The sequence below is a fragment of the Furipterus horrens genome, unplaced genomic scaffold, assembly GCF_987537825.1.
Source record: "Furipterus horrens unplaced genomic scaffold, mFurHor1.1.pri manual_scaffold_7, whole genome shotgun sequence".
Taxonomy (NCBI): domain Eukaryota; kingdom Metazoa; phylum Chordata; class Mammalia; order Chiroptera; family Furipteridae; genus Furipterus; species Furipterus horrens.
Window position 1 is genome coordinate 134,374,247 of NW_028327177.1, and position 114,331 is coordinate 134,488,577.

Here is a 114,331-nt window from a genome sequence, read left to right on the forward strand (position 1 = left end):
CCTTCCCTTTTTACACTCCTTCCACACCGTGGTGCTGCCTGAGCGGTCTCCTCACTTCAGACAACCGCCAGAACCACCTCCGCATCACAGTCCTACGCATCTACCAAGCTCATCGAGGGTGTCCCCTCTCTCTGCTGAAGGCTTCCTGTGAGCCTGCCTCCATTCGCACACTCAGAGCAGAGGTATGGCCTTGGTATTATCATCCCATGAGCACTTGTCTAATTCTCCCAGGAGCATATGTGCCCTTGAGGCGAAGGGCCAGTTTACACAGGGCGGTACCACATTGGCCCTCAGGGCATGTCTGTGGATTGAACTGAGCAGGGGCTGATTTGCCTGGAGAAGGGAAGACTCAGAGGAGAAGGGGACTGGCTGCGCGTGTCTGTAGAGCTGTTTGCCGTGGACACTGAGCATGGCCCCAGCAGGACAGAGCTCAGACCAACCTCTCTGCCTCTTGGGGTATCCTGAGTCCTCGCACAATGAGAGCTCTCTCTGGGGAGGACGATGAGCTTTCTAGCACCATCCAGGGTTGGGGGAATTCACCACTTCATGCCTTGGCTCTCCGTATCCCTCTGGCTCTTTGAAGCCCAGGTTCACACACAAATGCTGTGCAGCGCTCAAAAAAAAAAAAAAAAAAAAACATGCCGGGCATTTGCTGCCATCTAGTGAAGGAAGCATGGCTAAGTCTCTTGCAAAAGCCAAGCAGACCCCAGAAGCTGGCTCCAGGAGTGCAGGTGAAAGGGGACCATCTGGGGATGAACAAGTAAGTGTCTGTGGGAAGGGCCAAAGCTTCTGCACTGTTACAACAGGTCAGATCTAAGCCCCTAAATTGTAATCGGGAGCGGGCAAGACCGTATCTTCTCAGGTCCTCCCCTACCTCCTACTGGAACGATCGCCACGATCACCAGCCTGCTTCTGGGACACCCACTCCCGGTCCCTTGCGTGACACAAAGGCTCAGGCTCCAGCAGGTGAATGACTGTGTGCTCAGTGGGTAATCGAGAGATACAAATGAGATTATTCATGACAAATGCTCAGTCAGTGCCTGATGCACAGCAACCACTAAGTAAAAATTATGTTGACGATGATTAGATAATGATATTACTTCTGCTAATGCTCCAGAGCACAAGGCTGCCTACAAAACTCAGGAAACTCGGGCCCTGGACATGAACACATTGAGTCTTGGTTAGATCTTGTACACTCTGAAAATAATCACCCCTCAGTGCACCACAGCATCTGGCACTGGGCTTCGTTCCGCGGGACAGTCAGGAGCCATCAGAGGCGCGGACCTCAGACTCCAGGCTGCTGATAGAAACATCAACTCCTCTAGTCTGTTTGATGCACAGGATTCCAGGGCTATTTCTGTAGGGTTTTCCCTCTGCACTTAGATGATCAGTGTTGGTTCTTTTTCCCCAGTCCTGTCTCTTTGGGGGATGCCAGTGTAATGTCTTGTTTGGCCTCTGGGCATGTCCAGTTTTTAGGGAGATCCAGAGCTACCCCTCTTGATAGGCCTGGGCTGTTCTCCAAGCTGCATTTCATGCAGACATCATCCAGAACTAAGTGTAGGGCTCATCAAGTGGCTAAGATCACCCACTAACTACTATGTCCTATGGTGTCCCCACCCTGGGGTTCAGGTGCTCCTAGGAGGGTGCTCTCTCTGTCGAAGGCAACCACTACAGGTTTTTAATGAGAGTCAAATGAGACTTTCTATTTTATTTTAAAGATTTTATTTATTTAATTTTAGAGAGAGGGGAAAGGAGGGAGAAAGAGAGGGAGAGAAGCATGATGTGCGAGAGAAGCAGCAGTTGGTTGCCTCTCGCACGTACCCAACTGGGGACCTGGCCCACAGCCCAGGCATGTGCCCTGACTGGGAATCAAACCAGCAACGTTTTGGTCCACAGGCTGGCACTCAATCCACTGACCCACACCAGCCAGGGCCAAATGAGACTTTCTTATTGGTTCTAGCCAGTGGTGTGCTGGAGCTAGCTTAGGCCAGCTCACGAGACCTGATGGTGAACATTTCTTCCCAACTCCATGTTCAGAAACATCATGTTGGTAGCTTGAAATCAGCCATGATGGAAGTATTCACCCCAGAGATCAGTAAATGCTACAAATCCTAGGGCTTTCTTTTTTTTTTTTTTTTTCCTGAAGAGCCAATTGTTATACACTCATCAGTGCGCCGTTTGCTTCCACCCTTAATTCCAAACAAAGCACCACACTTAAACCACTACTCACACAGCCACGGAACAAGAGGCTTTTTGGTGCACTATCTGAATAAAATGCAAAATGAAAGTCTCGTTTATTTATTCATCTAAATATATATAACAGCTATTGTAGCTGGTGAAAGATAGGGTGGCCATTGACAAGTCAAGATCATGCTCTGAGGTTTCAAATGAATCCAAAATATTTAATGTTGGCAAAAATATCTGCAATGAGCTATTTATTTATTGGCAGATCTTGAATTTTTACTTAGCGTGCAAAAGAGCTGTATGAGACAAGCCACATACTTGCATTCAGGGAAACGTTAAACAAATGTTTAATGTACCTCAAAACATGGAAAAACACAATTTAAAACTTTAATGTGTTTTTTTTGTTGTTGTCTCTTATTCTTTTTTGACATGATTTGAACTGTGTTTCCATCCTAACGTTAGTGGGTTCTCTACAGCCCTTTCTAGCATCTGCTTTCTTGTTAAAACAGTACCTGTGGTTATAGTCAGGCGGCCTTATCTCATAGCACGGTAAAAACCACTTGAAGTGAGCCTTGAAATATCACTTCTTTTAGTCAAAAAATAAAAAATAAAAAATGGAATAGCTAATTCAGGAATCCACTGTTCGTTTAGACACTGAGCTGTGGATCCCTGAGCTCAGAGGCTGGAGGCGAGGCTGTGAGGCTGTGAGGTAGGGGTGACAGAGAGGGGCTCAGTCATAGTGGACCTTGCCCTCAGCCACCCCGGGGATGGACAAGTCTCTTGTGCAGAGTATCTGGACTGGTGAATGAGGCCTGTCTTCCAAGGCACATTTGGTCACCTTCACCATGTACTTTCGAAAGGCCTTTTGAATAACAGCAGCACATTTCTCTTCTTCCTTCCTCTTGGTGGTGGTGACTATGGGCTCATATAACTTCTTGGAAGGGTTGGCTTCCATGAACTTCTCCTCCATCATCGTCTTCATGCTGTCCAGGACGTTGGAGTCACCGAGTACCCTAGTGGTGAAAGCAAAGAGAATATCCAGACAGTGAAGGCGGTCTCCACTTACCATGGGTAAGTCCATTACTAGAAACTGAAACTTATTAGGCTTTGCCACACGCAGAGGCTCAGGAAGGGCATCGGCAAATTCTGAAAGGACAGAATACTTGATAAACTGTGTGGCTCCTGGGTCAAACTTTTCCCAGACTTCATAGAACATTTCAAAGTCATCTTCACCCAAAGGGTCTTCACTTTCTTCAGTGGCTATATTGAAGTTTTCTAAAATCACAGCAATATACATGTTGACAACGATGAGAAAGGAGACGATGATGTAACTGACAAAGTAGGCTATGGCTATGGTAGAGAAGTGACATTTCTCTTGGTCGGATTTGCACGAGTCTTCTGACTCTAGCATGGGGTCGAGGAGGGAATCCCAGCCCGCTGAGGTGGTGATCTGGAAGAGACAGAGCAAACTGCCTGCAAAAGTCTCGAAGTTGAATATGTCATCAATTCCAGAGCCTGGCTTTACTTTGGAAAACAAGTTCATACCAAAAATGGCATAAATAAACATAACCAGAAAGAGGAGAAGACCGATGTTGAACAGGGAGGGCAGGGACATCATCAACGCGAAAAGAAGAGTCCTGATACCGCGGGCGGCCCGCACCAGCCTCAAGATTCTGCCGATCCGAGCCAAGCGGACAATTCGGAAGAGCGTCGGAGGGAAAGGAATGTTCTTCTGGTGTTCTACGGTGGAAATCATTGTACCTTAGGAGAAGGAGAAGAGACCATCAATTTCCAGCCTGCACACCGGGCTCAGACCCAGACTGGCTCTTTTGCCTAGGAATCTTAGGGGGACCAACTTTTAGCAATGACTTTCACTTTATGCACAAAATTAAGAATTCCCTTTACCCATACAAGGAAAAATACCTATCTGTGCATTAACTTGGAATAATTTTCAAGGGTCGTACAGTTTTAGATGGGATAGGCTATCCAAAATAGTAAAGACCCAAGGAAAGAAAAGAAAATTCAGCTTGCGAAAGGCTTTTTTGTGAGTTATCTCATTCACTTGAAGTATATTATCTATGTTGGGCATGTAAGCCACTCATGGGGTAACAGTATAACAGTGTCCCACATTTATTGAATGTGTAGAATGTAAAACAGATGAACTACAGATGGAGTCTTTTAGGTTAGAGTGAAAAGAGAATTTCTCCTGATGAAAGTTGGCTTGAGCCTGAGCTGTCAGGGGAAATTGTGGAACCCCTAGCCTCAAAGTTCCTTTTAAAGGGACAGGTTCTTGTGTGGATAGAGAAATTTGAACACAGCCTGTCACAGGTGAGGTCAGGGCTGGAGGGAGATGGTGGTGTTAGGATGCTCATCTCTGAACTAAAGCTTCCATGAATCTCTCATATCTGCTAACATGTTAATTCCAAGGACTCCTGAAGTCCAAACGCAAAAAGTTTAAGGGATTAAATTGGAGATACTTTCTCTGCTGCTGTAGACACTCCAGAAATGGCATCTCATGCAGAGGTTTCTGCAAACTGCCTAATATTTGGCCTAAATGGTAACCCTGTTCTCTCATTGCCTACTCTGTAATAAGTAAAACAAAGATTTAAAACAACTCATATTTTGGCCCAAATATTAATATTATGGAATGGTTGAAACATGCTTAGCTTGTCTAGACATGGGTTTGCTCTGGCGGTCCTCTGAGGCAGGGGTTCCCAACTTCCCTCCTCCCCATCTGTGGATGTGGCTTGCATTACTGCCTGAGTTCTGCTTCCTGTCTCTGTCCCCCCCACCCGCCCGCCCACAGTCCATGGAAAAGTTGTCTTCCATGAAACCAGTCCCTGGTGCCAAAAAGGTTGGGGAACCAGTGCTCTAAGGTCCTTAAGAGTGACAGGCAGCCAAAACGATCTGCCATCACCTAATGACAAAAGAGAACTAATTGATGACCCTTCAATGACTGCCCAATTGTGCCAAAGAAGTTTAATCCATACGTTAACTGGGAAGCCAACCCTGGTGAGATGTGGAATTTATTAAGTCCCGATTCAGCAACAACTGAAGGAGGCCCAGCCTTTAAGGCCCACCGCCTCCATGAATAGTTCTTTGAGTAATCAAGTCCACAGTAATCTCTCCCATCTCTGAGCTCAAGTCATCTGTGTGCCATGTAATTTGGTGTTCAACAGATAGCTCTATTTTTTTCTGACTCTTTAAGGTGAGTAGGCTTAGCCCTGGCCAGGTAGCAGATTTGGTTAGAGTGTCGTCTCAATACACCAAGGTTGTGGGTTCAATCTCTGGTCAAGGCACACACAAGAAAGCAACCAATGAATGCACAAATGAGTGAAATAAAAAATCAATGTCTCTCCCTTTCTCTAAAATCAATAGATAAAATTAAAAAGTAATTTCTTAAGGTGAGTATGTCTTAATACCTCAACTGCATTGTTAACTCCTAGAGAGAGATTTACTTTGACTCTCTCTCTCTCTCTCATTTTGTATTTTTCTAAAAGCTTAGGGAAGAGCTTGAGAAAGTGTAGAGACTAAGTGTTGAATGGCAGACCTACTGGCAAAGGCATATAAAGTGCTGCCCCCATGGGGGAGCGGGATTTGGCTGAATGTGCATATTTCCTCAACCATTGGAGAAAAATGCTATCCAGTGCTATGCGGTGTAACTGCAACTGCCTAATATTTGTTCAAAGGACAGAGGTCAGAGATATTTCCACCAACCGTACAATGCCTGGCACTACCTGGACGGAGTTCAATAAATAGTGGAATGAATGATCTGCACTCTGCATATGGGAGGAAGGGCTCTATAAGCTCGTAGAGGGCTGCCCCAGACTCATTCTACCACCATTTGCTAACTCAGTTGCTTCTCTCAATTTCACCAGGATTTGAATTGACTAATAAAAAGTAAAGGTCTATTTAACTGTAAGCACATGGAAGGATCTACTGGTAAACTTTATCTACATAAACTTCATGGCCTAGAAACCAGAACAGCCTCTCTGAAAAATGTCATTGCTGTTGTAGTGATAGGAACTAAAATATTTTGATCCGACACCTGTTTAAGGCATCCTTTCTGAAACAGTGCAAAAGCTTCCACCTGTGCAATCAGTTGTTATTGTCTTCAATGTTTTTTGAACTATTAGAAGGGCCTCTGGGCAGTTTACACAATTATAAAAAGTCAAATCATTGGTTTAGTTAAAAGAAGACTGCAAAGAAACCAGAGTAAACACTATGGTTTATCCGTGAATAATAAAGGGACATGGCAATAACCCTCTCCCCCCACCCCCATTTTTCTTTCATAAACCTTATAGTTAGTGCTACTTATGGTTAGGGAAATTCTACACCGATTACAGGGTGAGGCCGGTTGGCGAATGGTGTCCAAGCAGCAAAGCCAAGCATAGTTCACACCTTGGCTTGAGTTAACAGTGGATACACGGTAAAGAGAAAGTACGGCTTGGCCTTATGACACGCTTGTGGAACCCTGATTTAGGACGGGTCACAGAGGCCTTGTATAGGCAGTGAGGGAAGGCCTGGCAATGTCAAAAGGGCATAATTGTGATCTGACATCTGCATGGATTTTGAACTAAAGAAAAACATGGAAGCTAAGTGCCAGATCCTTAAAATTATAAAATGTTCATTAGGGCTTACAGTTGCACAGGAAAGGTAGAACTTTGACTCCATTGCCTAGATAAACCAGGCATCCCCACAGAAACTTTTAAGTCACCCTAATTTTGTCTGTCTCCATTGAGTAAATGACCCACATGATTATTTAACTCTCCATTTCAAATGTGTAGACAGTCACGGCGGTGGAAATTACTCTGTATCTCTTAGCAACTTCCCAGTAAAGAATGGCATTAGCACACCTATATCAGAAATCACACTAAGCCTAATTTATTGCTTTGTAGATAATAAGATTCACAAGTTTACTTCTGGCTCTCAGATTAAAACCACTCTGGCTGATGATTTTACTTACTAACAATAGAAAGAAGCACGATCACACAATCGAATAAATTCCAGCCATTGGAGAAGTAGTATTGCCTCAAAGCAAAGATTTTGATGAGACACTCAATTGTAAAGATGACCACAAAGGCCAGGTTAAGATTCTCAAGGATGATCTTCTTGTTTTCAGGCTGATTATATGACTCAGCCATCATGCTAACCATGTTGAGGAGGATGAAGACGATGATGATGCCATCGAAGACCTGGTTGGTGACCAGGTCAAAAACGAGACCCTGGCATTTATTCTGAAGGAAAAAAAAAAAAAAAAAAGAATCACAGGTCACTTTAAGATGTAAAGATGTAATCACATAAATTAAAAAGGCACCTAAAACAGAATTTATTCTCTCTTACAATTAAAAGTTTTTTGAAAAATGCACAGACTCTTTTGAAAGGGCAAAAATATTCTTGTATACCTATTTTCATTTAAATTTAATTAAGTAACTGGTTTTTAAGCTGTAGGCCTATAGCTTTAATTTTATTTTAAAACAAAAAGGATAAATAAGAAAATTCTTTGACGTGATGGATGATGTTTTCCTAAAATAAAACAACTCATGTTAGATTTAATAATAAAAAGATAAACTTTGGTCTCTGTGTTTCATCTCTTTCTATATTTTGACTTCAGTAATATTAATGCAGAGAATACCTGCTCACATAATTATGTTAGACAAAATTGAATTATCACCTCCAAGGCTCCGTTTGTCAGTTCAGAATAATCATACCTTATACTTAACTAAAATTCTATATTCAAGCAATTCTTAAGTATCCATTTTCTAATTCTGGCTCACTTGAAGGTAAGGCTAGATAACTGGGATCCTGATCCAATGATTACGAAAAAAGGAAACAGAAAAGCTGATTATTTCATATTATTACTGATGGTGAACTTGCATATTGGTTTGTACATAGATAGCCATATTGCTCACAAAATGAGTATATGCTAATTGCTCTGTATAAACTCAAGTTTGCATGCCTAATTTACCATGTGCAGTGAAATGACTAATTATTCAACTGTTTTCTTTAATCAAACTACTATGAAGCACTACTTTGTTTTTTACTTAGTGGAAAACTGCTTGTAAACACAGACTCAGACACTGATATTGTATGCCATTCTTGGCTATACATTGGTTGTTTTACAACAGATTGTATATATTATATGATATTATAATCATTTAATCAAAGTAGACAGACATCATTCTATTTAGAGATCTCACAGATACCTAAGAATTCATCTTTAAAACCTCAGGCATCTGTTATGGTAATCCAGGCAAAAGATGAAGCTGGTTTGTGGTGGTAACAGTGGAGAAAGATGTAAGTATTTTAGTTTAGGACCTAATGGAATCAGAGAAGGTTTGAAGGATAGCTGAAGCTATCCTTTCTTGTTGGTGGAGCCATTCAACCAGCCAGAGAACAGAGGATAAGGGATTCTGGAAGGAGATGATATGTCTGAGCATGCTGAGTTTGAGGTGCTAGTGGGCATACAAGGGCCACAAGCTAGTAGAGGTTAGAGGTATCGGTTTGGAGCTCAGGTACAGTGGGGGGGATACAGATGTGAAGTTTATTGCTATCAATATTGATATGAATTGAAACCAAGGAGTGAATGACATCGGCAGGAAGAGCAAAGGCAATGAGGGGACAGAGGGTAGGGACAGCATTGGAGGGATGCTACATTTAAGCTGGTGTCTTTCAAACTATGCACCAGGGACCCTAAACCTTTTATCAAGGAGTCTGGAGAAGAAACTTGAAAGTCAAGCCCATTTCCTATTTGAGAATGCATCTGGGAAGTCAGGAAGGACCTGGAGAAAAAATACTTTTAAGGGTGCTCTCCAGGGAAGCAGAATGAGGGGTGAGAATAAACATGAGTGAGGGAAGGCATTGGCCTTACGGTTGAACTCAAATATTTGGACAAATGGAGGTGATTAAGAGTATAAGTTACTTAAAGTGGTAGATGGTCAAAATCATCCTATGTATAAATTTTAAACCCCATAATAAAGGCACCATGTGGGGATTCTTTAGAAGAACCAGAAATAATTCTGGACCTACTGCTAGAAATGAAATCCATCACTACCCAGGTGCAAGCAGCTGTATTTACCTGCCCCCCCCACCCCCCATGCAATTGCTATTCATTTGTTCCAAACCTCTAAAGATAATATTTAGATTTTAGAGAGTAAAAAAATTCTGTGGCAAGGTAAAGTTGTGAGTAAAGGGCTAACAGCTGATGTTAAGTCTCAAATCCAACTCAGGGACATCTGGGGATATGATATTGGATTTCTCTCATACAACCCTGCTCTCTGGAATACAGAAATTAAGACAGACATGCATTGTTAATTGGTGAGACTGTGCTTAGTTGTTGGAATCCCTCATTGTGAAGCCTTGACTGGCGACCTATAGCTACACAGGACGGTGGCCTGGCACCTACTCCCAGATGAGCCACGTGACAAACATACTATAAAAGATAGTTAAGGAATGGAGGGTGGCAGCTTCCCTCCTAGAAAGTAGTCCACGTCCACTTCAAGGTCATCTTTTGCAGCCTCACATGTCCAGTGCAGTAGAGAGGCCTAGAAGCTGCATCTGTGTCATTGAAACTTCTGCTTGGCTGTGTGATGCATTGCTAGGTTCATATCCATCATGAAATAAACTGGTAACTATGGGGAGACATACTGGGTCTTATGAGTCTTAATTAATTCCAAATCTGGGATCAACTGGTGTTGTGTTAGTGGCTGCAGAGCATGCACAGGCAAATAGAAATTCTCTTTGTCTTTTGTGCTGACTCAAGTTCAGATAAAAATTTCAACATGAAATTAGTGCTAGAAAGTGAGATTGGTTCTTAAAAGCTAGATTTGACTCTGGTAAACTGAAGTTCCACCTACTACTGACAGATTAAACCTCCCCAAATATAATTTTATCATTAACTGCCTCGTCAAGAATTCTTCGTTGTATAAACTCTAGACACTTGGCCCTGACATCCACAGACAATTTTAGTGCCACACAAATACCTGATCCTAGTGGGATGGACTCTGTATGCTCTAAACATTCCTTCATGCAACAAATACATACAGAGGACACACTTTGTGCCAGGCGCGCTTCTGGATGCTGGGAATAACAATACATTTAACACATTTTTTAATAACTTTGGGTTTTGTGTTCAAATGAACACCTGAAAACCCTCTACACGCTTCAGCTTTCAAGCCCCCCTTCCCAGGCTTTTCAGCCATCACTGATCCCCTGCCCCCACACCTAGAAAGTCTTCAAACTCACTTGTCAGCCTTCCCAGCAGCGCTTGTTTTATTACCTTACAGCCTCATACTCTCAAACCCCAGCCCTTCCATGAGGCTGTAAGCACAGCTGCCCTCTCACACCTGGGAAAACAGGGTCAGCGAACTATGGCCCGTAGGCCAAATCTGGCTCTCCACCCATTTTTGTAGAGCCCAGGCGTTCAGAACGGGTTTTACATTTTTAAACGTTTGAGGAAAAACTCAAAAGAAGAATAAAGTTTGGACATAGGGAAACTATATGAAATCTAAACTTCAGTGCCTTTAAATCAAGTTGTATTGGCATACTCAACCGTGTACGTTTGTTCTATAGCGTCTGCAGCTGCTTGTGGGCCACGGCGGCAGAGCTGAGGAGTAGCAGCAGCAGAGACCACATGGCCTGCAAAGCCTGGACTATTTACTGCCTGACCAGTTACAGAAGAGGTTTTCCAGTGCCTGATGTAGAAAGTTTATCATAAACACCCGTGAAGTGGACGTGAGTATGCGTGACCGCGACTTCACAGTGGGGAAAACGCTGGCAAACGATATTATAAATACATTTGAAACCGGTCAAGATAAAAACAGTCCGCTCAGTTCTCATCATTGCAATGAGTATATGCCAAGCACCTACTGTGCGCTCACCAAAAAGCAAATCAAAGTTGTTGCCCAGACTCTTACTATTCAATACGAGAGTCTAATTTCCCTAAGAACTTGAGCCGTACATCAGTGTGTCTGGGTTTTTCCTGAGTTCTTGGATAATATCTGTAGATTTTAAAAATTAAAAACAAAATACCAGTGTAGACATCTGAGTTCCTCATCACCACTTAATGGATCTATGTACTTAGAATCAATCAGTTGCTCTCACCAGAGGCCTTGGAATAGGCTTTTGAGGTTTTTTGGATCCTAGTTTTTTCATTGCATTATAGTATTTCTTCTGTTCATCTGTCAAAAAAATGTCTTGGCCACCTAAGTATATGAAGAAGATGAAAGCTAATTATCAATGGACTTTTAAAAACAAGTTCTGACTCATCAGAAATAGTTTTAAAGTTATATTATATTTCTATCAATAATTCCTAAAATTCCAATGGAAAGCAAAAGAGGCTGGACTCTAGGGGCAGGCTAAAAGAGAAGGTTTAAGAAATAAGGGAGAAATGTTACTGTTATCAGTTACAAACAAAGATGACAAATTCTTTGCAAACATCTACAGAATCTTTACAAAACTGGATATATTTTAGGTTGTATAAATCAAAGCGCAATGCAACAACAAAAAAAAAATACTAAAAATTTTAAACAAAATATCCCACAAAGTGGCAATTAAAATCCTTTTAAATAAAAGAATGCAAGATCGCTACTAATAAAATTTCACAGAATCTGTCCAGAGCCATTCTCAAAAATAAAAATTAGACATCTTTAAATGTTTTCACTACTGAGCAAGAAAGAATAGAAAAATGAATTAGAGTTTTCATTTCTGGAATTTGAGGGGGAAGTAGAATATCTAGAAATCCTGGATAAAACAAACCAGAATTCTTTTAAAGTGTTTAGCTGACCTTGTACAAAAGTAAGGAAAATCTCTGGGGGTCTCAAAATCAAGAGCTCAAAAAGACAGCAGCAAATTAATTCTAAAGCCACAGTTGGCCTAGGAGCATTTGCAAAGCCCTACAAAAACTAGAATCTTGGGCTTTAATACCTACAAGCGGTCATGGGAGAAAAGGCAGGGGGCTTATGCCAAGGTCCCTGCATGAATCTGGGACTCTCTAAGTGCTGCCGATGAAAAGGTGAAGAAAACAGAACTTGGTGGCAATGAAAGACAAGTAGGAAGCTCTCTCAGTCTGTACCAGGGGTAAAAACACGGTGTTCCCTGATGATTCGTGAATCCAGGCCTGCCTGGATGAGGGTATGGGGTTTGAACTTACAGTACACTGCTAGTACAGACCCAAAATACACAGCCCTAGGAGAGTCTTCTCAAAGACTGGGAAAACTAGTGTTGGGAAAACTGGATATCCCCGTGCAAAAGAATAAAGGTGAATCCTTACCTAACTCCAAATGTAAAAATAAACTCAAAATGGGTCAAAGACATAAATATAAAATCTAAAGCAACAAAATTCTAAGAAAAAACATAAGATAAAAGCTTCATGACATTGGATTTGGCAACAATTTCTTGAGTATGACACCAAACACAGAAGAAAAAAGACAAACTGGGCTTCATAAAAAGTTAGCACACCATCGAAGGACATTTAGGATGTTTCCATGTCTTGGCCACTGTGAATAAAGCTGCAGTGAACATAAGGATACATATCTTTATGAATAAATGTTTTCAAATTATTTTAGTACTCAGAAGAAGGATTGCTGGGTCATACGGTAGCTCTATTCTTAAAATTTTTTAGGAAATTCCATACTGTTTTCCATAGTGGCTGTACCAATTTACATTCCTTCAATGGAGGATTGAATAAAGATATTATACATATATACAATGGAATATACTCAGCCATACAAAAGATGAACGACTGCCATTTGCGACAACATGGATGCATCTTGAGAATATCATGGTAAGTGAAATAAGTCATATGGAAAAAGTCAAGAACCACATGATTTCACTCATATGTGAATATAAAACAGAAAGCAACAAATGGACAAATAAGACAAACAAGCAAAATGAACTTGAGGATGTTATGCTAAATGAAATAAGCCAGTCACAAAGAGACAAATACTGTACGATTTTGTAGATGAGATACTTAAGAGTAGTCAAATTCATAGACACAGAAAGTAGAAGGGTGGTTGCCAGGGGCTGGGGGGAAAAAGAATGGGAGTTATTGTTCAATGCATATAGAGTTTTGGTTTTGTAATGTGCAGCTATGAAGATGGATGATGGTGATGGCTGCACATTATGAATGTATTGAATACCACTGAATTGTACCCTAAAAATGGTTAAGATGGTAAATTTTGTGTTATGTGTATTGTACCACAGTGAAAAAAAAATTTGAAAAAAAAATAGAGCCCTAGAAGTTAACAGTTAAAAAACATTTGGGGGAAAAAAAAATAGAGCCCTCGGATGTCTGGCAGACACAGGTGTCTTCTGTAATCATATGCATTATGACGGTATTAAAACTAGTTTTCTGAGATGGTCTTATTTGTGTGTTGTGGGAGAAAGAAAGTGAGTAATTATGGAAAACTTTGATGCTATCTCTCCTGTGTCCGTGAGAACTAGGTTTCTCAGTGTAGAAAAAGGGAGACACAGATGTATTGATTAAATGAAAACCTCAGAATCTGGAATTTGAATGATCAGCGTTCATATTTCCACATATATCTTTCCCAGAAGTCCTAAATTTGAAGGAGCTCTGTCTACGGAAAAAAGACAATGAGCATTCCAGATTGTGGTCTTGGAACACCGTCTCCTGCAACAAAACCAGCACTCCCTGGAGGAATGGCTGGGGCAGGAAGGGTCTGACCTATGCCTGGAACATCTCATTAGTTCTCAGAGCAAGGAAGCTGTCAAGTGGGAGGACTTTATTGAATCCTGATTTGAAAAGAAACAAACTTTAATATCAATTAATTCGTCGTCGGCAGCCGTCCGTCTCGAGAGACGATGGTGTAGCTTCTTAAGAGTCTATCTGCACCGCCAAGAATGGCTGTGCAGTCCGACTCGGGAGTGACACGGTATCTGTCTCCTCCCGTGTTGAATCGACATCTTGCGATGACGCTGGAGTGTCCTCTCCAGTGAAGCTGAAGCTACAGAGCCTGGGCAGGGTGATATGGAGGGTCTGCTGTTGCCCATGCAGCAGACCCCCCCTCTCTTCGCAGCTGAAGGGTCTAAGGGAAAGACGGAGTCAATACAGCTTGGCTTCAGGTGCGCCGCAGGAGTTGCCGGTGTTGACTACAACGTCAAACCGCCTTAGGGACTCCGGCTCCGGATTTTCTGTCGGGGTTTACTCCCTTAGCCTTTCCCCTGAAGAGGTATGCCGCAAGGCAGCGGAGGTTTTTTGGAGTCAGAGTTTTCCTTCTCTGATGTGCCCTGACTGGAAGATCGAACCAGCGACACTTAGCTCGCAGGCCGACGCTCAATCCACTGAGCCAAACCAGCCAGGGAATCAATTAATTAATTAATTGAAATAAATAAATAAATAAATATTTTAAGAAAATGAAAGACTGGAGGAAATTTGAACGTGGACTGGGTATTTGACAAATTTGAAGAATTTGCATTAATCTTTTTAGGTGTGCTAACAGAATTGTGGTTATGCTTAAAAAGAGATACTTTCTGCCCTGGCCAGTGTGGCTCAGTTGGTTGGGTGTCAAACTGCAGACAGAAAGGTTGCAGGTTTGATTCCTGGTCAGGGCACACACCTGGGTTGCAGGTTTGGTCCCCAGCTGGGCTGTGCGCAAGAAGCAATTGGCCAATGTTTGTCTCTCACATCAATGTTTCTCTCCCAATTTTTCTCCCTCCCTCAAATATCTGTGGATGAAATGATATGATGTCTGTGATTTGTTCTATAAAAAAAATCCGGTGGCAGGATTGGGTGAGGTCATAGATAGCATAAGGATTTCTTAAATCAGTAAATGTTGTGATGAGTGGTGGATATTTTGGGTTCATTGTAGTATATACTCTTGTGCATGTTTAAAATTTTCTGTAATAAAAGGTAAAACCAAAAAAATTGCTATGGACTGATCAAAACAATGATTTCAACTGTAGGCTGAAATCTAAAGTCACGAGGCTTGACATCCAAATTGCAGGTATTGATTGCAATCAAGCTGAATGTGACAGAGGTGACTCCACATAGCACACTCCTGAGTACACTGGTACCTCAGTACTCGTTGTTAATTCATTCCAGAACTGGTGATGAGCGCCAACCAAAGAGTACCAAATAAAGCATTTTCTCCTGCAGGGAGGTGGCGTGACTCATACAGGTTCTAGCAAGTGCCACAAGTCCTGAGCAAGTGCCAAGCGCTGAAACATTTTTTTTTCTCATCAAAACGCGACAAGTACAGGGTTTGACAAGTTCTGAAACTAACGAGTACTGAGGTATGACTTGTAACAGCAGTGTTAGAGCTGCGTAGAAACGCTGAGTGGTTCTCCCTGTGGACACCAGGAGGGCGTATCAGTATCAAGAGTTCATCAGAAAACTTTTTAAAAGTTATTTTAAAAAAATTGGAAACCCAAAGGTGAATATTTAGTTACCTGGTTTTAGAGTTCATAAATGCAAGAGAAGAAGTCAAAAAGGTCAACACTGGGAGTTTGAAACCATGAATATGCTAACAGTCTATAAGTTTAAAAACATCACTAAAAAAAAAATACAAGAAGCAAGCCACAAATTGGACTTGCTATATAAAAACATAAGAAAAGATGACAATCTCAATTTTTAAAAAAGACAAAGACTAAAACATAATTCTTAAGAGAGAAATGCCTATGGCCACCATCCTGTGAAACCATGTATAACCTCATAAATGATCAAATAAATGAACATAAATTAATGAGATAACACTGATTACCCATCAGCTGGAAAAAAAATTATAAAAATCAGAATGATGAGAAAAGAACAAAGGGACATTTTCATAACTTGCAAAAAGAGGTTACCCCGCACTATTTCTGAAAGGTTATTTGATAATATCTTCAATGCTTTAAGGAAATAATCAGCAATAGACAGAGAGAAGTTCATCAAGAATATTCGTGGTAGTTTTAGAAGAGCAAGAAATTCAGAAAAGACCTAAATGTCCAAAAAAGGGGGTTGGTAATTAGGATAAATTATGATCTATCCATAATATAGGATGTACTGTAGCCCTGAAAATTCTTACAACAAAGATGATTTCAGGACATAGGCTCATAATTAATGGGAAGGAGGAAAAGCTACAAAGGGTAAATAGGGGAAGGGTTTAGTCAAGGAACTAGTATAAATAACCCATGGACATATACAATGAGGTGGGGACTGACTGTGGGCAGGAGGGGTGGGCTGGGTGGATAGGGGTAAAAGGGGAAAAAATGGGACAACTGTAATAGAATAAACAATAAAAAAAAGGAAAAAAAGGAATCTTCTCCAGGTGGCTTCCATGATGATGATAAAAGCTATTTTTCACAACAGTCTAGACCAGAATTATGTTTCATTCAAGTGCTTTGGAGATGAGAGGTAAAACACCAAATCAGAACAACCCCAATACTTATCTTTTTCTGTTGTTGGTTGAAGTTATCAATTATAATACCAATAAAGAGATTCAGAGTGAAGAATGAGCCAAAGATGATAAAGACTACAAAGTACAGGTACATATTTTTGTTCATCTCAAACTCTGGTTGGTCTTCCTTCTAAGAATTTTTTAAATGAGAGAAGAAAACAATTACTGGACAGAAGTATAAGCCATATTACCTGCCTTATCTAGAAGACCGAGTCTTTCTCAGCAGCAGCATTAACCCCTTGGAAGCCAGAGGAGGGGCACGGTCACCTTAGGCAGAGGTGACTGACTTCCAACTCTCTTTGAACAATTATATCCTTCATACAGAGCCCACATTATATTTAGTCTACACGTGTATTCTGCCACTCTTAAATTCCTGGTGCCTAGCAGACGTTGCAACATGTAGCATATCCCATGAATGAATGAATGAATGAATGATATGAATTGCCATGGTGGGCTTCATAGCAAGGAATGGAGTAGATTGCTGGGCCAGAAGACCATGTGTAGAATATGGCAGCGAGTCAGTGTCTGAGTCCAGGAGGAGCCGAGGGGGAGAAACACCCATGGTTTAACCTCTTGTAACTTCAATACGTATTTAAGACCAGCAGTATGCACCATGACTACACAGACAAGGGCCGTCATGCTAGAAGCTAGTACATACCAGCTCAAATGTCCCAGGATCAGCATCAGGACAGGTACTCCTCCACACACTTCCACCCACATATGTAAGCCTCAAGCCTTTTCTATCACAAATCGGCGTAGATTTCCTCCCCATCCCCAGCTCCACCTCAAGGCAGATGGATGCTCAGGGTAAAACTGAGTGAAGGTCATATACTCAGATTTTTAAAATGAGCACATTAATATTTTAAAATATTTCCCTGGTTACAAAGTGCCTCTGCTACTCCTATAAACTACTCACAGCACCTCTCCTGCTACTACCCGCTCACATATATCAAACACCTACTTTGTGCAGGACATCAACCCTGAAGACTCTCAAACAGAACAACACATACATGTGTGATGATAGGAAAAAATAAACAATGCTGAGTCCACTCCTGATTCAACCATTAACCTCACAGTATGACTTTGGGTAACACTCTTCCTTTCTATTACTCAATCTTCTGATTGGGAAATGGAAATAAACTAGATTGCTGAGTATTCTAACTTTGGGACTCCATAATCCCTTTTTAATTAACTAGAACTCAATGGTTGACAATTGCCAGAAACCCCTTTAGTTTTTGAGGAGCCTGAAGACAATTTTAAGGTTTTCCCATGGTCAAGGGCAAATACCCTTTGAAAAATGACTTCTGCCTATCCACCCATTTGGATAAAAAGTGAGAGACAAAACTCAAGATATACTGTGATTCTGTTGTTGCTTCTGGCTTCGTATCCTCTGTGAGTGGTTTCTCCTTGGCCGCTCTGGAGAAAGGCGACTGGACTTGGGAGCAAGCTAGGATGTAGTCATAATATCATTGATTTGACCCTAGCACTTCAGAGCAGGCTGGGACACAAGCTCACCTCTCGGGCATCAACAGCTGCATACATAATATCCATCCAGCCCTTAAATGTTGCCTGCAACAAAAAGTAGGTAAACATGAACACAATTATAGACTTGCCATCAGCAGGCAGGTGCATGCAAAAGAAAGCCGGGCCAGTGAGCCAAATGTATGTAAGATGATGTCCCACCCCTCCAGGACAGAACGTCCAAATGAAAGAACAGTAGAAGGGCATTCAAGGATGAGTGTCTTGAGTTTTTTTCTTCTTAATTTGCACAAAATAAAAAGTTTAAAAACAAAAGAAATTTCTGCCTTAAAAATTGCCAGCGGAGCTGTGAACCAACAGCTGGAAAGAGCCTGTTCATGCTGTCTGCACTCTCTGTACCAGGCCTGGCAACTGTGGTCTGACTGGGGCTCCCAACAGGGAACCGTTACTAATGGTGTGGTTTGGCCTGTGAGGCTCCTCCCCTCTCTGATGGGAGCTCTGAAGAACTAGGCACCATACATGGCAGGGTGAGACGGGCAGACACTTACAGGGGCATCGCTTGAAGGCTGAGGCTCAGTGGTCAGTAACGTTAGAGATGCTTAGTGAAGGGCGATTCCAGAGGGCATTCTCTCCCACATGAGGAACTGGGCTTTGATTCTATTATCACAAGGGAGCCACTGTACTTTCATTAGTTAAGAAATAATTTATGATTCTCCTAAGAGTGAGGAACATGCTGACAGCACTTACCACTTGCAGCAGGGCAAGGTAAGCCATTCCCACATTGTCGAAGTTGACTTTCAGGTTGATCCAGGTGAAATTTCTACTTATGCATTGAGTTCGGTTTGCAACATCGGTGTAATTTATAAATGAGGACACGTTATCTGCTGTATTAATGCATTTTCCAAATTTTCCAGAAAGCAAGTTTACTCCCAGGATACAAAATATAAGCCAGAAGATGAGGCAGACAAGCAAAACATTCAGAATGGCAGGTATGGCCCCTATGAGAGCATTAACTACCACCTTAAGGAAACAAAACAGAAGGAAAACGTAACAGATGTGTGAGACTCATCAAGCTCTTGATCGCCCCAGGATAGGCCTGATGTGTGGGGCTGAATCTCTTAGAGCTCCGTCTTTCCTCTCCGCCCCGACCCTATGACAAGCCCTGCTCTCAGCTCCACAGATAACAGGTCCCTTCTGTTCCCACTGAGGATCACTTGAGAAGGGTCTGCTGATGATGATGTTGGATTGAAGGGGAGCCGTAGCCCAGGTCGGCTGTCACAGAAGCTCTTTTAGGACAGAGACTTCATCTTAGACTTCTCTCCTTTTCTCAAATTCTAAGCAGTGGGCTGGCTGGGAAGGAGTCCAGGAAAAGCTTGACAGTTGAAGGGAAGCCCACCCAGCCCAGGGAGGAAAGCCCTGCCTACCCGGGCTAGCTGAAAAATGTCGTCCCCGTCCACCTGAAGACTGTACCTTCATTCCTTCAAACTGGGACAGAGCACGCAGGGGCCTCAGCGCTCGCAGAATCCGGAAGGATTTCAGGATCTTTAAGTCAATGAGACTGGTCACGGACACCTGGTGGAAAGAGAAGTCACAGGTAGTGCACCTGCCTGGGTGCCCAGACAAACAGATGTGGGGCTGAGAGCCCTTATTCTGAGAGGCAAGGTGGGTCATCCAGACCCAGACTGCTGGAAGAGGCTCCTTCTCTCCTTGTCTGGTCAAGATACAGTCCATGCAGGTGAGAATGATGCATTTACATTATTTGCTTAATGAAAGACAGAAAAGCTGAGAAATTGCTGTGAATTATAGGAAACCAAAGAGACTTGTCAATGATATGTCATGTAGGGTCCTGAACTGGATACTGGATTGGGGTCGGGGGGGTGTTGAGGGTGGTGGTGATGGGTGAATAGAGAGAATGAACTATGAAGGACTTTGTTGTAAGAACTGACAAAATTTGAAAATGGATGTGGATTTTAGTGTTGGATCATGTTAAATGTCCTAACTTCCATAATTGCTCTGTGCCTATGTAAGACAATATCCTTGTTCTTAGAAATAAACACTAAAATGTTGAGGGCTAAAATGGCATGGTGCCTGCAACGTAATCTCAAGCAGTTTAGAAAAAAAAAAATAAAAGAGAAAATGACAAAGCAGATGGGGTGAAATGTTAACCATTGGTGAATCTGGGGAAAAGATTATAAGGGATCCTTTACACTATTTCTTGCAACTTTTCTGTAAGTTTGAAATAATATCAAAATAAAGTTACAAAGAAACAAGACATTGTTTGGTAATATTTCCCCTTGCTCCAATAGCTCCTTTTTGGGGCATTAAATCCCATTTTCTCTCCCAGCCGTTCAGGATGAAGGACAGGAACGCTCTGTGAATACCCTAAATTAAAACTTAATAAATACGCTGAGTTTAAGTTGAAGACACCTCTTGACAGATCTTCAGCCACTCTTGTGTTATGCAGAGACTTCAGAGGCTCGACTAGGAGGAGGAGTTGCTCAGGGGTCAGGGCGTGAGTTATGACACTCCTGGAGAGCTGATGTCAAAGTTCACTATTATCTAAAAACATACCCCGCTAATGCTGCCAATCTCACTGTAGCAGTAAAATATTGGCAAAATGAGAGAAACCGAGTGAATATGACAGAGTAACCAGATTTTTACATCTGTAATCAATTTTTTAAAAGATCACCGTTGATTTTATGTTTTTCCTTTTTTAAGGGACTTGTTGTTTGTTCTTTTGTTTGTAATAGCACTACCTGTTCCGCGAGTGACTTAAGCAGCCTTTTCACAGATACTTCTACCTTGTTCCTAGGCAGAAAGGATGGCAAAACTCAGTGGCTCTTTGGCTTTGTCAAAGGACTGTTATTATCGTCAGGAAAGAAGTGTTCCTAGAGGGACATTACATAACTTTTCACCTGGAACCTCTGTCCTTCCTAATTGGGAGGCATCGATGAGACGCACACATAACACCATGTTCTTTCCCATCCTCCAGCATTCTTCGGGGTGGGAAGTCTTCTGCTAGTCTTAGCTGATTTTTTTCCTAACTAACTTGCATTGATCACTCTGCACTATGTTTTTGAAGTTAATCATGTTGATATATATTCTTATAAGTTTGCTCCTTTTAACTTTTGTGGAAGATTTTATGAATCTGCTCCTCCTTGGTGAATGTCTAGGTTATGTCCATGTCTTTGTTATTATGAACAACAGCAAACTGGACAGATGATGTGCATTTTCTCTGGGTACATACACAAGAGTTCTCCTTAGATGTATAACTAGAAGTAGTATTTCTGAACTGCAAACTGGGCTCATCTGTAATTTTACTTAATTAAAAATAAGTAAAACATTTCCCCCAAAATGACTGCAATCAATTAAATTGTTAGCAGTGATTAGAGATTTGTTTTTCTATAACCTTCTCAGTATTAGATATCATCCAACTTCAAAATTTCTGTCAATCTGACAAATAAAAATACGCACTTATGTGCTAACTGGTGATATAACTAGTGTGTATTTTTTCATACATTTATTAGCAACTCAAGTTCCAAAAGTTCCAATTCTATAAATTGCCTGTCTGCATCCTTCTCCAATTCTTACATTGTTTGTCTTTTGCTGCTGTTGCTGCTGAACAGTAGGGAGTTTCTATAAACTGTGGGTAATAATTATCTGTTATGTATATGGTAAGTACTGTCTCCAGGCTCTGGCTTGTCTTTAACTATAATTATGGTATTGTTAAATAGAAAAACAAACATTTTTCATTTTGATATATATATATATCAAATGTGTTCACATTTTTCTACTCCAAAAAGTATAAAGATCACTTTATATTATCCTGATTTACAAGCACCCTAAAAGGATTATTCATTCACCTTCTCTCGTTTAATTTGCACAATAGAGTTCTGAAGTAAGCAGCATTATATGTCACCTACCAAAGGACAGACAAAGAAACCTGAAGCTCAGAGGATCAGCAACTTGTTTCAGATGGAATCGGGAATCGCACCTTGGTCCGCAGGATGCTAAGGCTGATAGCCACGGTGGACCACACTTACTGAGTGCTTTCTCTGGGATTTATAAAGATCTATAATTATAATATTATTTCTTTTCTTATTCTACTCATTTTTATTTCATTCATTTGTTATCAAGTTTATACTTGCCTCATTAAATAAGTCTGCAAGTCTCCCCTCTTTTTCTGTGTTTTGTAACAATTTGAATAAGGTTACGGTTAACTGCTTATCTTGTTTAGACTGCGCTAACAGAATGCCTTACACTGGGTGGCTTGTAAGTAACAGATATTATTTCTCACAGTCTGGAGGCCGGGAAATCCATGGCCAGGACACTGGCAGAGTCAGTGTCTGCTTGAGGGCCAGCTGCCTGGCTCATGGGCAGTTGTCTTCTTGCTGTGTCTTCACCTGGTAGAAGGGCAAGGAAGTTCTGTAGAGTCTCTTTTATAAGCTCACTAACCCCGTTCATCTCCAAATACCAACACACTGGTGATTAGATTTCCCAGTATGAATGGCGGTGGCGGGGGGGTACAAACATTCGGTCTACAACGCTGCTCATTGGAAGCTTGTAAGGCCTCTGAGGTCTGTAAAACCATCTGGGCCTGGTGCCTTTTTTTTTTTTTTTTTTTTTTTTTTTTTTTGACAGTGTGGTATTGGATTCGGCCGGCAGCCGTCCGTCTCGAGAGACGATGGTGTAGCTTCTTAAGAGTCTATCTGCACCGCCGAGAATGGCTGTGCAGTCCGACTCGGGAGTGACACGGTATCTGTCTCCTCCCGTGTTGAATCGACATCTTGCGATGACGCTGGAGTGTCCTCTCCAGTGAAGCTGAAGCTACAGAGCCTGGGCAGGGTGATATGGAGGGTCTGCTGTTGCCCATGCAGCAGACCCCCCCTCTCTTCGCAGCTGAAGGATCCAAGGGAAAGACAGAGTCAATACAGCTTGGCTTCAGGTGCGCCGCAGGAGTTGCCGGTGTTGACTACAACGTCAAACCGCCTTAGGGACTCCGGCTCCGGATTTTCTGTCCGGGTATTGGATTACTGTTTTGATATTTTAAATAGTTATTTAGATTTGTTTTCCATTTTGCATCGGGTCAGATTTGGGTGAAAGTCCATACTCATTTTTATCCACATGAGAACTTACGTCAAAACCTTAAGTACTTTGCTTCAGGTTATACAGAAAGAGAGCAGGCACCTGTCTTCTAAGTTTAGGCAGTAAACCCAGATCCCTGCAACGGAGATACAAATAATCTGCCTTTTGTCTTATGGATTCTTCACTACAATCTAATGAGATAGTGGGTGCAGAGGGATTTGTACCCTGGACACTGACAGAGAGCTACATGACCGACATGTGCACGTTGCTCTTGGAGGTCCTATGACACCGATGGTTGAACTATGTGACCTACTTGTGTCCACCAACAAAATTATGGTTCTCCAGTGCGCTGACTGCATGGCTTATGCTTATGCGTTTGTCACATAAACTTCTTTAATAATTTTTAAAATCCTCACCCAAGGATATGTTTATTGATTTTAGAGAGAGAGGAAGGGGGAGAAAGAAGGAGAGAGAGAAATAGCCATGTGAGAGAGAAACTTTGATTGGTTGCCTCTTGTACCCCATCCAGGGATTGAACCCGCATCCTAGGCACGAGCCCTGACTGGGAATCAAATCCATGACCTTTTGCTTTATGGGTCGATGCCCAACCAACTGAGTCACACCATCAAGGCCAGGGATCTACTTCTTTAAACAGCATGGACAAAAGTCTAACTAATTAGATCATGGTCAAAGTGATACAGATATTCAAATCATCAAGGGCTTTGGAACGAGACTCCCTAGGTGTGAGTCTCACCTTCACTGCTTCTAGCTAGGCAATGTTGAACAATTTTCTTAGCCTCTCTATAAATCAGTTTCTTTCTACATATATGGGAAAAATAATAGTACCCCTACCACATGGAGTGTCTGTGATAAATAAAGGAGATATTGCATATGAAGCGTACGGCAGAGTACCTGGCACAGAGAAAGCACTCAGAAAATGTGATCTACTCTTACTATTATTGGCTTTAGCATCATGTAGTCCAAGGTGTGGATGCTTGTTTCACCTGAAACAAGTTGCTGATCATGTGAGCTTGAGGTTTCCTTGTCTGTAATGTGATAAGTGATGTATTATTATTCTGCTTAACTCAGAACATTGTTGCGCAGATTAAATGAAGGAACATATGTGAATAATCCTCTTATGTTGCTTGGTATTCGAGGTAGAGGCCAGCCTCGTCTGTGGGATGCTGACCTGCTTTGAGAAGTCCTGAAAAGAAATGGAAAGTTGAAAGGAAAGGGAAAAACCAAGGCCACTCAAAGGTAGTCTGGATCCACATCAGACATAAGCAGTGATGACGGAGAGAAGTGGATGAGTGCCATCCTGGGAAGGGTGGGGCGGCATGCATAGGAAGTGCAGTGTATGAGGAGCGGGACCCAGGAAAGGCGGGACTGCCGATAGATGAGTGACAATGATTTACCATCAGTACTGTGAAGAAAACTGTTTTGGAGAGGCACACAGACAAAGCAGCGCCCATCAGGTCCCCTCCCGCAGCCCCCCACCCCCGCCCCTGCCTGCACAGGCACCGGTGGGAAACTTACAACCACGATGATGAAATCCAGCCAGCACCAGGCACTGGTGAAGTACTTCCCAAATCCAAAGGCCACCCATTTCAGGCCCATCTCCAGGATAAAAATGTATGTGAAAATATTGTCGGTACAGTTAAGTAATGCTTCGATTTTGGGCTGTTTATGAAGGTGAATGTCTTCAAATATCTGAAATGATAAGACACAGCCGTAGGCCAGGTTGGATAACTGCAACGATCTCCTGGGTGGCTTTACTTTTTATTTTCTTTCCTTATTTGAGTGAACGAGTACCTCTTTTGGTGATGAAGTTTTGCTCAAAGGGTATTAAGGCTGAATTTTTCCAGGGGACTCACTTCCTTAAGTAAAACTGGAAGGAGAAAAACCCTGTTTCTAGACTTCTGTTGCCCCTGCTTCCCCGGACTCTCATCGCTGGCCCCTGGAACATAAGAACGCCTTCCTAACGATTCACCACGCGATTTCCTGGTGCTCCTAATCCTTTCAGCTCTTGCTGACAATATCCTGCCAACTTTTCTAGAACCACCCAGGGGTATACACACCACCTTTGACCCTCCTAGTTACCTTAGTGACTCTATTCAGTGGCTCTCTGTTGCTCATAACATCAAACCTAAACACCTTAGCTCACATTCCTAGATGCGGCCCACCCTGAGGCCCATCATCTCCTACCACAGCCTTCTCTCTTTGCCAGTGTTCCCTACACATGTAATCATTTTGCACATGCACCATGACATGCAGAAGTTCAAGAAGCTGTGAGTGAGAGCTCCCAGTGTAAATTACTTTGAGTAGTAAACATTCATTAAGTGTGATTATGAAAATGAGACAGCCTAGCCTTCCGAGAGGCCTTTTCTCACACGACATACAAACATCACCTTCACCTGAAGTGTAGCATGACTCTTCAGGGTCTATACAGCTAGGGTCTACACTGGCCTTCTGGCCTTTACAGAGGTACTGAGCGTGAAGGAAAGGAGAGAAGGAGCCCTGACACTAAGCCTGTCAAGACACCGAAGGCAAAAAGGAAATCAGCCCTGCTGCTGGGCACTGAGGCGATCGCACAGCTCCACGGCCCTGGGGCAGAAGACTGCATAGGAGTCTGTCCCACTTCCAGGTCCCAGGTGAGCTTCACTAGAGAAGGCCCTCCTCTCTGCTTCTGCCTCTGCCCCGCTGGCTCCTTGTAAGCCCTTACATCTCAGATGAGCTGATCTTTTCTACAGGAAAGTCTCCTCCCACCGAGACCGGGTTAGCCGCCACCTTACCTTACATGGACCCGTGTCGCCCACTGCTTCTCTGAGTGCGTCACTATGGCCCTGGTCTATAGCTGCCCGGACTCCATCTGTCTTTCCTACTAGACTCCAACTTCCTGGAAGTAAGGGACTTGTCCATGTGTTTGTCTCTTGAAGAGAGACCTGAATGGCATTGGAAGCTCATTTTCTGTCTCGTTTTGGAAACTTAGCAACAAGCTGGCTCAGTAGGTCTGAGTTAGCTCAATGCAAAAGCAAGCTGGTATCCACAACTGTTCTTTGGAGGCTCTCCCATTATAACGAGGCCATTTACTAACCCAGGAAGCTCCCATGATTACATAGTTTCTCAGACCAGAGCCTCTCAAACTTTAATGAGCCCCACATCATCTGGGTTCTGATTTAGCAGTGGGGGGCTCAAGACTGCATTTTTAACATGCTTTCATGTGATATCTAAGGCTGATAATACCATAGACAATTGCAGTCAGTGAGACATTTGTTTACTCTATTTCTCTACAGATATGCATAGTGACACAGAGCCTGGGTCCCTCTCCCAGAACCCTCTGCCCTGTGTGTTCAGTCTTCCACTGCCCAGCCTATATTTGCCTCCGGGGAAGGCAGATGACAAATAGCAGGATTGTGTCCCCTCGGCTACTTCTCTCAGTTTTCTCAGATGGAGCCACGGGGCATGTGTCTGTGTCCTTCGGACAACACCGCTGCTTTCCTACTGACTAACACAGGGCTTGGTAGACACCAAGTACCATTTGTGGAAGTAAATGGAAACTCCTGCCACTTGAATATAGACAGCCAGTGAAACTGTAATCACCAGAAGATGACAGGGAACCGAAGGCCAAGGGTTAGCAATAAAAATTAATCATGGAAGTTCTCTTGGATAGTTTTAAAGAGATTTGCCTTTTTGTGTGAGGAATAATGGACATTGTGGTAAGTATATAAATGAGGATGTCAGTTGGTCATAGGCCCTGAAGGCCCAGTATGTGCTCATCTCCTTTCACCTAGAGATCACACGGGTGTGAAGCACTAACCAGAAAGTCAGGGGTAAAGAACGAGATATTTCCTCATCCGCGTCTATTTGCTAGCAACTTACTGCAAAAGGTTCTGACTGTAAATCAAAAAGGAGGAGCCCAGGGCTCCATTCACTTGACATAACAAACAGTAAGGAAATTTAGTTCCACATTATGGCCATTTTAAGGGGAGACACAAGATAAAAGGGGAGAGAGAGAGAGAGAGAGAGAGAGAGAGAGAGAGAGAGAGAAATGTAGGTAATAAGAGGAAAAGGGCAGGTGAAGACGGGCAGGAAGGACCGAAAGGTGAGGAGAGAGGGCAGGAAGGAGTTTCTGACTATATGGCTGTGGAAGCTGGTGGGGTCAGTTATTTCCAAGCCTGACTGGGGTACACCACACCCTGATTTGGAAGGATCTGTCACACACATAAAGCAGCATCTCTTTGTCTCTCCTCTCAAGGGATGAAGTGATAGAAAACACCAAGACAATTTATTGTATCCTAATTGGGTCCCTGTAGCTGTCTCCTAACATTTTACTTTTTAGAAAGCAGCAGTATGGTCTTCAGGAAAAGAGAGTGTAGGAGCACTGCTGTCTAGAGGAGCAAACAGGCAGGATACAGTGAAAACATCTAGAAATCCCCCAAGACTGATAGACCGATCTTGGGCCAAAGGCCAGACTTCAGGAGCCATTTTAGAGTGCGGGTTTGAGTCACGCTTCCCTATAGGTAAAGCGCTTTTGGCTTGGGCTTTCCCACTGGATGCCTGACTTCAGAAGTAAAGATCCAGAGACCCAGCAGTAGGGATCCCACTTCTGTCTATTCTCCCCATGTTCACAGCCCCATGAGGAGCGAAGTCAGAATGCAGCTCCCCCCGCTGCCTTGCTTCCCAATGTCCCCACAAGACATGATAATTTACCAATGCTCCACTGCTCAGCAGAATCACAAAAATAATAAAGCTCTCAAACCAGCTGTGTTTCACTATTTGGTAGCAGGTTTTCCTCAGGTTCCACCAAATGATCCAGGGGGACTTTCTCTTGTTCACAGCACAGCAGGGGAAGCAGCAACCCAGGCCTGCAAGGAATGAGCAATAGCACTGTCACGGGGTCTGCAGTGAATTACATTAACAGGCCAACTCTTTACCCACCCTTGTATACATGCCCCTTGCCACATGGTTTTGTGATTCCTCCCACTAAAGAGGTGGAGTCTTTTCCCAGCTTGATTTGGCCAATAGAACAGAGTGAGCCAGTTCAGAGCCCAGACACTAAGAGGCCTTGCATGTTTCCACCTGCTCTCCTGCACCATCTCCCCAGGAACGGTGTACCACTGGTACCAGGAGGGGGACAGACGTGTTACACAGAGCCAGGCTGCACAGTTAAACCCAGGCTAGATCAGCTGGCTCTCAGTCAGTACCACTCACACAAATAAAGCCAGCCAAGATCAGCCCAATGAGTTGAATCATATTTATTATTGTATGCTACTGAGATTTTGTTGCTTGTTATGCAGCAATGTGTTTGGCAATAGTAAGCAGTATCCTAAGGACTGCAGGGAATGAAGTAAGGATGGACACAGGCTTTGTCAACCACCCATGGAAGAATTTGATCAATTGTCAAGATACTTACAAATAGCTGAGCTTTTCATCCCAACACAGACAAGCCTTCAGCATGAATCACGTCACCCTTTTCACCAACTCTCCTTCTAAATTCTGTGGACGCTTACTTCATGGTGATTACAACATTCTACTCCTTTTCTCATCATCTTCCTAAATCACTGTAAGGCCTCCTCAGACTGCCCCTTACCTCCCTCCATCTTTCAGAGCATCAATAAATTAATTTTCCCAAAAGTCTGTTCCCCACTTCTTCTAGGTCCCTCCACCACCACTTTTGCCTCCATCTCCACAGCTGATATCCTGTGTATACGTCAAGTCTAAATGTAAGTGAAGAGAACAGTAATCTTTCATCCCTAACCTGACCTCTGAACCCATGGGCGGCTTCAGTGCTGTCAAACAACCTGGAATGAGTTTAAGAGTCATTCTTAGTGTTCTTTCTAAACCCAGTCTAGTCTCAACGTTATGGAGAATTTTTAAATTTTTGGATTCAGTTATTCATTCATTAAGTTACTTACTTATGTGCTTAGCAACATTTGTCGAGCCCATAATCTGGGCCAGGTTCTATTCTCACTCTAGAGATACAATATTGATTAAGTTACTGCTTTTGTTTTTAAGAACCTCGTGGAAGAAACAGACACAAATAAATTCCCCTCAGTGAATACAGGAAATAATGAAGGAACATAAGAAGGAACCATATCCCTGAAGAAATCAGGAAATGCTTCATTTATTGATTGCTTACTATGTGCCAGACACTCTTCTAAGTGATTTACATCCATTCATTTCATTGCCAAGTCAACCCTTTGCAGCAGGTACTATTATTATACCCATTTTATAAATAAGGCATAGAGAGGCTAATGAAATAAAAGTCACAAGCTAGTAAATGGAGAGGCTAGAATTTGAGCTCAGGCAGTCTGGCTCCAGAGTCAAAGATCTTAACTATAACGCTTTCCTGCTTCCAGAGAAGAATCTTGAGGGATGAGTTGAAGGCCTGGCAGGGGTTCTGGTCAGCCCTAAACTTATAGTCAAGTTCTCTTGGTCTATGACTCAAGTATTAATATATCCTGTCAACTGACGCACTGAGGACATATTGGCTCAATGGGCTTTCTAGGAAAGTTTTCTGGAATTTCTACCCTGGTTGTTGGTCTCTAGCATACCCAAACCAAGAAAACCCTGAAATCCCCTTTGTCTCACCTGATAATGACCCCAAAATCTATGAGTGACTTCTCCTCACTTTTGTCTCCAGTTGAAGCAGAGAGAAGGCATGTATCAAAACCACAGAGCTTCAGAGAACAACAGAAGCCCATCGAACATTCTTTGAAGTGGATGCAGACATACTGCCACTTACCTTTGGGAAAACATCTCCCTGGTTCCTTTTGGGGAACCCTTTCGGGTATCCGCCTGAAGGGATCCTGCAGGTCAATAGTGCTGCATTCTGAGAGCACACTGATAGAGTCAGACTTCTGCACATCAGAACAAAGGAAAGGGAGAATCATTCACCAACAACCTCTCTCACCATGTTAGAACCTAATACCTCACACAAAGCATGACTTTTCAGGTATGAAACTAGGCAAAGGCTTCCAGTATGACGGGCATCAAGAAAGTGTCCCTTCTAAATGCTCTGCCCAGCAATTCTCTAACTGCTCTCCCCTGATGAAGCAAAGGGAAGGAATATAAAGACATAGTATCTCAACCTTTTCCTCCCTTCAAATCATACCCCTTAATAGCTGCCTAACCCCCAAAAGGGAAACCAGGTGATGAGGAGGAGGCTACTTTACTGAGAGTATAATATTCAATATTCAACTACTTCAATTCCTGGAATAATAGGCCTATACCAATGTTTCTCAATGATTTTTCCCTCCTGGAGATATTTTGGCAATGTCTAAAGACATTTTTGAATTTCCCAGCTGGGGGATGCTACTGGAATCTAGTTAGTAGAAGCCAAGGATTCTGCTAAACATCGTTAAATATACAGAATAGCCCACCACAACAAAGAATTATCCTGCTCCAAATGTCAGGGTAGAGAGGTTGAGAAACCTTGGTGTAGACCTTTGCTTAAGATGTAACTCCAGATGTTTACTCTGCACTAATCTCGATATTTTCCGTAGTGGCTGTCTTGGAAAAGGTATATGGATAATCATGTCACATGTTCCCTTGGGAAACACCCTGGGAAAATTACCTTTTGGGGATTCTGTGCTGACAGATAAGCATCATCTTCAGGTAACACCTCGATTTCCACACTTGGAACTCTTGGGCTGGTGGACTTGGCCTCCTGATGGAGCTCATAGGCCTGACACAGAGAAGCCCAGAGTAGAATTAATATTCCTCCTAGAAATCTCATTTGAGATAAAACAAGTTTGAATTCTCTTTGGTTTTCTGCTTTTCATAAAATTTTGACATTAATACTATTTTTCTTCCTAGTTGTTAAAACTGCTCCTGGAAAAACTCAACAAAAAACAAATTTGGAGAAACTACTATAGAAAACAGGTAACAAAATGTACTCAGAAGTCATAGAATCAAAATAATACGGTTCTGGTACAAAATTCACCAAAAAAAATCAGAGTTAAAATGTATTGTGTTCTTTCAATTCAGTAGCTAAATAATAATTGTTTAATGAATGGTACTGGTATAATTAGCTACCCCTGAACAATTAACAAGATACCAGAATATAGAAAAAATAAAATTCATAATTTGATGTAAAAATAGAGTAAAAATGTTAAAAGAAAAAAACCGAAAAATAATTTTTTATCCTTTGGTGTACAAAGGGTTGGCTTAACAAAATAGAAAAATAAAAGGCCTTAAAGAAAATATGTAAATGTATCACTACAGAAAAATAAATTTAAATATAAACAAATAAAAATAAAAATTTGTTCAGTGACTTGCAGGAATATCCAAAAAGGATGCATGAAGTCACACTTTAGGTGAGGTCTTTATCCAAAAATCTATGTGAAGGGTCCTGTGACTCTGACACTATAAGGTCATGATTTAAGAACAGTTTTCCCTTTCAACACATGTAATAACAGACACACACAAAAACAGGCAAATATATCTATGGACCAGACTCAGAACAGAAATATAGAGTGGTACCAATTAAAAGCATACTGAAGGGAATGGTGGCTATAAGTGCCCTGTGAACCACAGCTATGTCCACAGCTTTAAACTTTGGGCTGGGTTGAAGTTCTTGCACTTGAGAAAGACAATACAAGCTGTGGCCAGTGCTTGGAATTATATTATACCAAGCTGTATGCCTAGGGAGGCAGGAGGAAAAACAGCCTCAGCAAGAAAACCTGAGCCAAGGTACCCACTGGTTCAGTGAGTGGATCTGCAATATTCTTATTATAGTATCACTATTTGACAATAACCTCAAGTTGGTGATATAAGACTAGATTCTGAAATAGATGACTTAGAAGGGTCCCTCGAAGGCATCACAGAATTTACACTGCAAAGAGAGTAACAGATCTTCCCGCCAAAGATGAGTTTTCAAACTAACACTCCAGAATTTATGAGGAGACAAGCATAAAATAAGTAGCTGCTCCCCTCCCCCCAAATTAACTACAGGGAGGTGAGTTTACTTGAGAAAAAAAAAATGAAAGTGATATAATAATCTGGAAGTATCTGTAAAATTTATAAGTTTAGAATTTAATTTAACAAATACAGAGAGTTTCACTTCCTGGATGTCAGCGTAAGGAGCCCTGTGGACATGCTCCTCAAGAAAATAAGCATTAAGTAGTGAAAACTATTTTTTAAAAATCATTTAAAGTCTCTGGAAATTGTCCTAAGGGCGTCAGCAAATGAAGAAACATTTATTTAAGAAAAGCTACAAAATTCAATAATAGGAATAGGAGCCCGTGGCACTTGAGCCAGGACCTGTTCTCTCCCTGCCCAGCCCCTTGCCTGCTCAGTCTGATGGAAGCTCCACCCTAGGCAGATGTGACCAAGAAGATGGGGCTCCCTCTACCTCAGTTGCAAATCAAGGGATATGTATCTCACAAGGAGGTGCAGGTCACCAGCTTTTCTCATCCCCTCTAACACTGACTTGAAGAAGTTAAATTCCTGGTGAACGGAGCTAAGACGCTGGGCCTCCTTTTTCAATCCAGCCCCTCGTCCTAGGCTAGGGGCTCTATTCCAGGTCCAACAGCCTGAGAATGCTGAGGCCCTAACCACCCTCCCTCCTGCTACCTCAGAGCAGAGAGGTTCCATGCAGAAAGGGAAGCTGAGCAGATGGGAGGCTACTGCCCCTCTGAGTACCTGCAGTAGCGGCTCAAAGCTTTTGCTCAGGGTGGAAGGCAATCCATAAAAAAAAACAGGAGCTCTGAAGCTCCCCATAAAAGAACTGGCTGACTTTGGCAGAGCAGGGGAAACCAAAGGAGGAAAAATGGGACAATTGTAGTAGAAAAACAATTTTAAAAAATAAAGATTAAGAAAAAGAACTGACTTTATTTTAAATAACAATGCAGGGAAGTTCAAGCCTAAAGATACTCCTAAAAACAATGGCGATTTTGATGGTAAGCAAACAAGAAGTATGTTGGCTTAATGAAGATTAACATACTAAACCATCGGTCAGCATGAGACATATAAAAACATAAGACATAAAAAGCAAAAAGTAAAATATTAGAAGTAAATAAACTAGATTAATAATAATAATAATAAACGTGAATGAGTTAAAATAACAAAAAGGCAGAAACTGCCAGACTGGATAAAAAACAAACATTCAATTATGTATTGTCTACAGAAGGCACATTTTAGACACACATAGTTTAAAAGTAAATGGATAAAAAAATATATTGTGCAAGCAGAAACCATAAGAAAGCGAAAGTGACTACATTGGTATCAGACAATGTAGACTTCAAAACAAAACAAAAAAATTATTAGAGGTGACAAGGGATATTTTCTAGCGATAAAAGCATCAATATATCAGGAAGATATAACATTTATAAAGAGGTATACATCTAACGTAAGAGCCACAAAATATATGAAGCAAAGACTGACAGAATTGAAGGGAAAGATAGATAATTCAACAAAAATAGATGGAGATCTCAATAATCCATGTCCAAAAATGAATATAACAAGAAAATAAAAGACTCGAACATTATAAATCAATTGCACCTAAAAGACATCTTTAGAACACTCAGACCCAAAGAGCAGAATACATATTCTTTTAAAGTGCTCATGAAATACTTTCAGGATAGACAATATGCTAGGCCATAAAACAAATCTCAGTAAATTTAGAAGGATTGAGATTATACAGAATATACTCTCTAATTACAATAAAGTAAAATTAGAAACTAATAACAAAGACATTTTAAGAATTCACAAATATGTGGAAATTAAACAAAAAATTATTAAATAACCAACAAATCCAAGAAGGAATAAAAAATATATTCAAAAAGACTTTAAGATAAATGGAAATAAAAATATGCCCAAATCTGTTGGGTGCAGCTAAAGCAGTGTTTAGAGATAATATTTATAAACACCTACAATTAAAAAAAATTTTAAATCAATAACCTAGACTTCCACCTTAAGGCACTGGAAAAGAAAGTGGAAACTAACCTAAAAGCAAGCAGAAAGAAAAGGATAAGTAGTTGAGTAAAAATTAATAAAGTAATAGATGAAACCCACAAAAACAAAAGTTGATTATTTTAAAAGGTCGACAAAATTGACAAAGTGTTAACAGGATTGACCGAAAGAAATATGTGACAAAATTCAAATTACTAAAATTAGGAATGAAAAATGGGATATTACAGAAATCAAAAGGATTATAAATAACTACATCAACAAATTAGATAACTTCAATGAAACAGACATATTTCTGGAAATATGAAAATCTACCACAACAGACTCCAGAAGAAATAGAAAACATGAATGGGCCAACAGCAAGCAAAGAGACTGAATTTATAATGGAGAAACTACCCACAGAGACTTCCAGGTTCTAGTCTGACAGGTAAGACACCAGGAGGTTTTCACTCCATCCTAACAAGTAAAAAGCTGGACAAACTGGAAAATAAATAGCTCTTTTTAGACCCTTAAGAGAAGTGAGGTCCAGGGCAAATGATGCCCCCCAAATTGAAGAAATAGGCAAATACAGAGAATCACAACTTACCAGAGTAGAAAACCAGGAGCAAAAGACTCCATAGGAAGGAGTGCCAGGGCAGGGAAAGCTGAACTACAACTGACAAATTGCTGAGGCTAAGTGTGGATAAGTCTTCAGGGAGACCCATTTGTTTACAAGTTTTACCTTTTGGAGCTCTACTAGGTTCTCACAGTCAATATTAGAGAAAAATCCCCTCGTGCTTTCAGCAGTGGAAGGATAGAAATCATTTTGAAATATATGAGAGTATTCTGTTCTTCTTGGCAAGACCTGCTCTCACGACAAACTACTTAACCAGAGCCTAACCAGCTGGGGTTTCATCAGGTCCTTCCCGACCTGGGAGAAGGAAACACACCTCATTCCATCCAGCTCTCGATTTCCAGGTGGAAGGAGGAAAATGCCCAACTCCAGCTCACTCTAGCCATTCCATCCTGCCTACGGGGAGGGGGAACTGAGGAGCACCGTGAAGTTCAGAGTGCAGAGGCCCAGGCTCACTAAAAGACAAAGACCTAATCATGATGGAACAAGGGAGAAGAGGGAGAGACACCGATTGCATCCGACAAATTTTGGTGTATTATATTTTTGTTTCCATTTATCTTTAAATATTTTAAATTTCTGTGAGTTTTCCTTTGATTTGATGGTCATTTAAGAGTGTTTTGTTTAATTTTCACATATTTGTGAATTCTTCCCTCTCACCTTCTCTCTCCGATAAAACTCTTCTGTTCACAGTCCACCTCACCAACTCATAACTAAAGGCCTATTAACAGCAGTTGCATCTACCCAGCACATCAAGTCCAACACTGAAGAAAAAATTGCTAGGTGTACTAAAGGGCGAAAAATAGAATTTGAAGAGACAGAGCAGGCATCAGAGCTAGACTCAATATGGCAAAGATGTTTGAATTAATCAGACCAGGAATTTAAAACAACATGATTAAAATGCTAAAGGCTCTAATGGATAAAGTAGACAGCATGTGAGAACACACAGGCAATTTAATCAGAGACATGAAAATTCCAAGAAAGAAAAAAAAAAAAAGAAGTGTTAGAGGTCAAAAACATAACAAAAATGAAGAATGTCATCACAGACTTATTAGACTGGACACAGCTGAGGAAAGAATCCCTGAGCTTGAGGATATCTCCATAGAAACCTCCAAAACTGAAACACAAAGAAAAAATAGAGAGAGGAAAAAAACCAGAAGAGAACACCTGAGATCTACATATGGGGCAGCTATGAAGGTGTAACACGAGTGTAATAGGAATTAACAGCCCTCACCTCCCACCACCGCTCAGCCATGACCCCACCACTGATCCCTGCAGAGCCCAAGTTTGTTCTTACTACTGTCTCTTTTTCTAGGCTATTCGCTTCGCTTTCCACACTCTTTCCTCGCCTTTCATCCAAGCCAAGTTCTTTCGGGCTCACCCAAAGGCACTTGACTCCCAGGTCGCCCCAGCCCACTCTGAACTCGCTCCCCTCTGGACTCCTCCGACACCTCCCGTCTGTGCCACATGAATTGGAACAAGCCCTGGGACATGCACGGAGTATTGAGGGGCAGCTGCCACGTATTACACCCTTATTATCCCTATGGGGTGCAACCAGTGTCCCATGGCAACCAGTGCCCTGTGGCAACTCCAGCTCTGCACAACCACCAAGTCTGTGTGTGAAACTTCATACCTGTTTTCCAGCCTCGGGCTGTGCGACAGGCTGTGCATTATCCTCATCAAGAGATTCATCATCATCTTCTCCCTCTGCAAGCGGTGCCAACTGAGTCCGAGCATGCCCGACGCTCAAGGGCTTTGCTGCAGAAGTTAGTACACTGAACCCCTCCCACGTCTCTGGGACTTTTTTCATCTCTGTGACCAGGGGAATGGCGTCTTTGTTCTCTGCAGAAGAGCCTTTTGTCGCCTCTTTTTGCTTTGGTAAGTTGTGCCTCCTGCGCTGCTTGCGACAAAATTGCTCCAGAGTACATATCACGGAACAGAAAGCCCGGCGGAAACGATCCAGGGCTAACTGGACTTTGGTTCTCCTGGACTCTCCTTCCAAGTTTCCGTCTCTCTCCTCGTTGCTGAAGGAATTGAGCAGTAAGGCGATGAAGAGGTTGAGAACCTGGGGAGGGGTTGGCGTGCAGGCACGAGGAGAATGGAAAACGGAACAAAGGAAAGGATACAGTTGGTTCCCAGAACACATTTTTCCCGAGACCCTGAACAAAATCAAATGAGAGTCCTATGCGCTTCTCTCTCTCAAGAAATTTCATCTATAAAATAAATAAAAGGAGAGGAGATAGAGGAGTAATAGAGATAGCAAGATAAGACAAAAGAAAAACTGATGTTGAAGAGCACAATCAGCCAAATTTAGCTTATCTACCTAAAAGCAACACATACTGTAGACTCCAGCCAGGGTAAAGCCAAACCGTGTGACCGTGTGGCACAGTCAAGTGTGTATATTCCTTGTGAATCAGCCGGAATCACGAGCTTGGACTTCCGCTGCAATCACCCACAGGGATGTGGGCCTGATGCCTAAGGCCACTGTGGGTCCTCTCCTATTTGCAGACTTGAGAGATGCTGTACTTGGTGTGGGCTCATTAGGTCCCGCTGCCCGGACTGCAGGGAGGGACTGGTGCTGAGCCCGAGGAGTTTGAATCAAATCTATAACTCTTCTGTTGAAGCACATATCACTTTCAATTCAGACCATCTCCACAGCTCTCTACTTAGGATTTTTGCTTACATTTACACACCCATAATTCATCATCTTTACCTCCTCCAACTCCTCTGTTTGTGGCTCTCACCGGCTCAAAACTACACAGCCTTTCGGGGAGAAGTCTTGTGGGTATGAATGGATCTAGTCAATCTTCTTCTACCTCACCATGAGAATTCTCAACTGTGGGCCTTTGCTCAAGCTGTCCTGTATCTGCTAAGTCCTCCTTGCCTCTTAATACCATTCTCAAGTACCATGTCTTACACAAATCCTTTTTAATGATCCCTTCCCTACTCTTATTGGTGGTATTCTGCTCTTGTATCACTTACTGCCTATCTACACCTCTCTTTAGGTTCTTAAGATAAAACTACCACATGCAGATACCTAATTCTATTTGCACCATAGCCCCAACTTGGTTCCGAAGATCTTGTGCTCAGGTATCATTGTGTTTCTCCTGTCTCTTCACGCCCTCACTGGCAGACACATAATTAGGCTCGCCATAAATGTCTTATGTTTCCAGCCGCAAGTAACAAACTCAAGGCAGCTTACACAATAAGGAAATGTAATATAACCAGGAGTTTGGAAATAAAACAGGGAGCTAGTTATGACATGAATGAAGATAGGCTTGCTCCACCTTTTCACTCTACCTTCCTCAGTAATGGCTTTGTCTTAGGCTAGTTCTTCTCACGGTTGCATAATATTTGCATTCTACCTGCAGTAACAGTCATAAAATGGCCCAAAGGAGATAAAAGGACCATTTATCCCCTTGTCTCTTCTTCTTCTCTTTGTCCTTCTTCTCCTTCTCCTTCTTCTTCCTCTTCCTCTCCTTCCTCTTCCCCTTCCCCTCCTCCTACTCATTCCCCTTCCTCTTCCTCTTCTTTTCCTTCTCTTTCTTTTTAAGAATAAGAAACCTTCCTCAGTGGACATCCTTTCACATCTTATTGACCAGATTAAGTCACAAACCCCTACCCCAGCCAATCACTGGCAAAGAGAATATGATTATCTTAGATGAATCACCTGAAGTAGAATACTATTGGGGCATCTGTCAACACAAGCACCATGTGACAAGGAGCTTTTGTTTCATGCTTATCATACTGTCCTCAAACCGAAGTCAAGCACAAATTATTAATATTATATAACATCATAATATGATAAAAATTCACTAGTGAAATGTTGCCAAAGAAGTTAGTGCATTTGTTTAGTTCATGTATTAAAAAAAAAAAAGGTCTAAGACACTTACCACGAGTTTTCCTATCACCATGATCAACAGAAAGACAACAATGCACATGTACATATCAGCTTCTTGCATGCATTCCCACATGTTTTCGATCCATTCCCCACAGAGGATGCGGAATACCACCAGAAAGGAGTGGAAGAAATCTCCCATGTGCCAGCGTCGCAAACGTAAGATTTCAGGCTCACAGGGTTTTGCTTTGCTTTTTTTAGCACCAAATTGAGAGCCAAACAGCTGCATGCCAACTACTGAGAAAATAAAGATCACAATGGCCAGGACCACAGTCAGGTTTCCAAGGGCTCCAACGGAGTGGCCTATTATCTTAATCAGTGTGTTTAAAGTTGGCCAAGATTTGGCTAACTTGAAGACCCTCAGCTGTAGAGAAAGACAAGGAACAAAAATGGAAGAAAAGCCAGGTAAGGACAAATTCTACCTGTTCAGTCACAAAACAAATGGCATATTTCCAAACCACAGCATTTATGACTTCCAAAAATCTTTCCAAGGCCAAATCCATACTAAAATTGTCACCAACTCCATTTCTAGATCTAATACTCACCTGCATCTACTTTTTGTTTTAAAAATGAAAATATGTTGTTCTAATTATTTTTAAATGATACAGACTTGGGGTCATAATGACGGAGTTGAGCATACATGTTTATTATATAAAAACACATATCAGAGGTCAAAAACTCAGGCCTGAGGGCCAAATCCATCCCATTGTCTGTTTTTGTATGACCTGACAGGTAAGACGGTGTTTACATTTTTAAATGGTTGGAAAATAATCAAGAGAAGGATATTTTATTACACATGAAAATTGTATGAAGTTCAAATTTCCATGCCTGTAAAGTTTTATTGGCATGCAATCACGCTCATCCATTCTCCAATGTCCGCAGCTACATGTGTGGCAGAATGACAAAGCTGAATGGTTTTGACAGAGAGCACATGACCTGTAAGGCTGAAAATATTTACCACCTGGCTTTTTACAGAAAAGGTTTGCTAACTTCTGCACTGTATAATTCAGATCCCAAGTCTGAACCAAAACTTCACAACACAGAAGAGTGTCATATGAGACTCAGGAGAGAAAAGGCAATCAGCTACTCAAAACATGCTCATCTTTTTCCAAAGAGAAATTTTCTCTATGAAACCTCACAGATTATTTTAGGAGGTAATAACCTTAGAGAAAACACAGCAACTAGTTTCATAGGTTATTTCTTATTTCACTTCCATGTAAGCTGAGGTTTAAGTCCAAAGTTCAATCTTGTTAACTGTCAACTATTTGGGGGTAGAAATATTGCAGGTAAGTAAGTCTTGTGTCCCAAGAGAAAGACCACCCTCTACTCAGAGAGGAGCTGGGAGAAGCTGTGGTTCTGGTCTGGAAGCAGACAATGCCAGGGCTCCTCACCTAAGCGCATGGCTGTAATAAGCCTAAACAATAGTAAAAGATGAATGTAATTTTGCTCTCCTGTGCACCCCCAAAACATTAGCCAAGCAGCCTAATAATGCCTGCCTTCGAGCAGTCTGCTCTCCTAACATATTTCAAGTATAAAATGTACACTTACTTAGGTAACTGAATCAAATGTCTTACTCTATAGGCTTAGAAACCCAATCCATGCCAAATTAACCTTTGAAAAATGACATAAGGCCACCTCTTGTGGTTTCCTTATTTCCTTCCCAGATATGTTTCTCTAGAACTTTCTACCCACACTTGTGGCGGGCTTGGTCACACTCTACTTTGCCTCATGGTCATTTCTGGACCTGTCTCGCATTACCCCTGGACTGCAAACTCCTTGAAGATGGTGCTTTCCTCGTCTCTGAGTTTCCTCCGTGTCAGCTAATGCCAGGTACTTTGCAAAGGTTGCCGAAGGCCTCCAACGGTACGGCATGTGGGAGGCAGCACTGGCAGCCGTGAGGAGAGACTTGTGAGAAAGCACCTGCAGGCAGCACCCGTCCCCTTCCTGGGCTCTGGAATCCAAAGCTCCTTGGGGAGCCCTGAAGGAGGGCTCCCAGCTCAGAGCTCTGTTGAGGGAGGGAGCACTGGCGTGGTCATACACAAAGCCAAGAGCAGAGCCCTGTAAGACACAATTTTGCATCTGGTTGCCTAAAGGATCATCTTGGTGAGGTGGTGGTCGGGGGTCGGGAGGGAGTAGTGGTTCCGTTGAGAGAAGATCCCCTGGAATTCCCAAGGGTATGAAAGACCCCAGTGGGAGGAGGAGTGCATTTTAGGTTCTCTGGTTAAAGTAAGATGAGTTCAAGTTTAACCAAACTAGTCATTAAACTCACTCAAGACCGTTTCCAATCCTGGCTGCTAAGTTATTCGGCAAAATAAGAAAGCAAGGGCCTTACCACTCTTAAGGAACGGAAATATGGCAGCTTGTGCTGGGTCATTATCACATCTGCAAAGCTCAGAAGAGCAACAATGCTGTCGAAAATGTTCCAGCCCCTGCGGAAGTAGTGGTAGGGATCGAGCGCGATGATTTTCAGGCACATTTCTGCCATAAAAATGCCAGTGAAAACCTACAGCGAGACAAAGAAGTGGGAAGAGGGAGCTACGTCTTCTTGCACACACGTCTGGGAATGGTCCCAGGGAATTACAGACGTGACAAAGAAATAAAATGTATTTGTGAAAAGGAAACACTTAACCGCCGTGGCAGGAACCTCACCCCCTTCCATGGCACCCAGTACAAAGTTACCAAGCTCACAGACATCCCAGGGTGGAGAAAAAATACTCGTTTTGTTGAAAATAGGTAAAGCTGGCTTCTTGGGAGATGGAGGAATGATTGGAAGGGTCAGTCAAGTCCTCTGAATTCTTTTAAAATAGCAGTAAAAACACCAAAAGGGGGAACTACACAACAGCTCTAAAAATTAAAGATAAATATCCTCTACAGACTAGAATCCAGGAGAATTTCACCTAACTCAATCCTAACACCTTAATCAGAAAAAATAATTTTTTTAAAGGGTCCGAGAGCCAAGAACTGAAAAACATCACTAGGGACAGACTTAGAGGATAAACCTTAGATTGGTTATGGTTGAAAGGAGGATTAGTGAGTAGGACTATAATCCTAAAATCTCACTCAGAATACAGGGCCCTTCGCTCCAGAAAAAAAAAAAAAAAAAAAAAATCAAAGAATTGAAAGGTGAGGTAAGAATTTCAAAAAATGCTATGTATTTTCCATGGGCAGAAACAATCTTGGTCTTGTTTTTGATAATTAGATAAATATAGACTTAAGGAACTTGCAAAATGTGGGATAAATAGTAGCTAAATTCAAAACCAAATCTATCTTCTATAGCTCTGAAGAAGATAAATCAAAGCATTTCCTCGTAGCAAATAGCACTTTCTCCATCACACACACACACACACACACACACACACACACACACACACACACACAAATGAGAAAAATGAAAGTATAAAAATTAAAAGGTAATATACAATAAAAAAGGTTAAAGCCTCTTATTTTTTTAAAGCCTTTTAAAATGTTGTCAGTTAAGACTCTCCTCTACAATTCTAGAAAAGAAAAACAACCCATTAATGATTAAAGCTCCCTATTAAAAGTAATAGATGATCTGTTTTCATAAATAATTCAATTACTTATGATTTATATATCTTTTTAAATCCCTAAAATGACATAAGTTCAAATAAAAGGATAGGCAAAGATAAATCCACGATAGGCAAATATAAAGAAATCAAGGGTGGCAAATAAAATTCAAAGCTTGTATCTATCTTTTGCGTTTAAACATTGCTGCCTACCCCTGCCCAATGCCACACCCAGTGCCTAAAGGCTGGCAGCGTTGCCCGTTCTAGTTCTTTGTGCTGGACTGATCCCTGTCCTCTTTCAACACATTTCTCTTCCTCCTGTCTCCTTCAGGCCTTAGGTGTCTAGCTCTACAGTCTCCCTGATGCCTTGGGACCACTGACTTCGTGATCCAATTCATTGCTATTTAGAGCCTCTTAGGAGCTCAATGCACTCCCCTGATTCAAGCAATCTTGAAGCCTAGAGGGTACATTTCCAAGTCCAATCCCATAGAACTCCATAGGCCAGCTCAATCACGGTTCACCCATCAGAGGAGGGAGGCTTGGATGTGTTTTTTGGAACTCAAGGCCCCCAGGCTTCCCTCCATCAGCAGCATAAGGGCATAACAGATGAAGCGGCTGCCACTTTTGTCTTGTGTGTCTAGAGAATGGTGCACGGGGATTGGAAGCATTCCCTCCAGCTCTACATGTTTCTCATCAATTTTCAGGCGGTGGGTGCAGCTGCTGCCTGTGTCCTCGGGGACACCAACAATGTCACTGTGTTTCCTTCTGCCTCTAGAGAGAGTAAGAAGAAAGTCTCTTAATTAGCCAGCTTCTGGCTGCAAAATGTAGCTTTTTCTCTACATCTAGGATGCCTCATCAGTGGGAAATTTGAGAGGGGGGCTTCTGTCATTTCCCACAGTTGGACCAGCTGATGAAGCGATGGACAGACGACCTTTGCAAATCCAAAGCCCTGTCGAGGGGGATGACTGTAGGTTCTTTGGGTATTATCTGGGACCTTTCCAGTAACTCTAACCACCAGAAGGTGCTGAAAGATGGGTCTGCTGACTCTGTTAAGGCAGAAGGCATGGCTGTGAAGGCATAGCATTCTGCTTCCAAGTGAAACAGCACCATCACCCCACTTCGGGAATTCCCGCACAGGAGGCAGCTGAATACACTGGCGCCCAGAAGACCTCGCCTGTCAGAAGGCACTGTGTGTTAAGTTTCTCATGCAGCACGGAATCTAACCTGATTCACGCACACCCACAGGGCACCTCTTCCCAAAGGCAGTATGGGGAAAGGAACTTAGACGGTCTGGAAGGAGAACCACCCTGGTCTCACTGCAGCTCTGTTCCTCCCGGGAGGGATGTGGGACTGAGGGTAAGATGTACCTGTTTCCAGTTCTACACCAACCTAAACTTGATGCATAGAAGTAGCTCTGTGAACCAACTCCTGATTCAATAGGTATAGCAGATTCTCATCAGTGTAAAAAGAAAAGAATTTTAAAAATGCACGCATGCATCCATCCATCCATTCATCCTGCCTGGAAATATTCGGCAATGCTAAAAATGATTATCTTTGCTAGTAGGACCATAGGAAATGGGGTTTTTGTTTGTTTGTTTGTTTGTATTTCTTTTCTTTGTATTTTTTCCTTATTTTTTAAATTTAAAAAAAAGCCTTATTGCTTTTTATTTTGGAAAAATAAAATAAAGCTTTAAGAAGAGAGGTGAGATTTTCAGTCCATTAACTCATTAACATTCAGTGGGTTAACTGTGAATATTTCTGATATTTGGGAGACTAATTTGCCTTCGGGGGGGTGGGGGGGAGCCTTCTGCAGGAACTATAAAAAATCCGCTCTCTTATCTTAGTTTTTCTAGTTTAACTGAGACTAGATCCATCCAATGAGAAACACTGAAGCAGGTTCAAGTGTGGGACCCTGCCCCCACTTCACCCTACCAGATCCGGGCCCCTCTTCCCAGAAAGTAAACCTCCCACAACTGACAGGCCCAGACCCATCTTTCCAGGGGAATAAGACCTAGTAATGGCAGTCACATTATTTTGTGACAAATGATGTCTTCAGTATCACCAGGGACCATGGTAATGTTTTCTTAATTGTCCCAAGTAGCTGACATTTTAAGATGTTACTTGCTTCTGGCTTACCGCTGAATGACTCTTCAGTCATTACTAGATGACTAAAAAGACACTTTAACATAATAGAGGGGCCAACGCAGGGCCCATGAGAAATGACTGGACTGAGTAAACGCAAAATCCTAAAAGTCGCCTTTTCCTGCTACTCCCCTTTAAGGGGACTAAAGACTCAGTTTAGCTTGGGCCACTTACAAAATGTTTAGACTTTGAAAGAGAGGCTTCAAAGTTTGAAATATGTTTTACATTTTAAAAGAGCCTAAAGTTACCAAATTTCCTGTTTGCAACATAGAATTAAAACTTCTGTCCATTTTATGATGCTCCATGGCCAAGAAGACGGTGTTGATTATGATGCAGATGGTGATGGCCAGCTCAGTGAAGGGGTCTGTCATCAGGGTTCTCAGGGCCTTCTTAAAGCACAGCCACTGGGGGCTACAGTCCCATATGAGGTATTTGGATGCCAGGTTTTCCCCACACGGGAGGCAAGGCTCCTGGGATTTTTCTTGTTCTGGAGAAGGAGAATGAAAGAGAGGTTGAGGAACTACCTGTGAGCCAGTCTGGCTGCTCTCGGCCTCAGTGCATTCCTTCCTCCCTCTTCCCTAGGGTCTCTCGTGACACAACATGATCAGTCAAGAAGGGCACTGACTGTGGAGCCAGGAAGGGTTTCCACATACAACTCCCATGTGATATAGTCAAGTACTTGTACACAAGTCTTCATACTTATCCTGTGAACCCATGAAAGAGGCAGATACAAGCCCATGTTATGTTCACTCAAGGCAGACCATGCTGACAGCTATAACAGAAGCACAAGGAGCTATCAGGGCTCAGGGGCAGGGGAGGTATTCAGACAGGATCGTCTGTACGCACTGAGACAAACGACACTCTATCGGCTGGTTGAGTTCAGGTCCAAAAGCACCTCTGAGTTCCCTGGCACCATTTCAGGGACGCATGCAGGCCAAACGGGGTGATACAATAGGCACAAAAGTGCTAAGCAACCCATCTGACACTCTCCTTGCAGGGATTTAAGTCCTACCCTTGAACGCCAACACTTCATTTGGGTCCCTGTTACCTGCTGTTAACCAGGTCCATCATATGGATCCAGCCTGTCTACACAGGCCTATTGTCCATGCCAGATTCCTAACTCTAACTTAACTGGCAACTGCCACCTGCTTCTATGTCTTCTCTTCTTTGGTTGACCATCATTGTCACTGAGACCTCCTATGGCTACCTGGCCTAATCAGGAGGTTCCATCTGTGCTCTTGGTCCTGTATAACCAATTCCCATACCACCCAAGTGCTCAGGGTGGGCCTACGTGGAAGACCCACTTCTTCCAAACCAGTTTGCTCATATGCTCCAAAAAGGCAGAGGAAATCACTCTTTGCAAGAAGTACAGTGGGTGGCAGAGGACTTCCGGAGGTGCTGAAGAGAGGGAGAATGGAAGGACACCATTGAAGTGAGGCTCTCCCATGGGCCAGGAGGCGGAACTTACGCTGCATGGTGATGGTAAGGATGCTGACGGCGCTCAGCGCCCTCTGCCTTTGGAAGGGGTCTCCGCGCTCTTCACAGTGGTCCACTGACAGGTTCTGGGACAGTCGTTTGGTTTGCTCTAGGAGGTGTGGCTGGAAAAGACGCCATGGTGGCCCTTCTGAGGGAGAAGCTGCCTCCCCTCAAAACTTCACAACTACTGAGTTTCAGCACAACATGCGGCAAAGATGTCCAATCTTTTATACAAATTTACTTGTTTCAACATCAGGGCCTGATAAATTCCCAGTTTTTGTATTTTATATTTAATAAATAAGAGAAAGATGGTTTGACCACTCATATTTCTTATGTATGCACATTTCTAGAGGCCTACCTACAAAAATTTTCCTTCCTCTGTGATTTATTCATTGCCAACAAAAGCAAACAAAATTTTACAAAAACAATTGAGCCATGTTTCAAGGTATGAAAGCAATAAAATGTCTAATTTGGAAGCAATGTTCGTGAGGCGGAGATAAATTTAGAAAGAAGACTTGGGGCCAGAGAGTAAAGTGCCTTGAATGGCTGCCTAAATAGATTTTGAAACCGTTAGTAACTGAAGAGAACAAAATCCATACTACAAAATAAATATTACAAAATCTATATACGAAACATCAAGCACTCTCTCAGGCTGCACCCAAGAGCTTATTGACTCTGCCTTCTAAATTCTCTAGAGAGTAAAGGACATAAACTGCCAGCTATCCAGGAAACTCAAGTATCCGTGGTGACTTATTTCCCAAAAGTTCTGACCAACCAGAGCCCCAGAGAGAACTACTTCTCTGTGATAAGCTCCTGTAAAGGCAGGCTGCCATTTTTCTATAGCTGTTCCCTGTTAAAGGGGAGACTCTGTATATTAGGTGTCTGGGTCCTTGTCTTTGTGAAACAAGGAGAAACTTTCAAAATATTAAAAAGCATTTGCAGTGTCTTTAATATGCTGTGGTCTGACAGCAAAGAAGCCTCCCAGCCCTGCCACGGCCTCAGAGAATGCTCACATGCGTGAATGAGGTCCATCCATCTACTCTGGAGGCCCCTGAACTCCCTTCCCCAACCCCGTCCTCGGGCATGCACACGCACCTGCTGCCCACTTCGTCTCCCTCCTATCTCAGGAGTGGCTCTAGCCATTATTCCCTGGCCCGTATCTTCAACGCTTTCTTTTTCTGACCTTGCTCTCCACTATGAGAATATGTTTAAACATCTCCCACCTTAATGATAATAATTGTTTTTCTGCTGCACATGCCCACGTAACTTTATTTCTGCACATCCAATTGGCTGCGTAAAATCTCGACTTGGATGCCCCATAAGTATCTCAAAACTGGCAGTCCAAAAGGGAACTTGCCATCCCCAACATCCCCAGAACAAGCGCCTTTGCTGTAGCAGCACATGGCTTCCCATCAAGTCAATCGCAAAGCCGTAAACTGGGCATCATCCCTACCCTCTCCATCTAGTCAGCTGGTCAATTGAAACAATTTTATCTTCTGTAGACCACTGTAATCTGTTAACCTCTCTTCATCCTCCTCATCTAACCATAGTTTAAGCCACTGTCACCTGGTACTTGGATTACTGCAACAACTTCTTAATTGGTGGACTCTAGTCTTGCCCTCCTCCAATCCCTTCTTTTCAATGCAAGACTGTAAATCTGGTCATAGCGTTCTTCCTTGACCCCCTGATCTCTGTGTAAGAGAGTAAACTCCTTACCTTGGTTTGAAGGCCTTTTGTGATGGGCCCCCAACTTACCACTGCAGCCTGCTGTCACCCACACCACCAACCTCATCAAAGACACACACACACACACACACACACACACACACACACACACTTGCGAGTTTTTTACAGGGTCATGTGCTCCTGCTCTCCTTTGCTTCCAGGCCTTTGCCTTTGCGTGTGCTGCCCTCTCTTCCTGCAGAGTTCATTCCGCCTTTCGCCACTGCTTCCTCTGGAACTCTTTTCTGATCTAGTGCTCTTCCTCCAGCCCCCACCAAGTCTGGGTCAGTTATCTGAAGCAGATGCTATTGTCTGAAGCAGATGCCATTGTTGGCTCCATCCATATGTCCTTGGGCCTTACCTGAGGGCTTTCTCTGGCGACCCAAATCCCCTCTGCCTTACTGCACAATAATGGACCCAAGCTCGCATGTGAATATTCTAGCGCCCTCACTCCAGGTAGGTTAAACTTCAAGTATGCTAAGTGGCAACAGGCTTCATAATGCACTTCAGTTGGCCGCCCTCTCTTCCAGGTATCACTTCTGTCCTCCCCTCTCAGCGCTTCCTTGGATCACTAAGTTTATCTACTTGCACTCTTAATGCCTCAGGGTTTGCTTAGGAGGAAATGCTGTCCTCCCACAGCAACCACCATGTCAGTCATCACACTGAACAGCAACTGCTTCCCTTTTAGTGTGTCTTCATCACGTATCCTAGGTCCCTTCCCCAGGGCCAAGCAGGTAATAAACACTGTCGACACTTTGAATAGAGTTTTCTAAGTAAATGGGTAATTGAATAGACACATGGGTGAAAGAAAGGATATGCAAATGAATGAGTGGATAAATGAGTAAATGAATGAATGAATCCTTTCAATTAGATTGACAACTTGACCTATCATTAATTCCTTGGCCAACAGTTACCTGTTTTGGAGACTCTTCATCAGAATCTAATCCTGGAATTTGTTCTTTCCCAGGCTCTCTGAAAAAGAAGGACTTCCTTTTCTTATTACCAAATAGCTTTCTCTTCTTTGGGGAAAAAGATGATACTTCGAGGGAGTTAAGTGAACTTCTGTCAATTCCCATGGCAACCAGAGCCTTAGAAAATGAAGAAAAGTAATTAATGAACAGATTATACCTCCCTATGAAACAGGGCAAATGACCCCGACCTTAATTGAGCTCTCTCTCTTCTTTCCTGGTAGCACTGTACCATGTAGACCGCTCACCGCCTAATCAGAATGTGCAAGCTCTGTCATTATTTATCTAGGGAACACGTCCTCTTTGCCCACGGAAATTGCAGCTCTCCGAGGCAAGGTGGACGCTTTCATAGCTGGGTGTCACCAACCCCTGACACAGTGTGCAGGGTGTACGAGGCACTCAAGAAATGTTTGTGCCTGTGATGCAGGTATTAAGTGCATACCATAGACTGCATCCTAACAAGTCTCTGTGGAGGGTGAGAAGCAGTATAAAATATGGTCCCTGCTCTGAAAATCTTAGAATTGAACTGGAAAAATGTAAAGATACCAGGAAAACAATGAGAATGGCCTACATGCTTGGCAGGAATTTCAAGAAGAGAGAGATAATCATGGCTGCTGTCTCTATAGCCACCATTATTGAATATATATACATGGCCGGCAATGAGGAATCTGTCCTTGAAGGCCCAGGTTTCAGAAGATCAAAGAGCAACCGAACCAAGGGTTCCCTGTTCCCAAGGGCCCTGAGCCTAGACAGCTTAGTGAGCAATAGCCCAGAGCCAGTCTGCAAGGGGTTTGAATTATCAGATTATCAGAAAAGCACCAGTAGGTAGAGAGCCGTGCCCAGGTCTCATACAGAGGCCTGAGCCTTGGGCCCTATGGCCTCTGAAGTTCCCGGAAGTAGAACCCATTCTCTGACCCCATGAGCCTCTACCTCCTTCTCCTCTTTTAACAGCTGCTGGGCTTCCTGGAACATCTTCTCTTTGGCCTCTGTCTCAGCAGCTACGTTCCTGTTCTGTTCCTCATAAGCCATGGTGACAACAGCCAGGGTTAAGTTGATCAGGTAGAAAGAGCCCAGGAAGATGACCACCACAAAGAAGAAGACTGAGAAGAGCCCTGAGGTACGCAAGGTCTGCAGAGGAGAGAGCACACGCTGGCATCGGAAGCCTTCTTCCACCCAGGGCTGACCTCATTTCAAGCAGAAATTGTACAGCACAAACTGGTCTCCCCCAGCCCTGGTTGGCTCAGCTCCCCACAGCATCATCTACAGCCTCCCCAGCTGCCCAGGGACTCCTGATACCCCGTCTCTCAGGAGGGAGATACCATCCATATGTTCCCGTGGAAGTCTCAGTGAGTGTCTGATCATTTTCTCCAGAGTATTTGCATTTTAAAATTTAAAAGGCAGGAGTGACAGCAATGCCTCATGAAAACTGAAGTGCTGGTGGTGGGAACTCAGGCAGGCAGGAATCTGGAGAGGCATCATATTTCTAGGAAGAGAGTGTTTATGCACTCTTCTTCCATATATCATGTTTATAATTTTTTGATGTTTCTAATACAATTTCTAAAGCATAATATAATAGTACCACTGTTAAGGATGAGGAATAGATGACAAAGGTGAAGAATAGATAGTAGATTATAAATAAATGACAGATATATTGACAGAGTGAGAGAAAATAAAAATATAACCTGTCGATAAAGCTTCTCCCAGGAATCTTGGGTCATAAGCCGGAACATGGCAAGAAAAGACCAGCCAAATGTGTCAAAATTTGTATAGTTATTGTCAGGATTCTCTTCAGTGTGGTTACATTCAGATTGGGGGGGACAAGCCCTAGATATGAGAAACAAAGGAACAGAGAAGGAATAACGCTCCCTATAGCCCAGCTTCCCTTTCCCCACATGGCACTGGTTCTTCCAAGGGCCATTGGCTCACACTCAGAAGTCCTGTGTGAAGGCAGTATTTGTAGAGTGGTCCCTAGAGAGCTCAGCAAACCTTGTGCTAGCTTAAAGCCTATTACATCTTGTGAGCTGGCCTAATCTCAACCTGTGGCCACCACAAGTGGCATTAGGGAAGGCTTTCCTACTTTCACAGACAGGGTTATGTCCTCTGTTATCTCTCTCAGGATTTCAGCATCTTGTAACACTCCTCCCACTTTCAAGGACTTATTCTACATCTCTCATCACTGTTAGGTGTCATCTCAAGAGGGCAGAGCCCCCTTGTTCATGCTTGTGTTCCTTGGACCTAACACAGAACTTGGCACACTGTAGCCCTTGATACCTATTTGTTATTGAGGAGTGAACATGGTCTATTTCATCAAAGCACTGAGCAGATTATCTTAATTTGAAATACACTCAATAGATCTTCACCGAATTGAGTCTCTCATCACTGATGTCCTGGAAAAAAGAAGGGCCAGAGAGCTACCAGCTGTTGGGGTGAATGTGTACGAACCCACATATAACTATAGGTGGACTCAGAGGCAGTGGTGGTCAACAGAGCAGCAAACAGAAGAAGCATGCTCACATGGTCTTGCACCAGGGTGATGCCACTGAACAGGAAACAAGAATTTCACGGGGCTCTCAATCCTAACGTCCTTCCTTACCTTTGAAAGTTTCGAATATCCACTCCATAGAGTCAAAATACTACTACCTGTTCAATAGGTTTCTGATAAGTTACAAATTCAACATAACTCGAGGGAGAAAGCTGCTCTAAAAACTTGGATAAAATTCTAATTTAATAACGCACACCTAAACTTCCTTAGACATATGAAATAATCAGTACTGTTGGAAGATTACCGTCACTGACTTCCACAAAACCTTAGATGAAGTCTGCTTGCCACAGCACTTTAAAAGTTCTAAAGTTGCTCTGCTTGAGAGAAAAATGGAGAATATAAGCTTCTTACCTTTCACCTAACCAGGTGCCACACAATATGATTTCAGTGGAATCTTTCTTTTCATAGCAAAAATCTGAGAAGAAAAGAATCATCAATTCAGATAAAAAAGAAACCACTGAAATGAGAGTAGCAAATATGCCAGGTTATGCTTGAAACAGATGGTTCAGAACCCTCTAAAGTGATCAAAGTGGATGTTCAGAAAGGAACTGGAGCATAAGCCCTCAGGAAGGAGCAAGAGAAAAGGAGGGGAAGGAAAAAGGAAGAGGGGAGGAGGAGAAAGCAGTGACATAACCACCATGTTGCCTCTCAGGACATAAAACTGAAGTAGAGGCCACCCCCCAAGGAAGGTGGACAGAGACTTAGCCCATGAGAAGCTCATAAACCAGGACAGACATGGAGAGGGTGTAGCCACAGGAGATCCAGCACACATGAAATTAGTATAGGGTTGACCTTAGTGTGGAGAGGGTGCAGAGTGGAAAGAAGTGATATCATTGGAGAAAATACTTGGGACTAGGGGTTGAGTAATTGCTGGTTTGCTTTGGTCAAATCTGGGCATTTTGAAGACTCCTGAAAAATATGTCAAAGAAGTGGGCAGAAATCTTTGTGGGAAAGGGTAGGAGCTGACACTGTTCTTGTTGGTGTGGCTTTGGGCTTCTCTTTCTCCATAGAAGCTCAAAGAATGTGGAAATTTCTCTAAGATGTGCATCTGCCCACATGAGAACCCTGGATAAATGAATTTATCCCTTGCTCCTAAGAGACTGTAATGCACATATGTAGACAGTATGAGTGGGGATAAAACAAAGTTAACATTGCACAAACTAAGGAATAAAAGGTGGGGTATTTACCGCCAGGGATACTGATGTTACAGTCCTTCTTCACACATCTCTGGTTCAGACTTCCCATGAAGAGCTGCTGACCTACCAGAGCAAAGATGCTGAGGCAAAAAAGAGTCAGGATCAACACGTCGACAAGCTTCTTCACCGAGCGCAGCAAGGCCCCAACAATGACCTTCAGACCTGAGGAGGAGGACAGGCATGGAGAGAAGCCCTAACACACACACACACACACACACACACACACACACACACACACACACACACACCAGACACAGGAAAGGGCAGCCAAGGCCTCAGAAGCTGTCTGACTGTAGGCTGGAATTGGAAACTGGCCTGGCCTAGGATTCTGGTACCATAAGTTCTAGTTCCAACTCTATGCCTTAGAAGTTGTGTGTTAAAAGGACAAGGGCTGAGAAAGTGGCATTGTTCCCTCTCAGAAGCCTCCCCCACACACAGTGCCACAACGTGCTGAAATGGGTCACCTTGTACTGACGAATACCTAAAGCTCCACCCCTTACAACATAACAGGTATGACAGCTCTACCTAAGACATAGAGGCAAACAAACACAGGAGCCTTTCAAGATGAGGAGACAGAGAGGTATGGCCCAAAAGATGGAATGGATCAAGGTTCCAGTGGGAGAACTAAGTGACAAGGAGATAGTCAACCTAAAAGATACAGAGTTCAAAACACTGGTGATAAAGATGCTCACAGACCTGACAGATAAGCTTGAGTACAGCAGATATGTAAGGAAAGAAGTGAAGGCTAAGCTAAGTAAAATCCACTCAAAACCAATGGTGAAGGGAAGGAAACCAGGGTTCAAATCAATGACTTGGAACATAAGGAAGAAACAGTCAACAACTACAGAATGAAGAAACGAGAATTTTTAAAAGTGAGGAGAGGCTTAGGAACCTCTAGGACAACTTCAAATGTGCTGACATCTGAATCATAGTGGTGCCAGAAGGAGAAGAGGAAGAGCAAAAAATTGAAAACTTATGTGAAAAAATAATGAAGGAAAACGTCCCAAATTTCGTGAAGGAAATAGACATACAAGTTCAGGAAGCACAGAGAGTCCCAAACAAGTCAGACCCAAAGAGGACCACACCAAGACACATCATAATTAAAATGCCAAAGGTTAAAGAGAGAATCTTAAAAGCAGCAAGAGAAAAGAAAAGAGAAATCAAACTATCAGCTGATTTCTCAAAAGAAACTTTGCAGGCAAGAAGGAACTGGCAAGAAGTATTCAAAGTGATGAAAAGCAAGAACCTACAACCTAGATGACTCTATTCAGCAAAATTTCATTTAGAATGGAAGGCAGATAAAGTGCTTCCCAGACAAGGTAAAGCTAAAGGAGTTCATCATCACCAAGCTATTATTATATGAAATGTTAAAGGAACTTATTTAAGAAAAAGAAAGTCAGAACTATGAACATTAAAATGACAACCAAAACACAACTATCAACAACAGAATCTAAAAAATAAAAACAAAACAAACTAAGCAACAACTAGAATAGGAACAGAATCATAGGTATGGGGATCATTTGGCAGCTTATCAGCTGGGGGGTGAGGAGGAGAAATGGTGCAGGCATTAAAAGGCATAACTGGTATTTTATTCCCACAACAAAACAGACAGGGGGAAGTTAAGAATAATATAGGAAAGGATGACGCCCAAGAACTTATATGCAAGACCCATGGACATGAACTAAGGGGGGTGGGATCACTGGAGGGAAGAGGGTATTGGGCAGAGGGGAGAAAATGGAAAAGAAATTAGGACAACTGTAAGAGCATAATCAATAAAACATACTTTAAAATAAAGCATTTATAGATTTCCTTGTTTGTTGAATTCTGTAGCGTAGATTCCTCGTCTCCCTCCACATACCTCTTTCCCCCCAGCTGGTTTCAAGCTGCCAGCATGATGTCCCTGGATGCAGAGTTGGAAAAAGATGTGCACAATCTGCTGGGGAGCCAGAACAAGTCAGACCCAGCACATCGCTGAGCTATGGACTCTGCTTTCCACATAGCTGGAGAGATAAACAACCAGATGTGAACTGTAATGTGTGGGATGACACTAACTGACAAGGTTTCAACTAATTAGTGTAAACCATGAGTGTAGACTTGAGAACACAAGGCAGCAAGCAGCAGCCCTCAGTGGATGACCTTCCCACATAGTGTAATGCCACCTGGAGAGGGGCCTTGAGGCCAAGCTGGGGCATTCACTATGTCCCCAATTGCAGCCAATCAAGAAGTTATTACAACCTCATCCAAGCCCAAGTTTAATCTATAACACGCTAGAGTCTTCTCCAATGCAAGAGTTGAATGAAAGAAGATGGTTGAGATTCCTGAATAGTTTTTACATAGCCCCATAAAAGATTGTACCTTATACCCTTAATTCCAAAAAGCATCCAGGGATCTCATGTGTTCATGAGTCAAAAGGCAGAGTATGTTCAAGATGAAGAAGGAGACACTAAAGCTACTTAGTGACTGCCCGAGTGTATACTTTACCTGTATGAAAACATGAGGGATTCAGCTCATGCAGAAACCCCCTAAATCTACCTGGGAAACCACCTTACAAAAGAGGAAGAGAAGGAGGAGGAGAGTCAAATTCTATGTAAGTGTCCTCTGACCACCAGTTTCTTTATCACTGTGTAGTTGCTTTTCCGGAGTTTCCAAAAATAACCCACTGTTCTGTTTGAAAAGACCCAAATTGCCTGTAGTTTTGGTATTGGAAGTAAGCCTTTAATAGAAGACAGTAGAAGGGAGGGGAAGAAGGGAGGTGGGAAAGGGGTCCAGAGAGGGAATTCTTTATAAATACTGTTTCTTAAAGGAAAGAGAGAAAACAGGAAGGAAAGGAAAAGCGTGTGCCATAATAATCTCATTTTTGACAAATTGGAATTCATATTCATCACCCATCCTTGGCTTCATCCTGATTCACAGAGTACCTTCCTTACCTGGCTTCCCGGAGGCCACCCCTGCCTTCCCTCCCACTTTACTATGGCTCCTGTTCATCTCCTTTCCTGGTTTCTCCCCTTCTCCCCTCCCCTTTAAGTTTGCGGGGTCCCAGGCCTCAGACTTTCATCTCCTTCTGTCCTCCATCTATGCTTGTTCTCTTGCTGATCTCGTCAGATTTCATGACTCTCAATATCACCTATAGGCTCAGAAGCTCAGACTGTGCCCCGGAACTCCCGACTCTTATGAGATTGCCCACCTGAAAGTTTTATTTGGCTGTTTCATAGCCATCTCAGACAGAACTGGTCCAAAATGAACTCCCAGTCTGATCTCTAAGACCTTCCCCGTCCCAGTCAATGACAACTTCATCTTTCCAGTCACTCAGACCAAAAACCTTGACCCATTCTTGACTCTTTTCTTTTGGTCACACCACAAACAATTAGCCCATCAGGAAATCCTATTGTTTCTGCCTTCAATTTTATACAGAATGTGACCACTGTCCACCAACTCCTCTACTACCCCCTGACCTGAGAGCACCACCATCTCTTGCCTGGATCATGGCAGTGGCCCTTTGTGTCGGTCTGAGTTCTCTGAAAAGCAGATACAATGGGACCACATTGCAAAAGGCTGGTTGGGTGAAATGCCTGTCAAGAATATTTGGGAGAGCTGTAATAGAATAACAATAAAAAAATTAAAATAAAAAAATTTTAATTTAATTAAAAAAAAAGAATAAGGAAGAAAGAGTAGAGTTGGCAGGGAGGGCCTCAGACTGTGACACAGGGCCAAGACCCAGGAAAGGAGAGTAGGAAGGAAGCAGGTTAGACAGGACGAGCCCCAGACTAGAGCTGATGTGACAGTCTCAGCCAGGTTTCTGAGGAGCCCCTAAGTCAAAGTCCCCCAGTAGGAGAGTTCCATATCCTTCAGGAACGGTGTCTCTGACATGCGGGGAAAGCATGGTTTTGGCGTGAACATGAATGCAGTGGTGAATCCAGACAGGTGGCAGCAGGGACCGTTAGTCAGCTATGGTCCCTGCAGCAGGAGATCTGAGTGGCACGTTTCCGTGGCGACCACCATGTCTCCCATCTGGGCTTCCTGCTTCTACTTTCACTCCCCTGAGTCAGATCATGAGACTCCTCTGCTCCAAGCACTCCCATGGCTCCCTTTTCTCTCACAGCAAAGCCCAAGTCCTCCCAGGACTTACATGCTTCCCCTTTACCTCTGTGGTCCTGCCTCCACCGCCTGGCCCCTCACTCTGGCCTCATCTGTATCATTTCTCTTCCCTGGTCTCTGGACTGTTTCCTATCCTCAGAACACTCTTCACCATCTATCTGCTTGTGAAACTGTCACCGCCTCCAAATCTGCTCACATCTCACCTCCTCAACGAAACTCATCTCTATTGAAAACTGCAACCTGTTTCCCCTGGCCCCTGTGACTTCCAGTAGCCTGCACGCTGCTTACTTTTCCTTTTTGATTTTCATGGCACATATCGCTTTCTAACATGCTAGATAATGTACTTATTTGTTATAGTTATTGCTTAGGTCTGTCTGCTCGCCCCCGACCTAGCATGTAAACTCCTGAGGGCAGCTAGAATAGTGCCTGCACAACGCATATTTGTTGAACAAGCAAATAAAAAGTAAAAGCAGAGTTTGTTTGGTTTGGGTTTGTATGACATCTGGAGAAATTTTAAATATAAAAGAACATTCTCTCCCACGAAGAGCCAATGTGGAAAGTTAGAGTGACTTACCTGAAATGACTGAAATTGCTTTCAAAGCTCTCAACACTCGGAAGCTACGCAGGGAGGACAGACCGAAGCTGTGGACCTTGAAATATGTCAGGAACCTACGAGACAAGTCACAAGAGAAGCCGGGGCTTGCTCAGGCCTATGGCTGCTCTCCACAAGGTGTGCAGTGCAGCCTGGGCCCCGTGTCCACAAAGGTGAAATGTGGGGCCTCACCTTCCCAAGCCCACCCTCATCTCAGGGTCTCGCATTATCATTCTCTATTGCTAAGGACCACAGATTGCACGGGACGCCGTTCTCAGCTAAACTTTATATTTGAACAAAGGTGAGGATTCCTTGCAATAGTTGTGGCTACATCCATGAATAATACAAGTCAGTTGAAACATTTATTGACTGGCCCCAATGCACATCCCCAAGGTCTCACTTTATGGTCAAACCCGGAAGGAACACAGGTGGTTTGTCTCCTGGGTCTGCACTATTCACCACTGCACTATACCACCTTTCAAAAACCAAGAGCACCCAATTGTTGAACTTCAAATGTAAAACTCTACAGTGAACAGCATCTACTTCAAGGACTTTTGTGAATATTAAATAGGACAATATATGCAAATGCTTACAACACTAAGGGTGGCTTGACAAAGTAATTAATGCTAGGTTTATTATTACTTTGCTGGCAATAGACCATTGCTCTTCTTGCTTTTTATTTTGCTGACTCTGTCTTATCATTCGGATGCCAAATTGATGTCCTTTCCTTTAGGAAGAACTTCAATTCTCACCTCATATCATATACAAGTCACCCAATAATGAACTCAAAATGGACTGAGGACTTCAACATAAGAGCCAAAACAATAAAAATTCTAGAAGGCAATATGGGAGAAACTCTTTGTGACCTTGTAGTAGCTAAGGACATTTTAGACTCTTTGGTTCCGACTACATGCTCTGACATCCCAATATATGCACAGCTCCTATCCTAACACTCACCCTGCCAGATTGTAATGGTCGCTGATTGTTTCTCTTCCTGTCTGGACTGTGAGCTTCAAGAGGGTGAAAACAAGGTGTGTTTGTTTGTTTTTCATGATCACAGCCCCTGTACCTTACACAGAACTCAGTCTATTATAGACCAGTGTTTGGGGAATAAATGGCTTAAGTAATGAGAGCATGAGCATTGGCCTAGAAATAAACTTGTGTATGGAGGCCTCCGGCCAGTTGGCTGGATAGTGCTGTTCAGGGCCAACCAACACTGCTCCCAGAGCTCGAGGGATTATTAGATCACGCTTAGACACTCACGTGGGTTGGCACAGAGCCCTGATGTGAGCCAAGGCACTTCCTTCCCACCCCACATCTCTTGTATAAGAATCTTGAACATTCTTACGCTGTTGCAATGACAATGGAGTCCAGCCAGTTCCATGGATCTCGAAGAAAAGAAAACTCATCCAGAATAAAACCTCTTGCCAATACTTTTATCAAAGCTTCAAAAATATAAATCCCAGTGAAGACATACCTACAAAACAAATCATTCAGAACAAGAAGAATTGTGATAAGGGATGTGAAAAGCAGAGTGCCTCCCTGTCTCACCTGGCAAGCTTCTCAACAAAGTTCTGGTAGATAGAATTTCTGAGAAATGGGCCCATGGATAAAGTTGTAAAACTGCTCTACAACGCCTAGCTTCACAGCCATAAACTTGAGAGTAGTGTCAGCCAACATCGGGCCCTAAGACTTGGGATTGTAGTTTGTCACTGCTGTTATAGAGTTGTCCCTCTGGTGCACACAGGGGATAATGGCAAACAAACAAAGAAAGTAAATCACAAGGCTAAAAACCTATATCTTCCCACATCCCATGTTCATGGATTGAAAGACAATATTGTTAAGGTGTTCATACTACTCAAAGTGGCCTAAAGATTCAATGCAATCCCTATCAAAATCTCAAGGACATTTTTTGTAGAAATAAAAAAAGTGCATCCTAAAATTTATATGGAATTTCAAGGAACCATGAATAACCAAAACAATCTTGAAAAAGAACAAAGACTAAGGTCTTATACTTTGTTATATTAAAGCTTATCACAAAGCTAATGTAATGAAAAGAGTGTGGTGTTGGCCTACAGAGAGACATGCAGACCACTGAAATAGAATAGAAAGCCCAGAAATAAGACCTCACATATATGGTCAAATGATTTTCAAAAAAGTGCCAAGACTATTCAATGGAAAAAGAATAGTCTTTTCAACAACTGGTGTTGGAAAATCTCAATACTCACATGCAAAATGATGAAGCTGAACCCTTATTTTACACCACGTACAAAAATTAACTCAAAATGGATTAAAGAGCTAAATTTAAGACCAGAAAATATAAAATCAGAATAAAATATTTTCAACTCATATATCTGATGAGAGGTTAATATCCAGATTATACAAAGAACTCCCGTGACCCAACAAAAAAAATTAAATAAAATAATCCAATTTAAAAATGGTCAAATTACTTGAATAAACATTTCTCCAAAGATGATATACAAACAGCCAAGAAGATTATGAAAAAATGCTCAATATCATTAATCATCAGGGAACTGTAAATCAAAATCATCATGAGATATCACCTTTTATCCATTAGGATGGATACTTAAAAAAAGAAAACAACCAGAAAATAACAAGTATTGATGAAGATATGGAGAAATTGGAACACTTCTTGTGTGCTGTTGGTAGGATTGTAACATAGTATAACCACCCTAAAAAATAGTATGGACGTTCCTCAAAAAAAATAAAATAGAATTGCTACATGATCCAGCAATCCTGCATCTGGGTATATATGCAGAAGAATTGAAAGCAGAGCCTCAAAGAGATATTTGCACACCCATGCTGATAGCAGCACTATTCACAGTAGCCAAGAAGTGGAAGCAACCCAAATGTCCACTGACAGATGAAATGGTCATGAGGTTACCACAAGCAAGAACTCCTCTCTGTTACAGCCCTTTTCTAAGCTGATCATCACCTTTTAGGTGGCAGATGAACACAGAAGATTAATTAATGTCTGTTCTGAAATACCATTTTGTAAAACTCAGGTATAATTTACAAAGATGTAGGTATTTTGGAAAGTGGCTATAATTACAATTAGTGAGGGTTTTGCAAGCCTTCATTTGGTTCTCAAGCAAAAGAGACAGCAGCCCGTGACTGGGCAAACCACTACCAGGGGAGCAATGCCATCTTCTGGGTCTGTCTCCTCCATGAGTCTCACTCTTTTGACCACAAAGGCTTCAAGGGACACTCCTGTAACCAATGAGCAGTAGCCCCTGCAGTCTCAGTTAGCTGCTCACATGGAACAGCCAACTGTCAAAAGGAAAACCATTTTCCCCATGATAGTGCCAGGGTGGCTTCTATTCCCAGGGGTGTCCATGCCCCCTGTTTCAAGGCACAGCCCCTGAGCTTGCTGGCCTTAACCAGACCCCAGGTTTCACCCAGCAACAGAGAGGGCACAACCACTAAAAAATAGTGCAAAGAAGTAAATCTAAGAAGTCAGTGGAGGATTAAAATTAAATACTAAATATACCTGATTAACATAAAAGAAGAAAGGAAAGGAGAAACAACAGAAGAACAAACGGACAACAAAAAATAATGAGATCAATAGAAAGACAGCAGACCTAGATTCAAGCCTATCCAAAATTACATTAAATGCAACTGAACTAAACATTCCATCAAAAAAAGAGATTGGGTTGATAGGCTGCACATAAAACAAAATCCAACTATATGTTCTTTACAACAGATACTCTATAAATACAAAAACACAAAAGGGTAGAAAAAGATATGCCATGCAAACACTGAGCATAAGAAAACTTAAGTAGCTATATTAATATCAGACAAAACAAATATTAAAAGGAGTATTACTAGAGACAAAGAAGGACATTTCATAATAATAAAAGAATGCACACATCAGGAAGATATAACAATCATAAATTTCATGTGCCCAATAACAGTGCTGCAAAATACATGAGGCAAAAATAAACATAAAGAGAAAGAGAATGGAAAAATCCATAATCACAGATGGAAACATCAAGCCTCTATTCAGTAATTCATAGAAGTGCTAATAGAAGCAGTAAAGGTATAAAAGATCTAAATAGCATGTTGACCACCCTAACCTAACCAACCATTTACAAAATGTTGTATCAAACAACTGCAAAATCCATATTGTTTTCAAGTGTACATGAAACATTCCCAAGAAAGACCATAAAACAACTTTCTCTTGATTTCAAAAGATTGAAATCTTACAGAGTATATTCTCTAATCACAACAGAATTAAATTTGGCAATCAATAACAATAAGACAACTAGAAAAGCAAAACATATTTGGAAACTTCAAAACACACTTCTAAATAACACTTGGGACAAGGAAGAAACCACAAGAAAAAGAGGGGAATATTTTTAACTGAAAGGTAATAAAAACACAATTGTCAAAATCTGCAGGTTGTAGCTAAAACAATGCTTGCATGGAAATTTATAACTGCAATTGCACAAGAAAAGAAAATCTAAAACCAAGTATTTAATTTTCTGCCTTAAGAAGCTAGAAATAGAAGAGCAAATTAAAATCAAAGGAAATTAATAAAGACTTGGAAACTTTCATATATTGCTGGCAAGAATGTAAAACAGTGCAGCCACTTTGGAAAACTATGCCAATTTCTTACAAATTTACTGATACACTTATCCTAAAACCCAGCAATTCCAGCCCTCACTATTTATCCAAGAGAAATGCAAACATATATCCACAAAAAGGCTTTTATGAGGAAATGTTCATGATGACTTTATTTGTAATAGTCAAAAGACTGGAAACAACCCCAACGTCCATCAACAGGTACATGGGAAAACAAATTGCAGTATACCCATCCAAGAGAAGACAACTCGGCAATGAAAAGGAAAAACGCTAGTGATACATATAATAGCATAAATGGGTCTCAAAACGTTATACTAAGTAGAAGAAGTCAGACACAAAAAAGTATGGAATCATACATACTATATGATCCCATTTATATGAAATCCTAGGAAAGGCAAAACGAGTCTAGAATGACAGAAAGCAGATCAGTATTTGCCTGGGGCTGGGAGTGGTGCGCAGGATATTGGCTGCAAAGGGACATGTGGAAACTTGGGGGGGTAGGGGGGTGGGGGTGGAAAGTTCTATATATTGACTGTGGTGGTTTCTATCACGCGGTTAAATACGTGATGAAAGTAAATGGACTCTTACTGTCTGGTCAATTGATTATCAATATATTCCTGAAAGACTAAGTAGTAAATATGTCAAGCCAGAAAAACTAGGATATTTATCAAAACACAGAACTTCCTAAGTTAAAAAAAAACTAACTTGTACGTCTGAATAACCAATTAAAAAGTACAAGAAGTTAATATTTTAATTATACAAAGAATTAACTCAAATTGACCGGGGGTGGGTGGTGGTGGTGCGGAAATGATAATACATGGGCAAAGATGGAAATACATAATTCACAAACTAAAAAAAAAAAAAAAAAAAAAAATCCAAACTATCTAGAAATTAAGGAAATGTAAGTATTTTTAACTCCATAAATTAATGAAGAAAACAATTTAATGCTGGCAAAAATGTAGTACAACTGGTTGTCAGAATACACTGCTGATGGCAGATTAAATTGCTACAAACTTTTTGGAAAATATTTTGTCAATATGTATTTTTTTTTTTTTGGTTTTTCAATTACAGTTGTTGTCAATATGTATTTTTAAAGCATTAAAACTTACCTTTTGACCTAGTAAACATATTTCTAAGATGCCATTCTAAGAAAATAATAATTTTTGAAAAGTAGCTTTATGCAAAAAAGATGTCTGTTGGAATGCTATTTACAGTAGCAAAGTACTAGAATGGTTAAGTAAGCTATGGTTTTACTCACCTGGTAAAATATTATATAGTCATCAAAATAGATTCCTATAAAACCTACATAAGCACAAAGAAAACTACTTAAAAGCTAGACATAAAATTTGTATATGTGCCATTAATTATCAATGTAATTTAAAAGGCCTTTAAAGACAATCATAAAATATATATATATATCTAAATAATATTGAGTCTTTCAGCATTGTGTTGGGGAATTGAAATTATGGGTGACTTTTTCTTTCTCTATATATCTAAATACTCTCTCTCTCTCTCCATATATAAATAAAGTTACAACATTTGTAGGCATATTTGTTTAAAAACAGGACAGATACTTACTCAGCATAATCGGTATCTATAGTACTATTTGCCACTCCACTAGCTGTGGCCATGAGTATGCAGTTGATGGTGACAGTGCAGATGATGAACATGCTGAACAATGTGACCAGCATCTGTTAAGGCAGGTACACTGCAGAATGGCATGTGACATTGGCTATTATAGTGGAGGCCATGAGTGCCCCCCCACGCCCCTTCTCTGCAGGTGCATGTGTCCTCTAACTGTGATTGTTGGTGGAAAACAATTCCCAGCTGCCCCTCCCTTGGGTGGAAAGGCAGCCTCCTCACCTGGAGGGCTACAACCCCCTCCCACATGCCAGACTGAGACTCACAAAAACCTGGTGAGGGGCAGTTCTGCCATAATTTGTGCCCCGGAGCTCCCTGTGGGCTCAGGTTGAGAGGAACTCAGCTGTGTCCCAGTTCTTGCTTGCCTTCTCCTTTTGCTTCATCCTGCTTCCCTTTCTCCTTCTCCAGAGAGCACTCCTCTACTAGATTATCTAAATAAAAATCCCTATCTCAGGCTCTGCTTCTAGGGCACCCACCCTAAAGAGTTATTCCTTCTCTTTCTCTTCAATACTTCATCCTGTCTCCCAATCCATGTCTTTTACACCTTCCTGAGTCTAAGACTACCTAGTGTCTCCCCAAACCCTGTACACATCAGAAATGCTCAATGATCCCTACCTGTCTCTATCCCTAAGACTGAGGTTGCAAACTCAAAGTCTTAAGAACCTGGCCGGCCACAAAACTGGGTGAAATGGGCTGACGTTGGGTCACAGGGAGGGGTGAACATGTGGAGAAACAGAGCTTGCGTGTCCCCTCTAAAAGAGGCCGCGTTTCTCACTACACCGACTTTGCCGGGTAGGAGTGCAGGCACTCCCTTGATAGAGGCTTCGTTTTTCAAGGGAAGCTGGTAACCTGCACTTTTAACATTAGAGAGTGTTTCCAAAACGTTTTAAACATTGTGTAGGTGCCACACCACACATTTATCAGCTAAATATGGTCCACAGGTTGACAGTTTAGCACCTTTGTGTCTCAACTGACATGTTTCTTTCTCCAGGAAGCTATCCTTGATGCCTCCAAAGCACAGCAGTACCTCCCCCTGCGACCACTTCCAAGCCGCCCATCGCACGAAAGCAATCTGCCTGCCTTTGACCCAGCTCCTGCTGAGGCCAAAGATCCCAGGGAAGGGCCACCCTTGTTCACACCCAGCACTAGCACAGCCCCGCCACGCAGCAGTAGGCCCTCCACCAGTATTTGCTGAAAGAGTGAGCTTTCCCCACTCAACAAACATGGGAACACCCTGGGGCCCATGCACTTTTCACAGGACCTGGACTTGGTCAAAGATGCAACAAAAGGATATGAATGGACTGAGATTCTAATGGCTAAACTTCGGATTGAATTGAAAGGCCCCAAAATGAACAAGGCACGCTTGGCACTGAAGCGGTAGATTGTTCTCTTTCTGTTCAAGACCATAAATGTCTGCAAAAGACCAAACACAACAGGAATTGCATGTAGTGACCAAACAATATTTATGATGAATTCATTCAGAGAAAATTCAGTGAAACCATGGATTAGGTTACAGCGTGGCTTTAACTACAGCTTCTGATTGGAGAGCTGTCACTCTGAAGCCCGAGGTGACAGCCAACACTGTGACTCTGGAAGCCAACAGCTGGCCCCAGGTGGACTGGGTCTCATGCCGAGCGCCAAGATAAGTGCCGGGCTGTGGCCTGTTCACCTAGTGGAATACTCTGGAGGCCCCAGAGATGGAGCACATAGCCCTGCAAATAAAGAAAACAGGTGTGAAGAGAAATAAATGAGGCAAACAAAGCTCTTCGTGTTGTATTCTGTAAGGTGTTAACTACAGAGACAAGAACTAGAAGAGAAGTGGAAGAGATGGAAGTAGAATTGAACATTCACATTCAGCAGATTATTTTAAATTATTTTGATTACTAATGAAAACTTTATAATGAATCTTAGAAAAGTCAGGGACCTAGAGAGTCCATATTGTTATGCTTGAGCAGTTCAACATGAGATAGTCTGCCTGTCAACTCTAGCCTTGAAGATCTTCAATAAAAAAGTTAGCAAAGTTCCTAGACTTGCTCCCCAATTCTCCCCATGGACACAGAGGCAAATCTGCCTGTGGTTCTCACCTGGCAGGGGAAGCCCCACAGAAGGCATCTGGAAAGGCATGTGAGTGTTTTTGGCTGTCTGCCAGTATGATGGGAGGTTCCATTGGCCTGCAGTGGGTAGGTCCAGGGATGCCAAACCCAGGACAGACCTGCCAAATGGTTCATTGTCCCCCTCACAGTGCCCAGTGGGCCCTATTGAATTATACCAAACCTGTATCCATTTCTTCCTAGCACATCTTCCTGGGCTCTGGGACTAAAGTAGCATCTGAACAACAACCTTCACACAATATCAACACCCAGGCCTCTCTCTCACCATTTAACCGTCATCTAGCTGTTCATTTATATGTCCTTAAGGCTGCTCGTAACAAAAGCCTTCAGAGAACAAGCGTCATTCTTGTCTCCCCATGTCACTGTCCCTTTCAGATTTGCAAAAAGGACTACCTGACAGGTAATCAGACAGGAAGGACTGGCCTTGTGACCAAGGCTCAAGACAGCAGGGTGGGTGCTGCCTTAGCTCACTAGCAGAACTTCAGCCACTGCCAAGCATCAACCTTCCTCCCCTTAGCTGCTGGAACTTGCTTCTCTGCTGACCATCTGGCTGCAGGGAAATATGTGGACTAGGAGATATTCTGTTACAAAATGAAATGGGCTACAGTGTTCTTTAAATCCCATGAATGAGCTCAGGAGCCCAAGACCCAATTTGGGAGCAGAGAGCAAACCTATCCTTGAGGTCGGTCATCCCAGATTAATAGGTGGTATGATATGATTCTGTTTCTCTGTCTTTTGATCTTGATATTTTATTAATGCTTCCTCTGACTGCTTTAAATATTTCAACTAATGGTGTATTTAACTACACTTGTCAGGGTTTTAATGACTAAAATGATAGGTACCAACCAGCTCCTTCTGCCTGCTTGCTGACACATCTCCACCCCTTTCCCTGTAACTCTTCAAAATGGAAGCTCCTAAAGAGAGGAAGTGGCCTATGACTATATAAAGAGCCTTTGGATCTGAGTCCCAGCTTCACCCCTTACTGTCTGTGTGACCTGGCACAAGCCACTTCCCCATCTAGTCTCTGGTTTCCTCACCTGTAAGGTGGAATGTTAACTACTACACATACCTCAGATGACTGTTGAAAGTACTGGTCATGCGAGGTCATAGATGTGCAGAGCTCTAAACAAGTACCGTGTATTCTGATTTGAAGGGAGGACACAGGTTGCAGAGAGATAGTTCCAGAACATCCATCCAGGTAAGACCAGAGCCTGTCCTGCAGGACTGTCTACAGCATACCAAGCTGTTGCCTGCCTCACGGGTCTCCTGTCCAGCCTTGAGGCAGGAAGAGGCCTCCAGAAGTTAACTCACATTCAATAACTCTGCCTCCAAAAAGCCCCTGGGGTCTGGGGCATAAGGAGAAGGAGCAATATTGGAGGGTTTAAGCTCCTTCATTTCTCTTCTCTTTTATTATCGCTCCCATTCATACCCTACTTTCCTCCATACACATGGTCCCCAGTTTACTTGGTAACCCTAAGTCTATCCCAATTCAAGGACATATGAACCAGGCAATTTTTCTTTGGAGAGATGAATTTCTCATGGTTGCTAGTGAAGGATGCTCTCAGGATTCCATTTTTCCTAGGATTCCCCCCAAACTCCCCAGCTTCCTTTTCCCCGACCTCAGTCTGGTGAGGTGGGTTTTCCATTCTCTGCTGGATCACACCATGAGATGTTAATGGCAGGGTCTTCTGAGCCTTTCCTGAAAGGGGATGGTCTATGGAGAACAGTCCTCACTGTCCCTGGGCTTTCAAACAGCCATCAGAGGGGCACAGAGTTCACATTTCCTCCCTTGGGCCCCTTCAGCAAACTTTTACTAGAAGTTTCCTGCAAGAACTACATCCACGTAGGTGAAACAGCAAGCCTATCACATACTGCATGGGGTTTACATGTAATTCGCATGTGTCCACTTGATTACCATATTCTTAGACCTCATTTACTGAGCTCTGATTATGTGTCACGTGTTGGTCTAGGGCAGTGATTTTCAACCTTTTTCATCTCATGGCACACAAAAACTAATTACCAAAATTCTTCAGCACCCCAGAAGAAATATACTTTTTCTGATCTGACAACAAATAAGTATAATTTTGATTCATTCAAAGTAAATGGCTATTACTGTATTGGCTGTGGTAATGTTTTTTTAATTTGACAAACTATGGAAAAGAGGTTAGACCCCTGACTAAATAGTCAGGTATTGCATGTTTTAAAGATTCTCGCAGCACACCGGTGTGCCTCTTGCAGCAAGCACACCAGTGTGCTAAAGCACACAGGTTGAAAATCGCTGCTCTAGGTTTCTGATGAAGGTCTAATAATAGCCTACAAAGTCTTTTAGAGGTAAACTCTAAAAAGTTTTCAGGGTAAACTTTTGTTGCTGAACTGGACAATCCTGGACAGCAATATTAATCCTTCACATGGGTATAATGCTTTATAGTTTCTAAAGTGCTTCCATAGCATGTCTATGCTGTAGGGCAGGGGAAGCAGGCATTATTCCCATTTTTCAGATTATAAAAATTAGGACTAGCCCTGCCTGGTGTGGCTCAGTGGACTGAGTGCCAGCCTGTGAACCAAAGGGTCACCAGTTCGATACCCAGTCAGGGCACATGCCTGGGTTGCAGGCCAGGTCCCCACTTGGCGGCATGCGAGAGGCAATCACATATTGATGTTTCTCTCTTGCCCTTTCTCCCTCTCTTCCTTTCTCTCTAAAATATATATAAATAAAATCTTTAAAAAGAAAAAACAAAAATTAGGATTAGTGAAGTTATTTACCCAAAGTCATAAGGTCAATCATGGAAATGGCCTCCACCCAACTTTTCTGACTGCTAGTCCAGCCCTCTTTCCTGACACCAGTGTGTTGTCTCTTTTCTCGTTTCTACTGTTTCTACTGTTCCTAGTTTTCATGTTGTTCTCCAACACACGCATTACAGAGAGAAAATGAGGATTGAACAGGTTTCTCGTGATTATGAAGGCAATGACAAAGGGTAATAGCAAAGGAGAAGGACAGCGTGCCACCTGGTAGAAGATCCTTGTGACACCAGTTACAGCTGCATGATTAAACCGCCCCAGCCTCCCCATGGAAATACCTTGTGATTTCTGTAGAATGGGTCCAGGTCTTCCAGGGGCTTCGCTATCAGGTCACGAGGAATGTCACCATAGAGCTTGGGCAACTTTCTGGAGACCTTTAGGTCAAGCTGAGGTCGAGGCTGGGGTTCTGCCACTGACTTGTCTTTGCGCTGCTTTTTCTCCTTTTGGATGGCAATCCGCTTCTCGATCGCAGCCAGAGATTCAGAAGTGAAGGGGCGGAAGTTCCGCGCATCTGGGAAGATCACTGGGTAGCACCAGTCATCCATCTTCACCCTCAGGACAGAGACAAGTAGCAGGTCCTCAGAGAGCTCTGGGAGGTGCAGATCACACAGCCTGCCCTGGCATTCCACTCTCCAAGGACAATGTCATGGGGTCTCCAAGAGTTGAGACAGAGGTGAGGGGGCCTGGGAGCTTACTGACTAGGAAAGGTAAGAAGTGACCACCACTGTCAGTAGAGCAGGAACTTTGGGCCCAGACAAGACCAAAGCAGGGTATCATTCCTGGAGGATCTAAGGATAGGTGGGAAGTTGAATTCAGAATAAGAAGCAGAAGAAGCCTGGTCTTTGAAATTCAGACCCAAGCATAGAGCAAGACAATAAGACCCAACCAGCTAAGCTACTGCAGTGAGACCTGCAGGAGGAAGACAAATGGCCATAGTATGAGTAGGAGAGGAAGGAACAAGGAGTCAAGTGATCTGTATCTACGGGTTGTCAAATCAACACTAAGTGCACGAGTGTTTTCTCACATCTGGTCAGCAAAATTCTTAAAATGCAATTAAATGGAATGCAGGCATGCACACTTATACTAACATCTATAATCTTATGCCAGCTCTCTTACATCTGAGACCCAGGCCTGGCAGAAGTGAGACCCCAAGAAATAAATAAGAATTTGTCCAAACTAATAGGGTCACCCTATCATGGCATAGCTTTCCAGGTCCTTACACAAGGACTTTCTCTTCAGCCCCAGGCTTAGAACTAGACTCTGAAAAAAAAAATAGTGTTCAGGTTGAATGCCTTCCTCTCCTTTCCTATTTACTGAATGCCAACCTAGGAATGACTTCCAAACGACCCCCAGGGGCAAAAAAGACACCCCAGGGAATTCTGAAGGAGAATCCGATGTAGCATCGGTTTGTTCATTCAACAACTACGTGCTCAGAGTCTGTTCTAGGCATAGTGCTAGACACCGATGATTAAAAAGACCACAGTCCATCCTCCTGGACCTACGCTTATGCCACCTTGGTGTAATGGAGAAGGCAGATAAAGGACGGGAAGTTACAGGAGAGTAAGGTAAATGCTACTATACTGAGAAGTAGATGGTGCTACATCTGCATAGGATAGGCATCTAATCTGGCGGAATCATGGATGGCCTATCAAAGCTCTAATGTTTCAATTAAGAACTGAAGGAGATATAAGACTTAGGAAAAAAGGAGACAGTAGAGTGTTGCAGGAAGAGCATATAGGATTAACAGGGACCCCTGGGTGACAAAGAATGCGGTGTCCATCAACAAGTTCTGTTTGCCAGGAAAGAAGAGTGTGTGCAGTGGAATGGCCAGAAAAGGCTCCAGTCAGCATTGCAAGAGCACGTGGGGCCCTATAATTATTAGTAAAGACCACAGACTTCACCCTGAGGGTAATGGGGAGCTGGTACACGGTGAGTGGTTGTTGTTGTTGTTGTTACAGGGAAGTAACACTATCAAGGTTTTTTTTTTTTTAATATCCCTCTAACTGGTGAGAATAAACAGGGCTTGGGACAGGGGGTGAAGGAGGTAGGGAGGCTAGAATCAGAGAAAATCAGCTTAGAAACTATTACAATAAATCACAACCACTGAGGATGACCCAATGGAGTGGATGGACTTGACAGACTCTTAAGATATAGCCTTGGCAAGTGATTAATGAGAAGGGAAGGCTTTGAGAACAGTAAGAAACTAAGGTTCTTGGCTTGGGTGCTGGGTCAAAGACTGGTAGTGTTCCTCAGATAGAAAGCACTAGGGAAGGAAGAAGCTTTGGGGGAATAAATTCAGTTTAAAACACATGAAATCGAAGATGCTTGTGGGACCTGAAAGTGGATAGAAGCAGGAGACACTTGAATACAGAGAAATCACAGCTTACACATGTCAGGCTCTGAAAATAGTACATAAGGGAAAAAATTGTCCAAACCTCTTGATAATCCTTCAGGAAGGCACCTTTTTAAAGAGGCATTCCAACTCATTGGTCAACAAATTCAATACAGCCAACTTTCCTTCCACTGCCAGAACCAATCACTATTTCTTCAGTTAGCCCCCAAAGTAATTGGATTGTGTTTAAGGGACATAATAAAAGCAACATCGTGTCTTTAAACACACTAAGGGCAATATGGTGTTCACCATGTGTGAACCATATGTCAACTGAAATGAAATAAGTGAACTGCAGATTCACTGCATTCTGTCCCATTCATTAATTACAGATTTGTCTGGATGATGGAATTGACTATACTACTTAATCACTCTCCATCCTCTCCTATGCCCTCCACTCTTCTTCCCTTCTATTCCATTCCTCTGTCCCTCATAAACATACATAATTGAATTTGTATAAATGAAGTTGGCATATAATGAGACTCTATTGTATTTGTCTCTAAAGCTCATGGAAGACATTCAAGACAGGGATAAAGTATTTTGCAGTCAAAGGCATATGGATGCTAGTTGATCCTACAAAATGAGTGAACTGTCAAAGACTCTGGATGCAAAAACTGATTCTTATGCTAAGTTACAGCAAGGAATCAAGTAGAGTGCCACTGCCATAAAGAAGAGACTACAAAAGAAGAAACTGGAAATTCTGGCTCTCCTAGTCTGGTCCTAGCGATATTTTTTTCTGGGTTCTCAAGGGAAAGAGGCTTGATAGAAATAAATAACATAAAATAAAACTGACAACCCCTGAAACTTCACACGTTAAAATTTGTTATAGATGATGAAATAACTAAGGAACCACATCTTAAAAGTAACATTGAATACTGACCCAGAATAGAGAGAACTTTATAAAAATTATCAACTCAAATCTGACAAAATAAAATCACATGCAGTAAAATTTTCTTAATAACCAAAAAAACTGATAGAAGAATCAGATATTTTTAATAAAAGTAGACTCAGGAAAACTGAACTGTGGAAATAAAGGCAAAACAGGAAAAATTAACTACATTAATAAATAAAAATCAATATGGCACACACAATAATTGGCAAAGTTTGGAATTATTTGAATCTCCATTGTGAAAGTTATACCAAAAATACTTAATTTGGAAAATTTCTGTACAGAAAATAGATTGCACTGCATAGAAAACTGAAGAACTAAATTGGCTAAGTGCAATTATTTTCCCAGCCTTATTAATAATAAGGTATGAAGGCAAGTGTTTCAGACACTAATGAATCCTTACAAAAAAAAATTATTTGAGTATATGCTCCCAAACAATGAAAATAGAATCCAAAAAATGAAATATGCATGGAATCCAAGACATAGTGTACCTAACCCAAGAGCAATAAAAGCAATTTTCAGGATGACTACATTTCAATCAGCTTAAAAAGCAATTGATTTGTCTAGAATTAGGGGTCAGAGAGCTCTCAGAAAAATCCTTCAAGAATAACGTAAACCATCTGTAACAAAGAATATGATTAAGAAACTGGTTTCTTAATAGGTAAAAAAGAAAGGTAATTAGAAATTCCATCAAAATATATCCTTCTTCAGAAAGTCATGTTTTATATGAAGCCAACTAAATGGTTTGAGTAGCTGGCACAATACAAAGCTACAAGAAAAGAGTCCACTTGACCTTGACACTTACAACATTCTCCTTCATGCAGCAGCAGGCCAGTGACATCAGAGTTCATCCCCTTCTCTATGGGTCCAAATATTGTACCTGGTTTTAGAGACTAGTGGCTATAAAATCATTACATCATGAAAGTCATATGTTAATTTTAAATTTCAACAATGATCCTTATAGATAAAGCAGAATTAATTATAATTACAGAATAGAATTCAAATGTGATAAATGCCAGAAAATTTGATTGCAAGCTAGAGTTGGAAAGAAAAGATAAAGGGAAGGTCAGAGGTACCAACTTCCTCATCCTAAACTCTTGGAGAATCAAGACATTCTAAGAAAGGTTGATGGATCAAAGAATGCAAGTATAAGTCCATGCCTTAAAACTATGCAGGGGTCCTGGCTGGTATGGCTCAGTGGATTGAGTGCCAGCCTGCGAACCAAAGGGTTGCTGGTTCGAGTCCCAGTCAGAGCACGTGCCTAGGTTGCAGGCTAGGTCTCCAGTTGGCGGGGGTGGGGGGAGGGTGAGAGGCAACCAGACATTGATGCTTCTCTCCCTCTCTTTCTCCTTCCCTTCCACTGTCTCTAAAAATAAATAAATAAGATCTTTAAAAAAAAAAAAACTATGCAGAGAATCAAGTGGGAACCAAATTAAAAATATAAGTAGCAAAAACTGGAAGAATCATGAGAACAGCAGAAGAATTACTGTCAGTAAGCTAAATTCCTCATCTCACATAGGAACAATTCAATAATTTGTACTTAAACTTGATAAATCAAGAAATAGAAGTTTAAGAGAATTATTTAGAGTAAGCAAGACAATGACTAGTAAACTGAAAAACTGAAATGGCATATAGATAAAAGTGGAGACATTTTATTTTTCATGTTATATTCTTCCCCACGTATTTTCCTCCTGAGCTATTTGATTTGGGGCACGCGTGTATTCCTTTCATAGGATTGCAGAAGGAATATAAAAATGCTACAATGGCTCAAAACATCCTCTGATTCAAAATATCAGGTACGGTGACAGGCTCTAAATCTCCTTGAGTCATAAAGGAAGCAAACATAATATCAACTTGCCACCCTAAAACTGCAGGTCAGCAACATGTGCGCTGTGATCTGATAATGGGAAGTCACAGGGCTGACAAGCCCAGGAGGAGGCTCTGCATGACCTCCATGACGGGGTGGGCTGGGCTTGCGAGGGAGGTGGGTGTGGCCTGTCAGAGAGGGCTCTGCGCATGCTCCCTGAGGACGGGCCCAGCCCGCTCACAGGCTCCCTCTCCCTGCATAGACAGAAAACAAATACCTAGGAAAGAGGGCCAAGGCCTCACTTCCCTAAGCGGAGACCCTAAATTCCTCAGAACTTCACCTTCAGTTAAAATTAGGTAGCTCCAGGCCTTCCTTCAAATCTATAACCTTGATAGAGGTATTTCGATCTGAACTCCAATTGTTCATTCATCCGTGGGCTGGGCGCTGGGGTTGCAAAGTGATATGAAAGACCCTCCCGAGCCCCCAAGGGCCTCGCAGAGGTGTGGGCGGCCAGGTAAGCCAGGGACGGAGGGTGAAAGACGCCATGAGCACGCCTGCACCAGGGGGAAGCACTGGGTACTGCGGGAGCCCAGAGGGCGGCGTGGTTACGAAGAATCAAAAAGTCACTGAGCTGGGAGGACAGAGGGAGGCGCATGCATGCGCGAAGACACCGAGGGGAGCAACAGGCTTTTGTTTCTTGTTAATGCCTTTTCCCACAATTACAGAAGTTGCATAACATCACCGTGCCGGACATTTTCAGCGTGCCCTCCAGACCTCTCCCCATCCCGCTCCACTATGCTCAGTGCCCACGAAGTGGATCCGTATATGGAACTGTCTTTGGGGTCCTTTGAACTCTGGCTTCTGGTTGGGTCTGGCCACTGGGAGGCACCAGCAAGGGACCAGAGAACGGTGGAGAGTGACGTCAGGGTTCTTCTCCCGACTCGCAATGATGGTGGCCATGGGTCACAGCGACTCTCAGATGGCCCACCCATGCAGCTCTTTCTCCAGGTCCGTAGCACCTCCTCCCCTCTGCCCCTTCAAATGTGGGGTTTAAGGCCCCCCACTCCCACCACACTTGGGAACTGCACCCCTACTTGTTTCTGTTACTGAGCTCTGCTCATACCTTTGGAAAATGTTCCTCTAATAAAACATCCTCAAAATGCCCAGTTTGAATGTACCATCTGTTTCCTGCCAGGGCCCTGGCTAATAGAGCCATCCATTAAATAAAATTTAGAAAACAAGGAAAGGAAATGATTTCTCACAAACCAAAGCCACTCAACACATGCAAGTTTTAACATTTTGATATATTTCTTTTCTGTAGTCTTATTGTGCATAATTTATGTAGCTATCATTGTAGTACATATGCAATTTGTACATCATGAACTTTTTAATGAATGCTTTATCATAAACATTTTTACCATAATAGGTATCATCTAATGATTTCAACCCTGTTCCAGGTAAAATTTAATCCTCAGGACAACCTCATGAGGTAAAGATGATCTTCGGGGCATTTCTGAAAGGAAGTGTACATCTGGAATTAAGGGGAATTATTTGTGACCTTCTCTGAAGAGGCAGAGGTTTTAACCTTATACCTTCTAGACTAGTGCTTCTCTCTAGGTTTCCCTTGCTAAGGAGCCAAACTGGATAACCTGACACTCACACTTTCCCCTAACCAGTAAGTGAAGTCACTGGAGAAATCACCAAAGGTTTGCAGCTGCACGCCCAGAACATTTCAACATGACTCTGGTCTACACCACTTGAAATGCCACAGGCCCACCCGGAGGCTAATAAGAGCTATACGCTATGGGCTAAGCACTGTGTTTAATGCTTTAAATGGATTATCTCTCATAATTTCCCAAGAAGTTTACAAAGTGGACATTATTATACCATCCACATTTTACAGAAGAAAACATTAGGGTTTAGAAAAATTGAGACACTTGCCTATGATCACCTATCTAAGTGCTGGAGGATCTCAATCCCAAATTAACACCCTGCAATCCATCTACCTGCCTAGTTCTTCATCCTCAAAGCTAAGCTATCCCAAGGAGGTGAGAGGAGGGAGTCAGGAGGAGACCCATAGCTTCCAGCTGGGCTGGGTCTATGACACCCTCACTGTGTGTGACATGCTTCCCAGGACATTAGCCTCACTGCCACCTTCCCAATTACATGTCACTCCTGTAGGCATTCCACTGGCCCCACCATGAAACCCTCCCTCCCGACCAAGCCAGACAGCCCAAAGGTAGATACACCTTATACAATGGCCCCTCATCTGTTTTGGGTGGTGGTCTGAACAAGTTTGGTGACCATGTTCATTAAGGTAGGTTACAAAAAAACAGTATCCCCTTCCTCTTGCTTAGATCCCATAAGAAAATCAGAAAGCAAATGAACACGAACAGACTTTAACATGATTGATCTCAGTCTAAATCTAATCCTGGGATTAGTTTGCTAGCTCTTCAGGAAAAAAGTATACATTAATTTCTGATTAAGTTAATTGGCCACAGAGAATTCAGAAACTATAGGCTCAGATGAAAACAAGACTAGAGCTCATCTTTACTATAAAAGTGCAATTCCCAACACAAAGTCCAGTGTAGTGAGCACCTATCAGGCCAGACAGCCATCTCCTGTACCCGTCCCCCTCTCAGAGCTCTCAAAAGGAGGAGTATCACCTGATGGACACCCTCACCGAGCCACATATCTTGAACCTGGTCTCAGCCCCTGATTTGAGCAGGAAATGGTTACGAAGGCCTGTACTCCATCCTGATGAACAAAAAGAAACAGAGCAACTTCCACAGTGGCAAGTCCAGACTGGAAAGAACAGAACAGGGCTGCCGCAGCCCAGACTTACCTGCCTTCTGGTAACGTGGCTCCACACAGCAGCCCCAGTGGCCCCTCTCAAAGCTCTCTCCTCGGAGCTAGGCTCTCTCAGAGTCTGAGCTCCTGCTCCTGGCAGTCGGAGCCCTTCTGGGAGGATCGGCTCAGAAGCTGGGCGGGGAGCATGAAGAAGGCAAATGGGAAGACAGCCAAAGTGATTTTAAAGAATCGTGTAGGAAACCCTGTAACTGGAGAAGTGACTGAGATGGTACTTACATTTATACTTTGGAAGCATCTGCCTTTAATCAGTGCTTAATCTAACTCTGCAGAAAGCATCATTAATAAAGAAACAGGTTGGGTTTTTTTTCCCCTTTGGCCTCATCCAAGTGAGTGAGAGAATACAAGAAAAGTCTTTGAAAGTCATGCTGTGCTTCTGAATTCAGCCTAGCATGCAGGTCACCTAACCTGGGAACTCCAGGGCCTCGCCCCCCAGGACCTCCTGTGGCCCAAAGTGTGAAATTATTCATAAGGCACCCACTCAGCTTTTCCTCCTCCCTTTTCTCTTGTGCCATCAACACTGGGGGTTAAGACCAAGGAAAATACATGCTTGTTTATGTGGTCATCATAAGCGACACCAAGAAGACCCCTTAGCCACCAGAGCTTCTCTACATAACCTCCCCAATGTACGCTTCTATTTTGTTCATTCTTAAAGGAGATTAAATCTCTCTGGGAGGTGTCACACCATAAGCTATTTTCAGTCACCTTCCAGAGGCTAGCTGACAGCCAGCTGTGACAAAGAATACAAGTGGGTGTTTACAAGAAGGAAGGAGGTAGGAAGTAGGTGTTTAAAGGAGTGTTGGGTTGGAATCACAGGCAGATTTCAATGCTGCCAGAAGGGACACTAAATACTAGTCCAAAAACCCGCCAGCACTATAAGCTGCATGATGGTGAGTGGGTCACTCAATTTTGCTGAACCTTACTTTTATCCCTATAAAACGGGATAATTCTTTCAAACATCCTTAGTCTTAAGAAGCAAGTGCAATAATAGCTGTAAAAACAATTTGCAAACACTAGATTAAGTAGCTGTTAATTTTTTAAAGATTTTATTTATTTACTTTTAGAGAGAGGGGAAGGGAGGGACAAAAGGGAGAGAAACATCAACCTGAGATAGGCTGCAACCCAGGCATGTGCCCTGATCAGGAATTGAACTGACAACCTTTCATTTTGTGGGAAGACACTCAACCACCTGAGCCATGCCAGTCAGGGCAGTATCTGTTTTTGTTTGTTTGTGTGTTTGTTTGTTTGTTTTTATTGTTCTATTACAGTTGTCCCGATTTTCCCCATTGCTCTCTCCTGCCCCGCACCCCCACGCCACTCCCACAGTCAACCCCTGACATGTTATGTCCATTCGTCATTTATATGTGCTCCTTGGCTAAACCCTTCTCCTTTCCCCCCTTACCCCACCTCCCCCTCTCTTCTGATTGCTGTTGTCTGTTCCTTGTTTCCATGCCTCTGGTTCTATTTTGCTTGTTTGTTTTGTTCATTAGGTTCTTCTTATAGGTGAGATCATATGATATTTGTCTTTCACTGCCTGGTTTATTTCACTTACCATAATACTGTCCAGTTCCATCCATGTTTTCATGAAAGGCAGGAGTTCCTTCTTTCTTTCTGCTGCGTAGTATTCCGTTGTGTAAATGGACTACCGTTTTTTGATCCACTCCTTCACTGATGGGCACTTAGGCTGTTTCCAGCACTCGGCCATTGTTAAGTAGTGCTGCTATGAACATAGGGGTGCATAGGTTCTTTTGAATTAGTGTTTCGGGATTCTTAGGAATATAATCCCATCATTGGAATCACTGGGTCAAAAGGCAGTTCTACTTTTAGTTTCCACAGTGGCTGCACCAGTCTGCATTTCCACCAATAGTGCACTAGGGTTCCCTTTACTCCAGCGCTTGTTTGTTAATGATGGGCAATCTGACTGGTGTGAGGTGGTATCTCATGTGGTTTTAATTTGCATCTCTCTGATGGCTAGTGATGTTGAGCATCCTTTCATAAGTCTAAGGGCCCTCTGTACGTCCTCCTTGGAGAAGTGTCTGTTCAGGTCCTTTGCCCATTTTTAACTGGATTGTTTATCCTGCTGGTATTGAGTCATATGAGTTCATTACATATTTTGGAGATTAAGCCCTTTTCTGAGGTATCCGTGGCACATATGTTTTCCCATATAGTTGGTTCCCTTTTCATTTTGCTGATGTTTTCTTTGGCCAAGTAGAAACTTTTTAATCTTGGGGGGGGGGGGGCAGGGGCGAAACTTTTTAATTTTATGTACTCCCATTTGTTGATTATTTCCTGTATTTCCCTTGCCCTAGAAGATGTATCAGTGAAAATATTGCTGCATGGGATATCCGAAATTTTACTGCCTATGTTTTCCTCTAGGATTTTTATGGTGTCGTGGCTTATGTTTAAGTCTTTTACCCATTTTGAATTTATTCTGGTGTATGATATAATTTGGTGGTCTAGTTTCTTTTTTTTTTTTTACATGCTCCAGTCTAATTCTCCCAATACCATTTGTTGAAGAGGCTATTTTTACTCCATTGTATGCTCCTGTTCCCTTTGTCAAATATTAGTTGACCATATAGACCTGGGTTTATTTCTGGGCTCTCTATTCTGTTCCATTGATCTATATGTCTGTCCTTATGCCACTACTGGACTATCTTGATTACAGTGATCTTGTAATATAGTTTGATATCAGGTGTTGTGATCCCTCCTACTTTGTTCTTCTTTCTCAAGATTGTTGAAGCTATTCAGGGTAATTTTTTGTTCCATATAAATTTTTGAAATATTTGTTCTAAATCTGTGAAATATGCCATTGGTATCTTAATAGGGATTGTGTTGAATCTATAGATTGCTTTGGGTAGTATGGACATCCTAATTTTTCCAATCCATGAACATGGTATATGCTTCTATTTATTCATATCTTCCTTAATTTCTTTCTTCAGTGTTCTGTAGTTTTCTGAGTACCGATCTTACCTCCTTGGTTAATTTTATTCCTAGGTACTTTATGTTTCTTGTTGCTACAGTAAATAAAATTTTTTTCCTAGTTTCTGTTTCTCATATTTCATGGTTGGTGTACAAAATTGTCTTCAGTGTCTGAATATTGACTTTGTATCCCACTATTTTGCCAAATTCACTTATTAGGTCGAGTAGTTTTCTGGTGGAGCCTATAGGGTTTTCTATGTACATTATCATGTCATCTGCAAATAATGACAGTTTTACTTCCTCCTTTCTAATTTAAGTGCCTTTTATTTATCTTTCTTGTCTGATTGCTGTGGCTAGAACTTCCAATACTATGCTGAATAGAAGTGGTGAAAGCAGACACCTTTGTCTTGTTCCTAATCTTAGGGGGGAAGCTTTCAGTTTTTGCCCATTGAGTATGATGGTGGCTGTAGGTTTCTCATACATGGCCTTTATTATGTTGAGGTATGCTCCCTCTATTCCCACTTTGCTGAGCATTTTTGTCATAAATGGGTGCTGTACTTTATCAAATGCTTTCTCAGCATCCATTGATATCATCATGTGAATTTTGTCTTTCATTTTGTTTATGTGGTATATTACATTTATTGACTTGTACATATTGTATCATCCTTGCATCCCTGGGATGAATCCCACTTGATCATGATGCATGATCTTTTTAATGTATTCCTGGATCTGGATTGCCAATATGTTTTTGAGGATTTTAGCATCCATGTTCATCAGCAATATTAGCCTATAGTTTTCTTTCTTTGTTGTGTCTTGACCTGCTTTTGGAATTAGGATAATACTGGTTTCATAGAAAGAGTTTGGGAATCTTCCTTCTTCTTGAATTTTTTGGAATAGTTTGAGAAGAATGGGAGATAGTTCTTCCCTAAATGTTTGGTAAAATTCTCCTGTGAAGGCATCCAATCCAGGGCTTTTGTGTGCTGCAGGGGGTTGGGGGGTCGGGGTTGATTACTGCTTCAATTTCACTAGCTGTTATCGATCTATTCAGGCTTTCTGTTTCTTCTTGAATTAATTTTGGAAAATTATATGTTTATAGAAATTTGTCCATTTCACCCAGGTTGTCAAATTTCTTGGCATATAGTTCTTCATAATGATTTCTTATAGTCCTTTGTATTTCTGTGGTATTGGTTGTAATTTCTCCTCTTGTTTCTGATTTTATTTATTTGGGTATTCACTCTTTTTCTTAATGAGTCTGGTTAAAGGCTTGATGATTTTGTTTATCTTTTCAAAGAACCAGTTCCTGGATTTATTGATCCTTTGAACTGTTCTTTTAGTCTCTATGTCATTTAATTCTGATCTTGATTATTTTCTTCCTCCTACTCGCTCTGGGCTTTGTTTGTTGTTGTTCCTCTAGTTCTGGTAGATGTAGGGTTAGGTTGTTTGAGATTTTTCTGTCTTTTTTAGGTAGGCCTGTATTGCTGTGAACTTCCCTCTCAGGACTGCCTTCACTGTGTCCCATAGGTTTTAGGCTGTTGTGTGTTCATTTTCATTTGTTTCCAGAAACTTTTTGATTTCTTCCTTGAGCTCACTGTTAACCCATTCATTATGTAACAGCATGTTATTTAGTCTCCACAAATTTTAATGTTTTTGAGTTTTTTTCCTTGAGGTTGGTTTCTAGTTTCAAGCAATTGTGGTCTGAAAAGATGCTTGATATGATTTCAATTTTCTTGAACTTGTTGAGGCTTATTTTGTGTCCTACCATGTGGTGTAACTTTGAAAATGTGCCATGTGCACTTGAAAAGAATGTATATTTTGCTTCTTGGGGGTGAATGGTTCTGTATATATCAGTTAAGTCCATTTGATCTAGAGTATTGTTCAATGCCACAATATCCTGTTGATTCTTTGCTTGGAAGATAATATCCATTGTTGATAATGGGGTGTTAAAATCCCCTGCTATGACTGTGTTGCTGTTAATATCTTTCTTGAAGTCCTCCAAGATTTCCCTTATATATTTGGTTGCTCCTATTTGGGTGCATATATGTTTATAAGGGTTATATACTTTTGATGAATTATACCCTTAAGTATTATGTAGTGTCTTTATTTGTCTCTTTTTATTGTCTTTGTTTTGAAATCTATTTTGTCTGACATTAATTATTGCTACCCCAGCTTTATGTGTGTGTGTCTTTTTGCTTGGAATATTTTTTCCATCCCCTCACTTTCAGGCTGTGTAGATCTTCTGTTCTGAGGTGGGTATCTTGTAGACATCATATATGCGAGCATGTTTTCTTATCCATTCAGCTACCCTATATCTTTTGATTGGAGCATTTAATCCATTTACATTTAAGGTTATTATTGATAAGTACTTATTAATTGCCATTTTTTCCCTTTGTACCTGTGTTGCTTTCTCCCCGCCCCCTCTCTCTCCCTCTCTTTCTTCGTCTTCTTAAAGCAGTCCCTTTAGCATCTCTTGCAATATTGGTTTGGTGGAAATATATTCTTTTAGCCTGTTTTTGTTTTTGTTTTTTTCTGGGAAACTCCTTAGTTCTCCTTCCATTTTAAATTATAGGCTTGCTGGGTAGAGTAGTCTTGGTTACAGGCCTTTGCTTTTCATTACTTGGAATATTTTTTGCCATTCCCTTCTGGCTTGTAGTGTTTCTGTTGAATAATCAGCTGATAGCCTATTGGAGCTAGTTACTAGTATGTTATTTTTTAAGAAGGAAAAACCCTTGTTGCTTATTTCCCACAGAGAGGAACTGAAATCAGACATGAGATTAGTACCAAGCCTGGCGCAGTGTACAGATGACCTGACTTTTTACAGCAGTGATCAGAAATTCTAAGCCCTTGTCTGATTTCATGGTAATTCTTGGAATAAGAGAAAATCAAAGAACAGAAGAAGAATTTTTTTTACATGGATAAGAAATGTGTGTTTGAAGAGGTAAAGGAGACCTCTAACTCCATTATCTTAAAAGGCTCTGATCTTTTTAATACAAATTCTTTGCAAGTATTATTTTCCTAAGATTAAGTCATATTCAGACTTCTTACCCTGAAGTTTCAGAGAACCTTTCTACTTCCATCTTCAAAGTAAATGCAAAAAATTCCTAATGTAAAGAATTATGTGACAAAGACTGTTACACAAACACAGGCCACCCAAGCAGCATGGGGTTTGCATTCAGGACTTTCCTCAGGCTTGCATTTGACAGACGGAGCAGAGCACCTGCACTGAGTCCTCATAATAAGAGAACACTAACATCAGAGCCTGGTCAGGATGCACCCACATTTGCATCCGTGGAGCCATACGGCATTGTCACCTCCCTCAGTTGCTAACAGGCAGCAAGTCCTGCCAGTCTCAGTCCTGTCATCTGATAAGCTGACCAGCTTCAACATCAGTGGCCAAGTAAGGCGCATCATCTTTTGTAGAAGCCACACCTCCCATCTGTTTATTTGGCAAAGATGACATTGAACCTCCACTATTGCAGAGCATCTGGAAATACCAAACCAAGACCTGAGCCCCTGAGGAGCATGCAGCCCATTGCATGACAAAGGTGTACAAGGAACTATAAAACAAGAAAGAGAATATCAAAAAGCTGCAAGCAAGAATCGAACAGAGACCTTCACAGCACAGAACAGGGAGCAACTCACTCTGGGAAGACTTCCAAGGAGAGGTGGGATTTCAGCTGAGGCTCAGAGGATGAGTAGGAACACAGTATGCAGTGAAAGTAGAGATGGGATTTCCAGGGAAAGCATGAACAAGGACATACAGGCCTACAAGAACAGGGCATGTGTAGAGAATGTCAAGTGGTTCCATGAGAATGGAATACTGACAACGAGAGAGGCACAGAAGAGGAGGCTATGATGAAGGGACGCTTTGCACAGCATTACATACCACTTAAATACTACTAAGGAATTTGAACTTGAACTTGTGTTGAGTAGCAGGCATGGACACTGGCACTGTTTTAAGCCTTTAATTACTTATGTGTAACTATCAAGTCTTCTGTTTCCCTAATGTGCACCACTGCTGATATCTCATTGACAGTAAGACATCCGTGTAAGTAAACAGGTGTTACTGGTCAATGCTGAGAGTGCGATGTATGTCACAGCAGTTGTGAGCAGCCAACGTAAACAGAACATTTTGTGGCAGAACTGGCTGTGACTGATTTGAGGGACACAGTTCTGAGGAAGTACAGAATCCATTTCCTAGGAATCCCTTGCCTTCAAAGTTGTAAGGGAGATTCCTTGGTAGATCCATATAGGAAACATGCTCATTGAGGACATAGTTTCATGATCTTGTTCACTGCTATGGTTCCATTATAACAGTACATATCATTTAATAGGTGCTTAATAATTATTTGTGAATGAATAAAAGAACTGCTAACCTCCTCACAGTCTTTTCTGAAAACCAGCCCTGGCTCCTCAATCCTATATGTCTAGTTCTGGGAAGAAAGCCCTAGCAGGCCCTCCTTCGTGGTACCTTGTCCTTTACTCTCATCTTTCATTTCCAGCCACCTGTACCTAGTACAAGCCCTTCTCATCTCTCATATAGACTGTCACAATAGTCTTCCCAATGGACAGTCTTTCCCAGCCCCTTCCTGGTAGACTGTCCCACATACTAACCACTCCTGCCCCAGCCACATCTAGCTCTCGTCTGTGCCCTGCCCTGCCCAGGCCCTGTGTCCTCTCTGAGCATTGCTAAAGCTGCCCTCCTCTGCTTTTTTTCTCACTGTTTTTCCCAATCTCTCAATACCTCAATTCCTGCTGCTTACATTAAGCCTTCCCTGGCCATGCCATCCCTCTACACGTGAGCTTCCTCTACATGAGTAATCATCAATATTCCAACAGCACACTGTGTCATATACTTTTGTGATCAGCTCCACACCATTTTAAAATTGTTTTAGATATGATGTTAGTGTTTTGGTTTGGGTTTCTCCAGAAGCATTAGATAAGCACTTCAACGCAGGAGTTTATTTGGGAGTGATCACAGGAAACAGGAGTAAGGGAGAAAGGAATGGACGTGTAAGAAGGAGGAGAAGCCAACAAAGGGCATGCACTTAAGATGATTACTGTTATGGCCAACTGGGGCTCAGCCTCCTTGGGGAGCCTCTGAGAAACCATGTAGAATGCATTTGAGAATTAGAAGGCAGGGCATATATCCTTTGGCTTACATTCCCTGTTGGCTGAGGGTTGTCCACAGGGACATTGCAGTACCCAGCCTCCAAGATGGTCTCAATGACCCTTATCTCTGGTATTCACGTTCTTATGTAATCTCATCCCAAGGTGGACGGGTGTAACTAACATGACATTGCGGAAGTGACAATTTGTAGTTGTTGAGGCTCAGTCATAAAGGAGAAGGTGGCTTCTTCCTTACTCTTTTGAATTGCCACTCTAGAGGAAGATAGCCACCATACTGTGAAAATACTCAACCAGCCGTATGGAGATTTCATGTGGAGAGGAAACAAGACATCATGAAATGTCCAGGACCAATTTATATTCCATAGGTCATCTTGGAAGCAGATCCTCCAAATCTCAGTTAGGGGTTAGCTTCCCTTCAACCTCCAAATCTCTGGACCATGCTTGCTCATTGGCTGAGAGAGCCTCCAGGGCTTTGCAGGAAGCACTGAGACAGAAAAGCCAAGAGAAGTGAGATGAGATGCTGTTAGCATGAAGGAACTGTGGACCGCAGCTTTAGCTGAAGTCAGAGATAGGCTGAGGGAATGTGACAGGGCTACCAAAAGCATCCGCTCTACGTGGGGGCTTCCTAAAAGATGGTTCCTGTGTATCCTCTATTCCCCCCAAAGGGTTTACCAAAGGGTGGCACATACGTGTAGATACTGAGCAAAGGCTTCAATGCTCATGAGTTCTCCTGTAACACACCAGTGAAAGCTGCTCCATCCTCTAACATCCACATGTCCTTCCTTGTACCTATATTTAACATTTAGTTCATTCTGCTTCTACTTTCTGCTATGTAGCATCCAGGATTCTTTCGGCTGCAAGTAATCAAGATTCTAACGCTAGCATACTTTATTGGCAGGAAACAGGGTGTCATACAGAATCCAAAGAAAGAGGGGCCACAGACCCTCATGGATGTGAACCAAAGACTGAATACAGGCAGGAAACTCAAAAACCTCTGTCTCTCCTTGTCTTTGGCTGCTGTGGCCATTCCCCAACTTCTTTTCTCTCCTGTCTTGCTGTATACTGGTGTCCTCCGGTCCTCGCTGACCTGACAGAGAATAGCCACTCTCCACCATTACGTTCACATGCTGACCCCTTTCACTCTCAGGCACAAAGTTCCTGGAGAAGGAGCTGAACCAATTAATGGAGGTCAGGCAGTTCCTGTTAAGAACCTGGGAGGAACAATTCCTAAAGAACTCCCAAATGGGGGTAGCACCATCCCACTATCCCATTATTTTTTAAATAAATGAGACAATAGACATAAACTTCCTTCCATATACTTTTAATATTATACAAAAGCACAACTTTATTGTTATTTGGAAACAGTATAGTATAGAAGGAAGACATTTGCACACACACGCGCGCACACACACACACACACACACACACAGAGTTCTTAGAGGCCTTAAATTCTACCTTGTTCTCTGAACCTCAGTTTCTTAATCCATAAAGCCTACTGTACAAAACAGTCATAAAATTTAAATAATTAAGGGCAACACTTTGTAAAGTACAAGCTAAAACATGGCTGTGGTGAGGGTTAGAGTTTACACGTATGGTATCCCACTAGCGACCATTCCCTACCCCACTCAGGGGTACAAATACATACACACTCCAAATTCTTTACCCCCACCACAGCCCTACCACGTTTAAGTTCCAACAAGTAGCAGCTACCATGGACTGCTGACTTCTCTGTGCAGGCGGGCTGGGGGCAGGGATGGTGGGAAGGAACAAGGCAGGCAGAGAGGCATTCAGCCAGCCTGAGGCTGGCATAGGTGGCCAAGTCTATATGGAAGCTCAGCGAAGGGACTGGCTGGGAGTCAAAAAGGATATAATTAACTTAGGAATCACAATAAACTTGTAGCTACGCTTAATAGGCTTCAAATATTTTCTCAATTTATCCTGGCTTCATTCTTCTCAGTTTTCCTTGTTAGGGAGGAAGGGAAGGAAAAAGGCAAGGAAAAGTCTTAAAGGGGCAGCACCACCAAGCTTGAAAAAGAGAGGAACAGGTCTAGGCTTTGAACAAAACCTCAGTGGCCTATTGTGACATCAGATAATCTGTGCGGCCGCTCCTTAGAGGACACACAGAGGAAGGGAGTTCCAACAGAAAGAAGCACATCTGACCTGACTGTGAAGCTGTCTTCCCCAACTCCCCTCCCTGTCCTCTGTCCCTGCCCTCCTCTTGGTCATCCCTTAGAGGCCGAAGGTGGCCCAAAGCCTGTGGTTTAGTGTCCCCTGAAGATGAATGCCCAGTTGTTTGATCATTTCAGCTATTTTCTCTGCTTTTTACTAACTATGTAGAAGGTGGATGTTGGTATTTTGGGAGCAAATGTAAATGCATCTGGAAATGAATTCACAATGTGCACAGAAGAGAGACAGGTCTGCTAACTGAGGTTCAAGTGCAGAAATAGAATGACTGGGTATCACAGGAGAAATTGGAGGACTTTCCTCCTCTATGTGGCCTCAGGTTAATTGTTTCATGCCAAAACCTAAACTTGGTGAGCTCAGTTTTCTCTCTCTAAAATCCTGAGCACAAAACCTCCTCTGGCTACCTCCACAGAAGATGGCCCAACCAAAATTCCAGGAATGCTTGACTCTGTGGTGTCACCATTAAAAGAATGTGTCCTTTTATCTGTAGCATAGATGTTAGCTGTCCTTCTACTGTCACCTGTATCCACTCTCCTACGCTGGGGGAGGGATCTCTCTTGGCCTTCCCCAACCCCACGGGACACCCAGTTTTTCTATTCACCTCAATTTCCTACCACCTTGCCACTGAGGAATGAGGCAAATGTCTTTCAATGCCTAGAGCATAACAGTTTCAAAGATGCTCCCCTCTATTTTTTTTACGTGCATGCTCAGGGGTCTTACCCTCGACCTCAAGCAATTTATCTGAGTATTTCTTTCAAATAAATAATACGCTTGCCCTGAAAGAAATTTTAGTAAACAAATGTCTCTCCACCTCATTGGATTACCATAATTCAGAATTAAAGGTAATACTGTCTTATTTTTATTATCAAATTTTTATTTAATTTTATAAATTAAAATGGACACCAGAAATCTTCATGTTTTTGTTACTGAAGCCTCATTTTCAAGGCATTTTAGTAAAGAGACACCTTGAAGTGAGCGCAAGTTTACAGACCACCAGGGCCCCTCCATAAGTTCTCCTTCCTCGGCTCGGTCTGTGAGATGACATGTGCCAGTCTAGCCTGTCAGCACCTTGGCTCCTTGGAAGCCAGTGGCCCCTCCCCCACAGCACCCAGGATGGCATTTCCTTCTGAGAATGGATCACAGCAGTGGGCTGTGGGCATGCCCTGACCGTGGGACCTTCAAATATGCCCCCAGAGTGCAGGGATCTTGCTCAAGAGAAGGGGCCTATATGGGTGCTTCCTCAACCCCTCTGAAGGCCTAGGCTTCCTTACCTCCCCATCCTTGGGCCCATCCCCCACCATCAGGGAGTTCAACAGGCCTTGAGGCCAGGTGTACATTCACACTCACATACAGTCACACTTACACACACATACACACACAGCCCAGCAGGGCAGAGATATGAAAGTAAATAGACACAGAAAACCTAAAACTTCATTGGAGCCACTGCTTCATTCCGCTTAAAGAAAAAGTCCAAAAGCCATGGGGCTGAGAAAGGAAGGCGCATAGGCCAGGTGATCCCAGAATGGACACCAGCTAGCAAGCAGGCAGGCAGGCAAAGGGACCCCTACCTGTCACTTCCCTGACCTCACTTCGCCTACTCTCATGGCATCCAAGGGCTGTGGTTTAGGGTCCCCTGAAGATGAAGATGGAGCACCTGCCAGACTCCAGCATGGGCTGCTCTCTCCTCTACTTCCTCCCCAAATGCAAACCAACATTCAGGACTCAGCGAGCTTTTCTCAAAGAAAGGTCTTTCTTTGCTGGCACTGAGAAATACTGTCCCCTCCTCTCTGCTCTGACCATTTCATATTGGATGAGCCTTATTGCCTCAGTTAGATTAAAAGCTGGTCCAGGGCAAAGACTGTAACCACTTCCCCTGTGTCTCTCAACACCCAGCCTGGAGCTGATGCTCATAAATTAACATTCAAGTTCCCTATTAAATGGGAAGGAAGATGCTGGATGGGAGATGGTTCAGCTGCTTCCAGAAAGACACTTGTGTTTCAAAGCTCAAGAAAAGCAGGAGGAGGGGTGGAGAGAGAGGGAAAGCACTCACTAAAAGCTTGTGGAGTACACAGAAGCTGAGCATCAGAACAAAGTCTCATTTAAAAGGACAAAGGAAACACTAGAAGGCTGTTAATGGTGAACTGAATATGATAAATTATTACTTAATTCACTTGGTTTCACTCCTTGTTGTTATGCACAGTTAATTGGAGGGAACAAAATGCTGGGCCTGCTTGAATAGGGCTGGGAGGTAGGAGCAATCTCAGGCCTGTAGCTTCTCCAGGACCACAAAGCCATCATGTAGGGATGACAAGCCCTGGGCCCCCTGAAGTGGTGGGTCCCATTGATCCATGCTCTGGTCCCCCTGGGGCTGGAGCTGTTGGCAGCTAGGTGGCCTAAGGGAGGGAGAATCAGAGGGTGGGCTGAGTGGCAGGAGGTCCTGTAATGATTGATCTCCCAGGCTCCGAACACCACCCTGCCCCTGCTGGCCCCGCGTGATATTTCTCACCCTAAAGAAAGCCAGATGGCCTCAATGGCAGATTTAATCTCACCTCAAAGACGTGGATTTTGACTGATTTTTTTACTTACGGTTCTATTTATTCACTATATTTACACTGAGTCCCTCCTAAATTATAAAAACACTTGGGGTGGGGGGGAGCCAAAGAAGACACTGAAATGAGTAAGAGACAGAGCTTCTGCCTGCACTCAGTTGGGAGGACAGAGAGAAGCATATTGTGGGCTGCATTAAAAAAAAATCTAACACTTAATTTAAGACAAAGAATCTGTTAAAGTCTGAGATTTTATTAATAATCCTGTAGCCAAAGGGAGAAGAGGCAGGTAAAACAAGCCTGATAGCACCATCAGCAAGGAAAGAAACTTAGAAACATACAGAACTGCTGCACACCAGGATTTCATAAGTAATGTTTATATGACCATTAATTAGCAAGACTTGGAAAGTTATAGTCACATGATATGGGAGAAAACATTAAAACACTGGAGTCCACATGTCTAACTAAAAGAGAGTTTCATAAACATTATCAAAAGACATTTGCATAATTACAGATATAGAAAAAGAGGGTTATAAGATATACCACAGGTGTAAGTTTGAAGACCATGTCCCTTTTCCTAAACATGCATTGAAATTAATATTTAATCATGTTTCAGGACTATTCTCCACTTTTGGTTTTATCACAAGAAAAAGCTTTTAATTGCTACACTCCTATCAGTGAAGCTTTTGTGTAAATAAATGTAATCTCAGGAGAAAAACCTTTTTCACAAGCCTGTTAATTAGAGGCTCACAGTCTGTGTGTGTGTGTGTGTGTGTGTGTGTGTGTATCCTTAAAGAAGACCCTGGAGTGGCATTTCTATCAGTATAGGAAGTTAAATACCTTGAATAATTCTTACAGTTAAAACAATTAAAATAATGTATTAAAAGATGAAAAATTAAAATATTTGAAAATCTCTGAGGACTCTGCAGATAAAGAAAACCGAAGCCCTGGGTTGGAAAAGAGTGTTAGAACCAGTTTTCACCTAAAGGCCAAGTCTTGGAGAACTTACGTTCCACTTGGATGTCTTCATGAGGTATGGGATAAGAAAGAAAGCCTGGGGCCCATTCAAAGTGGTATATTTAGCCCTGGATGGTATGGCTCAGTGGGTGAGTGCTGACTATGAATTGAAAGGTCGCCAGTTCAATTCCCAGCCAGGGAGTAAGAGACTATAAAGCAGTGGTTCTCAACCTTCCTAATGCCGCGACCCTTTAATACAGTTCCTCATGTTGTGGTGACCCCCAACCATAAAATTACTTTCGTTGCTACCTCATAACTGCAATTTTGCTACTGTTATGAATCGTAATGTAAAGATCTGATATGCAGGCTGTATTTTCATTGTTACAAATTGAACATAATTAAAGCATAGTGATTAACCACAAAAACAATATGTAATTATATGTGTGTTTTCCGATGGTCTTAGGCGACCCCTGTGAAAGGGTTGTTCGGCCCCTAAAGGGGTCGCAACCCACAGGTTGAGAACCGCTGCTATAAAGAATGATCTTAGCAAAATTTTAAATGAAACAATAGAATGTCTGGACATCAAAACATTTAGCAACTGCAATTAGAAATGTAATACACAAGATTAACACATGGGAAGAGAAAATTTTGAACTGGATAATAAATACAAGGAAATTAGACAGAGTGCAGCACAGAAACACAAAATGATGCAAAATAACTTAGAGGGGTTAAGCGACTTGTGGGATTAAGATTTGAGATTAAGGCCTAAGATAAATTTAAACTGAAGTTCCAAAAAGAAATAATAAAGAGAAAAAGGAAAGACATATTCAAAATATACTATAATAATGGAGAAATTTCCAGAATTGTTAGAAAAACATCAATCTTCAAGTCCAAGAAGTTCTGTAACAACAAAGAAAGATAAAAAAAAATTTTAATCAAAAAAATTTCAGAACATCAAAATTAACTAGATTCTGAAAGTTGCCATGGCAAAGAGGCAGATCATGTACCAATGAATGACAATTTAATTGATGGCTGGCATCTCAACAGCAATAAAGGAATCAAGAGAGAAAGAGAATAAGGTATCCAATGTACTGAGAGGGGGAATAAAAGTCAGTCTAAAATTCTATGTTGATAAAACTACCTTTTAAAAATAACAGTGGAATATAGATAATTTCAGACAAAACCTAAGAAAAGTTTATCACCAAAGATTCTCACTAAAGAAAATTCTAAAAAATATACCTCAAGCTGAAGGAAACTTTTCCTGGATTGAAAATCTGACATACATGAAAGGATGGAGAGCATAAATATGTTAATGTGTGGGCAAAGCTAAGCAAACATTGACTTTAAAATTAATAATAGTAACAATAACAATAATGCCTAATTTGAGAGGTGAAAAGGTAGGCTAGAAATAAAATACTGGATAACAGGGAAAGTAAAACATTCTCAGATCCTTATATTGTCTAATTCAGTAGGATTAAAGTGTTGATTAGCTTTAAACTAGTATAGGCATGTTAAACTAACTTGCTGTGAAATAGACATCTGCCGTTAGCATGTTACAGTTTCTGACGTTATAGCTTACTTTACATAGCTCTGTATCATCCTTACCTGGAAAAACTAATTTCATCAACCACATGATTACAAGCCTTCTCTAGAGTTGGAAATCCTTTTTTTTTTTTTTAATTAAAGTTATTTTTTCATTTACTGATTTGAGAGAGAGAGGAAGGAAGACAGAAACATTGACTTGTTGTTCCACCTATTTATACATTCATTGGTTGTTTCTTATATGTGCCCTGATCAGGGCTCAAACCTGTAACCTTGGTATATTGCGACAATGCTCTAACCAACTGAGCTACCCAGCCAGGGCTGTATTTGGAAATTCTTATTATCCAGGAATGTCACTCCCAACCTGACAGATAGATGCAAAGAGTGTAACTGTCTCCCCTTACACCTTAATTATATTTCCAATAAGTAGTTCAGAAAAACAGACCTGGAAAATGGCTTAGAGTTATCTCCACTATAAATTAGAGAGCTCTGTCAACTAAGAACTGAAAACCAAGGGGAGCTAGTGACTCCCGGGTCCAGCCCTATGGTGGTCAGTGTCTTTAGGGATCCATTTTCAGTTCCTTTTTGTATGCTTCACCCATGGTCTCCGGAAAGGGCAGTGGGCCATCTGACCTATGGCAGATTTTTGAGGTCGAGTGCCATAGCGGCCATGCTGAGGTAAAGGATGAGGCCAGCAACTGGGCCATCTACAGGGAGAATTCCAGTTCAAAAAACATGAGGGACAGCCAGTGGCCCCGCTCGGCCTCAGACCTTCCAGTGAGTGGGATGAATCTGACAGCGGGTGCAAAGTAAGAGAGCATTAACTCAGAACCATGGAAACAACAAAATTACGGCCTGAGGCCAACACCAGGCCCTCCTGGGAACCGCGAGGGCCAATGAGCCAAGTGCTCAGGAGGAAGCTGTAGCCTGGCTGCCTGCTCTGTGGGAACAACACCTGGAAAGCTTAGGGTGCAGAATTCCTGGAACTTTTAATGGGCGTAAAGGGCATTTTTCACAGAGCAAGAGGAAATTAGCTTTGCACCCAACAAAGTGCATAAATCGCCCTGGCCCACAAAGGCATCTTTCTCCTTAATGGTTTAATGGGCCCTGGGTAAATAGTAGGTGGGCCCCTGACGAATGGAAAAGTCTGAGTTTATGGAATATGGCCCCATAGAGCTCATAAAGTGAGGGGGGAGCTCCTTTAAAGCTGCTGCTCCTTTATGAATCTAAAGGGAGTTGAAAGGACCCTGTGGACTGTTCTACTGGAACAAACTTTGAAAAAATGTTTCCTTTATTAAGGAGCTTTCTCTGAAAGTAGGGAACCAGCAGAAATACTGCCTGAAAGATATCTAAAATGTGTCCTGCGACACAGTGAAGATGGTTGACAGCTTGTAGAGGGGTAGGGGCAGGAGAGGCAGGAACAGGGAAGGAAGCGCCCTGCCCAGGATCAGGAGCCTGGCTCTCACGTCACATCTACCACTGACTGTGATCTTGGCAGAGCCCACTCTGGGCCTTGGCTTCCACATCTGTGAAGTGTTGTAATAATAATAGCAACCAACACATATTGAGGGCTCCTGCCATATGCCAGACACATGTTCCCAGCACTTTATGTGGGCTACTTCCTTTGATTGTCACAATAATCTCAGCTAGGAGGTAAGAGAAGAACATTTCTGGCTTCTCTTGAAACAGCAGAAAATCTGAGTGTTGGGCACCAGTCCGACATGGCAGAATAAACCAGAACTGAAGAGAAGCCCAGCTGTTTTAGATGAAACCATTAGCTCCGGCCCTCACCACTACTGCTGAACTGCGTATTTTGTTAATGGCACCTGAGTGGTTCTTGCAGCATGTGGGTTTGTGGCTCCTGGGTTAGATAGGTTCAGTGATTCCTCCTCCACCCCAGAGACTGGGTGTTCTTTGCTCCATGTCACCCTGTCCAGAGTCATCTGGCCATTCCTCAATATTCAGGCCTCAGGCAGAGGGTGCAGAACATTGGGTACTGAGGAAGGGTGCTACCATGCCCTGTGACACAGAGGTTCAGTGGACACTGGGCGCTCTGCAGCCTGCCCTCCCCTGTGCCAGGAGCTTGAGTCTCGTTTGGATGGGGAAAGAAAATAGCAAAGGAAAAAAACAAGGAAATTCTGAAACCCCCAGGGGACTGTACCAGGACGAACAAGGACCCTCCCAACCCGGAAGCAAGATACAGTGTGACTCTGAGGAAAGGTTACCTAACCTCCCTCTGCCTCAGTTTCCTCATCCACAGGTTAAGAATAGTCCCTACCTCATAGGGAGGCTCTGAGAAGCAGGGTAATAATCCGTCTGGGTTGCTAAGGCCTCTAAAGTTTCTAGTTCTAGTCTTTTGGCCATCATGACAGTCCTGTGGCTTCATGAAAGAATGATCTATCTCTGCCTAAAAAAACAAAACTCCTTTCTGTTTAAGCTAGCTTGTGTTGGGTTTCACCCACCGGGAAGTTAGAAACAAATTACTTAGAGGTAAACTTACTCTTTACAGACATCTTCAGTTCTGTGTGCTTTTCCAAATGTTCTTTTTCTAAATGGGCCTCTGGTGCAGATAATGATCAGTTCATAGATTTATTCCCAGGAGAATGGGTAAAATAAAGTGCTGCTCATCACATTTCTAATTCTTTTTAGTCCAATTGCTCTGGGAAGGTTTCCACACCAGCCATCCTTCTCCAAGGCCCCTACCCTCCAGTTCCCATCCTCAACTGCTCAACTGCTCATCCGCCAGGCCATAGGAGAAATCCCAGAGTCTTGCTTTATGACCAGCAGGCCCTTTTCACTAAGAGCCCTCTTGAACTGCGTGCCCCAAGTTGGGTTTATTCATTCTTCGACAGGCCACTCCACTGGGTCCGGTGCTCTGTTCAGCTGGACACCAGCTGCCTCATCCTGCTCTTCAACATTGCCGTCAGTCAAATGAGCTCCCCGTCTTCCCATCATTACGAAAGAGTTGGTTTCCATTGATTGCAACCTAAAAACCCAAGCTCCAATATGGTACCTCCGTAGTAAAGGCAAGGAAGTAGATGGTGAAGTGGAGGTGTTTATACTGAGGCGTTAAGGAAGGCACTTCTGAGAAAGTGCCGTTTGTGCCGAGCATTGGACAAAGTGTGGGAACAAGGCAGGCGCAGGTCGCAGGAGGAGCATTCCTGGAAGATTACAGCAAATGCAAAAGCCTCGAGGTGGAAGCCCAGTCGAGGAGCAGAGAGGAAACCAGTGCGGCCAGAGCTGAGAGTTATAGATCAGAAAGTGCGCTGGCCAGGAGCCGGATCATGGGGCGTCTCCAAGCTACACTGAGGATTTGGGGCTTTAGGACAGGATAGGGCATGAGCCCCTGGAAGGCTTGACCAGAGGAGTAACATACTCTGGGTTTTAAAAAATATCTTTCTGGTTGGCTGTCTTGAGAAATGCTGTGGGAGAGACATGCAGAAATAGAAATACCAGTGAAGACACTGTGTCAGGAGTCCGGGCAAGAGGTGACAGTGGCTTTGTTGCAGTGGAGATGGAGAAGAACCAACAGACTTGTGATAGTTTTAAGGAAAAGCTGCCTTGAAGGATTTTCTGATGTGGGGTGTAAGAGGAAAACAAGAATCAGTGTCAAGCCCTGGGTTTTGGATTGAACCATGGAGTAAAAGGAGTTGCCCATTTCTGCAATGGAGGAAACTTTGGGCAAAAGAGACGTGTCATTTAAAAGTCTGTGCTAGTCATCTACAGCTACGTAAGAGACGACTATGAAATTTAGTACCTTAGATAACACTAAGCTGTTATTATCACACCGTTTCTGTGGGTCAGGAATTCAGGAGCGGCTCAGCTGGGTGCTTCTGGCTCAGTCTCTCCCAAGGGTGAGGTTAAGACGTTGGCTGGGGCTGGCGGATCCACTTCCCAAGTGGCCCGTTCCCTGGCTGGCGGGCTGTTCTGGCCGTTGGTGGAAAACTTCCATTCCTCACCACCTGGCCTGCTCCACAGCGGACTTGTGTGTCCTCACAACATGGCAGCTGCCTTATTCCAGGTGGGTGGTCAGAGTAAGGCAAGAGCCACAATATCTCTTACAACCTCGCGTCAGAAGTCACACTCTGTTATTCCCACAACATCCTGTTGGTTGCACATGTCAGCCCTATTCAGTGTGAGAGGAAACTACACAGGGATGTGAAACCAGGAGGCCAGGATCACTAGGGGCCATCTCAGGGGCCCACGCCGTCCACACAGATGCCGGAAGGCAGTGCTGACCAAGCCGCAGGTGTGCAGAGGGCGTGGCTAGCAGAAAGGAAGGGGAGAGTAGGCCAGGTTGGAGCCAAATGGCCAGATTATAGGACACACAAACAGGTCAAAGGGGGTGATTCCAGATGTGTAGAATGGACTCCAGCTGGGTGCTCCCCATTAAAGAAGTAGCTGTGCTGAATGGACCTTGCTTCTGCTACATTTGTCAGAATTCCCACAGATTTCTCTGGGGGGTTCCAAACATACGGAGGAGCCCACCAGAGTTAATGAGCAGGGAAGTGACCAACAGAAGGAAGAGGAAACCTGAGCTGAAGATATAAAAGAAATCAACAAAGGCTACCTGTCAGCGTTAAAATGCAAGCATCTCTCCTCCCCTGTCTCGCTCTCCTCTAAGTGTTGGCTGGAGAAAGGGCTGGGGAAGGGGCAAGCAGCTGGATTCAATGGTTCTGAGTCAGGGATGAAGTGTTTGGGAGGGGAGCAAACAAAGGACAGGGAATGACTGAAATACACATCAGATCCACGCAGTTCTGGGGAAAACTGACCGGAGTCCTAGCAATCCTGTGGTATTTGGCACTGCGGCTCTCAGCTTCCTGCTCCAGGCTGGCACTGAGTCTCTCGAAGCAGGGATCCATAGAGCCACACGGCATTTTCCAGCTATGGGACCACTGCTGGCCTCGTGGGCAGGGAAGAATGTGGCCCCTGCATTTCTGTGCGTCCTTCCCGCACCTCCACAAACACAGAAGGGTCAACAGAAAAGAGACACATCCAACTGAGAAACACAAGGCTCTGCCCGCCACCCCCCACCACACAAAACATTTTTAATGTGAAACCACACATTAAAACACAGTGACTAATGCGTGGAAAGGGAGAAGCTGGGTGCGTTCCGAAGGGGATGGGAAAATTAGCATCACAGGTATTCATCCATCCCTCCTCCTTCCTCTTCTGTTCTGTCCTCTCCTCTCTTTCCCTCTCTGCTCCTTCTCTCCTCTCTCCCCCCCTTCACCCACCTCTCTCTCTCTCTCTCTCTCTCTCTCTCTCTCTCTCTCTCTCTCACACACACACACACACACACACACACACACCCTGTCCTGTCTTTATAGGAATCACTGTCACCTTGAAGAGTCAGTTAACAGCACAGGCATGCCTAAGGTCCATATTCCTAACTTACGGCTTCTTCCACAGGTGACAGGGGCTCTCCCAGTGCCTGAACCCTCTCAGAGACTCTCCAAGGGATGTGGGGTCAAATATTGAGGAAGGTAGTGATCTCACCAAGACACTCTGAGACCCAAGAGTTGTCTCCCAAAAGTAGGCTTCACACAAAGAAAGCAGGTATCTGCCCATGTGATCAGAAGCCTATCACTTCCCCCCACAAGATGGAACACCTGTGAAAACTACCAAACTCCCTCTGGGCACTGACACTTCAGTGAAAGCTAATTGATCAGATTTACTGAGTCATACCTTAAAAATGCAAAGACAATGCTCCCTCTGCCCCAGACCCATCCTGGAAAAGGAGTTCTCTTAACAAAGGCCTATGCCCCAGCTCCAAGCACGCAGGAAGCCAGCCCTGCCTGCCTGTTATTTCCCGAGTCCACAGCCTTGATGCCCGCCACTGAAATGCATCCAGCCCTGGCCTGAGCCATACAGTGCTCTGAAGGGAGAAACGCTCTTCCTTCCTCTCCTTATTGTCTATCCTCACTCTCTGAACCTAGGCAATTTCACATTCCCATCTCCCCGGCCGGCTGCACGCCTGTAGTCTCCATCACCAAGTTCCTGACTAGTTCATTCCGTTTTACATTCTCTTCCTGTCTTGGGCAGCAGTGGCATCCCTGCAGCTCACACCTGCACCCTTGGGTCACCTTCCAGTCTCATCCTGCCTCAGCAGGTGTCACACACACCTCTCACCTCTGTCCACCCTACTCTGTCTCCCACCATTGTTCTCAATGCTCTCTCCCCATTTCTCCCTCCATTGTCACCAAGCTTCTGCCCAGCAAGAGTTCTGCCAACAGCTTGGGACTATTCTGATCCCTTATAATAATCCTATTCAGAGTTTAATAGGCAGCTACATTGTAAAGATATTTTATAAATGACAAAAGGCACCTAAAGTTTTACTTATATTGTAATAAGCGATTTTATAAATGAGAAAACAGACATTTGGATGGGTTAGATGGATCCTTCAAGGTCACACAGTTAGTGGCAAAGACAAGGCAGGATTCTAGCACCTGCTGACTCCAACTACAATTCCTAAAATAATTAGGAATAAGACAATACAGTGGTGTTTAAAAACAATGGCTACATATTCTTTGGCACTAGGGAGAGGCAGGGGTCTGTGTCACTTCCCTTGAATTTAGGCAGGCTTGTGACTGCTTCAACCAATAGAGGGAGTTGGAAATGGTGCTAGATCAAAAAAAGGTCTGCCTGGTTCTCTCGGGATGCTCACTCTGGGGAAAGTTAGTCTCCGTATATGAGTAAGATCACCAAATACCCTGAGACTGCTATGCTAGAAAGGCCACACGTGGTGCTCTGGTCAACAGCCCCAGCTGAGCTCCCAGCTGACAGCCAATATCAACTATTGGCTATGTGATGTGCAATCTGGACATCTAGCCAGGTGGACCCTTAGAAGATTCCAGTCCTCAACTTTCAAGTGACCCCTCTCCATAAATGTCCTTCCCCGCTGGGGCTCCAGACATCATGGATCAGAAAAACCATGGTCATTGCTGCCCTGCCTGAGTTCCTGATCTGCAGAACCTATGAATACAATAAAATGGTTGTTGGAAGACAATCAGTTCTGGGGTGATTTGTTATGCAGCAGTAACTGGAACAGACACGTACAACCTGTGCATCTGTTTAAGTAATAAATTTCACATGACTTCCTCTAACAGCTTTTCAGAATTCCCTTAACAGGCTGTGAAAAGGTGCCGGTTTTAAAGGATGTGTTTAAAGAGAGCAGAGCCTTCCCCTCCTCGTTCACACTCCTCACTCCAGCCAGGTCTGCTTTCTGAAAAGAAGTAGACAGGCTAGGGTTCCAACTCCAGATCCATATTAACCTCTCCGAACTTCAGTTCCTGCTCCTTAAAACGAGAGATAAGAAGTAATCGTCACTTCATGCATCTGACAGGCGATCCAGGAAAGTGAAGGTGTAAACCTGCTCCGTCTGGGAACTCTTCATCTCTCTCTAAGGATGATCATTAAAGCCATCTGCAGCCTGTTTCCCCCGCCCTGCCCACGCCACAGCCCCGCCCCTTGCCACCATGCCCAGATCTGGCCTGACCAAATAATCCTCCCAGCCCGAGCCATTAGCTCTGCAGAGCCTCACACCACTGCCATCCTTCCCCTCTAGTTTGCACCTTCCCAATAAAAGCATTGCCTCTTTTGATTACAGGAGAATTCTCCACTCTAATTGACTTTCAGGCATTAAAGTTTTACTGAGATGAGCTCAGAGGCTCCCTGGGGACAGGAGAAGTGCCGAGCATTGCCGCCCTTAGGGCTCTGGTGCTGGTGGAGAGTTTCTAAAACTGTTTGCTCTAAATTTTAGCAAGGCACCTTCTGGAGATAAAAAGAATATTTCAAAGCAAGAGAAGCACTCCATTTCCCTCTCACCCTGGGCACAAGAAGGGAAGGGCAGCTGGGTCCCGGGGTCCTTGCTGTGACCCACTGACCCCTGCCACAGGGGCAGAGCAGGGCACAGACACGGAGGCCCTGCGCCTGCATTCCTGCCCCAACTCTGTTCATGCAAGGCCTCTGCAGAGACACACAAAAGTGAGAGGCGTGGCACCTGCCCTCTGCAGGTCTGCAACCCACCAACATTAGGTGGGGGCATTAGGGCTGACTGGGCAAATTTCTGACTAGAAAGGAAACAAGTGCTAGACCTTTGAGAACAATAATAATAGTAAACACATATACAACTTGCTTTATGCCACGTCCTGCCCTAAACCCTTCATATACTTGAACGTATTCATTCCCCATAACGACTCTTGGGGACAGATTCTACTTTTAATCCCCTTGGATGGATGAGAAAATAGTGGCGTGAAAAGGTTGAGTAACTGAGCTAGAATTAGAGCCAGTAAATGATAGAGCCGGGATGTGGAGCCAGAAAGTCTGACTCAGGGTCCGTGTTCTTTGTCACTACACTGGGTGGCCTTTTGAGGCATTAATGCGAGGAGATGAGGAGGAAGAGAAAGGCCTTCTAAGCAGGAAACCTGCAGACACAAAGGAGCGGAGGTGGGACTCTGTGCTCTGCTTGATGGCCAGTCACGTCTTTCCTCTATCTGTGGGGAGGTGTGGGGGGAGGGAAGCCTGATGTATATGCTTTTATATGCTTAGAAAACTTCCGAAATGAAAGACAGAAAAATGTTATCAGAAATTACCTCTTAGAAATGGAAATGGAGGAGAATGGAGGGAAGAGAGGGAAACTCTTATTTTTATTTTTACACTCTCAAATGTTAGGAAATTTTGCCTTGAATCACTTTTAGAATTCCATATTGTAAAAACTGAACCAAGGGAAGCATCCCCTCCCCATAGCCCACCACTGTGGCCCCCTAAGGGAAACAACTATCAAGAAGGGGAAGCTGACCAAGACAGAGACGTCCTGGGGCTACAGACGTGTGCAGGAAAGATGAGCCTCTGCACCCTGTCCTCTGCCCGAGGGAGCTGGGGGCCCGCCCTCCGGCCAGTCTAAGGGCCCATGCTTCAGGCCCGGGATGCCAAGCTCACCCCCAGCCTCTCTTTTCTCTTCTCTCAGCTTGCCTAGCTTTCCACTCACCGCCATGTGTTTGCAAAGATCACAAAAAGAAAACCACAGACCCGTGTTTTGCAATTTTTAAAAATTAATTGGGAACTTACAGAATTTGTGAAAGTCCATATTAACATCTGGATTTCTTAGTTCTCTTGACCGAACCCAAAGATCTGGGCAATTCTAGGCATGTGTTCTCACTGGGCAACTTGGAAGCTGAGTCGAGGTGCCCCTTCTGACACACACTGCTTGACTTTCTATACTCACTCTTACATTAAGGTTAATGCCATTTATATTGTTTTTATGTCGTTGTTTTTCTTACAACTGGCAGGCTTCCTTGGCTACATCACCTGCTGGGTCCTAGTGAGCTGTTGAACATGCAGTCTGTGGTTTAGACGGCAAGTAATTTCCAGTTGTCTCACAATTCTGTTCTCCCGATATCCTCTAGTACAGGAACAGAGTTCAACACATGCTTTGCATTCCACGCATCCTCTAGCAGCAGAGATTTTCACTGATGCCTGATAAATTGATCCATCATGGTTAAGACACAGAGTAAAGACCTGGATTTCAATCTATTCAGGACTGGCTGTGGCCAAGTCATCTATGCCGCTCAATGCCTAATCCTCCTCAAGCGTGCTCTGTGCACCCTGGCTGGTGTGGCTCAGTGGATTGAGTGCTACCTGTCAATCAAAGGGCTGCCAGTTCAATTCCCAGTCAGGGCACAGGCCTGAGTTGTGGGCCAGGTCGCAGTTAGGGGTGTGCGAGAGGCAACCACACATTGATGTTTCTCTCCCTCTCTTTCTCCCTCCCTTCCCCTCTCTCTAAAAATAAATAAGATTTCTTTTTTTTTTAAGAGTGCTCTGTGCTTTTATGCCTTGAGATACAGACAGATAAAACACTGCTCTCCCTAGGCTTATACTTCTACTAAATATAACTGCTGCCTTCTGTTACCTGTCTTTACAGACAACCTGAATGTCTCTGGCTGATCTATCTTCCCCTCTTGACAGTCAGCGTCCCATTACACTTTTACCCTGCTCATGCATATTACATGAATGACTCATGTATCAACAAAATGGGGAATTCCTTTACCTTCTACCTGATTCATTTTAAATAGCAAAAATACCCTTATAGTCAGTGTGTCATGTGAGAACTCTTTCACACCTTTACTCTCATCTAACCCTTACAGCAACCCTCCAGAGTAGCACAGTCACTATTTTAGAGATCAGGAAACCAATGCATAGAGAGGTTAAACGACTTACCAAGCACCACACAGCCCATGTGGAACCTGACCCTAATTCAGTGCTTTCTCTTGATTTTCAAGGACAGGTAGAGTTGACTGAGTCTCAGGACCAGTGGTTAATGTTGCACGTGTCGCACTGAGCCCGAGAAAAGGGTTGCAACAAGAAAAGGAAAGAACAATTCACCCCCCCACCCCACCCCCACCAGGCACTTCTCTGCCTCTCATCACCTGTGGCTGTGTTTGTTGGGGGTGATGGTGACTCCCAAGTGCCTGGGGATCCACTTTTCTGGGGTGGCCATGAGAGCAGAAGAAACCTTTCTGAAGAGCTTTGTGAGGAGCAATAGACCCCAGACCTGGAACACTTCTAGGAGTCTTACTCATTGAAAAATTCAGGAGTAAGGCTACAAGAATCAGCAAAGGGAGTCCAACCAAAAGTGCACCTCAAGTGCCTCTTAGAGGCACTGAACCAAAACTGTGTCTCGCCTGTTCTCAGCCAGGTCATGCCACATTTAGGTGTCTCAAAGTTATGCTAACAGTTTTAACCAGTTTAGCCTGATATAATACCATAGAATGGGCGGCTTAAACAACAATTTATTTCTTACAGTTCTGGAGGCTGGGAAATCCAAGATCAAGGTCCTGGCAGATTCAGTGTCGGATGACACCCACTTCCTAGTTTTCAGACAGCCACTTGCTAGCTGAAGGGGGCTGATCTATCAGCAGGGTGTGGTAGGAGTGGGAAGAGAAAGATCTCTGGTATTTTCCTATAAGGGCACGAATCCTATCATGAGGGCCCTACCCTCATGACCTCACCTAAACCAAATTACCTCCCAAAGGCCCCACTCCCTAACACCATCATATTGGCAGTGGTTAGGGCTTCAGTATACTAATTTGGAGGTAGAGAGACACAAACATTCAGTCCATAAAGCTGAGCTTGGCTCCTTTGCCTCCCTCTAAAATTGTTAGTATCCAGTTAAATACTTTTGTAATAAACAGGAAAGGAGTTAATTTTACTAAAGGAAACAAATCATGCATTGATTATAAAACCATGCCAATAGAAGCCCCTAGCCACCAAATGAGATTTCATAAAATTATAGGGAACACTGTAAACCCAGAAGAAACAGAGGTCTGAAAAAAACCTATACATTTAAAGAAAGAAAAACCCAAATGTAAATACCTCTTAGACACTGGTAGTTAACCTAATAAGATTCAGCAGGTAAAGGTAGGGATGATATACATCTGAAAAGTCAAAATGTCCCCCAGGGCCACAGCAGGAAGAACAGGAGCCCATTGCAACCTCATTGGTAACACATGTAGAGGAGAGTAGGTGGATAAAGGGGCTGATACACAGAGAAAACACAGTCAAAGAGCAGAGAGCAGCAGCACCCATGTAGCATTATCCAGAGTAGGGGGTCCCTAACAGAGAGGATATGTTAATCAGCTTGGAAAGACTGCCCTTTTCAAGGATGGGTGCATCTTGCTGTCAAGCTCCATGACATCAGCCATTAATTTTCCAATTGGTCCCCTTTGTCGGAATCCCAGGCTTCATGGTTAGGTGGTTTCAGGAAACATGTTTCCTAAAGGTGCGATCTGAGAAGCTGCCATAAAGACCCAGTTCTCTTGGCAGTTTTATTGTTCATTGTAAATGAATAAATCAACAACAGCCTGACATGAGCTTTCAACATGAGACCTTAGTTTCAAGAAATTTGAAGTGCTCAGAAGAGAATTTCCCCAGAATCTCACAATTACACCTACCCACCTGTTGGCATCTGCATTAGGGCTCACTGCCTTCTCTCCTATAGCAAGTTGCAGAGATGACCACAAATTCTTCCCCTCCCTGAACCCATGCCCCACTGCAATGTAATTATGCAGCTTCTTCCATTAGGAGGTAGAATCTCTCTCTCTAATTCTTGAATCTGGGCTTGGCCTTATGACTTGCTTTGGCCAGTAGGACATTAGAAAATGTGATGCAAATGGAGGCTTGAGAAATACTTCCGCATTGGGGCTTGCCTTTTCTTGCTAAGCTCGGAAATCTGAGGCCACGTGCGCTCTAGCTAGCCTTTCAGCAGATAAAAGGCCGTGTGGAACACAACTGAGGCACCCCACTTGACAGCCAGACAATTTCCAGGTATGTGAAAGACACACGAGTGCCAAACAGATGATCTGAGATCAGGCAACTTCCAGCCAATCCAGCCAGTGGACCACAGCAAGCCCAGGAAAGATCAGCTAGGCCAGCCCAGACAAGAACCAACCATCCCGCTGACCCCGCTAAGCCACTAAGTTTTGGGATGGTCTGTTATGCCATGAAAGCTAACCATACATCTCTTACTTTGGGTGGCCTCTCTAGAGTCACGTCTCGTCCCCTCTTGTAGCCTTAGAGGTCCAGTTTTATCATTTCTCCTTCCTCGCTTCTGCATCAAAAATGTTTCCCACTTTAATGAATCATTTCTACTTACCAGGTTACAAAGTTGCTGTCATTTCCTCATGTGAAAAAACCAAAACAAAACAAAACTTTCTTTTGACTCCACTTCCCCTGCCAGTTTCTGCCCCAATTCTCTACTTCCCTTTGCAGCAAAAGGGTTGTCTATTCTTGCTTTCCTCAATCCCTTTCCTCCTATTCTCTCTGAAACTTATTCCAATTAGGCTTTTGCCTCCATCCTTGTAACAAAACTTCTCATGTTAAGGTCACCAGTGAGGCCCAAGCTGTCAAACCCAATGACTATTTCCCAGTCCACATCTTCGATCATTTAGCAGCATATGACACAGTTGATCATTCTCTCCTTTTATATGCACTTTCTTTTATATATATATATATATATATATATATATATATATATATATACACACACACACCATACTCTTCTGGTTCCCTTCCCATCTCTCTTGCAGCTCTTTCTCAGTCTTCACTTTTGTGTCCTCCTGGTCTCCCCAAGACAATAACATGGTCGTGCCCCTGGACTCCATCTGGGCCTCTTCTCTTCTTTACCACCTCTGGCCTTCTCATCTATCAACTACTATGTATCTGCTGAGGGCAATTAATTTATACCTCCAGCCTGTAACTCTCACCTAATCCCTAAACTCATATTTTCAATGGCGTATTTGGTATCTCCACTGGGATGTAGAGTAGAGATCTCGAACTTAACACATCCAAAGCTAAAGTCCTAAGATTTTCTCATATTCAAACCATAGTCTTTCCCATGTCTTTTAATGGAAACAACCCTCTCATTAGCCAAAAAAACCAAGAATCATCCCTGGTGCCTCTTTCTATCATATCACGTATCCAATGCAACAAGGTAAATGTTGGGTCTACCTTCAAAGACAATCAACCTTAACACTTCCTTTGCTTCCATCTGGGTGTAAGTGACTACCAATTCCCTGTTGCTATTCCGATGCTTTCTAACTGATCTCCTGCTTCCATCCTTGTCACCCAATTTACAAAATAAAGACATTAAATATCTATATATTAGAGATGAAAAAAAAGGGTTTTCCTAATCCCAGTCCAAAAAAGAAGGGATTCTTTGCTTTAACAACTTCCTCCCATAAAAGGGGAAGTTTCACTGTGATTAATATAAACTTTGCCCCTTCTTAAGAATTAATTCACTTTATAAACTGATTCACTTTAAGAGATGTGACTGCAGCATCGGCCTGAGAGCCAAGTGTCGCTGGTTCAATTCCCAGTCAGGGCACATGACTGGGTTGCAAGTCAGGTCCCCAGTTAGGAGTGCAAGTGAGAGGCAACCACACATTGATGTTTCTCTCCCTCTCTTTCTCCTTTCCCCTCTCTCTAAAAATAAAAAAATAAACAAACAAATAAATAAATAATTTTGAAAAAAGAGAGATGTGGCTGCAGTGTGGAAGGGACGTAGAAGTGCCAGGAAAGTGGCTGAATTTCTCACGAAGTCCAGAGAGCAGCTTCTGTGAGCCAGCCCAGCATTTCCATGACTCAAGACTGGGACAAGCAGATGCAGCTATCCTAAGAAAACCACAGTTCTCTTCTAGGAAGGACCTGGGCCAGTGATCCAGAGCCAGGTTTGCAACCTCCATTAACCAAAAACAGTACATTTAAAATGCTTTTATGCCTAGTGGGGCCCTATAGGCTCTTATAGGGTAGAATTAAGGAGTTCTTTAGAAAAAAAGCTTTTTGAAGATAATGGGTCCTGGGAAAAGGTCACTTTAAATGAATGCACTTAAATAGGAAGCAAGATTTGATAGTAAATAGCGGGAGTTAGGGGAGTGCGCATTGGGACTTTGTCTTTTAGAGAACTAAAAACTATGACAGTAAATTTATTTTATATTTAACCACATTTTGATTACAACTGCAACTACAGACTCTTAGAACAAAAAATAATGTAAGATAGCAAAATGTGACATTTATCACTCCTCATTTGACCTTCACAACAAAGTTTTAAAGGAAGAAAACTTTGCAAAATAGTCGAAGGTTTTATCGCTTTTCCCCAGGAACCTCTCCTCATTTTTTGAATTTCTGATCATCCCTTTCTGAAGCCTCCAGTATGTCAGCATCTTTGTTCACTTTCTCTTTTGTAATGAAATAAACTCTGCCAGACCTTCACTGCTTGGAGACTTTCTAATAATTATTGAATCAAGTCCTCCGCCATCACTTTTATTATCTTAATAAAAAAAGATGTAAAATCCTACATCTTTTGCCACACTGGCAGTTTCCCTTTGCAACTGGCTGGCAGAGTAATCGCAGTGATCAATCCGACATTACTGTTGCGGAAAGACAGATGCCAGTGTTAAGCCAGAGGGAGGTGTGAAGGGAGGTCTAGCTTTACAAGGATTTGTTTGTTACTGAGCATTTCATGTTGGGGTGACCTTTATTTGGGGTATTCCTATAGTAAATACTGCGATAATGAAGTTCCCTTGCACTCAAAAAACAGGAGTTGGCCCTACAGTTCCTCAGTAAAAGGACTCTATGGGGAGAAGTGTGAACGGTCCAGCCCTGCTCAAGGCGGTCGGCTGCACCCTGTGCGATGCTGGCTGAGGGACCGTCTAAGGCCCTTCCAGGCTGGGGTTTCTTGTCTTATGCATCTCTTCCATCTGGCTGTTGCTGAGTCGTATCCTTCACAATAAACCAGCCGCAGTAAGTGAACTGTTTTCCTAAGTTCTGTGAGCTGCTCTAGCAAATTAATCACACCCAAGGAGGGTGCTGAGGGAACCTTCAGCGTATGGCTTGTTGGAAGCATGGGTGACAACTTGGACTGGGGAGTGTTGTTTTGTGGGACTGAGCCCTTCGCCTTTGGGCTCTGACACTACCTCCAGGTAGACAGCATCAGAAGTGAGTTAAATCACAGGATGCCTGTCGATCTGAGAAGGTCCAAACCTGTGGAGAATTTTTATAAGAATTTATTTGACTATGGATATGGACAACAGGGTGGGGAATGACTGTGGGAGTGGGGGCGGGGGTGCGGCAGGGGGGAGCAATGGGGGTGAAATTGGGACAACTGTAAAAGAACAACAATAAAAAAAAAAAGGCAAAAAAAAAAGAAAAAGAGAGAGAGAGAGAGAATTAATTTGAGCCAAACTCACAACATTGCTAGGAAGCAAAATCTGAAATGCTATAGAGAGTGACAGTTTTACACATTTGGAATTTAGGGGCGACCATAAGGAAGATTACCTGAACGTAAGAGAAAGCAAGGTGGGGACTGGATTGCACCGCAGGATAGTTAACAAGATCATGTGCTTTCTGGAAGGGAGGTTGGCAAAAGAGAACTAAATCCTCATCTCCTGCAGTAGGAAGTCAATAGATAATAACTAATTCTGAAAAAGAAGATATAGAAACATAAGCATGTCATTTAGAGGTATGGAAGGAAATCATAAAAGCCTGGGAAAAGAAGTGGAAGTGGTGGCCTCTGGGTCGGGGAAAATGGAGAAGCGGGGGCTCGTGGTTTCCCAGGAAGCCCTGGAGAGCTATTTGACTCTTTGACCCTAATCATGTATAATTTGTTAAAGATAAAAATTGAAAACAGAAAAATACAATACAAGTAGGAGTTTCTTTTCTTGACCTCAACTTTGAAAACCTCTGCATTGACAACCAGCTCCTTATGGGTCACGACCTGTGTTCCTGGGACCCATCACAGAGTCTGGGGTGTGATGTGTCTCCTGTACATTTTTGGGAAATGAATAAATGAACGAAGAGGAACACACAAAAACAAGTTTTCTTAAGAAGAGGCGTTTCAAGTCATCTTTAGCTCCTAGCATTTAGGTATGGCCTAATTTGTTCAGGGTTGACATGCAGATGGTCAAGTAACAGTACCACCATATCTTATATGTCTATTTTTTTCTGTGGAAAAATAACAGAATCTGCAAAGTGGAATTGGTTAGTTCATAAGAGAGAGCAGCTTAGTCTTATGATTCAGAGACTACCATCATAGTACATTTGGGATTTTAAATTTTGATTTAAGAAGTGGAAGATTCTCAACAGGGGAGGGGGCATAAAAGAATCACAGGGTAGGACTGCTGAGGAGGAATACATGTGGCTTGAAGAAAAACAGCTGTTCATGTGCGAACCACAAATATTTACAGGAAACAAAGACGGTAGAATCAAGAGGATGGTTTGTAGTTCTAGGTCTGCCACTTACTCATCTAACAAAGCACTTGGTCTCAATTTCTTGTTAAGTAAGAGGGCTGCACTTGATGGTCACCAAGATCACAAGTAAGTCTGAAAATTACTGTATGTGCAACCAATAAAATTTGAATGGCAAAGGTAGGTTGGACTGATGTAGACAAGGTAACTCTTTTATCCTTAAACTAGAAATAAAAACATTTTGGAAATGAAAACATTTGATTTGGTTTTAGAGATACAAATTAAATAATACATAATCCTACTTGTTGAATGAAATTAGTGTACTGGATAGTTTCTTTACACGCAAACGCCATGATGTTTTTATTTGGGGTCCCTGCCAACAGCTTCCCTGCTTCATAAATTCTATTTAAGATGCTGTTTTCTCTTTCTGATCTCTATGTGGCTAGGAAAAAAGGAAGTACACTTAAGTAATAAGTGATGATCCTCATCTCTTACTTTTGGTTATGTTCATTTCTATGGTTTCTACTGCAATTACGTTTCTTTACCAAGGATGGCTAAAAAATGTAGCTGCAGTAAGAGCTTGTAAACATAAAGGTAAATGCTTGATTAGCTGCAATTAGGGACCCATGAAAATAAATGTCAGGTGACAGTTTGCATTATACATCAAAGAGCATTAATGGAAGTGACAGGGGGCATGTTTTTCTCCTTTAAAAAATAACCAGATAACAGAAAGTCATAAAAAATGCCGCCACTTAGAGAAAAGCACCTTTAATAGACTAATCATTAACAGTGTCTTCCAGTTCTTTTCCTCTCGGCAGATATAGCAAATGTAGAGGTTCAGAGACACATTTCAAAGGCTTAGCACACATACAAAGTCAATACACAAAACTTTGTATGTGCCATAGCTAGACTATGGAGAAAACACAGCTCCTGGCAGAGATGAGGCAGAGAGGAAGCAGGGAGGAAGAAGTTCCCTGGCTTCTTCCTTTCTTTGTCTCCAGGCTCCCAGTGGTCAGTGGTGCCTCCCGTTGGCTGAACCAGCCAGAACCCAGGTGACAGGAGAATCTGGACAAGGCAACCTGAAGCGGGCAAACCCCAGGCAATCATACAGGAGGCCAGGTGAGGCATAAAGCACAGGATCAGCACAGTCCACCCCTTTTGCTACTCAGTATTTATTTTCATGCTTCAACCCATACCTAACTCTCATAAAGTCACTCTGCACTTCTACCTGACACAGAACTGGAGTGTGAGTCCCCGACATTAAGCTTTTGATTGCCAAGGCATCCATTTCAAAAGACATCCATAAACATATTTCTAGCTCCATAACACAGCTACTAGCAAAACAAGCAGATAAAGGCATTAGGCCCGCCCCTCCTGTGAAGGTCCCTCCTTCAGAAAACCCTGGGGAACCTAGGTAACTGACTGACTGAATGAACCTGCTTCTCCCTTCCTGTCCCCGATTTCCTGCTTACACTTTAAAATAGCCAATAAAGAGTGAACCCCCCAAACCCTAGACACCCTACCCTCAGACCATAATAAAGGCAGGGCCCCAGGTCCTCCCCCACCACCCCCATGTGTGGCTCTCAGATATGCCACAACATTGGTCCTATTGGGGGACATGTCTGTGGAAGCTTGCTAAGAGTGATAGGGCAGGGGGATGCCTCAGACATTCCTAGCTGAGAGCATCACTATCAATAAGTTGTAACGAACATAAGAAAAACATTAGGCAGAACATAGTCCTACAAATAAAGATGCTCTCACTCTCTTCATAACAAGGGGAAACAAATTTCACTCCTCATGTTATCCACTTCAAGTCTAGGATCTCTAAGGGATATGCAGCACCATTGGGTCTGAGTACGCCTCCCCATAACCTGGTTGCCATTGAATTCAATTATAAAGTTAAGCACCGCCAAAGCCCTTTATGAAAAAAATACAGGAAAGGTGGAGGGGGAGGGAGTTGGCATCATTAATTAAAAGTTCTCAACTTTGTATCTGAGCACAAGGCCATTGTGGACATTTATCACATCCTTCTTCCACTACTACCCAAGTCATGCTACCCTTGCCTTCAATCAGAATCTTGGCTGGCTGAAATTCTTTGCCCAGTGAGGCAACCCCAACCTTCATTCTTAATGGGTTTTGGTCCTTAATAATCCTGTCTTTTGAGGTTGCTATTACCTGTCCCCCTACACCGACCTTTCCTTTGGAGCATGCAAGCACTCAGAGGTGTTCCAGTGAATCCCGGCTCCAGACATAGTGTTATCTGTCTCCATTGTGTGGAAATGCCTCCAGTTCAATGGAACCATTGCTGTGTATCCTGATGGAAGCATTCTGCTCTTGGAAACTAAGACTTCTAGAGAAGAGGAGCCAAGGTTACAGAGACAAGAAGCCAAAATCTTGCAAGTGGGTTATTAGTTGTGAGAAGCTCCTCCTCCTTTCGCCCCTTGGTTCCCCGATCTGTGCGCTCATCATGAGAGAAAAGGTATGTGTATTAATTGTTGGTTTAAATCATATCATGTTAAGACAACACCCCAATGTGGTAAGGTGTTATCTCCCAACTGGTGCTATAACTAAGTATTCAGCAGACCATTCCAACGTTTTATCAGACCAGCTGCTTCTGAATTTGGGGACACATGGTAAGAATAGTTGGATTTCTTGCTGTCCTTATTTATGGTAAAACTAGTTCCATGTTTGGAAGCAATGTTGTGTGGGATCCCTTGACGGTGAATAGGAATGCCGTAAGTCTATGGATAATGGTGCTGGCAGAACCTAATGGACAGAGAAAAATAATCCATACTCGGAAAAATATCAATAAGGATAAACTACTGTCCACTTAATGATGGAAGGGCTCTAATGCAACTGACTTACCACCAGGTGCCTGCTTTTCCCTCAAGGGAATGATGCCATATGAGGGGCTAAGCACTGGCCTTTGCCAGTAGCAATAGACAGGTCAATCTTAATGTGAAAAAAAATCCATATTCTTGAGTCCAAGCCTGGCCTGCATTCCTGATGTCATGGCTACTTCATATATGAACCCATTCAGTGAGCAACAGGGTGGCTGAAAAAAAAAGACACCTGACTTACATTCACAGGACGGTCATCTTGATTATTGTTCACCTGATGATTGTGTGGCTCCACTGATATGGATGCCTTTGGTCAGTTTTCACATTGGTTACAAATATCTTTACACTCTGTGCCTCTCCTAGGTCAGGTCTGCCAGAATTAGAGCCTTAGACAGGGGTTCATAGACATGTGATTTATTTTTAAAGCTTTCTCAGGAGAATCTGATAAGGAAGTGAGGGAAACAGAGTAAAGAAGGTCAAGGAGCTATGCAAGAGAGTGGCTTCAGGTGAGACCTAGCTTTGTCCTGATCCAATGCGGAACTCTGGAAAGCACAGTGTAACAGAGAATTTTTCCCACCTTGAGCCAAGAGGAAAAGCTTTGGTAGCCCTGAGTCAGTCATTGGCTGTGGGCTTCCAGCACAGTGAAAGCAGCATAATTCCCAGATGCCTCTAGGTAAGACAGTTTCAATTTTTCTGACCCACGGACGTAGACAACAGAGTGGAATTGACTGTGGAGAGGGGTGAGGTGGGTGGGGCAGGGGAAAGCAGCGGGGGAGAAATGGGACAACTGTAATAGAATAACAAATGAGAAAAAATAAAGTACTTATAGTCACACTCACACACACACACACACACACACACACACACAAAAGTAGTTTCAATTTTTCAGGGGCAATCGTCCTGAGAAAGTTGACAGTATGAGGCATTGCCTGAGCACCCATATCAGCTCATAGATAGGCACACAGAAAGCATTAAAAGATTCCATTTCTGGTGGTCTTTATCCCCTTCTGTAAACATACTTCCATCTGGTCATTTTCCTTTAGAATGAAGGACATCCTTTAATATTTATTGTTGTGTGTGATGTAGCACTGACTAATTCTTTCAGCCTTTGCAAGCCTGAAAACATTTTTATTCCACCTTCATTTTTGAAAGATATTTTTACTGGGTATAAAATTTTAGGTTGACAGGTATATTTTTTTCTTTTTAATACTTTAAAGATATTGCTCCATTATCTTCTCACTTGCATTGTTTTCAACAAGAAATCTGAAGTCATCCTCACCCTTATTCCTCAATATGTAGCACACCTTTTTTCCTCTGGCTATTTTTAAGATTCTCTATCACTGGTTTTAAGCAATTGGATTGTGATGGACCTTAGTGTCATTTTTCTTCAAATTTCTTCTGCTTGAGTATATGTGGGGCTTCTTAGATATACAGGCTTATATTTTCCACCAAATATGGTAAGTTTTCAGCCATTATTTATTTAAAATTTTTTCCTGTCTTTCCCTTGCTCTCCTTCCCTTTGGGAATGCCAACTACACTTAAATTAGGCTATTTCAAGTTGTCTCACAGTCCACTCACATTTTAATTTTCACCTCTGAAAGCTTTATTTAAATCTCTGTTTTTACATCCTCCATGTCTCTACTTAACTTTTTGAGCATATATTTACAGTTATAATAATCGTTTTAATATTCTTGTCTGCTAATTCTAATATGTGTGTGTCAATCCTAGGTGGTTTCAACTGAATAATCTGTCTCCTCATTATGGAACATATCTTCCTACTTCTTTTCATTGTCTGACAATTTTTTATTGGATGGCACACATTGTAAAATTTACTTTGCTCGGTGTGGATATTTGTCTTCCTATAAATACCCGAGCTTTGTTCTGGGATGCTGTTAAGTTACATGGAAAGGGTTTGAACCTTTCGGGTCTTGCTTTTAAGATTTGTTAGCTGGCACTTCAACAGTGCTCATTTAGGGTTATTTGCCATGACTGTGGAAAGACTCTTCTGTGTACTTTACCCAGTGCCCTGTGAACCCTTAGGTTTCCCAGTTTGGCGGATGGGGACAGCCCCTATTCCTGGTTCTGTGTCATACCTGGGTGTTGTTACATCTCACCCTGTTGGGTACTTTCCTTGACCTCAGGCTGTTTCCTTATCTACATTCACTGATCCTCAGTATTCTGTTAAATACCTGTGTGCAGGTCTCCCCTCTTTGCTAGGCTGTCCTGAGAACTCTTGCTGTCTTATTTTCCTCCAGACTCTCAGCTCCTTCTCTTCAACTCAATGAGTCTACCAGTCTCTGCGTGGCTTTCCTTTCCTGTATGGCCTGGAAACTCTCTCAAAAGTAGGGCTCACATCCTTCATCTCACATCAGGGATCACTGCCTTTTGTTGCCTATGACATGAGTGTCTTGTTTCATACACTCTGTCTGGTTTTTTGGTTGTCCCTGTAGGAGGATACATTTAGTTCTGGTTAGTCCATCTTGACCTGAATTAGAAGTCCTCCCTGTTGTCATTGGTATAAATTCCTTATTTCCATTGCCCAAGATTAATTTGTTATTTTTCTAACCTTGTGAGTAAGACTTTAAATTCATATAATGACATTCTTATTTATAATTACATTCTTTTTCATCACAGCTTTAACTATAACTCATAAATTTTGTAATATAAGGTTTTTCTTATTGCTTTAATTTTCTCTGTAGAGAAATTTTTTAAAACCCCAAATGCATGGTAATGTTGGATCATTTACACCATTGTTATTATTAACTTGTAGTCTTCCCACATTATGATTAAAAGCTGTTGGGAAGCACTCCCTATAGTGATTAACAGCTTGTATTCTTGAGTCAGAAGGCTGGGATTTAAATCCCTGCTGTTTTTTCTGGCTACATGACCTTGGGCAGAGTATTTCATCTAAAACTCAATTTCTTCATTTGTAAAACTGAGATATAACAATACCTATCCCAGAAGATTGCTCTAAGAATTAAATTAATACATATGAAACCTTTAGCACGTAGTAAGTATTCAGTTAAATCTTAAAGTTTCTACTTGGGGAAATTTATAGAGGATTCTTTGGGGGTAATTTTTGGTGTTCAATTGACATTAGCAACAATTTTTTAAAAAACACTGCTCTCTGTAGGTATAAAGTTCAATACAGTAGCACATGCTCTTGACCCCCGCTCTATACCTCCTCAGCCCCCTCTGAGTTTACCGGCAGCTGCAGGGGAACCTATACATCTCAAGAACACATACACATCTTTTCCTCTACTTGAAGATGCCCAGCAGTGTTTCAGACTTAAACCCGAAGAAACAATTCTCAACCAGTGGGGACAGGAGAAAGTGGTTTTCAGCTTTGCTATCCCTTGAGAGATCAAATCTAAGGTGCACTGTACCTGTCCCTCAGAGAATCCCCAGAGGAACTGAGCTTCAGTTATCCACAGGGCAAGCCCACTCACTGATGAATCCTGGATGGGGTTTCGTCCTTCCTGTCTTGCTGTCCCTGCTCCTTTTCTTGTGCATCCTGAGATCACCTCCTAAATAAACCATCTGCAGCAAG

The 114,331-nt window shown here is 42.7% G+C and overlaps 1 protein-coding gene across 1 annotated transcript; it reads right to left on the bottom strand.

Annotated features, from left to right (window-relative positions):
* Positions 1-2,578: 2,578 nt before the first annotated feature.
* SCN11A (sodium voltage-gated channel alpha subunit 11) lies at positions 2,579-68,518 on the bottom strand. The gene is made up of 26 exons (XM_090283048.1): positions 68,252-68,518; positions 64,358-64,476; positions 63,001-63,102; positions 58,166-58,294; positions 56,800-56,894; positions 52,122-52,292; positions 51,286-51,349; positions 50,075-50,216; positions 49,323-49,520; positions 48,339-48,512; positions 45,695-45,824; positions 44,475-44,713; positions 40,893-41,063; positions 38,556-38,924; positions 36,296-36,727; positions 30,718-30,828; positions 29,887-30,001; positions 27,852-28,006; positions 24,678-24,851; positions 19,527-19,628; positions 18,804-19,076; positions 18,093-18,146; positions 16,566-16,707; positions 11,287-11,387; positions 7,151-7,421; positions 2,579-3,945 (listed from the first exon to the last, which is right to left on the bottom strand). Exons 1-26 carry the CDS (start codon positions 68,516-68,518, stop codon positions 2,915-2,917), a joined length of 5,331 nt encoding a protein of 1,776 aa, XP_090139174.1. The 3' UTR covers positions 2,579-2,914.
* Between the last annotated feature and the right edge of the window lie 45,813 nt (positions 68,519-114,331).

Excerpts from the sequence above, each read along its gene's own strand:
- SCN11A (XM_090283048.1), bottom strand. The coding sequence starts at position 68,518 with ATGGATGACTGGTGCTACCCAGTGATCTTCCCAGATGCGCGGAACTTC. Across the intron at positions 51,350-52,121 it reads TAACATCAGTATCCCTGGCG|ATTTTTGCTATGAAAAGAAA; the intron begins GTAAATACCCCA and ends TTTTCTTCTCAG. Across the intron at positions 36,728-38,555 it reads TGGTGATAGGAAAACTCGTG|GTTCTCAACCTCTTCATCGC; the intron begins GTAAGTGTCTTA and ends ACCCCTCCCCAG.